General features: G+C 34.9%; 2 long non-coding RNA genes across 3 annotated transcripts; both read left to right on the top strand.

Annotated features, from left to right (window-relative positions):
- The first annotated feature begins 31343 nt into the window (after nucleotides 1-31343).
- On the top strand, nucleotides 31344-120077 carry LOC142871875 (uncharacterized). Of its 2 annotated transcripts, none has more exons than XR_012920047.1 (4): nucleotides 31344-31414; nucleotides 36230-36310; nucleotides 94245-94309; nucleotides 119902-120077. It is a non-coding gene; the product is annotated as an uncharacterized LOC142871875 (long non-coding RNA). The 2 variants fall into 2 exon arrangements; XR_012920046.1 differs by lacking the exons at nucleotides 31344-31414; nucleotides 36230-36310 and adding exons at nucleotides 85282-85308; nucleotides 85802-85903.
- Nucleotides 75101-78638, top strand: LOC105863895 (uncharacterized). The gene is made up of 4 exons (XR_012920045.1): nucleotides 75101-75193; nucleotides 75662-75822; nucleotides 76311-76369; nucleotides 78489-78638. It is a non-coding gene; the product is annotated as an uncharacterized LOC105863895 (long non-coding RNA).
- Nucleotides 120078-144179: the final 24102 nt, after the last annotated feature.

Below are 144179 nucleotides of genomic sequence, written 5' to 3' on the forward strand. Positions count from 1 at the left end.
CTCACAAATTAATTTTTATAATTATATATCTTTCCATAATTATTTCTTTTAATATATATATTTTTTCTCCTGCATGAAAATTTATTAGGGAAATACTACATCAGTATTTTCTAGATAATTGGCATTTTATTTCCACATGTGTTTTAGTGAGTAAGGTTAAACATCAATTCAGATATAATTATATGTGGGAAATAGTGCAAATGGAAAACAAATTTTGCAAAAATAACATGTTTATTTTTCAATTTACATAAATAAGACTGAAGCAAAGAGGAAGCAAGCATTTTTTTTGAAAAATCATGCATATCAATCTTTAAGGTAAAATTCTTTCATAGTTCTCCCAAGTTCAGTTAATTTTAATGAAAAGTCATATGATATGCTATATTTAGCAATCATTCATAAAAGAATTACATAATTCACAGCCTTTAAAATAGATAAGTTTATATATGTACATATGTGTGCATATATATAAATATAAATATGTGTGTGCTTGTGTGTATATGGTTGTGTGTGTGTGTATGTGTGTGATGCCAGGCACACATAAAGGTGATAACAACTCAGTTTTAAATGAAAGTATGTTACCTGATTCAGTTACACATTTTCTTCTTCCCAACATTATATATAACTATACTATATAAAGATAAAAAAGTTCTTAAAGATCATATGGCCCAACCCCCTCCATTTATAGAAGGATAATCCCAGGGCCCATGAGTGCAGAGATGTGATTTGTGAATGCTCAGATAGGAGCCCTGGGCTACCGGGCAGGGGAGGAGCCTGTGGAGAGCTATTTTTTAGGGTGTTGCATTAAAGCTCTGAGGTCTTACACACAATGGTGCAACCTGGGCAGAGAGGCAGTACAAGGTCCCATATGCACAGGGACCACACTGGAGCAGCCAAAGCATGGTACAGGAACTCATTATTGGGGCCATCACGGTAGGTCGAATGCAGTAGGGATGGCACGAGCCAGTCTGGGCTAATGGGTGACAGGGGAGAAAGGAATTAAAGCACAGCTTTGGCCTGATTCATCATTTTCCAGGAGGAGAGGGAAAAGGGAGAAACTGTGACAGGGAGGCTCAGAGTAGGTGCTATGGTCTGGGTGATAGCAAAGGAGATTCCCACGGGTGAGATAAGGGCTCAAAAACTGTCACTGTTGCCCTCTATCTTATAGACCTAAAGCTTCCCATGACTCATGATAGGACTTTATTTCATGAACACAAGACTCCCTCTCTGGCTTAGGTTTGCATGGATTAGTGGCCACCTACTTAGGATCAGCATACTGATGCAGTGGAATGTCTTATTTAACAAACAAATATCTTATTTATGAGACATAATCTTGGAAGGGCAGAAAGGATGAACAGCCCCTATAGCTTTATTATTTCAGGGACTCAGCATTTATTTAGTTAATACTTTAGGCAGAGAAATAACACTAAACTATGATAAATGACATAAAAGAGATAGTAACAGGTGTACTGGGTTAAATAGTGTCCATGAAAAATTCATGTCCACGCAGAGCCTGTTAATATGACTTTATCTGGAAGTGGAGTCTTTGCAAATGTGATCAAGTTGAGATGAGTCATACTGGATTGTGGTGGGCCCTAAATCTGATCTCACTGGTATTCTTCCAAGAGGAGGGAATTTTAGGCACAAACACACAGGGGAGAATACCATGTGGTGATGGAGGCAGAGGTTGGAGTGGTGCATCTACAAGCCCAGGAACACAGAGGATTGCTGACAGCCACCACAGCTAGGAAGGAAAGGAAGCATTCTCCCCAGAGCCTTCAGAGAAAGCACGGTCCTGATTATGCCTTGATTTTCAACTTCTAGCCTCAAAATTGTGAGACAGTAAGTTTCTGTGGTTTTATGTCACTCATTTTGTAGTACTTTGTTATAGCAGGCTAGGAACTTAATATAATAGGGTACTAGAAACATAGAGGAAGGACATCTAACTTAGACTGGGGAAAGTTTTTTAGAAAGATTATTTCTGAGCTGTATTGTATGATAAATGGGAGTTTCTATCATAGATGAAAAAGAAAGTGAGTATAGTTGGCTCTCCATATCCATAGGTTCAGCATCTATGGATTCAACCAATCACAAAACACAAATATTAAAAAAAAATCTGTGCTGAACATTTACAGATTTTTTTCTTGTCATTAGTCCCTAAACAATACCGTGTAACAACTATGTATATAACATTGCACTGTATTAGGTATTATAAGTAATCCAGAGATGACTCAAAATATGTGGGAGGATGTGTGTATCTTATATGCAAATACTACACCATTTTCTATCAGGGATTTATGCATCTACGAATTTTGGTATCTGAGGGGGTCCTGGAACCATTCCCCCTTGGATAAAGGACAACTCTATATGATAGGGAGAAGAAAGTCACATATAAAAGTTTGGAGGTAGAAATTATGTCCTGAAGCTCTGTATGACTCCAGCACAGGGTGGGAGGGAATGTTGGGTGTCAAGACTGTGGAAGACACCAGGATATAGATTATAATGGGCCTTGGACATGACCTGAGAAATATGAGATTCATCTGTAAACGATTAGAAATATTTAAGACAAAGGTTTGATGTTACCAAATTTGTGTTTTTGTGATATCATTGGTTGCAGATGGGAAGAAATATTTTAGAAAACTAGATTTGTTCCAGGGAGGCTATTTAAGAGACTATTGAATGATCCAGGCAACAAACACTGAGAGCTGGAACAAAGGCAGTAGCCCTGGTAAATGAAAGGATGATATGGATTCCAGAGATACCAAGGAGTCAGAATATGTTGAAAGTGTGGATTGATTTTAGGTACTATGTTTCCCAAAAAATAAGACAGCGTCTTATATTTATTTTTCTCAAGAAGACACCCTAGTGCTTATTTTCAGAGGATGTGTTATATTTTTTTAAGTACAGTACAACAATCTACATTTATTCAAATATAGTTAAGTCATCTTCTTCTGGAACATCATCATAACTCTCCAAATCCCGAATTCCATCCTGAATTTCCTTCGACTCTATTTCCTTTAGAACCATTGGCCCCAATCTCTCCTGTTGAGCAATAGAGCTCTCATGGGGCAGATGAGAAGGGCTGCTCGTCTTCTTGACAACCACTCTGGGATGAAATGGATGGGTTGTGCAGATACGCTACGGAGCCACGCCTATCACTAGGTCTTATTTTCGGGGTAGGGCTTCTATTGCACAAATGCTTAGAAATCCTGTTAGGGCTTATTTGATGGGTATTTCTTATTTTGGGGGAAACACGGTAGACATGCATGATAAGGAGTGCTTTATAGAGCCTGAATTTCTAAGTTAGGGATGCCTGAATTTGGGAAGCACTGGATGACTGTTTGGAACACAAAAAGAGGATAAGATCAGGTGAAACGTGGAGTGGCTGAGATGCAGAGGGGTTGCTAGGTGTAAATGCCTGTTAGTCAAGCAGATTTATGGAAAAGGTACAAACCTGAGGATCATCAAACTGCAAGTAGTAGTAGAAGTCATGGGTATAGGTGAGTCATTCTCAAAACAGGTAGAGGCCTGAAAAGCAGTACAAAGATCATGGAACCCGATGGGACATTAACATTTGAAAAGGCAAGCAGAAGAAAAGGAGCATTAAAGGGACTGCTCAGAGAAAAAGGAAAATGTAATGCCCTGAAAATCAAAAGGTAAGAATATTTTCATCTGGAATTGTCACCAATGCAGTGGAGAGCCTAGCAGAATAAGGACTGATGTGTGTCTTTGGTTTGGTAATGCAGAGACTGGCAATATTAGAGTGACTCCAGTGAATTACTGGGGTTAACAGCTTGAGAGCTAAGGATCGATGCGTGAACGACCATTGAGAAAGTAATTACAGTAAATGTGCACACAGTAAAGCAACCGGAGGGAAACATGGGATCCATGAAGATTTGCTTTACACTTATTTTTTTTAACTAAACTTTTTTATTTGAGAAAATTGTAGATTTATATACGGTCATAAAAAATAAAAGAGAGATCCCATGTACGCCTTACCCACTTTCCTCCAATGTCCTGCAAAACTGCAGTACAGTAGTTTTCCTTTATCCGCGGTTTTGTTTATTGTGGTTTTAGTTACCTGTGGTCACCCATAGTCCAAAATATTCAATGAAAACTTCTAGAATTAAAATGATCATAAGTTTTAAATTGGGTACCATTCTGAGTAGCCTGATAAAATCTCGCATCATCCTGCTCCTATCCTACCCGGGAAGTGAACAGCCCTTTGTCCAGGAGCTATGCTGCCTGCACCCTCCATTCCTTGGTCACGTAGCAGTCATCTGGGTTGTCACATCAACTGTCCTGCTGTCGCTATCACAGTGCTTGTGTTCAAGTAAACTTTAATTTACTTAACAATGGCCCTAAAGCACAAAAGAACTAATGTGCTGGATGTGTTAAAGTTCTGCCTTCAAGTGAAAAAAATGAAAGTTCTTGACTGACCAAGGAAAGAAAAGAGATTATATGCTGAGGTAGCCAAGATCTCCAGTAAGAATGAATCTTCTGTCTGTGAGGCTGTGAAAATAGAAAAAGGAATTCTTGCTAGTTTCACTATTACACCTCAAACTGCAAAAGTTACAGGCACTGTGCATGATAAGTGCTTGATTGAGATTTTTAAAAAAGGCATTCAATGTATGGGCAAAAGAGGGGCCACCAGGATTTTGATATAGTCAGGATATAGAACAGTTCCATCACAACAAGGATCTTTCATGTTGGCCTTTTATAGTCACACCCAACTTCCACACCCCCATCCCTGATAATCACTGATCTATTATCCACATTTATAATTTTGTTATTTCAAGAATGTAATATAAATAGAACCATACAGTATGAGACATTTTGGGATTGGCTTTTTTATCCCACTCAACATAATTCTCTGGAGATTCATTCAAATTGTTAGATATATAAATAGTTCATTTGTTTTCATTGTCGATTAGTATTCCATGACTGAGGATACCAAAGTTTGTATTGATATAAGCATTCATCCATTGCTGAACTCATTTATTAGTTTCATGAGAGGTTTTATTTGTTTGCTTGTTAGATTCTTTGAGATTTTCTCCTGTAGACAATCATATCAACTGCAGATCGTTTTTTTGTAACTTTTTCAATTTGGATGTCTTTCATTAATTTTTCTTTCCCGCAGCACTGGCTCTAACTCCCAGTAGTATGTTGAATAAGACTTAGCCGTGAAAGTATACCTTTTTTCCAATCTTAGAGAGAAAACATTTAGTCTTTTACCAAATATATGTAAGCTGTAGGTATTTTGTATATTTTTTAAATCAAGTTGGGGAAGTTTCTCTCTATTTCTTGTTTGCTTAGATTTTTTTTAAAATCATAAATAAATTCTGATTCTGTTAAGTGGTTTTTCTGTTAATTGATATGATCATATGCTTTTTCTTCCTTAGCCTGTTGATAGGCTAAGTTACATTGATTCATGTTTGAACATTGAACCAGCCTGCATCAGTTTTTGGCTATTACGTATTAATTAAACTGCTATACACATTCATGTAAGTTTTTTGTGTGAAACTAAATTTTTATTTCTCTAGGATAAATGCCCAAGAATGAAATTGTTGGGTCATATAGCAATTGCTTATTTACCTTTGTAAGAAACCACTGACTTTTTCAGAATGGTTGTACAATTTTATAGTCCTACCAGTAATGTATGAGTGACCCAGTTTCTCTGCATCCTTGTCGTCCTTATGTATCGGATTGCTATGATAGGATTTGCTGGTGTTGTTTTGAGAATTTTTAAGTCTAAGTTCATGAGGGATATAGGTCTGTAGTTTTCCTTTTCTGTGCTGTTTTTGTCTGGTTTTGGTATCTAGGTAATACTTTGGTCATATAAAATTAGTTGGGGAGAGTTCTTTTTTGTTTATTTGATGCAATAAATTTTGTGAAATTAATGTTAATTCTTTAAAAGCCTGGTAGGATTCAGCAGGGAAACCATCCAGAGCTGGAGATTTCTTTTGGAGATCTCTTTCATTACAAATTCATTTTTTAATGCTTATAAGACTGTCAGGTTGTCTGTTTCATCCTGGCTGAGTTTTTATAGGCTATATATTTTTAAGAAATTTGTGTATTTCTCCTGTTGTTGAATTTATGAATGTAAAGTTGTTCATAGTATTTCCTTATTATTCTTTCAGTGGTTGAAGAATCTGTAGGGATATCTCCTGTTTGCTTCCTTATATGAGTGCTTCATGACTTTGTTTTTATGTCTTTGTCCATCTAGCTGGAGGTTTGTCAATTTTACAGATTTTTTTTAAAAACATCTTTTTGTTCATTAATATTCCTTACTACCCTTGTTTTCAATTTTGTGATTTCTGCTCTTATTTCCTTCCTTCTGCTTGCCTTAGGTTTATTTTGCTCTATTTTTCTAGTTTCTTGAGATAGGAAGTGAGATTTTTGTTTTGAGAGCTTTCCTGTTTTCTAAATGAGTGTTTAGTGCCATAAATTTTCCTAATATCATTTCTTTAGCTGTGTACCACACATTTTGATATATCATATTTCCATTTTTAATCAATTCTATATATTTTTTTAATTTTTGAGATTTTCTCTTTGATCCATAGCTTATTTAGGAGTTTTCTGTTTTTTGTGTTGTTGTTCTGTTATTGATTTATACTTTTATTCCATGATGGATGGACAGAGAATATATTCTATATGATATATGATTTGTATTCTTTTTTTATTTGTTGAAGTTTCTTTAATGGCCCAGATTATCTTCTATCTTGAAGCACGTTCTATGGAAGCTTGAAAAAAAATTGTTTTCTGCTTAGGTTGGGTGGAATGTTCTATGTATGTCAGTTAGGTCCTATTAGGTGATTTTGTTGTTCAGCTCTTTTATATCTTTGGTGATATTCTGTGTACTAGTTCTTTCAGTTGTTGAGAAAGTGATGTTGAAGTCTCCAACTATAATTTTGGCTTTGTCTATTTTTCCTTTTAATTTTTGCTTAATATAATTTGAGACTCTGTATGTGATGGATATAAATCCTTTGTCTTTCTGTCAAGTTGATCCTTTCATCATTATATAATGTCTCCCTTTATCCGTAGTAATTTTCTTTTTTCTGAGATCTACTTTATTTGATATTTATATAGGCACTTCCACCTTTCTTAAGATTAATGTTTACATGATATATCTTCTTCTACCATTTTACTTTTAACCTATCTGTATTGTTATATGTGAAGTGAGTTTTTTTTGCAGACAATATATTATTGAATCATTTTTTAAAAATCAACTCTATTAATCTGTTTTTTACTTGATGTATTTACAGCATTTACATTGAAAGTAATTATTTATATGTTATAGCTTAAGTCTTCCATTTTATTATTTGTTTCTTCTTATTCCTTCTGCTTCTCATTCCTTTTTTCCCTTAATTTCCTATGAGTTATTTTAACATTTTTAAGAATTTCATCTTGATTTAGTTTTAGTGTTTTTGACTATATTGCCTTGTATAGTTTTCTTAGGGCTCGTTCCAGGTATTACAATATATCTGTAACTTTTCACAATCTATTGTAATCAATGTCTTACCTTTTTGAGCAGAATATAGAGAACTTGATTTCGTTTAAGTACTTTTACTCTCCTTTCTTTAAAATTTAATTGCATAAAGTATTTCCTCTACATTTTAAGCACCACATCAGTGTTCTAATTTTTGTTCCAAAAATCAAATACGATTTAAGAAATTCACTAGAAGTAGGATACTCCATTATATTTACTCCTAGTTTTACCCATTCTGGAGCTCATTTTTTCCTGTCTGGAGTTCCACTCTTTCTTTTATTTCTATTTTTCATTTAGAAAACTCCCATTATACATTCTTCAGGGGTAGATTTGCTAACAACAAATTATCTTTGTTTTCCTTTATCTGAAAATGTATTATTCATTCCTGAAGGATATTCACCAGCAATAGAAATCATGGTTTAAGGGTTTTTTTAAAAGCATTGAAAAATACTGTGCCACTTCCTTTTGGTCTCCATGATTTCATAGAAGAAACCTGCTGTCACTCAAATTAGTGTTTTCCTAAACTTGAGGAAATCTTTGATTATGTCCTGAACATTTTGGATATTATGTCATGAGACTGTAGATTCTATTTAATCTTCTTTTTTTTATCAGTTCTTCTGTTGAGTTTTGCATGAGGGCCAGGTGAGCATGTATATTCAGCTTTCCGGTGTGCTCTGCTGACATCACCTCTAGGCATTAATCCACACTGTCTCCTTGCAGATGGATGGGTTGGAAATTCAGCTCCCTTCTTGTCCTTGCTGATGCTTTTCCAGTATAAGTGGGGCATCAACTTGCTCTGCCATGTTGCCTCTGGGTAGAGGTCACTGCTGGTGGTCCCTGCTGCCACAGGGAAAGTTGTACTAGTTCTTTATTGCTGGTTCAACAAATTACTACAAACTCAGTGGCTGAAACCAACACAAATTTACTATCTTAGAGGTCTATAGGTCAAAATTTTAAGTCTCACTGGTCTAAAGTCAAGGTCTTAGCAAGGCTGCATTCCTTTCTATAGGGTCCAAGGTAAGATCTATTTTTTTGTCTTTTCTAGCTTCTAGAACATCTAGAGATGTTCCACATTACTTGGCTTGTGGTTTCCTATGTCCATCTTCAAAGCCAACAATGGGATTTTGAGTCACTCTCATGATGCTATCTCTATTGCCCTCCACAGGTGAAAAAGATTCTCTACCGTTTTAGGACCCATGTGATTAGATAAGGCCCACCTGTAAGTATAGGATGATCACCCCACCTCAAGTTCCTTAACCTTAATCACATTTGAAAAGTACTCTTTGCCATAGAAAATAATATATTCACAGGTGCTGATAATTATATGTGGACATATTTGGGACCATTATCCTACCTATCACAGGAGGGCATAAGGGGAGTGAAGTGCCAACAGATGGGATGAAGGCTTCTCTCCTCACTAGTCCCTAACATAAGGGATTTGGGGGCTGATACCTAGTGATGATTAGCCCTGCCTCCTGCTGACTTGCTAGGTCCCTTTGCCGCTGCAGTAGCTGGAGGTGCAGCCCTTCTCCACACCTTGGCATTGAAGTCAAAGCACCACCTGACTCCCTGGGCAGGGAATGGAAAATTAGTTGCCTGATTGCTCTTATTGACAATGCATGGAAGGGGAATATAAAAACAATACTTGGTTCTTCCAAGCAAGCACAGAAGATGAACATGCTGCTCAATTCTGTGGACACCCCCTGGCAAGGAAATTGGAGCATGCCACCTTCTTCCCCATAGCTAGAAGGTGGGGTAGAACATGAACTCTCAGCTCAGTCCTGCTGAAACCCTGACAATGGTGTGCATCTGTATAGTTTTTCCATTGGTGTTTAGCCAGAGTAGAACAGGTGTATTGCCAGAAAGGATTTCTATTGTTAGGCCCCCTATTCTCAGTCCTATGGCTAGGAGGGACAGGCTTTTCTTGGAACTTTTTTTGTATGATCCTGTACACAGCTCAGGGATATATGGAAGGCAATAAAAAATCCAGAGGATTCATTGACACCTCATTCCTCAAGTACCCAGGTCTCCCGACAGCCACCATCTTATTTCCAACTTTCATAGTTTTCTTGTGTGTTTTCATTGAGGTTTTTTTTTGGTTTTTTTTTGCCTAAGTTTTTTTAGTTAAGGGAGGTAGAGCTACAAGAAATGGGGTTATTCTGTGTTGACAGAACTGGAAGTCTCTGCCACTATTTTTTTTAATAAAGAAGTTTAAGCATCTTTATTTTTAATTTACTTTATTTATTTATTATTTTTTTATTTCAGCATATTACAGGGGTACAAATGTTTAGGCTACATATATTGCCTTTGCCCCACCCAAGTCAGAACTTCAAGCATGTCCATCTTCCAGAAGGTGCGCATGGCACCCATTAGGTATGTATATACCCATCTCTGCCTCCCCTTCCCGCCTGCCCAACACCTGATGAATGCTATTCCTATATGTGCACTTAAGTGTTGATCAGTTAATACCAATTTGATGGTGAGTACATGTGGTGCTTGTTTTTCCATTCTTGCGATACTTCACTTAATAGAATGGATTCTGGCTCTATCAAGAATAATACAAGAGGTGCTAGATCGCCATTGTTTTTTGTGGCTGAGTAGTACTCCATGGTATACATATACCACATTTTATTAATCCATTCATATATTGATGGGCTTTTGGGTTATTTCTACATCTTTGAAATTGTGAATTGTGCTGCTATAAACATTCGAGGGCAGATTTCTTTTTTATATAATGTCTTTTGTTCTTTTGGGTAGATGCCCAGTAATGAGATTGCTGGATCAAATAGTAATTCTACTTGTATTTCTTTGAGGTATCTCCATATTGCTTTCCACAGAGGTTGTACTAGTTTGCAGTCCCACCAGCAGTGTATGAGTGTTCCTATTTCTCTGCATCCACGCCAACATTTAAGCATCTTTAGACCTGATGAAAATTGAGTTTAAAAGAATAGAAGAAAAAATAATTGATAGAATGAAGTACATGAGTAAGAATAAGGGATTAGAATTCAAGGCACAGGAAGAAATATTACACTTGGACAACTAAAGAACTAAAACAAGAGAGGAGGATGGGCAGGGTAGGGTTAACTCAGCAGTCATGGGCTGCCCAAGCCCTGCACATTTTACATAAAAGCCTACCTTTAAGGCTGGGCCCTTGGCCAGCACCTGGGAGATAACCTCTAAGATCTTCAAATATTCAGCCTAATAAGAGGATTTTTGGATGCCTCAGGCCTTGGGCCATACTGTGTCAGTTTGGCTAGATGGCATTGCATGCCTATGTGACTGACCTCCAGTAAAAACCCTAGAGACCAAGGCTCAGGTAAGCATCCCTGGTTGGCAAAACTTTACATGTGTTGTCATGCATCATTGCTTGTAGAATTAAAGGCACTCCTGTGTGACCCCACCAGGAGTGGATACCTGGAAATTTGTGCCTGGCTTTCCCTGGACTTTGCCCCATGCACCATCTCCCAGTACTGACTTTAACTCTGTGTCATTTCCCTATAATAACTGTAGCCATAAGTATAACAGTTTTTATGAGTCCTCCCAGTCCATCTAGTAATTTATCCAGCCTGAGATGAATTGGTCTTGGGGACCCTCAACACAGAGAAAAAATGTGTACAGGTATATATTTCCTTATTGGTATTGGGTAAGAAATTCAATCTTATTCCCTGAAGGTCTTGATTTTTCTCATGAAAGTAGAGGAAAGATCATCTGAGAGTGAAAGGGATAGTAGAAAGGGTAGAAGAGAAGCACAGGCTTGAAAAACCTAGAGGAGCAGAAAAGAGGTAGCTGAGAAAGGATTTGTAGAAAGATTTGCTCACAATTTGGTGGACCTAGCTAAGAGGAGATTCCCGTGCACATGGCTGTGTCGTATATCTCCATCTACCCAGGGGTAGGAGTAAAGAAGTGACATGTTTGGACTCATCCAATGCTAAGGTGATGTGGAGAGGCAGGTGTGACAAAAGAAAAGAGACTTTATGATATTCTGTTTCTCTACATCATTATCTGCTCAATCCCCACAACTGCTATTAGTTTAACCTATTGCCATTGCAAAGTAGTATATTCTCTTTCTAGACTTGGAAACCTAGGCAACAAAAATCATTTGAGGCAGATTTGGAAACCTCTTAAAGGAAATTTTTAATGACAGTGGTCTGTGCACTATCTTTAAATTATTTTCTTGCATTCTTTTATCCCTTATTTAGAATAAAGTTATGGGAAATAGGAATCATTCCCTATTTATTCACTCAAAAATAGATTTAGGTTGACCTCTGAAATAAACAAAAGTAGTTTGAAGCAATTCTTATGTTTAAGAAAAAGTATATTTACTTTAAGAATCTGAAAATAAGAATTTGTGTCCATTACAGAATAAGAGTTTATGTAGTATATTTGCATATATATGTAAACACAGCATATGTCCAACCATATAGTAGAATAATTTAGTGGCCAATAAATATTTGCTGAATTAGTCAGAATATGTTTTTGAAGGCAGAAAGCCAGATGACACAATGTTTTATTATGTTACTCTTTGTTGAATGAATGCTTTAAATATTTTTACATTTGAATCTCTATTATAACCTTTCATAGAGGTCTTTCTTAAGGATCTTTAATTTTTCTATTTTATGTTTACTATGGGATGGCTTGTCTAGAAGTAACAAAACAACTGCAATGAATGATTGAAAAGCACATCTTGGCACATTGGATCCTTAGTTGGTAATGCAGACCAGGGCTCACATTTCAGGCATTTTTCTTTCAGTGAAATACAATCTGGATACTCACGGTTCTTTTGGTTTATTATTGCAGGTTTGTATGAGCTATTTTAAAGCCAAGAATTCTACTGTGTCTCTGATACAGCTTTCTATATTTTCTTACTTTTATTATGTTTTCTCCATAGAATGGGAGCTGGATTTTGTCTCAAATAAAATAAATTTAAAACTCTCTGAGGATGGAATCAAGTTAATATCTTTAAAAACAAAACTACATAACTTACCAAAAACTAAAATATAATTGATCTTGCCTTCTCAGGTATATTATCTCAATTTCTTTACATGAATAATTTTTAAATAATGGTTTTTGTGCACTTTGTTCCCCCATCCCATCTCATATGTTATCTCAGTAAACATACCTCTCTTTGTTTCTTTGTCTCTGTTTTCATTTCAAGAAATTGCAGCCCCTTTACTAAACTATAGTCATTGTGTTGATAAGCCTAAGTAAATCATGGTTAATATAACAAATCTGTACTACTGTAGTTATTAATAAAACATAAAAATTTATTAATGTTAGGAATGAATACAGTTCCTCTAGTCATCACATTATCAATACTTACATTGCATTTAGAATTGTAATTTTCCGTTTATATCTTCACCCAGGTAATCACATGAAGGCATTTTTAATAATCTAATTTTTAGAGCAGGCTGATTGATTATAGCAAATGTAATTTTCTATCCTTCTTGAAGATCCATTTTCATATTACACAAAGCATTTGAATACTGAGCTCATGCAGGATGGCAATAGCATGAGGATAATGTTTTTCTATAGGAGGGAAGAATGCAAGCATTTCTATTTTATGATATTCAGTAGAGGTCATATATGAATCTTTATATTATGCATGTTCCCTGACAATGCCATAATGTCATTACAAACTACTTTCTTTCTGCTTTTGTTTTTCATGGGCAAAGAAAATTGTATACTTATATTAGTTCCCTAGGACTGCTATTATGAAGTATCACAAACTTAGTGTTTTAAACAACAGAAATTTATTGTCTAGTAACTCTGGAGGCTTAAAATCCAAGACCAAGCTGTTAGCAGGGTTGGTTCCTTCTGAGGGCTGTGATGGAAGCTGTTCCAGGCCTTTCTACTGGCTTAGAGATGACCATTGTCTCCTTCAGTTTCATATCATCTTCCCTCTGTACACGTCTGTGTCCAAATTTTCCCTTGTTATAAAGACACTAGTTATACTGGGTGAAAGTCCATCCTAATAACCTCATTTTAACTTGATTACCTCTACAAAGACCCTATTTCCAAAAAAGGATGCATTCTGAGGTATTAGGGTTAGGAGTTCAATATATAGGATTTTTTTTGGGGGGGGGAAGAGAACATAATTCAACCCATAACAGTTTTTACTCTATGTTGTCCTTTTCCTTGTAACATATCATATTGTTTATTTCAAAATGGCTAAAAGAGAGGATTTTTTAATGTCCTTGTCACACAGAAGAGGTAATATATGTATCAAAACATATATGTGTATATGTATTGATATATTTATCAAAACATCACATTGTACCCCACAAATTGGTGTGATTATTATGTGTAATTAAAAACCAAATAAAGCAATTCAGCTCTACTGCAATAGGATTGTCCAAACAATTTAGGCTTTGCATACACAATTCAACATAATTCAAACATTTACTGAGCATTTACTCAGGACTAGAGGCATACTAGTTTCTAGAATCAGATAATTCAAAGATAAATAGGAAAACCTGCCCATAGACTTCAAGTGTGGTTGCAGAGACAAACTACTAAAATATAAAATGATAGGTGCTATATTGAAGTTTTGTAGAATATGTGATTCATTTAGTGGTGCTGAAAGGTGTCAGAGAGCCTCATTACATGTGGTAACACCCAGAGTGGAACAAGGAGTGTATGGTGGTGAGAAGGCAAGTTTTGGGGAGAGCTAAGTAAGGCTGTCCTTCAAATCTCCTACCCACCTTGCATTTTATGTGTTTATTCTTAGAGATTTTGGTTAGCTGGATTGTGGGGAATGGTCTAGAAGAATATTGCTTGCTAGAAAACATCTGTTGAGTTCCTCATGTGCGAGAAGGGTTGTGCTAGATGCTGTGGAGAAACAGATAAGAATCCAGTGCTATTTTGGCTCTGAAGTAGCATGTTATTTGCCCATGTACTCTAGCCTTTCTCTGAGCTCTGTCACACCTCTAAGGAGCATGTGAGGCTGGTGTCTACACTAACTACTTTGCCACTAGAATAGTAGAAATGGGCCTTTATTCTTCTCTAAAAAAATTGCCAAATTTCCCCTTCTTTCATGCAGTTACTAATCGTTCAAGCTTTGCCATTAAAAGGATAGCATTTATTTATTGAGTCAGCTAGCACTGAAGCAATTTACTGATATTATTATATTTTGGTATCTATTGCCAATTTTGCTGGAGGCATAATTTGCTCTCATATGCTAAATTTTGTGAGATCGTGAGCTTTTTTTGTTTTTGTTTTTAAATCACTAGAGTTTCTCTGACAAAATCTGTTATATTTCAGGAACAATCATTTGGAACATGGGAAGGGGTTAGTAGCTGGGCCGTATGATGAAATGGCCTTTCTTTGTCAAACATAGTTGGTTTCATTTATGACTCAATGTGAAAAGACAGGTTCCTAAGGAAAGTTTCCACATTTTCATACTGTTCATACATATTTTAACTTGATTTTACTTAGTGCTCAAATGAATAACCCATGACAGGATTTGATTTTAAACCATTAATTGTCACAGATTTTAAGCCCTCTGTAAGAGTCGACAGATGCAGCATTATTAGAAATCATAAGGAATCTTAGTAAGATGCATTCCCATTGTCACCGAACTAGTTAAAGGCAGTGAGCCAAGACTAAATTGTTGTGACATTTTCCCAGCCCCACTATTACCTGTCAAATTGGAAAAAAATCAAGGCATCAGGACAAGCTTACGTATTGATGTGCTCACTCTTGTTATTAATTGAAGTAAATGGATAAGCTTGTCCATCAGCAGTAGCAAACACATCTGCTCATTGTTAAAAAAAAATCTTTTTAACCTTCTGCTTCTTACAGGTCTCTGGGATTTGAAAAATGCTTCGTTCTCTATTCAAGAACCATGATGACTATTGTGTTTGTTCTACACTTTTTTAATTTGCTGACAAAGTGAAATATGGAATACTGTATTCGCTTATTTCATGTTTGGCTCACAATGGATTGAGTTATATAAAGTAGGACATGGACAAATTATAAAAACCAGAACAAGCAGGGTCCCTAATAGTCTTATATAACTGCAAACACTCTATATCTGCTTTAATCCATCATCTTTGCTTCTCAAATAAAATGGTATGTTTTTTTCTCTCTCTGATTTTTAAGTTCAAAGACAACGTTTTCCATACTGTAAAACTGAAAACTTTTGATGAGAAAGTACCTCAAAAAATGCAAAAGGGGAAAATCTCTTTGGTTATTTCATTCGTGTGAGTCTATTAACTCCAAAAGTACATTGCAAGCTGTGATAAAGGAAAGCTATTCTAAATCTTCTTTTGCCTGAACAAGGTGTTTGTGACAGTGTTTTATTGGCATGAAAATAAAGAATTCATTCCCAATGCCATGAAATATGCTAGAATTTTCTTCTAAGTTGGTAATAGAAAGACTAAGAGCAATGTAGGGGGAAAAGTGGCAAAATGATTTAATTATGTTCATCTGAGCCTAATTAAGAACATGATGTTTGTTAGAGGTGGAATAAGGGATACATCAAACATCATGGTTTGTTGTTTTCTTTATTGAAATCATATTAATGAAGACAACTCTTTTCCCCCTGCCTCCTGCCTATATTTAGAATTTCTACTGAAGGGTAGAAATAATAATTCTGAAGTGTCTCAATGTTTGCAAAATATTTGCTACTAAACATCATGAAGCCATAGAAAGTAAAAATGCAATAAAATATACAAACACAATGAGTGAGATGTGCAACGTTTGGGGGATGGTCACACTTGAAGCTCTGACTTGAGAGGGGAGGGGGGCATGGGCAATATACGTATTAACACTTGTAACCCCATAATACGCTAAAATAAAAAAAATTCACTAATACAACATGTCTTGTTTTATATAAGAAAATAAGATAGCTGAAAGAAAAGTAGTCATCCACTAGAGAGATGGGAAAAATTATACTTATAGAATTGAAAGCAGCAATGGTTTGGAGGTTTCTCCATATGTTTTTTTTTGTATTATTTTATGCATATTATTGAAGAGTTCTTCCAAGTTTGACTAAACTCAAAGTCCTATAGATGTTTGAACAGACATGCATGCTGATGAAGAGGGCAGAGATAACAAATTAAACCTTGTTTTACTTCATCCCATGTTCCCTTTCATGTAATCTATATTGGCATTTTTTCCTCTTCTAGGAGAGTCTCTCAAGCTTCCCAAGGCTCTGCCTGGAACTCCAGATTGTGGCCTTTGTAAATAACGTACATAAAGAAGGGCTGTTAAACTCTTGTTGAGTTATTTTTGTTTTGCACTTTGCACCTTCAGTGCATATGAGAACTACTCCCACACCATTTCCTGACAAACCAAATCTTGCTGTGAAGGCTGAAAACGTTAGTCAGTTGCACCCTATTTTTAGGACTTGTAATGAAGAGAAAATGTAGTGTTATAACACCCATCCAAATGCTGGCACCCCAGTAGACAACTGCAGAGTTTTAAGAGCTAATGTAGACAATTTATACAAAAAGGACCAAATTATGACCAATTCTGCAAATAAACAGACAACAGATCACTGGGAGTTGTGACGGGATGTAACCGTGGTTTGGAAACGCCAAACATGGTGCTATTGAAGATCACAGATGGCCTAGAATAGCAACAGCAGTTACTCAGGAACTGGACTTGGAAGGATGCTAATTTTAGTATTAAAAGAGGAGAGTGGAAATAAGTCCAAAAATCTTCTCTGCTACTGTTTTGGAAATCGCATTTGAAAATGTCTTTTACTTTCCAAATAATAATAGCTAACTTTTATTGAGTGGTTACTGTGTGCCAGGCACTGTTGCACATGCTTTGTGCAACTAAATATAAACTCACTTAGTCTCATGGCAACTCTGTGAAGGGGGTACAGTTATGATTCCTATTTTAATGAAGTAAACTCAAGTACAGAGCGATTAATATGGCCAACGGCTCACAGACAGTAAAGAGCAAACATCCAGACCCAGGTAGTCCGACTCCACCATTTGCCTTTCTTCTGACCTACCTACTGACCAAGAGATTGCCTTCAGAAGATACCTTTCACTTCTTGGTGCCTTCATGCCCCTTTCTGTCACTTCTTTGCACACATACAGATGAGAAGCTGGGTGTGGAAGAGAAGGGGGAAACTGGAACATATCCCAGGTACAGAATGTCAAAGACTGTTAAATTTAGGCCTGTGGTGCTTGGTGATGCAGGGTGTGCTACTGCTGGGCTGCAAGAGTGGTTTTTATCATGGCAAATGCATGCTGGTCAACATCTAACCAGCAGCATTGTAAACTCAGCCAATGGAAACGCTTGGGGTTCTAGATTTAATCAGATTCTGACATTTCTTCTCTTTTTCCAAGTGGATTTACTGGGAGTCTATAAAAGCTCAAGCTTCAGAGTCCCTAAATAACATGGACCCTTCTAAGCCCATGGGAAAGTCTAATAATGGGTTCACATGATCACACATTTTACTTGCAATTGGTTAAGATTCCTGTCTCTGCCATTTATGTAACACTTCCCCAGTGTCCAGGAGTGGTCCAGGCATTTGGAGAACCCAGTTAAAGAAAAACTGAGTTGGGAATATATTTAGTTTGGATAAAGTGGGATTATACTTAGGTGTTTTGGTGCTATTTCTACATTGCTTTGCTGGCTGTCCAAGTAGAAAGAGCTTTTAGTGATATTCTGATCACTCCCTGCATTGACTCACTTGGCTTCATGATCAAATTGTAGGACTCGAGGTTATATCTCCAGGTGGATGTGTGCTCTGGCGCCCAGCACTGGCAGTGTGTGGAAAAAACAATTGTACAGAAGCAAAAGCTAGACTATTCACTTTCTGGATGTTGTGATGTTTGTTGCACTTGTAAGCTTTTTTCAATTTATAGTTTGTCATGATTTATTTTCTAGATATATACTCACATTCACATCTAAGATTTTATTCAAAACTTTATATTCATTTCCTTAAAGAGTCCTCTCCAACAAATTGTGTAAATTCAGGCCTAATAAAACCCAGATATGCCCCTGCTCACAAAACTGATGTATAAATCCAGAAAAACAAACCATCAACTGACAATGCCAAACATAAATGCCAGGTGAAGACCTATATGGACCTGCCTAGCATATTTTTTTCCTTCTAGGCAAGGTATATTCTTTAGGTTCTTTGAAATAAGGAATAAAAGAGTTGAGAGATATTTATTTGATTTAAATGTTTAAGAGCAGCAGATTCTGCTAGTTTAATGCAGTGGTTCTGCAAGTGTGGTTCTAGCACCAGCAGTGTCAATCAGCATCACCTAGGAAATTGTTAAAAATATAAATTCTCACACCAGATCTGCAGCATCAAGAACTGTAATGGTAGAGTTCAACCCCCCATGTGATTTGAATCCATTCTAAGTTTTAAAAACGTTGGTCTAATGCATGTGTTTTCACAACGGTGAAAATGAAAATGTGACTGACAGGCTACTCTCCCCAGAAAAGATTTATGTGCACACTGTCAATATTTGTTTCTGTGATTCCAGATTTTCTATGTTTTCATCAAAGATCTTTTTCTTTCCTTCTTGGTATCAAATCTTACATGATCGGATTGATTTTGAATATTTCTCTTGCAATCTTTTAGGCCAGGGCCCATCTAATTGTCAGAAGACAAATCCATTTTCCTCATTTCCAGTTTCTTGAGAAGCTCCACGCTACTGTCTTTACATAGAGCAGATCTCTGACATTTGTGAGGAATATAATCAGAGACATTCATAAGTCCCCAAATAACACTCTAACACAAAGGGCTTATGAAACAATGAATTGTACCATGACTAAAACTTCTCAACTGAGTTGCTCCTTAGTGACCTGGGATTTGCAGAACAAGAGCATAAGCCTAAGTTAATAGGGAAACTTGCAACTCAATTACAAATCAGAAGAGTTGGGCTAACACTCTTAATTCTCCTTCAATGTATATGACAATGAAAGCATTTTATTCTCATATAGGCAGATTTCAGCCATTTTAATATTATTTTTTTTGTTTTGTTTTTTTGTTTTTTTTTTAGATTTCAGCCATTTTAAATGCTTTTTCTTACCTAAAACCTTCTGTTTTAGCTGTTTAAACTTCAGGATAAGAAAATAAATGTGCATCTTGAAAACCTCAAAACAAAATTTAGTTCAGTTTTCATACAGGTGCCTGTTGCTTTATGTAAATTTCAAAGGGTTACCTAACATTTGATGAAATTACACTTTTTGCCAAAGGTCATATACTCTTTTATATGTACTTATAGCATAAGTTAACCATTTCTTCAATTTTCAGAACAGGCTCATAAGTTACTTCATGATCAATTTTCACACTACTTGGAACACCACCTTTTCCTAATACCAGGAGCCCATGAAAGTTAAGGCCATTGAACGACACATTTATAATGTCACTCAAGGCTAGAAAGGCAGAAATCATTCTGTTAGTATTCTAAAGTTACAGGAGAAATGTAAGCCGACGGGTTTCCTATTTCATCATGATTCAATTTTAGTGGTTGTATATGTCTAGGAATTTATCTATTTCTTCTTGGTCATCCAATTTGTTGATGTGTAATTGCTCTCCGAGTAGACTCTTAAGATCCTTTTTCTTTCTTTGGCAACAGCTGTAACGTCTCCTCTCCTCTATGTTTTGGATCTAATCACCCAGCCCTAGCCCACATGCAGCAGCAGAACTGGGTCTGACTGAGAAGACCCGCAAACCTACCCTAAAGAGATCAAAAGGGGTGCATGGACTGACAGGGAGGGGGGAATCAGAAGGCACGAGGGGAAGTTTGTAAAGGGGTGGGAGGACTTTCATCACATAAGAGTGATGGCTACAGGGTCACTGACTGTGACCCTGTTGGGGAATGGGGAGAAGTTGAGGAAGCTAAGAAAACCACAGGACTCCATCACCGTGTGAGTTCTGTGGAATTGGAATATAACTCTTGAGTGTTGAGTAAAGACTGCATTTTCTTTCTTTCACAAGAAGTGGGAGCTGAGTTGCCTCTGCACAGAGTGGATTTTCCAATCCATCTGCAGCCTGATCACTATGTTCCATGTGTATGTAGTTAAGGAGCTCAAGGATTGCACTGGTATATTAAAATGATAATTTCTAAATTTTTACATCTCAAAGACTTACTATACATGCGTTATTCTATGAGACATATAATTAGCCATTTCTATCTTTCATGTGGAAAGAGATTATGTGGAGAATTTGGGCCAACGTGGTTTGCGTGCACTTTCAGGCTGCGGTACTCTCTTCATCCGTTATGGTCAGATTAAGAATTTTTGTTGGAAAAACTATTCTTATAAAAAAGATACAAATAAATTAATGTGAAAATATTGTGTTAGGATTAGTTTTGTATTCTATTAATAGCAATAAAAAATACTGGAAATATTTCTGTAGAGAATTTTTCTTTCAGTAATACAGTGTAATTGGCGACTTTGTTATCAGCTCTTAACACAATTAGAAAAATGTAACATGAAATTCATGGTACACAATTAACTATCCAGTGTGCTACCTGGCTAGTGGTTAGAAGACATCTTTGGAAGAAAACAGTATGTGTTTTATAATTTTGAACACCACACTTCTGTTTGAATATTTTTGTGGTAAAATACTACTATATTAAAATCCAGACCTCTGTTCTTCCTAGCAACTAAAATATGCATTTAAACCTTCCACGATAAATTCTTGTTCCTCTTTCATCCCTACAGAGTCCTTCTACACATTAAGCTCCTTTCAAAGTCAACAGAAATGTCATATGAGGTATGAAAAGAAATCAGAATCCAGTGAATTAATCCTGGGGAAAAGTTCAGTTTCTACAAATTTTATTTCATCATTTGCACCACATTCAACTTGATCCTTTGAAAGGAGCAATAAAGGCCAAATATACCACTCAGGTTGTTTCAAAATATTGTAAAATACACACACACACAGTTAGGTCAGGTTATAAAAACACTGCAACTTTAATTGATCAATCTTGTTGGTGTATATTTATCCAAGCATAAAAAATGATTGTTAGAACATGTCACATGAAAAACTCCTTTTGATAAAATTTTCTGAAATACTTTGACAGTATTTATTTCATTTTGGACAACAGGTGGGAAGAAAAATATTCATAACATCAATGCAATTGTTTAATTCAGGTATGCGTATGAAACACTTGCAGCAAATGGGTGAAGAGGAGGAATCAAATGGCCCTAACATTTGTGAAATGCCTAGACCATGCCAGACACCCTACTACAGGCTTCTTCATGCCACTGCCAATCCCGCAAGGTGTGTGTGGTCACTCTCATTTTATAGATAAGAAAATTAAATCTTAGAGAGTATAAGAGAATTACCCTATGTCATACAACTCTGAGACCAAAGTTTCTGTGATTAAAAAAAAATTAGTGTACTTGCTTCTCACCAACACGCAAGTGTTTGTCTTGAAAGTAGCTTGGGTTTATAAAAAGCCCCACCTCATATGAGCCACTTCCAACTGCCTGTGAAAATCCATAGGCTCTGAGGCTCTGAGAGTCCATGAAAGCAACTGTATACACAATATTAAGACATGGAGCTACAGAGAACATGTAGCTTCAGAGGAAAAAGAAAGAAAGGCCCAGTGAGAATTAGTCACAATTAAGAGAGTGCCCCTGAAAACACTGTATTTGATTCTCTTGTCTCAAAGTATTTTCCACTCATAGTGCCTCAAATATTTTATTCACTTTTGTGTTCTGAAATTTTGCATATCACAGATCTAAGTATATATAAATATAAACACCTGATTAGTCATTCATATATCAGTAAGGATATTTTTAGATTGTTTCCTTTGTATTTCTGTGCAATAAACTAAACTGGAAGAACCAGAGTTTTGATTGTGGAGGAAAAGAAGCAATTTTTGAGCATGGGACATGCTGTAGAGATCACAGCTACCCTGGGGTTACTGCTGCAGGAGGACATCAGAGAGCAGGGGACTATTAGATGTTGGGGAGAAACAGCAAAGACGTGGGAAGGGAAACCAGAGACAGTCCTCCAATGAATGTTTTATGAGTGACTTGTGCCTTAGGAAGCAGAACTGGCTTGGAGGTGAGAGGCCCAGGGAGTAAGCTGGTGGACCACTTACTCTTCCTCCATATTCACTAAGGACCTCAAATTTAGACTTTTGAAGTTATATCTTAAGGCTTTCTTGACTTCTCAGAGCCCTGGATGAATACACTTTGCTATGTTTTCCTCTCATGGACAATGCTTCTCTTTACCTAGGAGCAGAATTTAGGATTGTATGACCCCACTACATTATAGATTAAAAATGTCTTTTTGCAAGCTTGAGGACTAAACCACCAATTATAACATTATTTCTTTATAAAAATATGTTTCATATTTTAAACAATTGACTAAGAAACTAAATTTTATACCAAACATATTCATTATATATATGTGCATATTATTATGTATGCAGACATGCTAAATACTTTATGTGAAGTAGTTTTATATATATGTGTGTGTGCGTGTATATATATAAGACATGGAGCTACAGGGAACATGTAGTTTCAGAGGAAAAAGAAAGGCCCAGAGAGAATTATATACATATATGGAGAGACAGAGGGGGAGAGAGAGAGAGAAAGAGAGGTTGTCAGGAAAGTATCCAGCCATTGTTAATATAATGAGAATGGTTACATAGCTGTATACTTTCTGGACTTAACAATCTATGTCCGTGAAACATTTAATTAGCTAAAAAACAGTCTAGGACTTGTAACTGAGGTCATCCTGAGGTAAAGGGATAAATAAACTAACTAGAGAAACAATCATAATTTTTTATTACATTCTCTACCTACTTTACAAAACATTATAAGAATGATTATCAGGTAGGAAGATTGATGCATTTAAAGTTTTTTATTAGTTTTCTTTTACCCTCCTTAAATGTGAGAAAATTTTGTTCAGAAGCAGAATGTTTAAATGACTAGGAGAGAACACAGAAAGAGTGGAGGTATTTTCCTGGATCCTATAATGAAGTTCTTAAAAGAAATTTCATTTGGGTGTATTGCAGAGAGTAGTGAATCTAAACCTAGGAAACATGTGTCATTACTCTAGCTTAGTCACTAATCAGTCTAGAAAATTCTTTCTCAAGTTGCTTCACTAACTCAGTGGTTACCAGATGTTTGATGTCAATAGCCATTCAGTGTTTTAAAAATGAATATTGTGACAAACAAGTGATTGTGTTATATGTTTTCAATAAGGATAGTAAAAGTAATTATAATCTTCTTCATTATTATTCTTGTAATATGAACAATTTAACATGAAATAATAATGTGAAAATTTTAAATAACTAAATTTAGTCTCACAAAAGCTCATATCACTAAAAATTTCTTATTTTGCTGCAAACTAATGAAAATGTATGAAGGACTGTCGTCATTCTTCACAGTGACATATAGACAGCACTGTCTTAATCTACCTGCTCCTCAGTCTCCTCATTGGAAAATAAGAGAATTAGACTAAATAACCTCAAAGATGATTCTGATTTTAAAATTTGATTTTATTACTATTTTATGAAAGAACTAAAACACAGATCTTACCATGTTCTTTCTCACTTTAAGCACTGAATACTATACAAAGTTCACCATAGTAATAGTATCATAGAGGTTTTGGGTTTTAAGGTCTTTGGACATAATATGAAATTGTCCATTTATTGTATGTGATTAACCGTACCTATTGGAATCCCTAAATTAAATATTTGTCTATGAAGTTCAAAATTGGGAAAAATATCTCCTGCTCTCTTTTCATTTCAAGGAAGAATTTGTGCTTAGGAAAATAAAAAAGGCAGCTCAAATTACATCATTGGCTTGCATTGGATAAGGATCCTTCCATTGGATAAGGATCCTTTAAGTGTACCGCTATGGTTTATTGAGCATTTACTATGAACCAGGTACAATGTAAACACTACTGTATTTAATCCTTACAATAAATCTATAAGGAAGACGATATTACATTTAATTTATACATGAAGACTAAAGATGTTAAAAACAAGTCCAAAGACTCAAAGTTCATGGTAGGGCTGGTTTTCAAACTTTTCTCTGTTGTCAAACTATTCCTGCTTCATATCTCTGTTTCAAAAACTCATACCATTAAGTTTCTTTTTGTCATGCCTTTATTTATGCTAGTTTGTCTCCCAGAATGGTTTATCTTCCACTACTTTTCCTACCAAAGCTTTACCTATTCCATCTTAAATGCCAAATCTTTATCCCTCTAGAGGAATTGATCTTTTCTCTTCTGAACCCTCAGAGCGCTCTATTTATAGCATTCCTTTGGCATTTTTCACAATGAGTCTTATAAACTCTAGTGTTCTTCATTATCTTTCTACCTCTCCCTAATCAATGATAAGTACTTTGAACAGTTTGTGGTGTTATCCTTACCGGAATAAAATGTATGTGGTTAGTTACAATGTGATCCTCTTGTATCTCTAGGAAACATGAAAATATAAATGGAAAATAATTGGAACAACAACAACAAAATCTTCAAGGATCAAAAGCAGTGAAATTTTTGCATAACCAAAGCTATGTTGTGACCTTGCCAGATTTTTCACTATTTCGTCATTTTATTATTCTAATCCCCTAGTCCAATTTGGCACATTCTCAGTGTCCATGTAGGAGGGCAACTAGCCCCCATATACCATGTAACCCTTCCCAATCTTTCCTGTTCCTGAAGGCTGTTGCAAGAGTCTGTCATGCCCAGCATCCAGTCAAGGGAAATCCTCAAAGATCAAGAATTAGCAATATTGTTGAATCATAGATAATCTATTTTCCTCCTGAAATTCACCAACCTCAATATATAATGATCCTGTGAGAAAATATTTCAAGAGATCAGGAAGGATTTTTCACAGGATTTTTCAGAATGTATGAAAGCCAGACCTAGCTGGTCTAAGGAAAGTAACAATACATTACATTTTTGTTGTTGTTGTTTGCTTTTTAACCCAAAGAAGTGAAACATAGAAGTAAAATCTAGACCTCCAAACCAGAAATAGGAACATGTGAAAGCCGATATGTGAATTGATGTGACACTTTAGTATATCTCTAAGCAATTCATAAGGTTCATGACAACAGCTGGCCCCTCTTAAAGTTCTTTTTTCACTGGTTCTTTTAAAAAAAAAATGATTCCAAATTTGTATGAAACAGTGTGTGGAAGAGATATGTTTGATTTGACTTGAAGTACTTTAATGGGTAACATGCTCAGATGGCTACATACATAGTGACTGGAAGTGAAAGATGAATTCTATTATGGTTATAAAAATCAAGAACATCTTCAATTAATTCTAGTCTGTCTAGCTCTTTCATGTTAGTGGCTAAATATATAGAATTATTTTTTTAAAGGGTAAGTATCTGAAAAAGCATAACCTGCCATTTATTATTTATTTAAAGCATTTCATGGATTTTATCCAACAATATCACCAGTATGACCTATAGTAGTTCTAAGTCCAAATAAAATTTTTTATGTACAGGTTAACCCGACCCATTTAGAATACCAACTGGACATCTGTGAACAGGAAAATTAGACAGCAACTGTCCCTTGTTTTTCCTTAATTGTGAAAAGCTTTGTTAAGAGTATTTTTTTTTAATGCCTCATTCATGAAAACTAATAGTGTTGAGGGGAGGAGGCCATAGTCCCAGAGCTAGGGAGGACTTGCCTTTGGGTACCAGCAGAAGTGTGCCCAGGTATAGGCTAAGGTAGATCTGAATTAAAATGGGGTTGGGGTGCCCTTGTAATCATGGAAGCAGAGAGTCAGGAAACTAGAAATAAGAAAAGAGATTGGGATTTGACCTTCAAAATTGAAGTTTCCAATCTTGCCTGTGACCAAAAAAATCTAAGATGTTCCAAAAGAGGAGAGCATAAGATTCTAAGGTCTGTTTCAAACTCAACTTCCAAAAAGCCTTGACTAACTTAGTCTTAATTGAGATCATTACAATTCTCATTGTGCTTTGTAGGAGATCAGTTGGTTGTAGGTAGATGATTTTATTTCTGTGTTCTCTATTCTGTTCCACTGGTCTATGTCTCTACTTTTATACCAGTACAATGCTGTTTTGGTTACTATATAGCCTTGTAGTATAATTTGAAGTCAAGTAATATCTCCAAGATTTCTTCTTTTTAATTAAGATTGCTTTGGATATTTGGGGTCTTTTTTGGTTTCAAGTGAAGTGTAGAATTATTTTCTCTAGATCTGTGAGAAAATAAAATATATGATGTTGATATTTTGATGGAGATTTGTTGAATCTGTAAATCACTTTGAGCAGTATGGATATTTTAACAACGTTGATTCTACCAATCCGTGAGTATGAGATGTTTTTCCATTTGTTTACACTGGGGAAAGGAAACCATATTCAATAAATGGTTCTAGGAAAACTGATAGCCACATGCAGAAGAATGAAACAGAACCCTCATCTCTCACCATATATAAGAATTAATTCGAGGTGAATAAAAGACTTGAATGTAAGGCACAAAACTGTAAGAATTCTACAAGAAAATATAGAAAAAACTCTTCTACACATCTGCCTAGGTGAGGAATTTATGACTAAGACCCCAAAGACAAATATAGCAAAAAAAAAGTAAATAAATAGGACTTAATTGAATTAAACAGCTTCTGCAAAGCAAAGGAAATAATAGAGTAAATAGACAACCTACAGAATGGGAAAAAATACTCACAAACTATACATCCAGTAAAGGGAAAATATCCAGAATCTACAAAGAACTCAAACAAACCAGAAAGTAAAAAAAAACAAAATAACCCCATTAAAAAGTGGGCAAAAGACTTGAACAGAAGTGTTTCAAAAGAAGATAGACAAATGGCCAACAAATATATGAAAAATTCTCAGCATCACTAATCATCAAGGAAACAAATTAAAACTACAAGACATTACCTTACCCTGTCAGAATGGCCATTATTAAAAAGTCAAAAAACAATAGATGCTGGTGTGGATGCAGAGAGACAAGAACAATTAAACACTATTGGTGGGACTGCAAATTAGTACCACCTCTGTGGAAAACAGTATGGAGATTCCTCAAAGAAATAAATGTAGACTTACCATTGGATCCAGCAATTCCACTACTAGGGATCTACTCAAAGGCAATGAAGTCATTGTATCAAAAGTCACTTGCACCAGAATGTTTATCACAGCACAATTGATAATTGCAAAGATGTAGAATCAACCTAAGTGCCCAAAAGTTCATGAGTGGTTAAAGCAAATGTGGTATATGTATATCTCATAGCATAGTACTCAGCCATAAAAAGGAATAAAATAATGTCTTTGCAGCAATTTGGATGGTACTGGAAACCATTATCCTAAGCAAAGTATCTCAGGAATGGAAAAACAAACACCACATGCACTAACTAATAATTGGGAGCTAAATCATGGGCACACATGGACATGAAGAGATGCAAAGGACATTGGAAACCAAGAAGGGGGGAGGTTGGGAGGGGGTGAAGGGTAAAAACTTTCCTATCAGGTACAATGAACACTATTCTGGTGATGGACACACTAATGGCCCCAACTTAAACATTATACAAGGTATCCATGTAACAAAAACATTTGTATCCCCTTAATATTTTGAAATAATTAAACACACACACACATACACAAATTCTCATTGTGAATATTCATCACCAAGGAACCAGCAGGTAAAAGTTTCAGGTCTTTTAAGATTAGAAAAAAAGAAATCAACAATTATAAAGAAGAGATAAGTATTAAAAGGGAGCATTCACTACTCAGAAATATAAACTAAATATACATTATTTTCATACATTTGTAATTTAATTTACTTGAAGGATGAACTTCTAAGTTGCCAAGAAAGCATAAAAATGCTAAAAATATTTTAATAAATATGATATGCATTGAAACATACTCATGTTTCTCACATGCTTCCCATAAAACTTTATCCCTGGGATAAATACCAACCTGAAATAACATTCACTTGGCTCAGATTTTTATGGGTATTAGGAACTTATTGAGTAGCCTTCATTTATTTTGAGAGCTGAAAGCTTGGTATTGCTTTTAGGTCAGTTGAAATGTGATTTGATGGAGAAGGAAGTTCCTAACTTAACCACTGTCTATTTTGAATTTAATGGCTTCTTTTATTAATAACTTCCTTGTATAGGCAGGCTCAATTGTTAAAAAAAAAATCACGAGTTCCTAATTGGACAGTTAATCCTATTTTTTGCATGGGTAGTCAATTTAGTACAGTAGGAACCAGAGCAAGTGCTCACTGGATGGATTAGTTGAAGTGTTTGCCTGTAGTTTTCCCTGTTCCCATCATGTCGAGCTGAGAGGTCCCGACATGTACATTGTCAGACCAGCCTCACGGTTCAGAAGAATGGACAGTGATTGTTGGCAAACTTGGGAAGCTTTCTCTAACGCATTTTAATGATGGTACATACAATACAATCATTAGAGACATGTTTATCCACTCCTTTTAGGTGCTTTTAAGAAAGTAAGCACTTTCTATAGATTCTATAAATTGTCATTTATATTTATGTGTGAATTGAATTTTCAGATGGCATAATGAGAAAATAGTTCCTGCAGGTGGGGCTGCTAAAAGGGAGGCAAGTTACATAAAGGAGAATTGGAAAGCACTAGAGACAAGACTGCTGACTTCAGAACATAACATGAGTCTGCCTCTGGGAGGCAAAACTCTCCAGACAGAGATCTGGAAGTTTCTTGTGCTGGAGCAATAATACATGAAAGAAACACTGCGCTGTGCTCTCAAGGAGTGCATGCTCATTCCTCAACAACTGGAATCCCATGCATCTTTTAATGCTTATTCACCTTCTTTAAAAAGCCACCTACTATATAGCAACACTTTAAAAACAGCCCTCAGGCTACAGCAAGGAACAATGTGGGCCAGCCCCACAAGGACTCCTGTCTTGGGTTTTGGGAGACAGCTTTCATCCTGAGTTGAGTTTGAGGCTGCAGGTCTGTATGGTAGTGGATTAAAATGAGCATCAGGTAACTTAATATCACCCTTGGGATAATAAGGAACACAGGAATTACTAGCGGCTTGATGCTCCTCATGGGGTGATTCAGACTGGACAGATAGAAATGTTCACAGAGCTGATTTAACACTCTGGACAGACTTGCAGAATGACTTAACTTTGTGTCATCTAGTGAGGTGTGACCAAGACTGAGTGACCAAGCAGCATGTGGAAAACAGAAAAAGAAGGACCCTAAGATTCATGGGGCTAGGATTGGCAAGAATAAATAGGATCACAGTGCCATTTTCTTTCTGTGTTTGCTGTACAGGAGAGGTCAAAGGTTCACAGGGGGTATAAGGGTGTCCTCACAGCCTTCTTTTAGACATTGTTCAATTTTCTGCTTTTAATTCCTTTGATTCAAAGTGGAGATTGGTGATATATAAAGTGTGGGCCCTGGAAGGGTTGGCTGTGAGGAGCAGGGACTGTTTGTCCCTAATCCACAAGAAAGTGAGGAACTTGCTCAGGACACATGACTGCTAAGTCACCGAGCACACTGCTTAGTCGCACTGAGACCTCCTCTGTGGACAAAGGAAGCAGCCTGTTGGCACATCTTCGAGCTAAAGCTTTTCATCACATCACTTCTGAGCAAAACTGATAAGATACTTTTAAATTAATCAAAGAATCACTCTGAAAAGTGCTTAGCATGCAATACAAACACTAACTTTAAAAATCTATCACATTCTCCTCTATGGACACATACTAATAGCTAACATTGTTTGGATGCTCATTAAATCCCAGGGTCGGCTATTCAGATGGCCCACTGGAACCACTGGTTCTGCATCTGCAGGTTCAAGCAACTGTGGGTTGAAAATATTTGGGGGAAAAAACATAATAAAAGATAACAATACAACAATAAACAATAATGCAGATAAAAACAATGTAGTAGAACAACTATTTACATAGCATTTATATTGTATTAGGCATCATAGATAATCCAGAAATAACTTAAAGTTTACAGAGGTGTGCATAGGTTATATGCAAATGAAACATTTTATGTGAGAGACTTACATAAAATTTTGGTACCTTCTGCAGTCCTGGAAGCAATCCCCTGCAGATACCAAAGGATGGCTATATCTACAACTTAACAAGGGAGGAACCCCAGGAAGTTGGAAGGTCTCCAACTTGCCCACATGTACAGCTAGTAATGGCTCAAAGCCTGGCCTGAGAATTAACACCACACTATAGTGGACATTCCTGGAGCAAATTATATATGATAAATCACATTTTATGTTTAATTTGCAAATGCCCAAATCTCAAAGATATATCAGACTCTTTTTTCCTCCCTTACTTTTAATTCTTCAGCTATTTCTAGCCTCCTACCATCTTTGATGTCCTCACTGTTACTACCCCAGGGCAGACTCTATTACTCCTCATCTGGTTTATTGCGGAGGCTCTGGAGTTGTCCTCCCACACCCCACAGTGCCTGGCACTTGAAACACTTTCTAAATATTGGCTGCTATTATTATTATTATATTATGGCACTATAGCTGTTTACATGCAAATCATATCTCATATGCTGGAGTCTAGACCATGTCACACATAAATGAGGATCTCAATGTATACTTGGTGAATTTATAGACAACAAATTTTATAAAACAGTTCTCAAAATAAGTTGCAAAGTAGAGATACAAATTAGCTAGTTAATCTTTATAAGCCAATATATCTTTGCTTTCTTCCACCAAAAAGTGCATTAGCTTTGTAAAAATTAAAGAATGACTATGGAAAGGAAACACTGAAAACTAAAGTTATTTCCTCCAATTCAAAATCAATGTCTTAACCTCCTTTTCCTATTGCTTCCCTTATAGAGATATTATGATGTCCCTTAGATGTCTTACTGCTGAAGGGCAAAAGAATGAGTTGGTGAATATCTGGCCAGGGGCAACTTTCTATGCCCAGAACAACTCGGCTTCAATCCGCAGTGCCTGGAGGAAGATGCTGAAGGTTGGCAGGAAAAACTAAAGGCACAGCTGAGACCTGCCCAGACAAACAACTGGAAATAAATAAAGTAAAGCATATTCCAGAGGTGGGTATGCAGAGTACCTGTACTATACTCAGTGGAAAACAAATTCTAGCAGTTAATTTTATGAATATGCCACAAATTTTTAGATCTACCCTTTTAGTGGGCTTTAAAATGTACTAACGCAGACATTCTGAATAAAATATGGGCAAAAATGTCTTTACCTGAACTTGGTACTTTTATGCCTTTTTAGAGGTGGCAGCACAGATTCTGGAATAATGCGTACACAAATTGGCCTTTATGAAGTGTCCTGAAGGCTTTCTAGAATACTATTGAAGTCATTTTCTCTCTTGGTCAAGTCATAAATTAAAAATTAAGTCAGCATTTGTAGAAAATAAATTGAATTAGTTTAACAAGCAATATTATAAGATATTATTTTCTACCAATTTTTGGAATAATTCAAGAAGTAAGGAACAAGGGAGAGGGAGAGAAAAAGGCTTTTAAGAAAGAATGAAAAAGAAAGAGACAGCAACTGACAACAAAACCATTATAAACTAATATTTTGGTTTAGTTCAAAGAGAGTTAAAGAAAATCATTTTTCATATCATAGATGGCTAAAGAAACTTCACCTAAGCCATACCTGTCAAAAGAATATCTGCATGCACTAAGTAGTTTCTAGCAAGATGGTCTAATGGTGAATAAGAAGACAGTGAGAAGGGTCTGATACTTGAAAGGTCTTTGACAGTCTGTGGCTGATTGCTGATAGTGTTAGAATAGACTTATTATCAGCTTCTATGCACCTTATCAGAATGAACATGCCTCTTTGAAAATTAAAGTCTATGAAAAAGGACATCTTGTATTTCGTTTCTGACAGTTTTCCCTAAAATGCACATTTTACAAAAAAAGAGGAGAAACTCCTTATCATTTAAAGTACTTTTTCTATTGATTGATTAAGTTCTCTTCTCCCCTTTATGCAAGAGGGAAGAAAAAAAACCATGAAATATCTAGGTAGAGTCGAAAGCACATTGTTGGTATTATTCAATACTAGCATAGGAAAATCAGACCAGAGTATTTTAGATTTGGAACAAGGAGTATCATAAACCAAAAGAAAAACACAAACAGCAGGGATTTTTTAAGCTTTCTTTGTTTGTTCCTTTGTTAATATCTTGCTCTGCTAGGTTTACAAATCCTAAATAAATAGAAATTAGTGCTCCTTCCTTTGCAGTCCATTTGCTTTAGATGTTTGCCTTGAGGGACATTTGTGTATTCTGCTAATGGCTGCAGCAGAGTGCTGTCTCATTTTCATTCTGGCAAAAAAAAGGCCGTCACCATGGTTACAGTTTCATTTGCTAGAGAGAAACTGATGGCTGTTAGTGATCCCATCATAAGCAACTTCTGTCAGATTTCTTATCAAGTAGACATATTTTGACAAAGTGAAAGATAACACCGTAATAAGAGAACTGAGTTGCTACTCTATGTAATGAACCATTTAGCATTAAATGAAATGTGAAACCATGTTTTAAAAACTGAAGGTGGGAAGAAAAAGTAATATTTATAATTTACACACACACACAAAAGGAATATTCCACAGTAAAGTAATGATAGCTTGTTTTCTTTTTGTTGTCACAGTAACTCTACCAGGATAACGCTGATTTATATTGAGGGCTTCAGCAAACCATCATGCAGACACTCAGAGCTTGCAAGGGAAGATATTATGCCTCTGCTTTGACCATTTGCCTCAGTGGCAACCAAGGCTATGCCAGGAGCCAAATGCTAGGGTAGTAGGTCAAAATATAAAGTATTCTGATAAAAGACCCAGCCAAACACTGTGCCCATAATAGACTATAAATTTTTCTTGTTTTACAGAAAGGGTATTCCAATCCCAAAGTAGATAATTAGAATCAGTTGAAGCACCTTGTCCATGTATGATGTCCCCCAAAGATGGCCAAGATGACACGTGCTGATAGGAACACAGAGAAACATCTAGCCCCACAGCCTCCATGGAGGTGGCGGGGAAAGGGAGTTAGGGTTAGAAAAGTATGAATTTAAAGCCATTAAGCAAAGCCCCTGACAGTGTGATCTATTGGATTGTGGACTGGGCATCTAATGGACACAATTCATGCTATTAATATTTTCTAAAATTTAAAAGTAGAGACTGTTTTATGAAAATCTCATAAGGAAAAGTACTAAATGTCTTCTTTTTCCAACTTTTACAGTTTGCCTCTGTCTTTGCTTATAATGTAATCTAAGCAATGATAAACAGAGTAACGATTGTATGTCCAAAAAAAAAAAAAAAAAAGGTTGGCCCTTTTACATGCAAGATAAAAGGATAGAATTTCCCACAATTACCATTCCTGTTAGCACAGAGGTATGGAACTGCTCATTAAAAATGCCTGTTTGTGGGCAGGTGGCACCTGTACCCCAACTATCAGGAGGCTGAGGCAAGAGGATCCCTTAAGGCCAAGAGTTCCAGGCTGCAGTGCACTATGATCATGCCTGTGAGTAGCCACAGTAACAGCCTGGGCAATATAGGGAGACCCATCTCTGGAAGAAAAAATGTCCGTTTGGTAGATTCTCACAGACTTTAGGTGTGGGAAATATAAAAGTAAATATTTCTATTTACTTTTCTGTTTATTGTTTATGCAAGATTTTTCACTACAAATGAATGAAAATATATAGGGTAAAATACAGTTTCAAAGTGTATTCTCTTTTCAGTTTTAAAGGACAATTGTTTTATTTTATACTGCTTCATTTTGTTTCATTTTATATTTTATCTTATCAATGAGTGATTAAGGAGTACAAACCTTGCCAAGAAGTAATTTGGATGGGATCTGTTTCTTCCTAAACATGTGTTTTTTCCATGTTGGAAAGTCTCTACCTGTGATATATCCACAGATGTGTGCATAGGAAATGCAGAGACGATCATGAAAAACACTGGTAGTTAGTATGACAGAGAACTACCACATTAACAGCCAGTAATAGAAATGTACTGTAGCTAAAGCCATATACTGACAACAACGTACTTTAGAAGTCAATGCTCTTTTTGATAATTTTGAAATTATCAGTCATTACACCATTCTCTAAAATATAGTATTGCAAGAAGTTTACCAAGTCACACAGTATCTGCACTTTTAAATATCCATTTCTAAACCCTTATAACACTGCCGAGTGACACAGTGTTTTTAATGAACATAAATATAATTATTTGTGTTGTCAAGGGAACCTTAAAACGCATGCACTCATTTTTCTTGTAAGGTTCAGAGGAATGTTTTTCTTAACTTAGCCTAATTTAAAAGAGATGTCTTATTCACTCAGTAGCCAATCGAGGATAAGAGATCTTGGTTTCAAAGTTTATGTTATATCAGGTAGCCTATTACACAAAATGATATATTATTACATTTTAATTCAAAGAATACAATACCTTAGATTTATAGAGCACAAAAGAGATCAAATCACTTTATGAATGTTACGTAGCAACAGCTCATCTATGGTTGTCTAACAAAAACGTGAACAAATCAAGGATGTACAGCTTGCAATAGAGTTCTCCCTCAATTACAAAATAGCATTGTTTTTTGCTATTGTTGAAAATGTTGAACATAAATCCCAGTTTTCCTGGTCACATACAATAAATTGGAAATTGTTTACAAAAGAAAGAACATTTTCAATGGAAAAAGCAGTAAGCAAATAAAATAGTACGATGGTACATGATCCCTAGCCGGGGCTTTGCCCCAAGGACATCTGCTCCTGGCATGGTTTTCAGCTAGGAGAGGAATTCCTGGAATCAAAACGCTCAATTTAATACTTCTTTTAGATAAAGATAGATCTCACATTGCCTCTCTGCCAACTCCCAACACAAAACTGGCTGATCTGAGAACTATCCAACTTGGAAAACAGGAACAATCATACTAGGTATTGACTTTTAAAACATTCATAAACTCCACTCTAAAAATGTCCCTAATTCTGACTATTTTGAATTATCAAATAATCTCTTCAATATATATTTGTATTAATAAAGAGGACAAAGAATAAGGAAAATCAACATTTAAAGAGAAAATTTAACCCTTTGGAAAAGTCTAACAGTTTCCTTCAGAATTGTCATTGTCTTAGAAGTTTCCAAACAACAGAAATAAATTGTTTTTCAATTTTTTATAGACTTTATTTTTTAGAGAAGTTTTAGGTTCACATCAAAATCAACTAGAAGGTAGAGAGATTTTCCCCATAACTCCCGCCACCACAGATACATAGATCTCCCCCATTATCAACCTCCCCTGCCAGAGTGTTACCCTTGTTACAATTGATGAACCTACATTAACACATCATTATCACCTGAAGTCCATAGTTACAGTAGGGTTTACTCTTGGCCGTGCACGTTCTGTGAGCTTGGAAAATGTATAATGATATGTATCCAGTACTACAGAATCATTCGGAGTGTTTCCACTGCTCCAGAAATCCCGTGTTCTGCTTGTTCCTCCCTCCTCTCTCACCTAACCCCTGGCAACCCTTATCTGTTTAGTGTCTCCATAGTTTTTTTTGCCTTTTATAGAATGTCATAAAGTTGAAATTGTATAGTATATAGCCTTTTCAGATTGGCTTCTTTCACTTATTAGTGTGCATTTAAGGTTTCTCCATGTCTTTTCATGGCTTCATAGGTCATTTCTTTTTAGCCCTGAATAATACTCCACTGTCTGGATGTACTACAGTTTATTTACCTAGTTACCTCCTGAAGGGCATCTTGGTGGATTCCAAGTTTTGTCAATTATGAATAAAGCTGCTATAAACATTCATGTGCAAATTTTGGTGGGGTGCATAAGGAATTGTAAAACTGTCTTCCAAAGTAGCTGTACAATTTTGCATTCCCACCAGAAATGAATGAGAGTCCCTGTTGCTGCACATCCTTACCAGCATTTAGTGTTGCCATTCAGTGGATTTGGGCCCTTCTAACAGGTGTGTAGTGGTGTCTCTTTGTTGTTTTAATTTGTGTTTCCCTGATGATATATATAATGTGAAGCATCTTCCAATATGTTAATTTACTATCTGTACATCTTCTTTGGTGAGTGTCTGTTAAATGTAAGTTCCTCAATTTTCAGGGGGTACAAAAGCCCTTTCTTGTAAAAGTCTGTTTTAATAACATTTACAACAGTGTTTCCTCTATTAATTGTCATGGTAAATGTATAATATTTCAACATATTAATATCATTTCACAAGGAAATCCATTTTCATATTTTAAACAACTGATTTACAATGCAATTAGGGATAATTTTAAATTATATGATTCTGACTATAAGGAGTTTATAATTGCTATATTATATAAAGCTTCTGCTACTTCATGTTGAGGTTGTTCAATAAAATTAGTGGGTTTTTTTCAGGGCACAGTAATAATTTAGTATATTCATATAATTTATAAAGGTCAAATCAGTGTACTTGGGATATACATCACCTTAAATATTTGTCCCTTCTTAATGCTAGACACATTAGAACTATTCTTTTCTAGTTATTTTGGAATGTACAATAGATTATTAAATGATAGTAAACTTACTAAAGTTAATTTTTCAAGATTAGTATTTTCAAGGTACTAAAGACTATATGAAATGATTTTTAAAACAAAAAGAAAGTACCTATAATTTTCCCCAAATTTTTTTATGTCTTTACTTTAATCAAATCATTCCTAGTCTTTTTTCCACATGTAAATACATAATAACATAGGCATATACAATTTTGAATAATTTAAACACTTACTGAGTGCATAATGATCTGCTGAAAGTAGATGCCATATTTACTTTAGCATTCCATATTTTTGGACAGTTATATTATTTTCCTGTTTTTGCTGTTTCTTTGCAATGGACATCCTTCTGCATACAGGTTTTTATTTTTGTTTGTTAATTTCCATCTGAGAAACTCCAGAAGTGAGATTATAAGAAGAAAGTGAATGAATTTTCTTTTGACCTTTATTTTCATTTTATTTGGAATTTTTAAATTTCTTTAAAATATGTTTTTAATTTTTGAATTAATTTTTTATATTTTCTTTCAAATTTTCTTTTGGTATTAAATTTGGTATTAAAATTTGGTATTAAATTTTGATTTTCTACTTAATTAAATTGTAATTAGGTTGTATTTTGTTTAAGCAGTTAATAAAAAAGTTTTCTTTCCTAGCTGATTGGTTTTAGCCAATACTTAACAAGAATTTTACATTTGCAATGAATATGTACAATATGTAAATATTTTCTACTTTACAGATTTCAAAGGAGCTAATTTTTGTATTCTTTCTTAGTCTACTTACAGTAATGGCTATGTGTACTTTAAAATTCTTTTAAAATATTTTATAATTATGTCAACATTCCCTTTATGGGAATCACAAATCAATATATATCAAATTATTAACAATAATAGAATTGTCCCCATTTGTTTAAGGGACTGATGCTTGGAAACCTCAACTACCTTCTTAAGGATAAAAGAGAAAAGTTTATTTAAAAAAAATGTTCACAATTTTCAAGCTAAGTTGTCAGAGCATCATCAGGCAGAATCTCAGCAACAGAAAATGAGGACTTGGGATCTAAAATGAGCCTAAGCCCTTCAGAAAAAAAAAAAGAATAAAAACTAAGTCTTGGAAGAACATACTTGAAAGCATTATGAATTTAAAAAAATCTGTCATCCCAGTGTTTAGTAAGGTCCAAGAAAGTTTATTAACAATGGCATGTGTTTTATCAAGTATCTTATCAAAATGAAGTCTATCCTAGCACATAATATCCACCCACATAATGCGCTGTTTTAAAAATATGCACTCAAGATGAAAGATTTATCCCATTAAATATTTTTTTTGTTGCCATAATATTTAATCTGTTTATTATCATTATAGAGGTTGGTTTGTTTAAGAAAAACCTTTATTCATATTTCCAATCTTGGGCAGTAGAAGATCAATGGAGAAAAGGAAATTTGGGTTTTGTCAAATTGCTTTTCATTTTCAAAATCTGAAAAGAAATAATTACAACCTATATACCCAAATATAGCCATCTTAATTATTACTTTATAAGGTCCAAAATCTCTTTTGAATAAGCTAGCCCTTAAACCACAATTCTGCAGCCAACATTAAGAAGAATAATCATCCTACTTGAATTTTGCTTCTCTAAACCAAAGTTTTGAATTTTGGCCTCTCACCAAGGGGAATGAAATTGATGTTTAAACCAAAAATTAGCCAGAAGCATCTGTGGTTTGCTCACTCTGACTTCTGCCTGAAATTGAGAAATTACTTGATAGACCCCAGTTATTCTACTTAATCCCTACATCATGATGAAAAATAGCTCCAGTTTTATTTAATATTGAGCAACTGCAGAAACATATTTGAAAAATTATCCTAATCAGCAATGGTAAAATTGAGATAATCTGAAAGGACATACATCCACAATATTTACTAAAAGCTTGCTCAGAAACAAACAAAAAAAGAGATAAAGACTATCCAAAGCATAAACCAAAACACTAACTGAACTAAAAAGCTAAAGTATGAGACAAGAAAAATTTTGGAAAGATGTAAACAAATAGTCTAAAAGTAACAGAACTTGGTAAAGCCAAGAGAACTAATGGTATGATAATAAAGCAGAGCTTTCTTCTTGCAAGGTTCAACTTCCTATAAAGTAAAATATCTGCAGGTTTCTTTGGTTTTGTTCCTTTTAATAATAGTTGCATAGAATTGCACAGATAAGTCAAAATTCTCTTTGGATTTCAGCTTCATATTTAAAACAACTGGATGGAAGAGATCTTTTATGTGTCTTTCTATGGATTATGTTCTACATTATGTTCAATGTGTCCTCATAGTAAAAAAAGGGATTTTTATACAGTTTTCAATTCTTGAAAAGAAATTTCACTGAAGCCACCAAAATGAGGCTGTAACTTCTAATTCCTAATACTATCTTATAAGATTATGGGGCAAAATCCAATTTTATAGTCTTACTTTTTGCCAAAATTACATTTAAAGCACAATGACTTTAAATCAGGCCGCCTCTTCATCCTAGCTAAAAGGTGATCAGTTTTCTGTCTAAAGTTACAGTTGCTACAGTCATAATGGAAAATTGTAGAAGACCGAAATAGAAACTGAGTGGTATTAACAGATGTGATCTCATCAGGGTTCCATTTGTTAAAGAAAACATTGAATATTAATTAAAAGTTAATTAGAACTAATTGCCAATTAGAAAGAAAAAGTAATTTGAAGCTACCCAAAGCCTTTCTATTATTACAACCTATGAGAATCCTACACGCCTAAGGTCTGCCAAACATGCTACCTTTCCTTCCTCTGGTATCACTATTATGCCCCATCATGTCACAGTTAACTCAGAGCATTAAACTACAGATTATGGTACCCAAATAAGTAACTGCATCACTCATGGAATACAATCATGAAGCAGGAGTTGGCATTTTACTGAAAGGGAACTCCATGTGCTACACAAAACAAGAGCAGGAAAGCAAATATAATAGTTTTTAAGTAAAATGGAAGAGGGGATATTGGCAATAGAAGTGGCTCTGTGTTGAGTGCCTCACCCACATGTATTCCTCCTTCTTCTAGCCACATACCCTGACTTTCACTTGAGAATCCATGCTTCCTATGAGGCTCATGCTGAGGCTCATGTTTGAGGTGTGGCTAGCTTAGGTGTAAGCTAGAATATCACATAGTCCTCTCATCCCAATGATTGAGTCTTCTTAAGTATGACAAGCAGAATGGATCTTTCATCTTTTTTTCTAGAGTTTCCATTAAGAGATCACTCTTACCTACTGAGGTAGAAACTGAAAAGAAATGAGGCTGAAGCTGGTGGTCATATTCCCACCAGGAAGTGCTGAGGCTGAAAAGAGAGATGGAGAGAGTCCCTCAGGCATGCTGGAGGCCCAAAGCCAGCTCTGCTTGGAATCTGCCAATTTTTTTTCCTGAAGCTAGTTTGGGTTGTGCTTCTCGTCACTTAAAACTGGAAATCCTACTGAGACATCAATCTTTTTTAGATATTTATAGAATAGATGCAGAAGAGAATGTAATGTACTAATATTATACTCATATTTCTCTTAATATACTAATATTTCCCTTAGTATTAATAGACTATAGTATACTGTAATATACTAATATTTCCCTTAGAGTTTAGCAATATATAATCTTCCAAGAAAACTATTACTTCCACACCCATTCCTTGGTTTTACTTTGAAGATCTCAAGTTGACATTCTCAAGAAGACTGTGAAGCTCTGTGAATTTAAATTTCTTTGCAGTTAGACTGCATTCTTCACAAGAATGCATTTCCTAGGCATTAGGTTCCCAATCCACAATAGATTTTCATTCACTTAAGATCTGGGTAGGATTTAAATCATTGACCTAATAGAAATAGTATTTTTTTAAGAAGGCAATTTCATATATCAAAGAAATGACATTTTGTTTTGTTTTTCAAGAAAATGCTTTGGATTGCACTTCTTTGTCCTCCCTGTTGTACGCCACTTTTGAGACTCTGACTTTAATTTTCTATACAGAAGGTAGCTACTGGGAATAAGAAATCCACCTACATTTTAATATCCCTCTAAGTTAAAATTCAGTATTAGATGGCTAACATGGATTTGCTTCTTTTAATTTTTAGCTTTTATTTTAAAGTTCTTCTCTGATTCATTTTGAGCATTCATATAACATCTTATAACACTGTAACATGGTGAACCATGATATGCAACAAAGATTGGTTCTCTCATTTAGCCAATACCTTTACCAAATGAAACCATATTTTTGTATCTCATTGACCAACATAGTTTGAGTGACTTCACAATTTTAGCTTCATTAAACAGCAAAAAAATGGAAATTGATTAGAAATAATGCTAAACATACAAATACTGACTTGGCTTGCTTATTTATATGACTTGTGATTTAGGAAACTTTACATAAAAAAGTATAGAATAATTCTAAAATTAATATTTTTCAAATTACAGACTAGTTTTGTGTTTTACTTAAAATTCCAATAACTAAACAGGGTATAAAAATGAAAGAAAAAAATGAGATTTTGCCTTTTCAAACATTCTTAGCTTAAATGATGGACTGAATTCATATGTTTAAAAAGCTTGTCATTTATTAGAAGTATTATTAGTCTGAGCCTTTAGGCAGTTCTAAGAAGGTTACACAATGAAATGAAATTCACATTACTGAATCTGGAGTTTCTTTCTGACCTAAAAGCTCCATCAGTGAAGTTTTAAATGTGGCACAGAAAGGTTGCTCAGATTTTCAATACCTTAATAGTATTTTTGCCTTGGAGGCTGTAAGAAATATTTAATATTTAACTTGTGATTCACAAAAAGCAGTATGCTTTTTCCCCCAAGTTTCTGTATCTTTAACTTTTTGACAAGATTCAATACAAAATGTAAATAATTTGATTTCCAGATATAAAACTCTTTCCAATGAGCTGTTCTGTAATTATGACTATTTTAATAGACTGTTTCAAAGGGATAAATCAAGCATTAAAAATATTGGCCAATTATACTTCTAACGGTAACATACCTGGACTTTAAAGAAGACATCCTTTTTAGAGTTTTTCTCTAGGTATCAGAGGCTTCTGGTTAATAAAAGATACCTGAAATTTATCATCATATAAAAATGGTTAAAATAAGCACATATACATACATATACGTTAAGCAATAGATCTAAATTATTTAGGTCTTACAAATTCCACCCTCCAGGACATTGCTTCATTTGCATATTCTAAAGAAACAATCGAAAAAAATGCTCCAGTCCTGATATACAGCTCAAATTTAGGGTATACTTCTATTTTCAGCATCGAATTTATTCATTCAAATATGTCTATTTAACACAATACTGCAAACCATATTTAACTTGTATTTTTAAATTACCTCTGTGCAGGGAAGTTTTTGAAATTTGCTCCTAAAAATGCCCAAATTCTTATTTTTGCCGTTTATACAATTTGTGACTTTGTGTGACTTTTAGTCAGCTTCGGGTCGCCCGCGCCAAGGCACGGGAGCGGAGGCACAGATGACGTAGCCACGGCAGGCAGCACCAGCGTCGCTCACACCCGCGTCCGGAACGCGTTTCCCGCCGCCCTTTCACCCCTCTCCCCCTCAGAACCTTTACCTTCCTAATTATGCTTCACTCAGTCTCCTCTTTAAATTGATTTAAATTCCCTGAGCTCTCCGCCGACAGTGGGAAGAATGGAGGAGAAATTTTCCTGAAGGGGAGGCGCAATTAGATTAAACAATGACGGTCACTCGGGCTCCCGCACCACTTGAGTTCACGCGTGACTTCGTTTGTTTTCCCCGCGTGGGAGCCCGCCATGACGAGGTGGAAGAGGAGAGTCGGCGTGAGTGACACAAGGCGTCTGCCAAGCTCAGCATCTTCCGAGGAAACTGGCGGCGGCTTCCTGGAAGCGGGCATCCCCCGCAAGGACTGGGGGCTCTTTGCTCACGCACGTGAACAAAGCCCCAAGCGCCCATAACCGGGCCGGCCACCGTACATGCACAGTCTGGATTTGACGAAGACACGAGGCTCCACTTCCTGCGGAGGAGTCGGCCGCGCCGTCCTTTGTCCCTCGTGGCCCCAGCGCTGCCTGGCCACGCAGGGGGGACCAGGACGTTGTCCAGGGACAGCTGCTGAGCGGACCGAGGAGGGCAAGGCACCGGGGACACCTCACTCCGAGGCAGGCCAGTGGCTGTAGAAGGACTGACGGAGAAATTTGGCCCAAAGATGGGACAAGCCCATCCGTTTCTCAGAACAATTGCAATTTGAAACCGAAAAATTGATCAGCTGTTGGGGCTATATTCAAGCTGAAAGGAAAGCCACAGAAAGGTCCAAAGTTAATGTAGAGCCATGAATGTTTTCCCTTCTTTATTTATATGTGTTTATATGTATATATAATTATATATAACCTCATATATATATCTTTAAGTCTAGTATTAATCATATCTCTGGTGGGGTAAGAGGAGGCCAGGACAGGGAATGTGACTACAATTGTGGCTGCTATTTTTGTGACATCACTCGCCCACCCACAGACATATTTTTGAGGAAGGTAGACTTTAAGGTAATTGTTTTGGGAAACTGATTATGGTATTTGAAAATATTACCAATACTGGGATTCTCAAACAAATGTTATCTTCCAAGATAGTTACCTTACAGTTTTGGTTTTTCTAGGCTGAATATAGTTATTCATATTATATTTTTATTAATTTCTAGTTCTAAGCAACCTCAAGAGTTTCAATGATACCTTATTTAATATCCTTCAAAATATAATTTCCCACTGCCTACTTTCTATCTATAGGGTACATGTTAGTAGTCACTGGCTGCATAATTTTTTTCCACCTATAGCAAGTATGAGTAACATGTTCAGTCTATTCTTTAAATGTGTTTTTCTGATATTTTTATTAAAAGATTTCATTTTAGCTAAAATTATTATTAATGACAGGTCTTTTTCCATTTCAGTGTTTTATATTCATTTTATTTGTGTGATACTTTGTTTTCATGTAGAAGCAATGAATAAGTTTTAAAGCAATTTTATGATTAAATCCATTAAAGATGGAGCAAATAGCCACCATCACAATCAAATTACTATCATCGTTATAAACACATTGGTGCTCAAGCTCTGAAAATACATACTTGCATTTCATCTCTACCCTGCCCCCAGTGTTGATAAAATCCAGGCTTTACAATAGCAAAGACATCTTCTGCTTTTGGCAGAAATGGATTAATCATATTACAGCTAGCTAGTACCTGTTTCTAATGGAAAAGTAATGACATGTTAACAAAAAAGAGAAATATAGGTAGAGAGAGGGAGGAATTATGGTTAGCTATGTTTGTAATAGAAGTGTATAATTTTCTATGTGCAGTAAATTTTTTTCATAAACCTAAAACCTAGAGAATATAACATTTAGCTTCTTCTGTGTTTCCAGATGTAAAGTACATACAGCTAAAGATAGAATAAAGATAATTATACTATTCATAAATTCTTGAAAAAGCATAAAATAAGTTATTTTGCTGCTTTCATTTGTGGCATCATTGCATCAAAAATTAAACAAAAGAAAAATAGAACTGAGCTATAAAAATTTTGTTATTACCAAAACAAAAGATTTTTGACTCAATTTTCTCTTCCTACTCAAGTAAAATTTCCATCCTTTTGAGGAAATAGAACTCTTAGGTAATTATGAAAATGTGTACTATAGTTTTCATGTTACTGTTGAAATTTTACAATTTTTTTTATGAATTTCCACTCAGGAGGATAAATTTGGCATTTTATAGCACTACTTTATATATTGATTCTTTTATTCTTTCATGAGAGGACACACATATTATTCAGATACATAGGTAGATATGACCAGAAAAATCATGTATTTTTGAAAATGCTACACAAAACATATTAGTTTGAAGAATAGCTAATGGACTTACAACAAATTGCTTTATTTGGAAAGGCATTCTTTTTATGCCTTATTTATTTTATTCATATTTGCAAAGAGAATTCTTTGTGCCTTAATTATACACAGGGAGGAAAAAAAAATCCTAAAGTATATTCATCAGAAGACACTGACTCATAAAATACAAGTGGAACACGCCAAAATGAAATAACATCTGATTCAAATAATTTACTGAAGATATTAGGACTATTGAAAATATTCTTACGTCTTTGATTTTAAGTACTATATTAAAGTCACTATGGTTTATAATTTTACCACATCAGAGAAGTCACTCTACAATTAATGCTACTTACTTATTATAATGAGTAATTGTTTACCATCTCAGGCTATTAGTTTAGCTTAGGGTCTTGAGCCTAAAAGCACTATTTTTCGCAAAACACTTAAGGCAATCATAAGTCCATAGAAGCCTTCTGTATAACCTATTTTACTGACAAACAATTACATTTTAGATTGAAGAGGTGAAATGATTAAGAATATTTGACTTAGTTGCCATGACAGCATGCATTTTTCATCAGGCACAGTGTAATTACTACAATTTCAATGATGTAAAATCAAGAAAGATGATAACAAACAGCAGAACCGTGGAGATATTGCCATTGCAACCAGGTTGCCATAGCAACAGTGATAATAATCCCGGTGATAGATGTTTTCTCTTGCTCTTTCCATTTTGTACGGTTATAACATTCAGAGCTAGTTTTTACCACAGCTTTTTATAGTTTATTAGACTGTCAAAATAGTTTATGAGATGTTGTTGCAAAGGAAATGACTGAGTTCCGCAGCCTAATAAAAATGCCAAATACTCTGTTTACATACTGCTCCAGCACTTAACAAACATTAAAAAATTGTATGAAAAATGATTTGATATTGTATCTGTATTAATCAATTTGCAAGGCATAAGCTTTGTCACTGAAGGTCAAATGAATAGTTTCCAAACACTACTTTTGGAGAGCCTTTTAAAGTTTATTTTTTGATGTAACACTGGTAACCTCCTTCACCTGGATATGAGCCTAAACTACCCACAGGAAATACTTTGCACAACTAAAAGATAAATAGTTATAGAAAATTAAAACCACATTTGCTTCTCAAATAGTTTTGGGGGAAATATTTAAAGTGTATGGTCAGAAATATTCTAAGTTAACTTTTTAAGACAACATATTTTGAATGTATAACCAAAGACAAGGGATGTTAGTGGAATGGGCTCAGAAAACACTGTGAGTGTGAATAGTTTGATGAGAAAGAATATGGTAATATGCAACATCACCTAACTACGTAAAGTACATATACACATGTAAAGGATATCATTCATCAATATACGGTATAGATGTCAATCATTATATACAGTCTTTACGTGAGCCGTTCTTCCACTTTTAATAGAAACACATTACAGAGAATGTACTTCAGTACAGACCTACCATAGGTTTTATCTGTAAGAAAAGGTATCCAAAGATGCATGCATTCATGTGGATCTGGAGGCTTTATAATTTGCTACAGTCATGTAGAGTATTCATGAATAGACTGCAGAAAATTGAGTCAGACATTAAAGCTTTGGGATCTGCTTATATGCAGCAAACAGAAAGCACTGAATAGTGTGAGATTGGGAGTTCACAAGCAGTTCTACCAAAAAGTACAAAGGATAAAGAAAGAATTTTCAATGATAAGTCCTACCTCTTTATTCATCCATTTATCCCCCACCAATGTTCTCCACCTTAGTGGAGTACACTGGATATAGTTGGATTAGTGTTTTAAAAAATTACATTAATGAAATTTAGGGTCATGGCCTAGACACAATAGACTTGTTATCTTAGCTTTGAAAGACAAAGCAAAAGGTTTTAGAATCCCCAAAGCATTTCTTCTTCTTCTCATTTATTGATGGACTGCTGTTTAACAGTTATATGCTTTTATTATTTGTTTTAAATGAGGATGATCAGCTGAAGTCTATAGATTTAGAGATAGGAGTTCTGGGTCACTTACACTTCTGTCAGCTTCACTTTTCTAATGTGAATGGGCGATAGGAAAGCTCGATCACATAACATTGAGGTACATTTGTGCCTGTTACACAGTAAATATCACCTGGCTCTGATCAGGCTGTCCTGCCTGCCACAGAAGGATGCCTGGAAATCCAATCTTCTGGTCTGGCCTCCAGGATGGGCATGTGAAGAGATGAAGAATGCAGGATTTTCACCATGCCTTCCATCAGGAGCAGCTCCGGAACATGAAGGAGGGACTGCAGATGGGACATCCTGCAACATATTACTTATTATGGACTAACTCTGCTGGGAAACCATTTACCCAATTACGACTTTTAGCAACGTAAATAGAAAGTTAAAATAATTAACAAGGCTTAAAAATGCACATTATTGTTTTTATTAAATATAATCCCAATGCTATTCCTGAAAAACTAATCAACAAGCATATTTTATGGTTAGTAGCATTATATTCCTATCCCAAACACTGTGCAGTTATTAAACAAAGATCTCATTGAAACAGGTTCCTCTCTGCAGCAAATAATTACCAGTGAGTTTATCACCAGGAGTGGTCACTTTTTCAGTAAATATGTCATCTGCTTAGAGAAAGATAACAACCTTCAAATTCAGCCTAAGAAACCTATTCTTAGTGTCATGTTACCTTCTGTTTCTATTCTTTTAATAGTTCCTCTAATCCATACCTTTCTGATGGTGACAAATGCCATAGTTTTTCACTATGTGGCCAAATAATATCAGACCTCTAGCTATTTATTTCATCTATTAATTGCAAACACTCATAGTACAGTGCTTCTAAAAAGAAGTTAAGGGACTTAAAATATATACAGAGATACAGAGAGTCATTAAAACAATAATGAAGAAAATATCAAAGGCCTGAAAAGAGAAAGTTGTAAGATGACCTAAGATTGAGGGCATGTTTAAATCCTCAATAGAAAATTCTCACCATTGCTCAAAGTCAAGTAAGCCTTTATTCCTTCCTTAAGAGAATGTTCTTTATCTATAATCTTAAGAGAATGTTCTGTCCCAGGAAGTAATATGTGTTCCTTAACTTGAATTGCTTTGATGTATGGTTATGCCATCATATGTAACTCACAAAACTGCCCTGCTGGGATGTTTGTTATTTAGTATCTAAAGAGCAATAACTCTAATCCTACAGCATTTGAGTAAGTTGTAAAAAAAAAAAAATCTATCTTAGAGCAGCGAGTATCTGGCTTTAATAGCTCAAAATATTGGGCACAAAATGGCAGAATATTTTGTTTTTTTATTTCTAAAATTATTCTGTACTAATAGTTTTAGGTTTATACTTGACTTCATTCTTGATTGATTATATAAAAATGTCCATAAAATATATCTAAATAATTTTAGAGCTGATTGTATTCCACCTCCTTTTTTTTCTTAATAATCAACTGTAAAACTTCCATTTCCATTACCGTGGATATTTTATTCTACAGAGGCCTAAGACCTTTATGCATATGCAAAAAGTATGCACAGTCTATTACATGGACCCAAGGCAGCTCTATAATTCAAGACAAATTCCCTGGCTCCAAAATGTATATACAATTCCCAAACATTAATCTAGAGAATTCAAGTGTGTGTGTGTGTGTGTGTGTGTGTGTGTGTGTGTGTGTGTGTGTGTGAATTTCTGAATATCTATGTTTTCTGAAAAATTCCCTCAATTTTCAATTTTTTATTGCATTGGGCCTAGTCCAAACTGTACCACTAAGTTAGTGTGAACCACTGAAACTCTAAGAACTTTAATATCCTCATTTAAGATAAGACAGAGAAAATAATCGATATCTTGTTTACCTTGTAGAATATTCATAAAGTTTGAAAGAGGTGAGAGATGAAAAAGTATTACAGAAGCTAAAAATAAAATTTATGTAAATATGAAGCTAAGTAGTCATAATATTAATAATGATAATTATTATTTATTAGGTGACACCTGACTGTTTAATTTTACAATTAACACTACAGGCTGTGTAGTTCATAATGCTTGGTCTTAGTGGAACTATGAAATCCTATGAAACTCAATAATAAAAACATGCGGCAGAATTGCAACTGAAATTATCTTCAGCTTTAGAAGAATTATTATAGTGTTATTGTAAGAAACAAATTGTGCATAAGAGTGTGAGGACTAACAGCATTTTCCTGGTAGGTAGAAGCAAAAATGCTAAGAATGGATAATGGGGTAAATTGAGATGCATCCAGTTAATAGACCCTGTTACTCCATAGAATAGTTCACCTGATTGCAGAAGGGGTGGCTCACATTAAAGGAAACTTGGAAATCAGATAGTGGCCTGTTTTCTCCTTTCCTACTTGAAACATTTAAGTATCTTCTGAGGAAACATCATCATCATTATTTCACAAGGATAGCCTTGCTTCAGAGCATGTTTGAATGTCCAACTTTGATTCTCATTTTAAATTTGTATATTGTGGTTTTCCTCTTGTCTCCAGCTGTGTCCTTCCTTAGTCTTTCAGAGAATCTATACTTGGTATATCATACGCCCACCTGGAAAGAGCCAGGTCTGGTCCTGTACTTTGGCAAGTATATAATTAATACTCTGAAAAATCAGGTTTCTAAAAACCTGTTTGCTGAAGAGAATTATCAATTAAATTAATCTAAAAGATGAAATGGAATGATCGGAGTTTCATTAGCTTCATTTTACAGTAATTCTCAACCACACAGGTTCTTCTGGCTTTCAAGCAGTGTCAGAACTTGCAATGTTCAGCTCCAAAGCAAAATATGGCCCTTTTGGAACTGTAAAAATAAAGATGTCCAGCCCTGCTATAATGTAAAGTTTATAACGTTTATGGTCTTTATGGTCATTATGCCCTTATTGCAAGTAAAATTGAGATGACTACCACTTCGCTTGCTCCGACGTTATTCTCCATTTTCTTTTGCATGCTCTCCATGTAGGAAGAACCTGAACAAATGTTTTAACCTTCCTCATGTAAAATCATTTGAAAAATGTTTTGCATATACTAGGTTTTTCTGTAAAAGTTTAGAATTCTTACAGTGAGGTTTTTCTGTAAATGGAATGTGTTGTGTATCATAAATAGCTCTGATAGCATCCTGAATGTAAGCCTTTGAATAGTGAAGCCTCGGCTCTAAAGCTGTTTGTGTATATATATGTGCATGTGTGTGTGTGCGTGTGTAATATTGATATATGAATTTTTTAATTTTAAGGAATTATCTTAAAAAGTGTTTCAACTAATTCAGAGAGAAAATGGAAGTGGCTAAATGGAAATCTTCCTTTCTTCCTTTCAGATCCTCTCGTTTAGCATGTGCTTAAAACCAAAAACATGAATTTTTCTAATATTAAAGACATTTTTACAACATTCAGTAATTTGTAACTCTAAAAAATATGAAAAATTAAAACTAAAGATTTAACAATGACTGCTGAAGTTACAAATCACTTCTGTACATCTGGGATTTTACAGTGGATATTTCTGTCTTGTACATTTTATCTTGTTATATTTCCACCAACTGTTATTCCTTTTGCTCTCATTTAGCTTTATCCTGGATCACAGTTTGGAGGAGATGTAGTCTTATAAGACAGAAAGTGTTTCAAGATGCCAGAGTATATCTTCTGTTTTCTAGATGAATATTTTAAGGAATTTTGGGAACACCAGATCAGATTACTTCTTCTGAGTTATACAAACAAGTTTGATTTCCAGGCAGCTCCATAAAACTTTACATACTTTACTTCATAGCTCCTGTTTTCCTTGACACCTCATCTTTGGTTGTTATTGGTTCTATATTATTTTTCTGGCCAGAAAATGCAAAGGAAATTGCAATGATTCATGCCATGTGAAAACTTAGCTATAATACTGACTATTCATTTCTTAGCATTTTCTGAACTGTAAACCAAGGGGACTTGATTAGATCATTCTATTAATTTAATGTCAATCTCATGTTCAAAGACAAAAAAGTCCTTTGCAATTAAAACAAAGAGAAAAAAAATCAAAGACATAAAATTCAACTTCAAATGCTTTCTTTGGCTCACTAAGTGTATTTGCCATTTTATTGGGTCCATTTCCAAGAAGTAGAATGAGACAATCTGAAATTTTGCTAGGAGGGAGTGCTAAAAATGAGAAATCACATTGTCCTGAAAAATGTTCATAGCCTTCTGGAGTGCACTGCCGATATTCTGAGCCTCTCTCCTCCGAGGTCTGATAGGTTTCTAATCTTGACTACATAGAAGTTCCTTTGTGTCATGGGAGAATTAATGCACTTCTCCCAAGAAATCTTAACTTACTAGAACATGATAACAGCTCCTGGTGAAAAACACTGAGGAATCTTAGATAACCATCTGTTCTTCTAGCTGTTCCTTTATAAAAAGATAAATGTTAGACAGGGTCAAACTTGGACACTTCATACACTCACCGTGACTCCTTCCATAAAGAACATAATAAGCACCTATCACTTTTACATCACACCATTTAGTGTCAACTATTATACTCCTTAAAATATGTTGTATCGAGGCATAACTAGTAGTGATGTTTTAGATTGTTATTGGTTATCTTGCTGATAAATCATGGATTATAGTGAACCATACTTGATTCTTTCTCCTACTTCAATTTAGCATATAATCATCAGTCAATAAATTGTGTCGAACTATTTCTTTAATACTTCATGTATTGTTTTCTTCCTTCCATCCCAGTGCCACTGCCTGTGCCTGTTCCATGTCACCCTCCTTCCCCCAGTCTTCCTGTAACCATTATCACTAGCTCTTCTCCTCCACCCCATCCTCAACCCCACAACCATAGATAAGTTTCTAAATGGCATCTAATCTTAACCCATTGCTTAGCATCTTTGAGACACCCAAGGTTTCTGATTCTGAATTGGAACGTCCATACTTGGACTCCCAAGTTAGGACATAATGAGAAAGGAGGGGAAGCCAGGCATCTAAACCAGCACACAGGGTAGGACTGAGCCACCCCAGTAACAGCTAAGTTCAAATCTCATAATGGACTCATTAAGATTTAGGAATAACACTGACAGGATTTTATCCTGAGACTAAGATTTAAAAAACAAGCCCTGTCGTGGGACCTCAGCATGATGTCTCCAGACCAGCAGGGTGAACCCCTTGGGAACTTGTTAGCAATTTACGTTTCAGCCCCATCCCAGATCCACGGAATCAGAGATTACTGGTGAGACCTTGATAGTCTGTGGGATAATCCATGCTTTCACCAGCCCTGCAGATCATTCTGATGCTCGCTAAAGTTTGACAATCATCATCCTAGAGAAAGAGATGAGGCCAAGCCTGCAAACTAGAGTGAAGGGGCCCAGCTGTGGAGGAAGACATTCTTTCACGTCTGCAAAGGAGGAATTTTATTCTGGGAGCACTTAAAGCAGTGGTTCCCATCCACGCTGCACATTATGATCACCTGGGAAATGTAAAACTACTGATGCCTAAGCATTACCGCAGGCTAATTACATCAGAACCTGTACAGGTTGGGGCCCTGGCAGTGAGGGACATTAAATGTAGCCCAAGTGATTCTTACGTACAATCGGGATAAAAACTACTGATTCAGGAGGATCGGACCTGCCTTAGGATCCACCACTGTGTAGCTGAATAAACATCCTTGTACCCATATTTTCTAGGATTGTGACTGAAATTGCTGCTCAAAATATGAGCCAGTTCGCCTACCCCCACTTCTAGAGCCCACCTGCCCCTGTAGGTAAGGCCACTGTACTGCTCAACATCAAGGGCATCTTCTGTCTAGACAGCACTCCTGAGAAGGGCTGGTGACACGCTTGTACACACTCCTGTACCTCCTCCTGTCCCCTGTTCCAGACTGCTACAGATAGGTGCTCATAGATCATGCCCAGTGAAATAAGCAACCTTATAGTCACGCTTTATGTTTTAACTCAGGCTGGAAAATATAACGTAAGACCTTGTCCTGTCTTGTGACATGAATCTCCTCTTCCTAAAGTTGAATTACACCACTTCAAGTCTTAAGTCATAAATCATTCCAAACTAATCTTTCACAGTTTGAGATTGCTTTTAGTATTAAAACAACAACTACAAAAATGATTATCTGTTGTTCTTTTACCTACCTCTTCTGACTCATGAAAAATATTAATTCATCACAAAAGGAAGCAACTATCAACTTGATAATTAATTGATCTTTAATTTTATACAACCATCATTGATACAGCACATCACGTCCTATGCTTAGCCACACAATAATCTAATTTACACAAGAAAAATTGAAGATTTTACAACATGAGCTCATGGTCTTGGGTGCTGCTAATCAAAGTGTAGTGCCCAGCAGATTGGCACTTCTTAGGAGTATGTAAGAAAAGCAGAGTCTCCTGCCCAATCCAGATTTACAGGTGCAGAGTTTATTCAGAATCTATAATTTAACGAGATCCCAGGTGATCCTATCGCATATTAAGGTCTGAGAAGGATTGGTCTTGGAAATGCTGAAGAAATTGCTTCCCATTCAGATTAGAAAACCATTTTACATGATAAATCCCCCAAATATTTGGCACACTAATTAAAATTACAAATAAATTAGATTTTTCTCCCTCATTTAATGGAAAATGAGATCAAAATTAACATACATGAAGGAAAGCATGATCTCAAGAAGTTAAAGCTTATACAATGGTTCTCTGTCACAGACAATATGCCCTCTTGTTACTTAGGAATATAACATGTTGCAGGATGCAAGGAACAGCCATGGTGCCAAGGCAGGTCAAGACAGGGATCTCTGATGCTTCCAGTGCTGGGCCAGTGGGCAGAGTGTTGGAGCGCTGCAGTACTGGGACTTCTTGGATTCAGCCACTCAACAAACATTATGGGCACCATACCTACCATATGGGGTTAGATGCTAGGAATACTTCAGTTTGTTCACTGTCTAGATTTTGGAAACAGGCATGGCAACAATTACACTGCACCTTGATAATTGCTCCAATATAGTCATGCACTGGTATTATAGGGGGTTAAAAAAGGAAGCCCTAACTTGACCTGAGAAGAAAAAGCATAGTCAGGAATAATTTCTTAGAAAGGGTGATATTTAGGCATCAATTCAAGTCCTTGGAGGAGAATGTAGCTGATTTCCAGAATGACATAATCATTTGTTTATAGGTTATTTGAAGTATTACAGAAAAGTGAGCCTTGTGGGTGAAATCAATAGTTAGGATTGTTAATTGAGTGGTATTTAAGGGAAAGCCTTTGAAGAACAAGTGGTTTAAGAAATGGTTGAAGGAGAGACAGGAGGAGTTGAGATTCAGGCCACAGATGGAGAAATAAAATTCTGAAAAGAACAAGAATGTTTCTTTGTCTTTCACTGGAGGAGAAGAGAGGTGGTCAGGTTGTAGGTGAGGCTGACATTCAATTAAGGGGCTTTGCAACTGAAAGCTCCTTCCTTGGTGAAGAATACAAATTCTTCTTCCAGAAAAGAGTGAGATGGGCTGGAGAAAGTAATAGAAGAGAGCTTTGCAAAACAGAATTGCTATTTTTGGTAATGTGAAATGGAATTTACAGGCGATACTTAAAAAGGGGGTGGTGAGAACCATGTGTGGTTGGAAATCATGACGTTGTAGTAGCAACAGTCTTCCAGGTTGTGTAATTTTTGTATAACAATGTCCAGAAGTGTGGATACAGAAACATAGATATAGATGCTTGGGTTAATTGAAAGTTACAGGAGCGCGGTGTGCATGCAGTAGAAAGACAAAGATGGAAAGATCTTGAAGATGATGTCAAGAGTAACCGCTGTGGTACACTATGTACTTCTCAAAATGTAATGTGTACATGCATCATCTGGAGATCTAAAAATGCAAATTCTGATTCAAGTCCTTATTTCTAAAAAGCTCCCAGATAATGTTTGTTCTATAGTTCCACAGACCACACTTCCAGTAACAAAGTTTTAAGCTATGAAAGGGAAGAATTAAAACCAAATGTGATGATGGCCTGAAAAACAAAAGAAGGAATAAATATATCAAATGTCAAGAAAGCAATTATACCACTTTGCACTCATTAGTATAGCTATTATAAAAGATATTTTTTTAAAACCCACAGAAAACAAATGTTGATGAAAATGTGGAGGAATTGGAACCTTTGTACAATATGGGAGGAATGTAAAATGGTGCAGCTTCTGTAGAAAATAGTATGACAGTTCCTCAGACAATTAAAGATAGAATTGCCATATGATCCAGCAATTCCACTTCTGTATATACCCTACAGCTGCTATCCCAAGCCCCTGATACTGGTCCATGGTCTGTTAAAGACCAGGCTGCAGAGCTCCACCATCCCCCACCACAGGCCTGCCCATGGAAAAACTGTCTTCCTTAGGGAGGGGGGCACACAGCAGGAGACGAGTGGCTGGCAAATCTTCATCTCTATTTACAGTCGCTCCCCATCGCTTGCATCACCACCTGAGCTCCGCCTCCTCCCAAGCCCCCACCCCATCCAAGGAAAAACTATCTTCAGTGAAATGGTCCCTGGTGCCCAGAAGGTTGGGGACCACTGCACTAAAGAATTGAAAACAGGGCCTTGAACAGATATTTGTCCATTCATGTTTTAGCATTATTATTTACAATTACCAAAAGGAGAAAACAACCCCGATGTCCACCAACAGATGAATTGATAAACAAAATGTGATATATATGTACAATGGAATATTATTCAGCTTTTAAAAGGAATGAAATTCTGACACATGCTATAACATGGATGAACCTTGAAGATATTATCCTAAATGAAATAACCAAATGCAAAAGGACAAAGAGTATATGACAGTTATAATATGAGATGCCTAGAATAGTCAAATTCATAGAGACAGAAAGAAAAATGGTGTTTACCAGGGACTGGTGAGGGAGTGGAAAGGTGAGGGGGATTGTGAGGAGTTATTGTTTAATAGGTACAGTGTTTCGGTTCTGGGTGATGAAAAGGTTCTTTAAAAAACACGAATGCCTCCTTTCCACTTCCTTATGGTCTGGTTTAACTGGTTTGTGATGCAACCTGGGCAGCAGGTTGCTTGATGTCCCCCGGGTGATTCTACTATGTAATCAAATTTAGGAACCACCAGATTAGAGGAATTTTAAGAGAAGAGCAAAAGGGTTTTAAAAATTCAGAGTTATAACCCTCAGAAAATATCCATATATTCACTTTTTGAGGAAACTTTGCAGCAGCCTTAGGGTGCTTGCTCTCATCTCTGGAGACTGGTTTTCAGAACTGTCTTAACAGAAAAAAAAATGGGTTAGTTGGTCCAATTATACTCTGTTCCAGATCTCAACTGGCATCACACAAGATCTTCATATCATTGGGGCTCTGTCTGGTCAAGACAAGCTCAGAGCTTGGACTAAGTCGGCACAAAGGTACGGAGGGGATCCCTGAAAAGTCAACCGACAAAAGGCAGATTAATATGATAGAAAAGGCATACAAATGTATTTGATCTTAGTTTTATGGAAGCCTTCAGAATAAAGACCCAAAGATACAGGGAAAACTATCCATTTTTATGTTTAGGTTCAACGAAGTATGAAAAAGCTGTGCAGAAATATTAATGGGCAAAGGGTGTGATCTAATGCTGATAGACTCAGTGGGGAAACCCAGCAAGGCCTGTCTATTCAGATTCTTCTTGGCCTCTCTGTAGCATCCCTCCCTGCTGGGTATGGGGTAGGACTCTTCTGGAATTAAGGTCTTAATTTCTTCATGGCCAGCTGTTACACAGAAAGGCAAGGGCTGGGGAGAAGGTTAAAAAATAGTTTTGGGCATTATGGCTGGTTTTGGGGAAAAGGGGTTCTGTTTTCTATGACCCACCTTGGGGAAGTGGGATTCAAGTGTCTATGTCTTGCTTGGTGGGGCATGAGGGGTGAGAAACAGGAGGGCAGGAGAAGGTCAGAGAGATGCTGCTTCTGGGGCCTTCACTTTGGGGTACCATTTTCTGACCCCCAGCAGGGACACAGAGCTGGGTTTGCAAGGAGCCTTGCTTCCCTCATGGTTGCATTCAGCTTCTTCTGTTAATTTATTCACTTTTAAAGAAAAATAAGAATCGGAATCAAAAGTAAATCAATGGGGATGATAAACACTGTTACCATTTTCTTACCATCAGGTTTTTGTGTGTTGAAGTAAGTTGAAATTTCTGGGGAGACTAGCCCATAGCAACACAAAGTAATCACTGAATAAATGTACCTACCTGTAACATGTGGTTCAGAAATTACTTTGTCTGGAAAGGAAAACTTTCAATAACTAGAATCTTTCTGCAAATTGTATTTCAAAAGTCCCTCAGAAGAGATAATAATTGTGAAGAAGCAAACTAAGATTGTAGAATATACCAAGTATCACTTTGTTTCAAGATGTTTGATATTACCTTTTTCTAAAGAGTCCAAGAGGTCCTAAACGTCAACTCTGATAGTTTAATTTAGAATGACCTTAAGGCATTCCCCTTTTGAGGATATATATATGTATATATGTGTGTGTGTATATATATATATATATATGTGTGTGTATATATATATATATTCTGCATTTATACATAATGCCAGTGACTTCAGTGTGATCCCTGTAAAGCATAAGATTGTAGTACTGTCAGTCTAAAGAGACTAGCCACTTTTTGGCTTCAGTGCTGAGAATTATCCCAAGTTGCTTAAATTCTATTTTGAAATGTGGAAATAAGGGAAGAGAAAGTCCTTTCTATTTTTTAATATACTTGTAATGTTAAGAAACACTATGTGTAATTTAGATTCACCTATGGTGAGAGATACAGGGGTCAAAACCAAACCACATTGGTGTATGAACATGACCCAAACTATTTCCTTCTGACATAAATACTCTCAACAGAAACTAACATAATTAGATTCAAAAGCATCTCTCAAGCCCTGCAAGAAGGTATTTATGTGCTTATTGATCTTAAGACAACAGAATAAATATAGGCAAGAATAAGTATTTCAAAGGCATTTTGCTACATGTATAATATCGCATATGAAATATATTATTAATAATGCTACCTGATAGGATAAAGTAAAGCTTATTTCATGGAGAAGTCTTTTCCCTATTTAGAATGCATCCTCTTTTATGTGGCCTTCATTTACACAACCATCCAAAGAAACTTTCCAGTGTGTGTTTAGCTAAATTCCCCCAGTTATAAGTTATTCCATAAAAGTAACTTTGGCACTTTCAAAGGCTCATTAAATCTTTCTGGGCCCTGGGGTATCACTAAGGAAACTGCTACAATAATTTGCTAAATGGTATCCTCGGGACTTTAAAAAGTTCTGGTTCTTTACAAAAGGACTAACTTACTCTCAAAAAATGTACTTCCTACCAGGATATGGCTAAGACCCTTTGTTTATTGTTCCAAGAAGGATTTAAGGGGTTAAATCAATTATTTGCTTTAGACACACTCTGTGATCTAAAAAACTACTATATCTTTTTATTATCAGAGTTTAAAAACAAAAAAGCACCAACCTGGCTGCAATCTTCCCACTAGTACGTCTGCCCAGGGGGAGAATCATTTATTTAAATGGTGTGAGGAGCTTGGTCTGCCTTTGATTCCAAATTGGCTGTCCTGGAAATGCATCAGCTGTTTCTTTAAGGCCCAAAGAAGTTTTATAAACATTGCTCTAAGTTTAAGTGAAACTAGAACTATCTTAAAACTCTTAAATGGCATAATCTAAATAAACTAAACTAACATCTCTAAAGGAATTTCCATTACGGTAATGGAAGAAGAGATGAAACACCGCATTAAAAGTTGTGTGATCTCGCTTTAGTGTTCTCCCAGTGTTTGTATTTGTTAATTTCCTCCTCTACCATCTTGCACTGTCTTTCAACCAAATGAAGTATAGAATCAAGCTCCTGCAGGCTTATGTGCCTAAAGTTTCTCCCCCCAAAAAACAGTCCCATGGAAGTGGCAGTAAAAGAAGAGCCAGGAGAGAGCTAGACCCCAAAATTAAACCCTGCCTTCATGAGTAGGTCAAAATTAAAATCACAAGGAGAAAAATCAACAAAGGTCCCCAGAACATACCCCAACTTCCTGCCCTCTTCTTGGTGTTCTTTACAAAGGGGAGATTGGAATCTATACCTGTGTGTAGTCAGTGAAACTCACACCACAAAAATAGGGGTTCGGGGAAGTACAGGCATGAAAGAAAAGATGTCATAAAATCTGGGCGTAGACAATACCCTCCTCATCCTCACAATGTGCACACAGCCCAGGGCTCAGCTGTAACAGGCAAATCAATTTTGTTTCTAAAAATAACTTGCCAGATACCACAAAATTACCTCCAGAAAAATCACCTGTACCTGACTCATAGGATACTCATGACTTCAGTGTAAGTATGACATTTTTACAAAACCACTAATGGTAGTATCATCCCAATTTACAAGTTAGCAAAGGGATACTCACAAAGATGAAAGATCTTGCTGAGTCACAGAGCTGTAAACGGTGGAACCATGATCAGGGATTCCTGTTTCAGCTAATTCCAGAATCCACGTTAATTCCACTATCATAAGGCATCTAGGGAAGAGTCAATTTGCTTTAGAATGTTAAATATTACCCATCCTCTACAGTATCTTATTGTATGTTTGTAAGTACCAAGGCTTCCCAGGCCCTAGAAGCAGCAACATTATCAAATAAGTGCAGAAAATGCTGAATGAAATGTGTCAGTTCTGCAGGACCACTCAGAGCCCTTAGCATACGAATGTGCCCTGTGACTCCCCAAAATGCCGTCATGGGAGGCTTTGGTTTTCCGCTGAAGGACATTTTATAGGGCTCATGTTCCAATAAATATATTTGTGTTATGTGTCTGTAAAATCTTGCTGGCCTGGAAAAATCAGTTCTTTACTGTGAATTTGTATATCTCAGTTCTCATCCATTTTATGGTGATTTAAAGTTTAATTTTCAGAGGTCAGTCTAAATTCCCTTATGTCCAGGCACCATGAGAAGACTCATTCTTCTCCTCTGTAACCTGCAAGTATTGAAAATATTTATGAAGACCTGAAATGTGAGAGCAGAAAACTTAACACTTCCTTACCTCCCCCCCCCCCCTTAGAGACCTGGAGGTAGAGAAGTTATTTTCAGCACTTCCTCTAGAGTTTGGGGGACCTACAGTCAACCCAAAGGAAGACCTTCTCTTGTTTCTTTCATACCTCTGTCCTCTGATTTCTCCCTCTGCTGCTCAATTTCGTTTTCTCTACTCAGTCTTTATAGATTGCTATTTCCTTTTCTTCCTCCCCCACTCTTTAAGCATGTGTCTGAGCTCGATACAGAAGAAGGGGCACATGTGTGCTTCTGAAGAGTTTTGTTGGGAGCTTTAGGTTAAATGTAGAATAACACTGGGAACATTGATCTAGGAAAATGTAATCTGTTGATGAACTCTGTGTGTACAAACAGTGATGTCTACCAGCACATGGGGAGTGCATTCCAGCGGCCCTGGGTGACCTGTGGCCTCTGGGTGATCTTGGACCAGTTATGACTCATCTATGCCTTAGTTTCCTCATGGTTAAAACAAGGATAGTGGAAATACTTACCTCATAGAGTTCCTTTACATATTAAATGAGATACGTAAGAGGTACTTAGAACAGTGTCTAGTACACAGTAATTACTCAATAAAGGTGAGCTGTCACTGTTTGTACAATGCTACTGAGTTCCACAGGAACAGCAGCCTAGAGCAAGAGTCAATGAATCCATCCTCCCGGAAGCTCTGCCAACTGAATGCACCGTCCACCTTCAGATGTAAATGATCCAGTGTCCTTCACATCTGAAGATGGACTGGAAGAGCAGTTTGCCCAAGTACTCAGCAGAAGGGTGCTGTGTAGTTAAAAAGAAGGCTGGGGGTTAAAAAATTGTGGCCCATGGAACTGACTCCTATCTCATGGATTAGGGGGAAGATCTCACTGCATCTCGTTATTACTTTAAGTAATTAAGAAAATCACTCTTGGTTAAGTGTTGCTTATATCCACGAATTTTCCCTTTAGAATAAATTTCTAGAAATGAGATTACTGGGGCTATCGGGAAGATTAAATCCAAATTCATATTTTAAGACTTTGATTCATATTAAAATTTTTCCACCAAAAGTGCCAGTTCTTGCTCTCATCAATAGCACATGTGAGTACCTATTTCTTATCAACTTGACCATATCAGTTTTCTTAGGTTGTCAAACATTTTCTATTTGGTAAATAAAATGTAACTCTTGACTTTGTTTTTGATTACCACTTAGGGTGAACATCTTTAGACAATCTACTGAATATTTGCACTTATTCATGAATTACTTGTTCATAGCATTTGTTAGTTTTTAAATAATCAACCCTGTTTCTTTTTTCTTTTCAGAACACTATACTTCTTTGCTTGGAAAAGGCTCCATCTTACATGTTTTCCCCAATTTTATGGTTTCTAATGCTATATTTTTTCAAGTACATTTTCATATTTTATTTTCATGTCTTATTTTTCAGTTATCTTAAAGATTGAGCATCAAAAATTGTGATCTTCCGAATTTAATGAAAACATATTTAGACTTCATTCTATAACAGCCTAATGATTTGAAATACATTATTTAACATATTAAGGAAGTATAATATTCTAAGATCATTTACCACATTAAACTATTAAATGTTTAAACATATTAGATTTCTTAATATAATGTCCCCATATACTCATTATAAACCCTTCCTAGTCATGACTTGTTATTACTTGTTTTCTTAAACATGGTGATGGGTTTAATTTTCTACTTTAGTTTTTGTGCATAATTTATAAATAGAATTCTCCTGCACTTATAATTTTAACATTGTCCTGAAACTTCTAATAAGTGAAAAATAGGAATTATAAATATTTGTACTTATATGGTTATATATATATATATATGTACTAGAAAACATTAGAAAATTGATAAAGCAATTTCAGTTTAGTATCTTTTAAAGATAATCCTATGACAAGATTTTTTTTAAGTAACAAGATAGAAATGTTCCATTAAAGTTTTTATCAATCTTCATTGATTTTTAAGGAGAATTAAAATAATACATTTTAATATTAAAGCATCCATTTCATAAAGACTTTCATTAGAATAGTGTTTTGTGTATTTTTCTCATAATTATCCACTAATTTATATTTTTTGTATATCTGTGTTTTCCATTTCTTATATCACACATTCCCCTATCTGTTTAGTTTGTTTTCAAAGAATACACTACAGGATTTATTCATCATCAGTTATTCTATTTGTCATAAATCATTAAGTTTTTAGCACTACTAATTGCTTTTGTGTTCAATATTTTGATTTATTTTATTATCCCCTTTAATATATGAAGTTGACTGAATATTTTCTTTCTTAGTTAAATACTAAGAGGCTTAGCATTAAGCTTTTTAAGGGTAATTTTCTACTAGTACATAAGTTTCTCTTAGGATTTTGATATGTATTCTTCTCACTACTGTTACTTTCTAATACTGTTTATATCCAGTGGTTAGGAAATTTTTAATCCTTTTGTTATTAATTTTATATACAATTTCTTTCCTCACAGACTATGACCTGTAGTTTTTCTGCTTTAGGGAATTTCTTTTTGTTGGAATCTATTTCATTTTCCTATTACTTTTAACTACCAACATTTCCTAAAAGCAAGAATATTTTAGTATACACAAATATGTATGTGTGTGTACATATTTATCAACATATATACCCCTTATATGTAAAATAGCATTAATTATATTAGTCAGATTTTCTAAAATGATTTAATATTTTTTCCTTCCGTCAAAGTCTAAGAAACACTCATTGTGTTTTTGTCAGTTTTTCCTTATATTTTTAGGAGTGTTTAGCTTTATATATTTTGATATTATGTTATTCATCTCAGGCAACAACTACAGATTTTTGTCTTCTTTAATCAGTAAAATTGCTCTCTTTATCCTGGTAAATGCTTTTGGCCTAAAATTCCACTTTGTTTGATGTTAATATAACCCAAATGACCCCAGACTTCATTAGCCTGTGGGTACTAAGGATGCTCCATTAATATTAATATCCTAATTTGCTAGCTCATTAACCCCTACCTGTATAACAGTAGGACCTTGACCTCTACTTAGGCAGTCCCTAGGCAGTGTCTGACTCGTACTCTGGAATCAGTGATCTGCTCGTCATCTCTACTGGCTGCTCTTTGAAGACAGTCTCTGGGCCACTGTTAACTGTTGCTGCTGCTGCTCTATAACTGCTTCCAGGCCGCAGGGATGCCCAGTCCTCATAGGGCGTAACAGTGAGACTATCTTCTGTGACACAGAGAGCACATCTTTTACAGGGGTTCCCCCATCAAGTTGCTGCATTGGGGAGTAAATGAGACCCCTACTTGTGTTAACATTTAGTCATGCTTTTTCCCAAGACACAAATTTGTTGAGAGAATATCGAGTAACAATTGCTCGACGGACTACAAATGCTCCTCCAACCTCTAGGCCTGTCGTCGATTCTGGTTCACCGTGCTAAATGATCTCTTTCCACAGATGGCTGCTCTCTCCAGGACCCTCCGTCTTGGAATGGGTATTCTTTTGGAATACCTGCTCTTACATTTTGAAAGATAAGATTGTAAAATAGAGCTTTTCTTTTTAGAGTGCCCTGTACTGTGCTAGGCATATTATGAATTATCTTATATAAATGTCATGGCAACTCAATAACAGAGGAGCTCTTAGTAGTCCCATTTTACAGATGAGAAAACTGAAGACAGAGAGGTTGAATGACTTACCCACCTTCAAAGAGATAGCTACTCCCATAGCCACGGGTCTTTCATACTACTATTTCTTCAATTTGGGGTTCTTTATTTGATTCATTATTCTAGTGCCTGAAATAAGTCATCAAGTATATTTTTCATGAAAAATACTTTAGGCAGTTCACTTTAGACTCTTAAATAGAGGCATTATATTTAATACAATGTTTTTACTATGACTTATGAATGACAATACTTGGGTCATGATTTCTCTTGTAAACTGGAGTATGGCATAATGTATAAAACTATAGCATATAGGTTTTAATGTATATGCAGCTATACCATATAATAAGTATAGGATTATGTATAAAAATGTATAAAAAGAATCATCAGGGTTATTTCTTTAAAGTGTAGATTCAGGAGGGTGTATAATTCTGATGCAGATGGTTTGTGGATCACATCTTGAAAGCCACCATATGATGGTTAACATTACTGTTTGGCATCAAAAGACTTTTAAGTCCCTGCTCTCCTAATCATTAGTTTTGAGATAATAAATATATTTCTTAACCTCTCTAAGTTTCAGAATATGATTAATAGATGTGATTATAGAATATGATTAATGATGTGTATGTCTTATAGTTGTTTTGAGTATTAAATGAAATAATGTCTATTAATACTTATCTTTTCTTTTTTTATTTTTTTGAGACAGAGTCATGCTCTGTTGCCCAGGCTAGAGTGCTGTAGTGTTAGCCTAGCTCACAGCAACCTCAAACTCCTGGGCTCAAGCGATCCTCCTGCCTCACCCTCCCAAATAATTGGAACTACAGGAATGTGCCACCATGCCTGGCTAATTTTTTCTATTTTTAGTAGAGACGGGGTCTCACTGTTGCTCAGGCTATTCTCAAACTCCTGACCTCAAGCGATCCTCCCATCTTGGCCTACCAGAGTGCTAGGATTACAGGAGTGAGCCACTGTGCCCGGCCATAATGCCTATAAATACATGACAGAGCTGATATAATTTGGATGTTTGGCCCCTCCAAATCTCATATTGAAATTTGATCCCCAATGTTGGAGGTGGGGCCTAATGGGAGGAGTTTGGGTCATGGGGGTGGATACCTCATGACCTCTTCATGCATTCCTTATGGTAATTGAGTGAGTTCTTGCTCTATTAGTTCCCCCACAATCCAATTGTTAAAAGGAGCCTGGCACCTCTTCCCTCCTCCCCACTCTCTCTTCCCCTCTCTTATCAGGTGACACACCTGTTCTCTCCTTGGATTTTTCCATGATTGGAAGCTCGCCCACACCAGAAACAGTTAGTTGCTAGTGCCATGCTTCCTGTACAGCCTGCAGAATCATGAGCCAAACAACCTCTTTTCTTTGTAAATTATCCAGTCTCAGGTATTCCTTTATAGCAACACTAAACAGACTGAGACAATAGTTTTGGGAAAAAAATCAAGTGATTGGTAAATGTTTGCTATCTTCATAACAAATGTTATAAGTTGCCATGTCATTATCTACCTTTACATGTTATAAAAAATATATCCCCCATTTTTTTAAATTTTTCTAACTTTTTTTTTCTACTTGAATACTAAGAAATATATCTTCATCTTTGAAATTCAAAAAAGTATCCTTTGAGGTATCTTTGAGTTATCCTTTTGTTCTTTTCATTAATTTGTCTGGTCATAATATCCCCATTGATCTCTCTCTTTAGTTAAGGAAAGTTTTTCTTCCTTTGTTTTTAAATATATTTTCTGTTCTGAAAATTTTTGAACTCTTTATATTCTTGGAAAGCTTTAAAAGTATACATATTACACTGTCAATTTGAAGGCAGTGTCAAATCTTTTTTTTTATTTCAATATATTATGGGGGTACAAATGTTAAGGTTACATATATTGCCCTTTTCTCCCCTTCCCCCTCAAGTCAGAGCTTAAAGCGTAACCATACCCCAGACAGTGTGCCTAGCACTCATTATGTATGTATATACCCATTCCCTCCTCCCCCCTCAACCTGCCCGACATCCGATAAATGTTATTCCTATATGTCCACTTAGGTGTTGATCCGTTAATACCAATTTGCTGGTGAGTACATGTGGTACTTGTTTTTCTACTCTGGAGATACTTCATTTAGTAGAAGGAGTTCCAGCTCTATCCAGGAAAATACAAGAGATGGTATATCACCATTCTTTCTTAAACCTGAATAGTATTCCATGGTATACATATACCACATTTTATTAATCCACTCAGGTATTGATGGGCACTTGGGTTGTTTCCACAACTTTGCAATTGTGAATTTTGCTGCTATAAACATTCGAGTGCAGGTGTCTTTTTTATATAGAGTGTCTTTTGTTCTTCTAGGTAGATGCCCAGTAGTGGAATTGCTGGATCAAATGGTAGATCTACTTGTACCGCTTTAAGGTATCTTCATATTGCTTTCCACAGAGGTTGAAGTAGTTTGCAGTTCCACCAGCAGTGTAGGAGTGTTCCTATCTCTCCACATTCATGTCAACATTTATTGTTTTGGGGCTTTTTGATAAAGACCATTCTTACTTGAGACAAGTGATATCTCATTGCAGTTTTGATTTACATTTCCCTGATGATTAGAGATGTTGAGAATTTTTTCATATGTGTGTTGGCTGTTATTCTGTCTTCTTTTAAAAAGTTTCTGTTCATGTATTTGCCCACTTTTTGATAGGGTTGTTTGATTTTTTTCTTGCTGATTTTCCTGATTTCTAAATAGATTCTAGTTATCAACCCCTTATCGGATGTGTAGCATGTGAAAATTTTCTCCTACTCTGTGGGTTGTCTGTTTGCTCACTTGACAGTTTCTTTGGCTGTGCAGAAGCTTTTTAGTTTGATCAGGTCCCATTTATTTATTTTTGTTGTTGCTGTTGCAATCGCCTTTGGGGTCTTTCATAAATTCTTTCCCCAGGCCATTGTCTAGAAGAGTATTTCCAAAGTTTTCCTCTAGAATTCTAATAGTTTCATACCTTAGGTTTAAGTCTGTTACCTGGCGTGAGTTGATTTTTTGTGAGAGGTGAAAGGTGTGGATCCTGCTTCAGTCTTCTACATGTGGCTATCCAGTTTTCCCAGCACCATTTATTGAATAAGAATTCTTTACCCCAGTGTATGTTTTTGTCTGCTTTGTAGATGGCTATATGAGGATGGTTTTATATCTGAATTCTCTGTTCTGTTCCACTGGTCAATGTCCCTATTTTTGTGCCAATAACAAGCTGATTTAATTACTACAGCCTTGTAGTATAGTTTGAAATCTGACAAATTGATACCTCCATGTTGTTTTTATTGCCCAGAATTGCTTTTGCTATATGGGGTCTTCTCTGGTTCCATATGAAGCATAAAATTATTTTTTTCATATCTGTGAAAAATGATGATGGTATTTTAATAGGGATTGCATTGAATCTATGGGTAGTACAGACATTTTAACAATGTTGATTTTGCCTACCCACGAACATGGTATGGATTTCCATCTGTTTACATCCTCTTCTATTTCCTTCCTGGGTGTTTCATAGTTCTCCCTGTAGAGTTCTTTTACCTCCTTTGTTAGGTATATTCCTAGGTACTTTATTTTCTTTGTTGCTATTGTGAAGGGAATTGAGTCTTTAATTTGGTTCTCAATTTGACTGTTATTGGCATTTAGGAATGCCTCTGATTTGTTTTTATTATTTCTTGTGTCATTTAAGTTATCTTATAGGGTTAATCATTTTTCCAGTTCTTTCATTTGAACTTACAGATTTTCTAAATCTTCTATCTTTTGTCTCACTTTTATTCTTTGATAGAATTGACATTTTCTTGAATTTAAGATTTCAAAATAGCAGAAATCTAAAATTTATGTATCCTATAATAAATATCTTCCTCTGGAAGGAGTAAAGATATAGATCAGACTTGAAGTTATGGAAGTATGATGGAAGTATGAATTTTTCACTTAGGGGTTTAAGAAGATGGTGAAATCTGGAGGAGTAGAGTCAGTGGCATGGTGGGATGGAAAATTTTGAACTTAATGAATTTTCATTATATGTGGGAAACCCAAATAGAGTTCTCTAACAGAGCATTTGATATTCAGGTCTGGATTTCAAAGAAGTTCTCTCTAGAAATAAGTATTTCAGCTATTGCTGCAGACTTGGTAATGAGAGCAAAGGAAACCAACCCGAGAGAAGCTATAGAGTGATATGAGACAGGGCTGAGAGTGGAACACTGGAGAATAACCTTGTCTTGATGAGTGGAAGATTGGCGAATGTCAACTGGACTGTGAGGATTAGAGGGAGGGAGGAATTTAGGAAAGAAGATTGAAAGAGAGCCAATCACTGACAGTGCTGCAGAGACCAAAGAGTATGAGAACTTGGAGAAACCACTGGATTCACAAAATAAAATATGGAAGAGAAGGTGTTGATGCAACATTAAAATGAATTTTGTGATACAGGAAAGGGAGAAAAATATCAACATTAAGTTTAAGCCATTCTTTCAATATGTTTTTCTATGTAGAGAAGAGAGACAAAAAGATCAAATAGTTAAGGAATCAGTTGGCATCAAAGGTAAGGGGTCAATTAAAATGAAAGCTGGAAATACAAGTAGCATGAGAGTAATTAGTGGGGGGAAATTCAAAGGATATGAGAAAAAAAGAGAATACAGTGTATGTGGAGATAGGTGTTATTCTTGGAAAAAGAAGACTTTCAAGACTGGACAGAAGGGAGAAGTACATGTGTGGACTCAACAGATTTGTTAGAGAATAGTGGCAGAACATTAGAAATATCTGTGTGGCAGTATGTCAGAGAATTTAAAGAAAATTATTAGAAAGGCTGTATTAATTCAATTGAGGGTGCTGGCAATAAGGAATATCAAAGTGATTTGAGTGTCCACATCATATTGACTAATAAATTTTTAAAATCAACTAATCTACACAGTTGTGTACATTTTTTCTAAAATCATCTAGTATCTTGGGTACACTGGCAAGCATTTGCAGGAAAGATGTGCAAGAGAAGAGGAAAAGGAACTGGATCAACATAGAAGAGTCTGAATTCTTGAATAATAAGGGTCAAGGCCAGAGAGATGTATTAGGTGTCTACCATATCTACGGTGCTCTTCAGGAAAAATGCAGCCTTGAGTTACCATGCTTTGTGTTCATGCCAACTCTATCATCCAGGCACCCACTGGGTCAGGAATAGACACTCAAAGGCAACCCACAATGGGTGGGGCTATGAGATGTACCTACTGTGAAAACTCTTCCAAAGAGTAGTGTCTTAGTTTGTTGCAACATAACCAACTTGCTTTCTCTTAGAGATATAGATGATGTAGCAGGGATATGCATTAAAAAACAACACATGAACTACAGTATATAATTATAAGATGAAACTTAACCAAAAGAAAAGAAAAAAAAAGAGGCGTTATTTGGTGGATGGGAAGTGTAAAGAAAATAAGAAATATGAGACAATGAGTTAAATATAAATATAAAAATTTCACTTGCAGTAGCTAAACTCTAAGTACAAAAAATTGGCAGTTGTGAACTACTTCTAGCAGAGAACTAAATGGAATTATAAGTTTACATTTTTCTTCTTAATAGTTTATAAGATTCTTGAGAACAAGGACCACATATTACATATTATACACACAAAGGTAGCAAAAATTTTATATACCAATTTCTTTAATAGAAAGAGCAAAATGTGACAAAATAATTTTTTGTATATTAGAGTCAACTAATACCAGGATTTTAATTTCTAAAAGAAACATAGATTTAGAGACATTTTACTACTTTCCATATTGGTATTAGCTTTCCAGCTTTCTAGCTGACAGTAAGTAGCTAGACTATTGATTTGGTTTTCTATCAAAATGCATTTTCAAAAAATCCTATTTGCAAAATAAAAAACAGAATAATCAATAGGGGTTATCTCTTATGTCTTATCTTGCTGAAATGTAGTGATATTGAGGTTGGACAGATAGTAGAGGAAATCAACTTTCACAGCAAAGATTTTTTTAAAAATTAATAGTAATAGTAATAATAACTAGAGTTGACCCTTGAAGATGAGAGTGCTGACTATCCCCCAAAGCAGTTGAAAATCTGAGTAGAACTTCTGAACCCCCAATTCCCAAAAACTTAACTACTAATGGCCTATGTTGGACAAGAAGCCTTATCAATAACATACCAGTGGATTAACACATATTTTATATGTTCTTTGTATTTTAGTGAGAGATAAGCTTGAGAAAAGAAATGTTATTAAGAAAACCAAAAGGAAGAGAAATATATATGTACTATTCATTCAATGTAAGTGAATCATCATAAAGGTCCTCATCCTCATTGTCTTCACATTGAGTAGGCTGAGGAGGAAGGAGAGGAGGTACTGGGGTTGGTCTTGCTGTCTCAGGGTTGGCAGAAGAGGAAGAAGTGGAGGAGGTTGAGGAGAGGCAGGAGAGGTGGGAATACTTGGTGTAACTTTATGGAAATACATTGTAATTTCTTACACTGTTGTTTTTCCATTTCTTTGAAAATGTTTCTACACTGTACTAATCCTTCTTCCACCATTTGATTTATTTTCAATGCCTGTATCATAGAAGGGTCCATGTCATAAAAGTAGTCAAAAACAATCTTGAAAAAGCTGAACTCTTCTGCCAGATTGTTTAATGTCACTTTGTTTTCTGGCACTGCTTCTTTTGTCTTCTGTCTGATCGTCTGGCACTGGTTCAGACGTACTCAACTCCATCAAGTCATCTTCTGTTAATTCCTCTGGTATAGTGTCTATTAGCTCTTGAATTTATCCAAGATCCATATCTTGAAACCCTTCACTCCCTAGGTTTTTGCCATGCTCACAATCTCTTTCATTACATTGTTGATTAGCTTTGTCATAAATCCTGCAAAGTCATGTACAACATGTGAACATAGTTTCCTCTAGTAGGAATTTATAGATTTGGACTTGATGGCTTTCATGGGTTTTTCTATAGCAATGATGACATTGTCAATGGTGTAATCCTTCCAGACTTTCATGATGTTCTCTCTATCAGAGTTTTTTTTCTATGGCATTGACAATTCTCACACAATGTATTCTCTCAATATAGAGTACTGTGTATAATGAGACTTAAAAGTCCTTATGACCTCCTGATCTAGAGGCTGAACAAAAGATGCATTTGTGGGCAAGAAGACTACTTGACACTTTTAGTGTTGAATTCATGGAGTTCTAGGTGGGCAGGAACATTATCCAACATGGAAAGAACTTTAAAAGGCAACTCCTTACTGTCAAGGTACTCCATGACTTCAGGGGCAAAGCATGGATAGAACTAACCCAGCAAAAGGATTCTAGTTGCCAAGGCCTTCTTATACAAACAAAAGACTGGCAGTTGGTATTTATCTTTTCCCTTTGAAGTTCAGGGAATAGCAGCTTTATACATAAAGGCAGTTCTGATCATAAACCTGACTGCATTTGCACAAAACAGTAGAGTAAGGCTATCCCTTTCTGCCTTAAATCCTAGTGTTGGCTTCTTCCTTACAATAAATGTATCTTGTGGCTCCCCCACCCCACCCCAGAATAAGGTACTTTTGTCTGTATGAAAACCTGTTCAGACAGATATCCTCTCTCCTTAATGGTTTTCTCAATGGTGTCTAGGAACTTGCCTGTTGTCTTTTGATTGGCAAAATCTGCTTCTCCTGTTTTCTTGACATTTTTTTAAGCCAAATCTCTTTTGACTATTATCAAACCAATCTTTGCTGGCTTTAAATTCTCAAACTATAGATCCTTCTTCTTCCTTTTGCTTTAAGTTGCCCTATAATGACTTTGCATTTTCTTGAATAGTGTTAGAGACTATAGGGATGCTTTCTAACAGCAATCTTATACCACTGTAAAAGCTGCATGTTCAATATGAGATAAAAAGGTATTTTGCAAAAATTTGCAAGATATAGCTGTAGACCTATACCTGTTGGTATAGTTGTAGCAACAGCTTCACACATTTTCTTTTTTTATACAATGGTCCTTACACTGAATTTATCTTGAAATGGTGGGCAACTGCAGCTGCAGACCTCAATCTATGGTACATATCAAATGATTCGACTTTTTCTTATAATATCACTTTGCTACTTGGGAGCACTTAAAGCATGACTAGTGGCACTTCATGTGGTTCCATGGTGTTATTCAAGGTTTATGGTATTGCACTAAACATGATGAAAAATATGCAAGAACTATAAGAGATCACTTTTTACTACAATACATAATTTACTGGAAAGGCACACTGCTCACATGGAGATGATTAGTTTTATATAGATTTTTAAGTGAATACTCACAAAAGTTGAGCTCACTGCAATAGCAACAGGAGGTGGCCACAAAATAATTACAGTGGTGTAGTATGTACTACAGTTAATTTTATGTAGTTATGAGTTAAGGCTGCATCTGTACATTTGTTTACATTTTTCCTGACTGTGAATGGCACCATGTATGGTCTGTGTTTATGTGCATAAGTTTTGATAAATTTTAACTTTTTAATAATAGATTTGTGTATATTTTATAGTAGTAAACAATAAAATAGACTCGTGTCTACATATATTTTATGAATTCATGATATATCTTTTTCTTAAAGTTTTAAATATTTCTACAGTACACAGTTCAACTAGGAGATTTTTTAAGTTTTCAAATCTCAAAAAAAAAATCCCAAAATATTTATTGAAAAATACTTACATGTAAGTGGACCCATGCAGTTAAAACCCATGTTAAATCAATGGTACTATAGTGATGGCAATGACTGATCAAGCCCCTGAAATTTTGTCCAGCACTCTGTTCAAATTTCATTATATATAATGCAGATATAATAGTACTTACCATATAAGGTTGTTGTAATTATCATAGAATATATGTAGTGAGTACTATTAATATTATAGCCATATTAGAGTTTAGGAAACTGAAGCTCAGAGATATTGTATGTCTTGTCTGAATTCCTGCAGTTTCTAAGTGTTACAATTAAATTTAGATTTAAATGTAAAAATTCATCTTCTTCCCTCTCCTCTTTTACACCATCTGTTACACATGACTTTGAGTTCAACCAATAAGGGGTATGTATTCTTAAAAGTGCCAATACAATATCTGGAATCTATTTCTAGGTGCGCAATTATAGCATTCTAAGCAAAACCTTTTTAAAGATAATTCTTATTTTTAAATTATTGATTCTATATATACTAAAACTCTAAGATCAAAGAAATTGACCATTCCTTTAATATTTGTGAGTAATGTAATAATATGTATATTCAATACAAGGCAAATGAAATTATATAAAAGGAGAGAGTGATTAAGTTACATATAAAACTTTTTAAATTTTCATAAAAATTATGTTTTTGTGAGTCAATTTTCAGTGAATTATATTTATCATATTTTAAAACAGTTTAGAAGTTTGAAATGTGTATTTATTTGTATGCAAGACAAAATGTCAGACTACAACACCATTTCATTTGTTGATACTGCTAACGTACACTATATATTTTGTAAAACTCAATTTAATTATGTGGTGAACATCATGACAAAATTATATTTTGCAAAAACACTTTAAGACAATTATAGCTCAATTTTGCTTCTCTAGAATGACAAATAGCAGAATTGCCCCCCTTGCCAGTAACATTCTAAAGTCAGAAAGAACCAGGAGATTAAATTATAAATTTAAATATTTCTTGCTATATTAAAATTTTAATGTCATTATAAAAGAATAACATTCAGCCCTCCGGTAATTATTAAATTAAGTCCTAAATGTTTTATAGCATGTATGAACTTAGACTAGAATCTGCGGTATGAAAAAAACCTGGAAAGAATGTCTATTCTAACACTTCCTCAGTACCACCACCATTATCTGATAAAGGGTGGTTAACCAAACTCAACTTGAAATATCCAAGTTGATAAAATTCACTACCTATTATGACATCCCATTCCAAGAATGTTTAGTTCCAATTCTTAGAAAGTACTTCTTGAACTGAATTCTTTAAAAGTTATATTTGTCTGTCCTAGTTCTACCCTCTGTGGTTAAACTAGCAAGCTATAATCATTTCTCCATATGGAAGTACTTTTGCTATTTGAAGAGTTTTCAGATCTCTTTGGATAATCTTTTCCCACCCAACTCCTTCAACTATTTCTATTGATCTTGAGAATCTCACCAACTTTCTCACTCTCCCATTGAAAAGGTCCTCTAACTAAATGTCCCTGAATGATGAAAAGGAAGGTAGTGCTATTGCTCACTATTTGTAGACATTTATTCAGAAGATCTTTAGGTTGAATAGATTTTTACATCTATAATTTTGAGTATTTCAGAGCAAATTCAAAGGCACATGACGTGTACTAATGAATAATTTTCCCAATTGAAAATTTTGAATTGCACAGTTTGTGAAGCTGCTGTGCAGATGCAAATGACTTAAGGGGTGAGAACAGTGACTGAGTAAACCTAAATAGTCAACGTCCCAATAATTCTGTGGAGTTTTTGATTCTATAATCCTCAACGTGCATATAGAAGGTACTTTTTGTAGTAGAGTATATGTATGTGCATGTGTGTGTGTATGTGTGTCTATGTGTCAGTGAAAAGTGACCACAAAAATAAATAACTGCCTTGCTGTGGTGCAAATAAAGTAACACTAAAAAGTTCAAGAATGCCATGATGTCATGATAATAGTGATAAGAAAAGATTTTGATAGTTCATTCTTTATCCTGATATATGGCATAATTGAGTCCACCATATATGTGCTACATAAAGTTTTAAAAGGCAATTCATAAAATTGCCACTCATTGTCCAACCACTAGAAATGTTCTCATCTAGTGACAAATAAAAATTCATGAATAGACAATTAACTGCTGGGCTGATGATATGTTCAACAAATGCAGGACTCCATGCTGAAATGTGATTTGGTAAATTGTCAAGATTTTAAACATTTCTGCCTATAGAAACTTATGGATTCAAGATGATCTTAAGATAATGTTCTTCATGAATATCAAAGATCTACAGAATTTTTAATAAAATAGACTGGAATAATATCAGAGACCCTGCAGTCACACACACACAAAATTAACTGAAAGAAAAGGATATAGGGTAAGATTATAGAAAAACAAAAGCCTCACTATTGGATGCTGTAGTGTGCTGGATAATAATCACCTAAAATATCAGATCAGAATATATAAACTCTTACAACTCAATAATAGAAAGAGAAATAACCCAATTTAAAAATGGCCAACAGATCAAAGTAGACATTTCTCTAAGGAAGATGTACAAATGACCAATAAGCACATTAAAAGATTCTTGACATAATTACTCATCAGTACAAATGAAAACCACAGTAAGATAGCATTTCACATCCATTGGGATGGCTAGAATCAAAAAGTCAGGTACCAAAAGTGTTGGCAAAGATGTGGAGAAATCGAAACTCTCACACACTGACCCTGCTGATGGGAATGTAAACTGGTGCAATTGCTTTGGACAGGAGTCTAGCTGTTGTTCAAATAATTAAATGTAGAGTTACCATGTGACCTAGCAATTCCACTTCCTCCACTTCCAGGCTATATACCAAAAAAAAAAAAAAAAGGAAGCATATGCCCACACAAAACCTTGTACATGAATGTTAATAGCAGCATATTCACAATAGCTAAAAGGTAGTAGCAATCTAAACATTCAACTGGTAGATGGTTAAACAAAATGTGGCATATTCATATAATGGAATATTATGCAGTCATAATGGAATATTACATAGTCATAAAAAATGGAGTACTGATATGTGCTGCAACTTGGATGAATCTTGAAAACATTTTATTAACTGAAAGATGCTAGTCACAGAAGTCCGCATATTGTATTATCCCACTCATATGAATAAGGTAATTTTTGAGACAAAAAGTAGATAAGGGTTTGCTTAGGGCTGGTATGGGGACACCCGGGCTGGGGGACTATTAGCTAAATCATATGGGGTTTCTTTTTGAGGTGATGAAGACATTCTAAAATTGACTGTGGTGATGGTTGCCCCTAACTGTGATTATACTAAAAATCATTGAATTGTGCACTTTGGGAGAATTCTATTGTATGGGAAGTCTATCACATAAAAAAAAAAAAAAAAAAAAAAAAAGCTGGGGAGAAAAAAGATTGAGATCCATCTCCATATGAAAGGGAAAAATTCCCAAGGTACATTGCTAAGTTTTAAAAGTGTTCTGCAAATGAAGGAAGTCAGCTGTGCTGGTCAGTGGTGGGATGTTCAAAATCCTACTAACAAATGCAATGGTGTAAGAGGTAGAAGGGCTGAAGGGTTATGTCTGGTTGGAGGGATTTCTCATTCATCTTCATATCCTTAGTCAAATTAACAAATATTGACCACATATGAGGTCCCACAAATCCTATAAACTGGGACAGGAGTTCGGGTGGGGGCCACACAGAAGAATCTTCCCTTTCTATGGAAGCATTACGCCATTACCTTCCGGCACCAAGTGTGGCTGAAGAGAATTTGGTTGTCCGTGTGAGTATTCTTTTGTATAAAAACTTTTATTTTATTTTATTTTTTTCCCTTATCAGAAGCCTTTAGAATCTACTCTTTATCCTTGGAGATCTAAGATTTCTCAAAAATACTTCTAAGAATGGATTTTGTTTTTCATTCTGTTTAGTTCTCTGGCAGTCTTTTAATCTAAAGCCCTTTATCTTGTTTCTTTTATACACCCCTCAATTCCCTTTTCACTCAACTTTGGCTCACAGCACTCAATTTCCTTTCATATTTTCAATCTGCATTTTTGTGTTTAAAATACGAGAGAGAAAGAGAGCTTCATTCCTATCTCTGAATGCTACTAACATTTTTAATTCATGGCAGTCATATTTTTAATTTCTAAAAGCCTTTTCTTATTATTTAGTCTTTCCTTTGTTCATAAAAGTCTTTTCTTATTTTATGGCTCTAAAATCTTTGCCTCTTTGGGTACATGGTGACTATTTTACTATTGGCTTATTTTACTTTAGGATATGACAGCAAGCAGAGGCACCTCAAGTCAGAATAAGAAGGCTCACCGTCTGCCAGGGTAAACTCACTATAATTCTAGCTATCTCTAGGCAGATTGGTTCATAAAGTTTAGAAGATGGTTCTCCAGCTTTCCTTTCCTGGTACAAACTTCAAGCTCACAGTTATGCTACATTTGTGGGGCTGTGGGTGGCACTGACCCACTGTGGATGTTACTGGATGACTATTCCATTCTGTGCCCCTTTCGAGTACCTGTGACTCTGCACGGAGACTTCTCCTGGAGCCCCCAGGAAAATTGCCCCAGATATCGCTTTTTAAAGAGAGTCTCTGTTTATTCTGTGGTTATTTCTGCTTTGTTTTTGTTTCCCTGTCACCACACACACACACACACACACACACACACACACACACACACATACATCTGTTCCTTGTCTTTCAGAATTATATTACTAGCTTTAGTCCACCGTTGGTCCTCAATCCTATCTTCTTGCTATTGTGGGTTTATTTGCTTTTGTACATTTCAGTAGTACTTTTTAAGAGACAGGAGGCATATGAATGTTCCCAAGCCACCATCTTGTACTGACAGGTATCAGAACCAGGAATAATGTAAAATGGTGTTTTTATAAATGAAATCCATGAATACTAAAGCCTTACCCAGAAGAGAAACAAGGTAGGTAAGTAGACAATACTTCCTGGAAGAAGCATATTTTTAACAAAGTTGGCAAGCAAGCCAGGAACAGGGCTTGGTCAAAAGCCCAGCCACAAAATCAGATGAAGCCATGGGAAATTGTAAGGTGTTACAGGATACCAGACCTTATAGGAAAGAAAGGTCTATAGGGGAGAAGAATTTGAAAAAAGACCCTGGTGACATGGGGCTTTGAGTGCTAAAATTTTGATAACATAGATAACAATGAGGCTCTGTATAATTTTGAAAAGGAGGCTGACAGGAGGAATGCAATGTTTGGAGAACATTATCGCACCAGTTGTATAAGCAGTACACTTGATCAAAGACAGACTGGAGCAAGGGAGATTGCATGTGAGTTTGTTGATGTAGTCCAGGAAAAAGAGTCTAGGAAACTCGTAGAGGATCATAGCTGTGAGGACAGAGAAGCAAGAGATGAGAGCCACACACTGTCCATTTCCTGTTGCTGCTTGACGTAGCTCTATTTATTGTATTTTACTTCCGAAAAGAAACAACAAAACAACAGCAACAACAAAAACAGAATCTGAAGCAAAATATTAGTATCTGTAAACTCAGAGTCAGGGATAAAATAAGTGGCTGTTATTTTATTTTTCTACTTTTCTATAATTTAAAAAGTATCACATTATAAAACAATATCAAGTGAAAGAAATAAAGAATAAAAGGCAGGCATAGGAATTTTAATTGCTAGGTGTTGTACCTTCAAATGCACAGCATGGTTTCATTCCCACTTTTACAATTTGTTGATAAAACTGACAATTGACTTAACCATCTCTGAGTCACAGATACCTCACTTTTTAAATGTGGTTGGTAGTCCTAGTGCCAACCTCAGAGAATTGTTGAGAAAAGAAAATGAGATGATTCATGGAAAACCAAGGTTACCTATTACCATTACATTAGCCTTGCTAATTATTTTAAGATATGGAATCTTACAGATAAACAAGGCATATCTCAATCTACATGAACTATCACTTAAAACTCAACAGTGGTTAGCCAGGATAATTTGCATTAGTAAAGAATAGAGCTAAGAAAACTGCATTAGATAAAACAATTCTAATTTTAAAAATTACTCACCTAATCTTGATTATTATGTGAATTTAACAAAAACATAGTCATTTGACCATGACTAAGCCTCCTTATCAATTCAACAAATATAATTTAATTATTGAATGCATTATAATTTTATATTTTATGTACTTCTAAATGATCTAAAATTATTTTTTCTAAATCTTCCAATATATATAGTTACTAGCATATGTGGTCTACATGGCTAATTCTGTCTGTAACATATTGCTATGAGAATTTTTTATATTACACATTAGTTTTGAGGATAAAATTTCCTTCTGCAGCTGAAAGGCTCTGAAGTGAAACCAAGAATACCAAAGTTACTCAGAGGTAGGAAGTGATTACCATAAAAATGTAGTGCCATTTATTGTGATTAATTTTCACAATGTTATTTCAATTTGTATTTTATCTCTAGGAAATCCCATATCACCAGAACACAACATCTTGCTTCTGTTCATTCTTTACTCATGTGGACGACTATTTAGAACAACTGCCAAAGGAGGCCTGATTTTCAAGTCCTTGTTTTATGGCTAAGGAAAGCCATGTGGTTATCATCATTTTCTATGGTAAGCTAGAGGGAAGAAATAAATTAAGAAATTACAGTAAATTTTCTCTTATTTTATACTGTTAGTATTCTCTTGAAGAGTTACCAAACCAAATCTTATATGAGATATCAATTAAGCATTATAACCAATAAAATTCAGGGTTTTTTTCTTGGTTGATTTGAAATACTCAAGATTTTTTAGACATTATAGTCATAATTATAATTAATTATGATATCACCATTCAAAAATCTAGAGTTTTAAAATCTAGGTTCTAGATTTTAAAAATGCCATATAACTGACAATATTTGCCATACTTTTCTATTAAAACTTTACTAAACTATTAAAACTTTAGAATTGGGTCCAGATGTTGAAACTACATGGAAGTAGTTGAAATGAGAAGAAAAAACAAAAAAGGAATTAGGAGGTGGCCTAGGCTGCATCACTGCATTTATGTGGCTCCACCACCATCAAATGATGGATTTGTTGCCATACTCAAATATAGGGTTTGTGACTCCCATAAATCAACCCTACATCCATCAAGAATTATATCATATTGAATATTGATGATATAATGTATTTCCAGCATGAAAAACTAAATCTCAGCCATTGCTATGATATGGACAAATATGGATTTTTGTGTATAGCGAAGAGATGAAATTTTGGTACTACAACGTTCTTCTTAGAATCTTTAACCTCTCTGAAACCTGTGGCATGCTTAGTTACAAAATAGGAATGATCATACCTACTTTCAAAAGTTTGAATCAAAGAAAAAGATTTTTAAAAATGCACTATTTGTGTTTGTTATTTTAGAATACTTTATACTAAATCGATAAGTGCCAAGTCTATTTATCCATAGATTCACAAAATTAAGTCTTTTAACAGCGAAAGAACTTTTGCAAGGAAATTGTAGGAAATGCTCTAATATAACTAGGTTTTATTTTCTTGAATCTAGCAACCTGTGAATATCAGGTTTACCTGCCAATAAAATCATTTCTTCTAGGAAAGTTTTTGAAATGGGAATTGGGTGTTTGTGTGCAAGTATGAATTGAGCATTTGTTAGTGAAAGCAGTTTGCACCATATAGATTGCCTAGGGCCAGGACATGATCTTGATGGATAATTAAGCCTGCTTGGTTCTTTGTGTCACACAGCACAGAAACAAAACAGTGCTTCCTTTGAGGTGCTAGATCTCAGCTGGTGGTGTAATCTGTTGTGAAGTGTTATGCAATTTATTTTGATTTGGTGACTTTTTGCTGTCTTATTTCAATGTTATGCTCCATCATGAAAATGGGCGATAAACATATCATGAATTTGTGTAAGAATCACTAGGCTAATCCTTGTGCTCTTGTGATGAATTGCAATTTAGAAAATGCTGAATTTGCTAATCAAATGGTGGAATATCTCAGTAATATTTAGGTTTCATAGCTATACTATACTATAAGAATAACAAAAAAACATTATTCTTAAGCATTCCTGGATGAAAAATAACTTTGTCATTGCAAGTATGCTGCTCTCTAGTCCAAATCCTTGGGTTTTTTTTCCATTAAAGTTGCTTTTGTGGCTCAAATATTTAATAACTTGAGATTTCTCAACTGCAGCTCTTGAGTTATACCAGAGCAAATTCTATCAAGCAGTAGTATATGGCATGTGAATCAACTCCACTGACTATATCCTCCCAGGAACACATTTTCACACGAACACCACATTTCAAATCTGTATGCCCCTACAACAGCTTAAATGCTTGTTTCTTTCTAAATAAAGGGAAAACTTTAAGAAAAACTTTATGAAAAACAGCTTAATGTAAAAGCTGCACAGAGCTTATGATGAAGAGCTGCTTCTCAACATTTCTCATTCAAAAGGCAGTGGTATCATATCAGAGTGAATGCCAACAAGGCTATAAAATGGTTTCCACCTGTCATTAATTTTACCCTGGCCAGTTTGCAAACAAGTGCTGGTCCTATGGAACTTGCAAGAACCTTTCATATCCTGATGCATACTTTAAATACAAACCGCAATTCATCTTTCTGTTCAACATTTCTGATGAAATATTGAGACTTTTTCCTACCCATAATCTCCTTCTGGTCATTTTCTAATCATGTAACTAACTCTTCCACAAATAAGCAGGTAAAAATAATATTAATACAAATAGTACAATCTTTGGTTCAAACTTTGGGCAGTAGGTATAATTTTATAATTAAATATGCTACAGATTTCAGAGAGGTTAGATGACTGTAAGAGAAAGAATGTTGTTAACACCACAATTTCATCTCCTTGTTGTACACAAAAATCTATGTTTTCTCCATATCATAGCAATGATTGAGATTTAAGTTCTCATACTGGAAATATTTTTAGAATAAACTATAAATGTCCAATATGATATCAACTTTCTGAAGATTAAACTTGATGAATATGGGGTTGATTTATGAGTCACAGATCCTATCTTTGTAGAGTATGGCAAGTCATTTGATGGCGTTGGAGCCCTGTAAGTGCAGTGATGCAGCCTTGGCTGCCTCCTAATCACCTCTCTTTTTTAAGTTTTGTTTTTAAGTTTAGTTTCTTCTTTGTTTCAACTGCCTCCATGTAGCTCTTAACATCTTGGATCCATGCAGCAGTTAAGTTTAATCACTGGTTTTTGGTGGTAAATGAAACAGACAGGGTTTATACATTTACATGTGCCCTCAGAAATTACAAAGTGGTATTTAAAGAATCATCTTCCCCTTGGTACAAAATCATTAAAAATATACTTTTTTCTGTTACTGTTTAAAACAGGAAACTCACATACACTCACATTATTTCTCTTTCCAAAATTCAAGTGCAATAATAACACGAATATGCTAAATCCCTCAGTTTATCTTTGGATATATGCTTGGAATTAGTTTTCTAATATCTTTAGACACACTAGATCATGTGGAAAGGAAAGGAAAAAGAGATTAACTCTTACTGAGCACATGTACCACAGACACTATGCTACTTATCATTCACTATTTTATTTAATCTTTAAAACTATCCTTTGGAAAAAATGTTAATATTCCCATTTTTATAGATGAAGAACTTTGAGTGTAGGTTGGCTAAGTTACTAGATTAACACAGTGGTGAAATATGGTTTTGAACAGGACTGTATTCAAACTCCATGCTTTTCCACTTTGAAACAATGTTATTGAATCATAGTGGTTAAGGGACTAAGGCTAGTGTTTTCTTTTTTCCATTATACTAGCTTTGAAGATACTTTAAAAAAAATAATTATTTTAATACCTAGAAAATGTGTTAGGAAGGATCCCTCTGATTTTTCACAAAATTTAAACTCATAATTCCAGAGTTGCTACTTGTCAGGCAACAAAAGTTTTTTTCTACTTAACATTAAATTCATTAATAATACCACAAAATTACTTCTGCCTAAAACCTCATAAAATAGGAACTAATCAAAGCAAACACACTTAACAGCTAATGATGATTTTAATTTAGCTGTAAATGCCTCAAAGGCTAGTAATTAGAGAGCAGTTATATGCTTTTTGTTTTGCAAAATAAATTATTGTTGTATATTTTCCCACAATTTTCTCTATTTAATTTTGCTAAAATAGTGTTTCCTCTGCAAAGTTTTTAAATAGATCTAATGGCTAGATAACTTAACCATATTACAATCAATTTTATTTAAAATAACATCTCCTAAAGATGTTTTAACAATAAAACTGGCCACAAATGTGCAATAAAACAAGAAAAAGAGCCAAGAAAATAAACTCTTTGCAGCCCTTGATTGCATGGTACTACTCACTTTAGATTTAATGAAGGGTTATTTGTTTAGCCATCAAGATGTGAGTCATAATATCCTAATGGTATTATGGATATGAACAATGAAGGTTAACCTAAAATTATATATTTTCTCCAAACAGATATGATCATCAGTATTTTCTCTTTAGCATTTAGAGCCATAGCTTCAAGATTGCAAAACTAAATTAGAGATCAAGGATATCAAGTTATCCTCTCATATTTGTAGGTGGTTGTTATATAGATTTCAATATAAGCAGTATAAGCGGAGAGTTTGTCTTCCTAAACTAGAACACTGGATGTAGAATTGCAAATAATGCCAACATTTATCCATGAAAATATTAAATAAAACTATTTTTCAGGAGGGTGACCACCAAAGAGTTAGAGAAAGTTGCCATAATTCATAATCCCAGAAAAAGAAAAATAGAACCATTTTTAAGTGGGATTGAGAGTATGTTGATAGCTGAAAGAAGAAATGGCTAAATTTTGGGCATTTAACTATAGTAGTTGCTATTTCTTTTCTTTTCTTTTCTTTTTCTTTCTTTCTTTTTTAAGACAGAGTCTCACTCTGTTGCCTGGGCTAGAGTGCTGTGGTGTCAGCCTAGTTTGCAGCAACATCAAACTCCTGGACTCAAGCAATCTTCCTGCCTCAGCCTCCCAAATTGCTGGGACTACAGACATGTGCCACTATGCATGGCTAATTTTTTTTATACATGTATATACTTTTAGTTGTCCAGCTAATTTCTTTCTATTTTTAGTAGAGATGGGGTCTCACTCTTGCTCAGGCTGGTCTCAAACTCCTGACCTCAAGCAATCCTCCCATCTTGGCCTCCCAGAGTGCTAGGATTACAGGCATGAGGCACCACACCCGCCAGTAGTTGCTATTTCTTCTATACTTCCCAATAAAATTAGTTGCATTTTTTGTTATTTTCTTTTTCGTATGTGTGTTTGTTTAGAATATAAATGATAGGTATACATTTAGAAGACTCAAATAATATTATATAAAGAAACAAAGGCCTGAAATCTTCTGCCCTGGAATAAAGATAAGACATAAACGTTTTGATGACTATCCATTTGTGCTTTGTACTAGACATATGTGCACAAACACATAGATTTGTACATAAGTGAGAAGGCCATCTCCATTTATTAGATGGGAGTGGTGGCCCCTGGAGGTGTGTGTGTCATGTTCAGATTCTGTAACACACAGATTGTTCCTGTTATCTTGTTTTGTTCTGGAAATTATTTGCTTCTTTCCTTACATCAGTAGCAGAGTTTCCATCTCCTCCAGTGATGTTCTTCCATTTCATTAAGAGACATACTTATTTCATATATATATATATATATATAGAGAGAGAGAGAGAGAGAGAGAGAGATACATATATATATACATATGTATATAATTTTGAGTCCAGTTGTTTTAAAAAAATAGATCATATCATATAAATTTTTATTCTCCTTGCTTTTCTCATTTCTCTTTTTTTGTGGCAAAGCTGCTTACTATTCAATGTTGTGATGTATCCCAATTCATTGACCCTTGTTGAGAGTTCCAATTCTTGCTCACTGTAATCAATGCCGAAATAAATATCCTTTTAATGTCTCCCCAACTCAGTGCTTAACTTTATGGAGTAGATGTACAGAAGAGAAATTTCTCAGCTGAAGTCTAGATAATTTAAATTTTAATATGAAATCTATAACTTTTTACATTTCTTGCTGTATTCTATATGAGTAACCTTTTCCTGACATCAGCAGGAAAAGTTATAGATCTCATGGTACTTTCTAATTTTTTAATCTCATTGAGCACTGGTGAATTCTGGCCATCAGTTCAGATGCTGATTCACCCTTTGTATCTGCCCTTTTGGGTTCTTTGCCCATTGTTCTATTTAGTGTTATTTTCATGTCAGTTAGTAATGATGCTATTTATATTATTAAAATTAGCCCTTTACATCCATGGCAAATTAATAGTTTACCATGTCTATTTTTTATCTTAACATTTTGTCATGTAAAATTCTAAAATTTTTCTGTAGTCTTTAGATACAGATAGTTGTTTTCTTTTAGAACTTCTGGAGTAGGAAGACTTACCGAAAAAAGGTTTCTGGTACCCTTTGATTGTACATATAAGGCTTTAAATTTTCTGGAAGGAAATTTCTTTTTATTATAGCACTTTGTGCATTTAAGTTTATGTATTTGTAATTATTTCTGCATGATATATAATGGAATTTATTTACTGTTTCTTCAAGAAACAGGTTGTGGCAATTTATCCTTTTTTTCCACATTTTTTATGTGGAAAAGGATCTTTTTTATGTCAAGGATCTAATGCTGAGTTCTTTGTCTGATATAGTAATCTGCTCCTATACTAAAACAGCAGCCCTCCCTCACTTATGGGAGACAAGTTCCAAGACCCCCAGTGGACGCCTGAAACCACAAGCTGCTGAACCTCGAGTGCCATCAATTGGAACACATTTCTGTTCCCATCTTCCACCCACAAGTTTAATGCCTTTTCCATCTTAACTAAACACTTATCATTCACTGTGGCTGTAACTTTTGCAGTTTGAGGTCTGATAGCAAAACTAGCTCAAATTTCTTTTTCCTTCTTCATAATTTCACAGATAGAAGATTCTTTCTTATGTAGATTTTAGCAGCCTCAGCATATGATTTTTTTGTTATTGAGAACTTTTATCTTTTCACTTGAAGGACATACTTAACAGCTACTCTTTGGCATATCTGAATCCCCAGCATGGACACTCTCGTACTTTGATAGTAGATCTGATAACCAAGACAGCTACTAAGTGACTCACAGGCAGTGACTTACAATGCCCACAACATGGATATGCTGGACAAACGAAGGATTCATGGCCTGCAGGATGGAGCAGGACAGTGCAAGATTTTGTAACCAGCTCTATGAACTATGAACACATTTCAATCACCCCTGTGTATGTTTTTTTTTTTTTTTTTTTTAATAATCCTCTCCCTTAACTACTTGAACTTTTGAGTTGTTTCCCAGAAATGGAGGATTTTCTGCAGGACAAAGGAAATGAGATTCTAAAGGCCTCTTGGCAGACTTTCTGACACCAAGACTCATCATCCCACAACCTGCTCCCAATGCTCCTAGCTACTTGTTAGTCACACCACAACCTGCCCCAAGACACGGGGCCCCTCCCATTAAAAACCCATGATCTCCATCAGTCAAATGGATGAATTTGAGGCAGCTTCTCCCATTGTTCCAACAAAATCTGTTGCATTAAAAATTCCTTTCATCCTTGGGAATCCTTTTTGTCATAATAATTGGATCTTTGGGCAACAAGCAACTGAACCTAGGCTAAACCCCCCTTGTGGTTTTGATAATTTCATCACACTACTCATAACAGGCACAATTTAAAACTTATTGTTTATTTCAGGAATTTCCATTTAATATTTTAAGTTCAGGGTTGACTGCAAGCAACTAAAATCACAAGAAGTGAAACTGTGGATAAGAGAGAATTACTGTGCCACTCTGATTTGATGAATGTAGTTAAGTTCTGATACCTGGTAAGCAAATCTCTTCTCAATTATTTACCATCATAACTTCATTATCTTTTCTGAGATATTTGCTATCCACTATGGACTTTAATCATTTTATATACTTTCAAATGAATCTATCAAAATGCTCATTGGACCTGCATTGAGTTTATATATAATTGTGGAAATATGACACAATATTTTAATGTAAATATTTTAAGAATTTAATTTTAATTATTTAAATATATAATTATTTATTAATTATATTTTGATTTAATATCAATTAAGATATTCTTAGTATTTTAATATTTTAGAGGGGTTTTGTCCCTATTAGTGATATAATCAATGTAATTACAATACCCTTTTCATTTTCACTTTTAGGACTTTATTACTAGAGCATAAAAAAGCTATTAATTTTGGATATTTATCTTGTATTTTTTAGCATCGTGAAATTCTCTTAGGAATTCTACTTTTTCTCAAGATTTTTGGACTTTCCCAGTGTATAATAATATCAGGAAAAAGAAATAAAACTATCCTTTTCTTTAAATATTTATGTCTTTTTTTGGTATATTAAATTTTCTGAAGCCTTAAAGACAATGATAATTAGTAATATCATAGGAGGAATTCCTAATATTTCCTACATTTAATTAAAATAATTTCAGTGTGTCACCATTTTAGATATTTGTCTTGAATTTTTGATAGCCTTTATCATATTTAAGTAGTTATTTTTTACCATTTCAAAGTATTACAGGGTACTAGTAATTTTGGTTACATGGATTGCTTTTATAATGCTTGAGTCCTGGTTATAAGAGTGCCCATCACCCAGATATTGTTCATTGTACACATTAAGTAGGTTTTTGCCTGCCTGTACCTTCCTGTCTCCTACCCGCTGGTTGATTTTCGTTGGGTTTTACTTCTCTCTATACACATGTGTGCTCATCGGTTAGTTCCAAAGTAGTAGTGAGCATATGTTGAGTTTGCTTTTCCATTCTTTAGATACTTCATTTAGGGTGATGGTCTCCAGTTCCATCCAAATTGTTGCAAAAGACATTAAGTCATCCTTCTGTATGCCTAAGTAGTACTCCATGGTACTACTTGGTAGTACCTATGCACTACCTATACCACATTTTGTTAATCCACTCATGAACTGATGGGCATTTGGGTTGATTCTACATCTTTGCAACTGTGAATTGTGCTGACATAAACATTCAAGGGCAGGTATCTTTTTGATAAAATGATTTCTTTTACATTGGGTAAATACCTAGAATTGGGATTGCTGGATCAAATGGGAGATCAACTTCTGATTCTTTGAGGAATCTCCATACTGTTTTACATAGATGTTGTACTAATTTGCAGTCTCACCAGCAGTGTATAAGTGTTCCTTTCTCTCTGCCTCCACACCAGCATCTTTTGTTTTTGGACTTTTTAATAAAGGCCATTTTGACTGTGATTAGGTGATATATCATTGTGGTTTTAATTTGCACTTCTCTGATGATTAGTGATGTTGAGCATTTTTTCAAATGTTTATTGGCCATTTGTGTATCTTCTTTCAAAAAGTATCTATTAATATCTTTTGCCCATTTTTCAATGGGGTTGTTTGATTTTTTTTCTTGCTGATTTGCTTGAGTTATTTGTAGATTCTGGTCATCACTCCTTTATCAGATGTATAGCATGCGAATTTTTTCTCCCATGCTGTAGGTGGCCTATTTGCTCTGTTAATTATTTCTTTTGCTATGCAGAAGCTTTTTAATTTAATCAAATCCCATTTATTTATTTTTATTGTTGCTGTGATTGCCTTTTTGGTCTTGTTCATAAATTCTTTGCCTATGCCAATATCTAGGAGAGGTTTTCTAACATTTTCTTCTGGAATTCTTATAGTTTCATACCTAATATTTAACTCCTTTATCCATCATGAAATAATTTTTGTAAGTGGTGAAAGATATGTATCCTATTTCAATCTTCTGCATGTGGCTATCCAATTTTCCCAGCACCATTTCTTGACTAGGGATTCTTTTCCCCAGTGTATATTGTTGTTTACTTTGTCAAAGATCAGCTGGCTATATGTGGATGGTTTTATATTTGGATTTTCTGTTCTGTTCCATTGGTCTATGTTGATACTTTTGTGCCAATACCATGATGATTTACTATAGCCTTGTAGTATAGTTTGAAGTTTGGTAATGTGCTGCCTCCTGATTTGTTCCTTTTGCTTAAGATTGCTTTGCCTATTCAAGTTCTTTTATGGTTCCACATGAAACATAGATTATTTTTTCTAGATCCATGAAATATGACATTGGTATTTTAATGGGGATTATATTAAATCTGTGAATCACTTTGGATAGGATGGACATTTTAACAATGTTGATTTTACCAATCCATGAGCATGGTATGCTTTTCCATTTGTTTATATCAACTGTAATTTCCTTCCTCCATGATTCATAATTCCCTTTTTAGAGATTTTTCACCTCATTGGTTAAATATATTCCAAGTTATTTTATTTTCTTCATAGCTATTATGAAAGGTATTGATTATTTGATTTGATTCTCAGCTTGACTGTTGTTGGTATGTAGGAATGCTACTGATTTGGATACATTGATTTTGTAGCCTGAGACTTTGCTGAATTTATTTATCAATTCCAGGAGTCCCTTGATGGTATCTTTGGCATGTTCTAGATATAAGATCATATCATCAGCAAAGAAGGATAGGTTGACCTCTTCTTTCCCCATTTGGATACCCTTAATTTTCATCTCTTGCCTGATTGCTCTGGCTAGGACTTCCAGCACTGTGTTGAATAGAAGTGGTGACAATGGGCATCCTTGTTTCATTCCAGTTCTGAGTGGGAATGCTTTCAACTTTTCTCCATTCAGCATGATGTTAGCTGTGGGTTTGTCTTATACGGCTTTTATAATTTTGAAGTATGTTCCATCCATGACTATTTTCTTAAGAATTTTTATCGGAAAAGGGTGCTGAATTTTATCAAATGGTTTTCTACATCTATTGAGATGATAATTGATCTTTGTTTTCACTACTGTTTATGTGGTGAATCACCTTTATGGATTTATGTATGAACCATCCTTGCATCCCTGGGATGATGCCTACTTGGTCATGGTGAATTATTTTTTGATGTTCTGCTGAATTCGGTTTGCTAGAATTTTATTGAGGATTTTTGCCTCTATATTCATAAGGGATATTGGTCTGTGTTTTTTTCTGTTGTGTCCTTTCCTGGCTTTGGTGTCAAGGTGGTACTGACTTTGTAGAATGAGTTGGGGAGGATTTTTTCCTTCTCAATATTATGAAATTATTTCTTCAGTATAAGTACCAATTCTCCTTTGTAGGTCTGATAAATTTCAGCTATGAAACCATCTGGTCTGGGTCTTTTCTTTAGTTGGAAGACTTTTTGTTCCTGCTTCAATTTCATTGCCTATAATTGGTCTGTTCAAGAGTTCTATTTCTTCCTGATTGAGCCTTGAGAGATTGTGTATTTCCAGGAATTTGTTCATTTTCTCAATGTCTTTGAGCTTATGTGCAGAGATTTTTATAGTATTCACAGATGATATTTTGTATTTCTGTGGTATCAGGTGTAATATCTCCTTTTTCATTTCTGATTAAGCTTATTTGGGTCCTTTCTTTTCTATTTCTGGTTGATTTAGCTAAAGGTCTATCAAATTTGTTTATCTTTTCAAAGAACCAACTCTTTGTTTCATTAATCTTGTGTTATGCTAATCCTAGCATCCAGTGCTCTTAGAGCTAATTATATTGAGTTTGCCCTGTTTTTGTTAAGCAGTATTTTTAAAGTGGAATCAAATTAAATTTCAATATAGATCTTTTAAAAGAAATATATAACAATGCTAGAATAGCATTATCTTCCTTCAAAGATGTTGCACATTTCTTAATTTGTTGTTATAAAGCAGCAACAAATTGAGATAATATAAGTATGCCTGTCATGATTTACAATGTCTACATTGGTTCTGAACTTATGTATAATGACCCATTTGAAAATAAAACATTTTTTTCACCCTTACAATAATGGAATTGAAATTTTAGTAATCATTGCTGGGGAAAATAAAATAAAAATCTCTTTTGAATTAAGTAATATTTAAAATTTGTGTAGTTTATAATTACATGTCACATCATTAGTCAAAAGCATTTGGAAATGAGTCCTCAGACACTGATTAGTATACATATATGCACTTTTAGAACTCTTATGGTAATTTTGTGACATCTTCTCCTTCACCAAGAGTCTATAAATCATACCTTGGTAACTACCATTTTCCACAAGGCATATTTTGAGAATTTAACTCCATAAATGAGTTTTATTATCCAAATCAAGTTGTGTGTGTCTTGAAGTACAACCCTATTACACTATGCACAACTCTAAGAGAACCATTCGAGAAAGCTAGCTGTTACTTGTCAGCTTGGAGCAAATTTGGCAAATTGTCAGTAACCCACCCAAAGCTCTCTTGTTGCCATATTTCCAATCTGAAATTGTGAGTAAAGTTGCTTTAATTCAGCCTGCCATGAAACTCACTACTGTAAATCAAAGAGCTGCACAGCCTGAGATCACATGTAAGGAAAAATTATGTACTTTGTAAAGGCGTGCTGGATAAAAATATCATCTGTTTGACATATCTACCATTAGAATTCATAGGTGCTAAAAGCAGGAAACAAACAAAAATAAAATGTCATTCTTTCTAATAATGTCAGGAGTGCATCTGTAAAAGTCTCTTGTCATGTCAGAGAAGCAGTGTCTATACCTTTAGAATATTCCTGCCATACAAACTGACATCAAGAATATCTCCACATGTGTATTTTACTCTCTAAATTTTACATGAAATATTTTACTTTCAAGATTTTAAAACTAAATTTTATCACTTTATTACATATTCATTATTTTTCATTTTAACTTATAATTATTGGGATTTAGATCTGGGATAAAAAATTTTTAGTAACATAGAAATTAAGTTTTCTTAAAATTTCTAAGAATACAATTCTATTTGGGATAGCTATTTGATAATTAAATTTATTTTAATTTATATACTATCAGTATGTATAGAATACTAGGTATGCTATTAGTATAGTATAGAAATAGTAAAATTCACTATTTTGGTGTATAGTTCTGTGATTTTTTTTTAACACATATATGGATCCATGTAACCACCACCACAAACAGGATTAGAACAGTTGTACCACATGAAAATCCACTGTCTTTTCACTTTGTAGTCAAATCTTCTTACACCTCTAATCCTGGAAAACGCTCTTCCATTTTCTGTTCCAGTAGTTTTGCCATTTCCAGAATCTTGTATGAATTGAATTATGCAGTAACCAAACTTTCAAGACTGAATTCTTTCCATTAGCATACCACAATTAAAATTCATCTATGTTTTTTCACATATCAACAGTTCATTCCCTTTCATTGCTGAGTCATATTGCCTTGCATTGACTTCAGTAGAGAAATGGACGGCTTTAATCCTTGTTAGTTCCCTACATCAATGTCATTCAAAAGAGGGCAAGTACTGACTTCATTTTGTTTATACATTTGCCAGCAAAGTGTATTTCATTGTTTCTGTTTCTTGGTCATTATGAATAATGATGCTATAAATATTCACTTACAAGATTTATTATGAATATAAATTCTTATTTCTCTATGGCAAATACCTAGGGGTGTGATTGCTATGTGCTATGGTAACTGTATGTTTAAGTATAGAAGAGACTGCCATACTATTTTATGAAAAGTGGCTCTACCATTTTGCATACCCATTAGCAAGGAATGAGTTTCTATTGCTCTGTATCCTTGCCATCATTTGGCATTGTCAGATTTTATTTTTCTTACTCATTGTAATCTGTGTGTAATGCTTTCTTTGTGGTTTTTATTTGCATTTCCCTGATGGCTAATAATGTTGAGCATCTTTTTATATGTTTAATTTCCCTTCTGAATAGCTTCTTTGATGAAGTGTATGTTCATATTTTTGCCCATTTTTTAAAGTGGGTTCTTTGTTTTCTTATTGTTAATTTTTTTATGTGTTCTGGATATAAGCCTTTTGTCAAATATGTGATTTGCAAATATTTTCTTCTAGTTTGTGGGTGGGTTGGTTTTTAATTCTCTTAGTGTCTTTAGCAAAGCAAAAGTATTTAAATTTTAATGAAGTCCAATTTATCTTTTTTTATATGGACTTATGTATCATTTCTATGAATCTTTGCCTATCTCATGTTTCCAAAGATTTTCTCCTGTGTTATTCTATGAGATACACACACACATACACACACACACATATGTGTAATACATCTACAAATTCAACTGATGTTTAAATTAAATGTGAAAGATATATGTGTATGTGTGTATATATATATATATATATATATATATATGTATATATATATATGTCAGTGTTCAATATTTGCATGTGAATATCTAATTGTTCCTTACCATTTGTTGAAAAGCTTTTTACTTCTTCATTTAATTGCCTTTGGAATTCTGTCAAAAAAGTCAATTGACTATATTTGTTTAGTCTATTTTTAGAGTCTCTATTATGTTCTATTTGTTTATGTGACTATCCTTTTGCCAATACCACTGCCTTGATTACTGGAGCTTTACACTAAGTCTTAAATTTTAAGAGTGGGACTCCTCTAGCTTTTTTCTTTTTCAAAATTGTCTTAACTATCCTAGTTCCTCTGAGTTTCCCTATAAATCATGGAGTCAGCTTGTTTATAACTATATAATTCCTAGGAGAAGTTTGATTCAGATTGTGTTAATTTCAGGATAAGTTTGATCTTAACTATGTTGACTATACCAATTAATGAACATAGTATGTCTCTCCATTTATTCTGTCTTTGGTTTCTTTCATCAGTGTTTTGTGGTTTCACCATACAAATCCAACACATATTTTGTCCGATTATACTTAAGTATTTCTTTTGTGTTTTGGTGGGGGTGGGTGGGTGTATTGTAAAAGATACTTTCTAAATGTTAGATTTCCAATGGCTTGTGGCCAGTTTATAGAAAGTTTCAAAGTACTGGGATTAGAGGCATGAGCCACCATGACCAGTCTTGAATTGATTTTATATATTGACCTTGTATTTTGCAACTTTTCTAAATCTCCTTCTTAGTTCAGAGAGGGTTTGGGGTTTTTTTCAAGGTTTATTGGGATGTGCTGCATAGGCAATCATGCTGTCTACAAATAGGGACAGATTTATTTCTTCTTTTCCAATCTATATGACAGTTATTTCTTTTTCTTGTCTTTTTGTACTGGCTAAAACTTATAGTAAGATGTGAAATAAGAGTGGTGTAAGTATATATTCATAACTTTTTCCTGATTTTTAGGAGGAATGAATTCAGTCTTTCATCATGAAGTCTAATATTAGCTGCAGATTTTCTATAGATATCCTTTTTCAGAGTGAGAATGCCTCTTTCTATTTCTGGTTTGTTACGAGTTTGTATCATGAAAGGGTGTTGTACTCTGTCTAAAGCATTTTACATATTTGATGTATTTATGTACTTTTTCCATTAGGTTCTTATTTATTCTGTTAATATGGTGAACTGCACTGATTACTCTACAGATATTGAGCCTCCCTTAGCAATTTGGTGGAAAATGTAGAAAATTTATTAAATACACTGTGTACTTTGCAAATATCAACTCTGTAAAATCTGATGGTAGAAAATAAAATGCAATTTAGCAAGTATATTTCTATGTAGTTAAGATAATAAGGTTATTTATGCATGTCTTCTCATGAAAAATTTGGTAGATATTTGGCATAGACTATTTTTGGTGGTTGTAATCTGCTGGGCCATAGGCCAAATATTGTACAAAATGTTTGATCTACAAAATATTTTTTAAAGCCGACTTAAAGTCTGGCATTTAAACTTCAAATTTTAATTTTATTTCTGGATTTCTAGTTTCACTTGGAAGCTCTGACAACGCTGGACCTCATTGCTGAGTGACACTATCAGTTGCATAGCAACTATCCCTATTTCACAAGGACCATGTGTGTTCTACTTTACTATAGTACACAACATTCCTTGAGTTATTTTACTCATTAATACTATCTGTTTTATAGCTATAGGCTATGGAGTTTGCAATGACTGCTCTAGAGAACTGGGTAGATTGAATGTTACTTAATATCCTTTTAATCCAAAATAAATAGAATCTGTAACAGTCAGACATTATTTTGTCTAATAGAATATCTACTTTAAAAATGAATATATGCCATTGAAATGAGCAATTCTAAAGATTCTGAGGTAAATATAAAAAGACATAGACATTGCTGGCTTTTGAACAACATTGGTTTGAACTGCACGAGCCCACTTATAAATGAATTTTTTTCTGCTTCTGTCACCCTTGAGACAGCAAGACCAACCTCTCCTCTTTCTTTTCCTCCTCAGCCTACTCAATGTGAAGATGACAAGGATGAAACCCTTTATGATGATTCACTTCTACTTAACGAATAGTGAGTATATTTTCTGTTCCTTATGATTTTCTTGTAACATTTTCTTTCCTCTAGCGTATTTTTTTGTAAGAATATAGTATATAATACACACAACATACAAAATATGTGTTAATCAACTGCTCATGTTATCAGTAAGGCTTCTGGTCAACAGTAAGACAGTAGGCTATTAGTAGTTAAATTTGAGGGGAGTCAAAATTTATATGTAGATTTTGAAGGGTACAGGGTATTGCTTCCCCCAATTGCTGCATTGTTCAAAAGTCATGGTAGTTGATTTATTAAGGCCATGTGTATCAAGAGCCTTAAAAGACTTATATCTTTGAACAATTAATTCTATTTTGGGGGAATTTATCTTAGGGAGATAATTATTGACATGCACAAAAATTTAGCCATAAGATTCTCATTAGCGTTAAAAAAAAAAATTGGAAACAAGATGAGTAATCAGGCTAACAGAATGTCAATGACATAAAATCTTCCTACAAATTCCAACCATTCCCAAATTCCCAGGAAATGGCCTTTATTGAATTACCAAAGGCTTGATATAAAACAAAAGAAAACAACAACAATAAAACAAAAACAAAGTCTCCTAAGTAAAGCATACTCCCTGGGTATAACCAAACAAGTATGGACACATGGAATGCCAAAGAACTGTTCCCTATCAGATCACTCTCTGCACTTGATTCAGGAGAACTTAAAGGTCTGTGCTAAACAGAAATATCAGTACCTGCCCTCTTTTGAATGACATTGATGTAGGGAACTAACAAAGATTAAAGCTATTCCATTTCTCTATTGAAATCTATTCAGAAACAATAAATGCAGAAGAAAACATGATTTAATGCATATTTTCAAAAGAAAAAGCATAATGTGTATAATTGGTGAAAGGCCTTGTAAGGAATTGAGGCCAGTAGATTTATGTCATTATGTGCAATGCTTCTATAGTGGAAAATTCTTTTGTTTCTCAACAATAGTTGAAGTACCTTAACATCAGAACCAAGGAATCCATTGATGTTTAGGATATTGAATCTGAATGAATGCCTGCTACATATAAAAAATTGAGCTCAGGTTATGTTCATCACTCTCTGTTCTGTGTCTGGAATTTAGAAAGGCAGTTTGAATAATCCACAAGTCCTGTCTTTCAGAAAACTTCCGGCATGGCTCCCTTTTTATTTAAGGAAAATTAATCTAAGCAGAAAGCAATAACAGCATGAAGACTATAGGAAAATTCTATATGAAAAAGCAAGAAAAAAGCTTTATGCAGAAGAGCATAATTTTATAAATGATTTACATAGCATTTATTTTCTGTAATTTTTGATTATTAAGAAAAGTGTTTAGGCTTAGGGAAGTTGTACCCTTCAAGTTTTTCACATTGCAGATTATTTCTAAATGTTTGACATTTCAATGATGGTTTACTATTTGACCTATGAATTAAAGAAAAAATTCTAGTTGTTAGATTTTTACAGCCATTTTTTAGTTTACATTAAGTGGTTTCATTTTTCTTGTTTGTATAATACTATATGGGGTCAGATAGGAGGTCTCTAAAACATCTATTTTTTTCTTATGTAATTAACATTTTATTTGCGGACTACTATCTGATTATTTTTCTAGGTCATCTATGGTTATTTTAAAATAATATGCTTTCTTTGTCTAAGAGAAACCAAATAAGATATCTTGCTAAATGTATTATTTAACATATTAACTGCCATGTGAGCTGTATTTAACTCATGTTGGTTTTGAGCCCGGGGCCTTGTAAAGCATATGTAACCCACATCTCTTTACTATGAGAGCCACAAGAACTAATTTTCAAGTTGGATATAACAAACACACACAAAACAACAAAACAAATTGTTCATTAAATTAGAAAGGATTGTTTTGTTTTTGAAGGTTTCAGTCTACTTTTGTAATAAAACACCATGGCCCCAAGGAAAAGTTTGGTTTTTTTTCCAGTGTGGCAGTTAATGTGTTAAATGCTCTCTCTACATTTTTAATGTTTCTCCTTATACCAGTAGCAGTTTGTCAAGCTACAAACAAATGAAAAATTCTTACCCTTCCTTATATCATTTTAATAGTCTATCTCCTATAAATGCCATATAATTAGATTTTTGTCTGTTCTAAAATTTATTTTTTATATAAATTTATGGGATACAAGTGTAATTCTATTACATACATGGCTTACATACTCGTGAAGTCAGGGCTTATAGGGTATACATCACCTGAATAATGTACTCTGTACCCATTCTCATCACCAAACCCCTCCCATCCTCACCCTTCTAAGTCTCCATTGTTTATCATTCCACAACCTATATCTATGTGTACAAATTGTTTAGCTCCCTTTTATAAGTGAGAACATGTGGTAATTGTCTTTATGTTTCTGGCTTGTTTCAGTTGAGATAATGGTCTCCATTTCCATCGAAATTGCTGCAAAAGACATGATTTCATTCTTTTTATAGCTGAATAGTATTTCAGTGTACATACACACCACATTTTCTTTATCCAATTATTCATGGATGGGCACTTAAAATGATTTCATATCTTTGCTATTGTGAATAATGCTGCAATAAACATATGAGTGCAGGTATCTTTTTGATATATAGATTTATTTATTGAAAACAAGAAATTTGAATATCACAATGTGGTAACTCTGGAAATTAGAAATCGTCAAAAATGTTGGGATGTTATTCAGTCTTCTCTGCTGGGTACGTCTCATGCCTGTACCTGCATCCAGAGCCAAGAAGTGGGAAGGGAAGACAGCAAGAAAAAGAATTAGGGAGTTGGAGATTTGTCCCAAACTCTTGGGTCCATAGTTTCCCTGGAGAGTATCATTCCCTCTTTCTGCTTTCTGTGGGTCCCTAAGGCAGCTTCTGTTGCTGTCATTATTGCCACCACCACAGGATTGCACGAGGGCTGGAATATGAGTGAATGGAAAAAAAGAAGAAGAAAAACAGGAGGCGTCCCATAATTTCTCTGAGGATTAGAAATTCACTTTTTTTTTTAGATTCAGAAGTAGAGGGATCCTCTAGAGCTTTTACTATCCATCCCAATGCCCACATCTTGGTTTCGAGTTACTTTGAGTCCTGGCTGAAAGATTTGGGAGGAAGTTGTTGAACTCACTGCCAGGGCAATGGTCCTTCAATTTCTGTTCCTACTCCCCAATATCCATGCTACTGTTTATATTTCTGAGTCTTTGCAAAGCTGGTTCATGAATTCATTTTACGTATTATAGCGGCATTCAGTTGAAGAAGTCTGGTGCATTGTGATTTCTCAGTCTTATCCAAAACTGGAATAGATCAATCTGTTGTCTTTTAAATTGATTAAAAATAATTACTGGCCTTCCTTCACAAATGTATTCTTTTTAATTGACAAGTAAAAATTATTTATATTTATGGTGTACAACATGATGTTTTGATATGTTTGTATATATATAACACATAGTAGAATGGCTAAATCAAGATATTTAAAATATACATTACATCACATAATTATCATTGCTTTTGTGGTGAGATCACTTAATATCTACTCTTTTAGAAATTTTCAAGCATAAAATACATAGCTATTAACTATAGTCACCATGACATACAGTAGATATCTTGGATTTATTCCTTCTGTCTAAAATTTTGTGTCTTTCGACCATCTCTCTAAGGTCCCCACCCCTAGCCTTTTCTAACCACCATTTAAATCTGTTTCTATGATTTTGACATTTTTAGATTGCAAAGGTATTTGCCTGCCTTACTTCACTTAACCTAATGTCCTCCAGGTTCATCCATGTCGTTGGCAAATGACAAGACTTCTTTCTTTTTTTATATATGTACATATATAACATATTTTCTTTATATTTTCATCTGTTGATGGACACTTTGGTTGATTACATATCTTAGGAATATGAATAATGCTCCAAAGAACATAGCAGTGCAGATATCATTTCAGCATATTGATTTCAATTCCTTTTGATATAAACCCGGTATAGTCAGCCCTCTTTTGTCCATCAGCTATGCATGCATGAATTCCAATTGTGGATGGAAAATCTTTTTTAAAAAACAAAAGTAAAAAATACAAATTTTAGGCAGGGCGCGGTGGCTCACGCCTGTAATCCTAGCACTCTGGGAGGCCGAGACAGGCGGATTACTCGAGGTCAGGAGTTCGAAACCAGCCTGAGCAAGAGTGAGACCCCGTCTCTACTATAAATAGAAACAAATTAATTGGCCAACTAATATATATAGAAAAAATTAGCTGGGCATGGTGGTGCATGCCTGTAGTCCCAGCTACTCGGGAGGCTGAGGCAGTAGGATTGCTTGAGCCCAGGAGTTTGAGGCTGCTGCGAGCTAGGTTGATGCTACGGTACTCACTCTAGCCTGGGCAACAAAGCAAGACTTTGTCTCAAAAAAAAAAAAAATACAAATTTTAAAAATACAGTGTAACAACTATTTACCTAGCATTTACATAGAATTAGGTATTACCTAGTAATACACAGATGATTTAAAGTATATGGGAAAATATGCATAGGATACATACAAATACCATGCTATTTTATATAAAAGACTTGAGCACTTAACTTCAATGAGAATGGCTTTTATCAAAAAGTTACCAAACAACAAATGTTGGCATGGATGTGGATGTGGAGAGATAGGAACACTTATACACTGCTGGTGGGACTGCAAACTAGTATTAATACAACCTCTATGGAAAGTGCTATGGAGATACCTCAAAGAACTAAAAAGAGAACTAACATTTGATCCAGCAATCCCACTACTGGGTAGTTAGCCAAAGGAAAAAAAAAAGACATTCTATAAAAAAGACATCTACACTAGAATGTTTATAGCAGCACAATTCACAATTACAAAGATATGGAAACAACCCAAGTGCCCATCAATAAATTAGTAGATTAATAAAATGTTCTATATGTATACCATGGAGTATTACTCAGCCATAAAAAATGGGAAACTAACACCTACTATATTATCCTGGATGGAGCTGGAGCCCATTCTTCTAAGTGAAGTATCACAAGAATGGGAAAACAAACACCACATGTACTTACCATTAAATTGGTACTAATCTATCAACATTTGTGTGCACATATGGAAGTAACATTCATCAAGTGTCAGGCACGTGGGAGGGACTAGGAGGGGATGGATAAATTCACACCTAATTGGTACAGTGTACACTGCCTGGGGGATGGGTATGCTTGTAGCTTTGGGGAAGTACAAAGCCAATTTATGTGACGAAGGTGTTTGTAGCCCTGTAATATTCTAAAATAATAATAAAAAAAGAGAGACTTGAACATTCATGGATGTTGGTATCTGTGGGAGGTCCTAGATCTAATCCCCCATGAATACTAAGGGAAAACTGTAATGGCATTGCTGGATCATATGGTAGTTCTATTTTTAAATTTTTAAGGAAACTTTATATAGCTTCACATAACAGCAGTACTAATTTACATTCAACCAACATTGTATAACAGTTTCCTTTTCTCCACATCCTCACCAATACTTGCTGTCTTCATCTTTTTGATATCACCGCACATCTGTTGGATGTGAGGTTATATTTCACTGTGGCTTTAACTTGCACTTCCCTGATGATTAGTGATATTGAATATTTTTTAATACATATGTTGACCATTTATTTTTTTTGTTTTGAGAAATGTCTATTAAGGTCCTTAGCCAATTTTTAAATTGGATTATTTATTTTTTACTACTGAGTTATTTGAGTTCCTTATATATTTTAGATATTAATCACTTATCATATGTATGGTTTGCAAATATTTTCTTTCTATAGGTTTTCTCTTCACTCTTAATTGTTTCGTTTGCTGTGCAGAAGCTTTTTATTTTGATGTAATTTTATTTGTTTATATTTGCTCCTGTTGCCTATGATTTGGGTTCATGTCCAAAAAATCATTTCCCATACAAATGTCATGGAGCTTTGCCATACTTTCTTTTAGTAGTTTTATAGTTTCAAGTCTTACATTTGTCTTTAATTGATTTGAGTTAATTTTTATATATGGTGTGATAGATGGTCTAATTTTATTCTTCATCTGGATATATAGTTTTCTCGGAACCATTTATTGAATGACTATCCTTAGCATCATTATCAAAAGTCAATTGGCCATTATGAATTTATTTTTGAACTGTCTATTCTCTTCTATTGATTTATATGTTTATTTTCATGCCAGTGACATGCTGTTTCTATTTCTATAGCTTTGTAGTACATTTCGAAGTTGGGTAGTATGATGCCTCCAGCTGTGTTTTCTTTGCTCAAGATTGCTTTGACTATTCAGGATCTTTTGTGGTTATATGAAATTTTAGGATTTTTTCTATTTCTGTGGAAAATGCCATTGGAATTTTCATAGGGATTGAATTGAATTTGTAGATTGCTATGGCTAGTATGGCTATTTTAACAATATGTTCCAATCCATGAACATGGGGTATCTTTACATTTATTTGTGTCTCCAATTTTTTCATCAATGTTTCATAGTTTTCAGTGTACAGATATTTCACCTCTTTGCTTAAATTTTTCCTTAGTTTATTTTTTTTAGATAGCTATTGTAAATGGGATCATTCTTGATTTCTTTTTCAAATAATTTGTTGTTAGTGTATAGAAACATTACTGATTATTGTATTTTTATGTGATTTTATTGTTGATTTTATTGCAACTTTATTGAATTATTCTAACAGTTTTTGGGGGAGAAATCTTTAGAGTTTTTTTGTATATAAGAACAGATTGTTTGTAAACATAGACAATTTTACTTCTTCCTTTCTGATTTGGATGCTTTTTATTTATTTTTCTTGTCTAATTGCTCTGGCTAGGACTTTCAGCTCTCTGTTGAATAGAAGTGGTGAGAGTGGACATCCTTTTCTGGTTCCTGGTCTTAGAAGATAAGTTCTCAAATTCTCATTGTTTAGTATGATATTAGCTATGGATTTGTCATATATGGCCTTTATTGTGTTGAGGTACTTTTTTCTATATCTAATATGTTGAGAGATTTTATCATGAAAGGATGTTGAATGTTTTCAAATGCTTTTTCATCACCTGTTGAGATGATCATCTGGTTTTTGTCCTATTCTGTCACTATGGTATATCACAACTATTGATTGGTTTATGTTATACCATCCTTGTATCCCTGGGACAAATTTTACTTGATGATAGGGGATGATCTTTTTAATGTGGTGTGGAGGATTTTTGCATCTATGATCATGAGCGATATTGATTTCTAAGTTTCATTCCTTAAGGGTCCTTATCTGACTTTTGTATCAGGGTAATGTTGGCCAAATAAAATGATTTGAAAATCTTCCATTCTATTCAATTTCTTTGGAAGAGTTTGAGAAGGATGGTATTAATTCATCTTTAAATGTTTGTTAGAATTCAGTAGTGAAGTCATCAGGTCCTGGACTTCTCTTTGATGGAAGACTTTTTATTACTCATTAACTCTCCTTACTCATTACTGGTCTGTTTAGATTTTCTAATTCTTCATGATTGAATCTTGGTAGGTTATATATGTCTAGAAATATCCTTTTATTCTAGATTACCTAATTTGTGGGCATATAATTGTTCACAATAGTCTCCTTATGACACTTTGTATTTTGTATTTCTGTGGCATCAGTTGTCATATCTTTTTTCATTTCTGATTTTGAGTCTTCTCTTTTATTCATAGTTTAGCTAATTTTTTAATTTTATTTTTTCAATAGCCAACTCTTTCTTGATTTTTCTAATCTCTATTTTATTTATTTATGCTCTGATCCATATTAGTTCCATCCTTCTACTAACTTTGGATTTAGTTTGCTGTTTTTTAGTTCTTTGTGGTGTAATATTAGGTTGTTTATTTCTTTCTTCTTTTTTGATATAGGTGTTTTTGTTATAAACTTCTTTCTTAAAACTGTTTTTATTGCATTCTGTAAGTTTTGGTATATTGTGTGTATACACTTTTGTTCATTTAAAAATATTTTTAAACTTATCCTTTATTTTTTCTTTGATTCATTGTTTAAGAATATGTTGTTTAATTTCCATGTATTTGTGAATTTTCTAAAATTCCTCCTGTTACTGATTTTGAGTTTCATACCATTATGGCTGGAAAAGGTATTTTATATTATTTCAGTCTTCTTAAGTTTGTTAAGTCTTGTTTTGTGGCCTAACAAATAATCTATGCTGGAGAATATTCCTTGTGAGCTTAAGAAAATGCATATTCTGCTATTGGATAAACTGTTCTGTGTATGTCTAGTAGGTCCATTAGGTCTAAAGAATAATTCAAGTTCAACATTTCCTTATTGATTTTTCTGTATAGATGATTTGTCCACTATTGAAGATGGAGTATTGAAGTCTCCTACTATTATTGTAGTCTATCTCTCTCTTCAGATCTATTAATATTTGTTTTATATATTTAATATTTGTTTAATATATTCTGATATTGGGTAGATATATAGTTGTTATATCTTTCTGATGAGTTAACTCCTTTGTCATTATATAGTGACTATATTGTCTTGTTTAACGGTTTTAGACTTCATGTCTATTTTATCTCATAAGTATAGGTACCGCTACTATCATTTTGTTTCCACATGCATGAGATTTCTTTTGCAGTTTTTTTTTCTTTCAATCTGTGTGTGTGTCCTTAAAGGTGATGTGAGTCTCATGTAGGCAGCATATAGTTGGTTCTTGTTTCTTTATGCATTCAGCCACCTTATATCTTTTGATTGAAGATTGTATCCATTTATATTCAAGGTAATTATTGACAGGTAAGGATTTACTACTGCCATTTGTTAATTATTTTCTGGTTTTTTTTTTTTTTTGTAGATCTTTTGTTTCTCTCAGCTATCTTCTTTTCTAACTAGATGATGCTAATGGTGTACTTTGATTCCTTATTTTTTATCTTTTCTGTATTCACTATAAACTTTTTCTTTATAGTTATGGTAGGGCTTACATAAAATACCTTATAGTTATAACATCAAGAATACATTTTTAAATTTATCTTAAGCAGTTTGAATATGATGCTTCCTTACTTTTTTGTTTTGTTTGGTGTTGTTTTATTTCTTATCCATGCTTGAGGTTCTCTGAAAGTTTTAAACCTATGATTTTTCATCTCTCATTAATTTTGAAAAATTCTTAGCTATTTCCTCTTCAAATGTATCTTTGATCAATTCTGTTTTCTTTCTAAAATTTCAATTACATGTATGTCAAACTACTATGTATTTTCCCACAGCTCTAGGCCTGTCCTAATTTCTCAACACTTTCTGTGTTTCAGCAGAGGATAATTTTTATTAAACTTATATTATGTCAGAGGAAATAAGTTTCTAGGAACTCACTGAAGCCATGGAGGAAGGATCACTCATTTAGCTTTAATCTTAGATGGGTACTACAGTTACAGATCAATGCATCAAAGCAACCTGAAAGAAGTAAAGAAATTCTCTATCTCTCTACTCAACCTCCAATAGTTTGTTAATAACTTCCAGTAACTGAATCCAACTGATGTCAGCTGGCATGGAAGTCCAAGTGATGTATACTAGGAGTCATCTTGCAGGAATACAGAGATGTGTAAGGGAGGGTAGGAAATGGATGGAGGAGAAATTAGAATTGCCATTTTATCAATCTGAACATGCAAAATAATATATCAGCATATTTTGATTTGTAATATTCTTATTATGTAAAAGGTTGTCATGTTTATGAGACACATTTATTGGCTTTCTTTAGACTATTCTTTTTCAGATATTTGTAGCCAAAACAATGTTCTGTTTTTATAAGATATGTATATAAAATTTTCTATAAATATTTTTCCATATTACCTCTCATATATATATATAGATAGATATATAGATAGATAGATAGATAGATATAGATAGATAGATAGATAGATAGATAGATAGATAGATAGATGATAGATAATTTCTTAAGGTTATATGAAAAATTACCACAAACATGGGAACTTAAAACAACAGAAATTTATTCTCTCATGGCTGTCAGCAATCCTCATCTTCACCACTTACCTGTTGCCCCAAGGTTTCACTACTGATTACACCATGGCATGCTTCTGTAAATTTATGCATAGGAAATCTTCTTTTCAATTTTCCTCATACTCACTTTTAATCAAATGTTATATGGGAAGTTAAAGTTTAACGTGTCTATATTCGGTTTTGTCACCATGATCTTCCCATTGGTTTTAATCTTTATTCTACATTTAAATAGATTCAATCCTCCCTGCTAAGCCTTTCCTGTAGTTTTTCAGTCACTTTCCGTTTGGGTGATGGTTATTTTCTAGTAGAGTAAGTAAAAGGGGATCATGAAAACTATATTTTCAAAGTTTCTGGATATTTACAACTGTATGCAAGCTTTCTGCTTGCATTACAATTTCATTTGGTTATAAAATACACTGTTTACTCTTTCCCTGAGGATTGTGTGGATGTTGCTCCAAAATATTTCTGTGTCTATATGTATTTTTCCTTATAAGTGACTTATTCCTTTTACCTAAATGCCCAAAGAATTTATATCTGATACCCAGAAATATCTTTTACAAAAACAGTCTTGTTTCTTCTAATTTAAGGATTCTGTTCTTTAGTTTTATATTTAAAGATCAGTCTGTGCTTTTTTCTATAGTCTAATTATGTGTATATTACATCTACAGTCTAATTATGTGTATATGTGTATATTGTTATCTGTTTCTATTATTGTTTCCATAACTTAGTTAAAATTTTTATTCATTTCTATTTTCTTTTTCTACATTTTTCCATTTCTATTTCTATGACCCTAAATTTGTGTTTAACAGTAATTTTTAATGTGTTATTTCTATTATCTACCTTATGTTGGAGCTCAGAAAATGATACCCTGAAGTGTAGGCCTCAGAAGCAGCCCCAGAAGCAAATTCTCTCTGGCCTCATCCTCCTCTTCTGTCTCTCATGCCTGATTCTTTCTCGAGTTAACACATAGAAATTAGAATCCCTCTTCCCCAAGTCAGGTAACAGAAACCAGAAACCCTTTTTCCCAAAGCCATCTATAAAATCTAAAAATATTACTCTAACCTAAACTGGTCATAAAGGAATTCTCTGACCTACTGGTTTGATGGTAGGTCACAAGACCACCATTCCCCAAAGTGTCCTGTCCCATATCTGAGAGAAAGAATGCCTCATAGAAAGGCCAAAGAGAATCTGAAACAGAGAGGTCTTGCTGGGTTCCCCTGTCAGTCTACTTCCATTAGGTCATATTCTTTTATCCAATCGCATTTCTACATCGCTGCCCATTTTTCATCAAATCTAAGTATTAAAATAAACAATTTTCTTGAGGTCTTTGGGTCTTCATTCTGAAGGTTCTTATAGTCATGTAAAACTATAATTAAATAAATTTGTCATGTTTTTCTCTTTTAAACTGTCTTTTGTATATGAGGATTGGTCATGATCCTTATGATGAGTAAGGAAATGTATCACCCCATTTTACCCTTACTCATATTTTTTTATTTTAAAATTTTTCCCATTACATATTTTCTGACCTCTTCCAGGTGACATTCATCTCCTCCTATTGTCCCATTATTTCTCCTTTGAGCTCTTGTAAATTTTATTTATGCTTTTGTTTCATAGAGGCAGCTGATTCATTAAAAATTTTTTGTTTTGTTTTTCTTTGTTTAAGTTCATTGAAAAATGTTAGTTCACAATTTTCTTCTTCTTTGTGACAATATTTTTCTGGTATTTCTCTTCTGCTATCTAGCTTCCCTATTTATTTGAATATGTTCTGTGCTGTTATATTTTTGATTTCTTATCTTTGAAAGAGAAGTTATTTCTGGACCACTTATTTATAGGAGTCTCTGGGGAAAGGTCTATGGCCGTGTTCCAGGCTGGCAGCAATTTTCCATAAGATGAAGGATGTGGTATGTGAATTCTTTAAACTTTTCCTTCTCTTCATCCAACAGAGATACGAAGTGTAGAATTGTCCCTAAGACAAAGTCTCCTTTTCCCCTATGTCACAAAAATCAGCCGCTTCCGAAAATGTGATTAATTTTATTGGAGTCCCAATATATGCCAGCCACCCTTCCTTATCAAACTAAAATGGTCCAGAAAGCCTTTTCCTAGTGCTGGAAGTTTTTCACATCTTTTCTTTTGTTGCAAACAAAATATCTTGTTCTGTATTGGAGGGTGCCCTACTAACCTTGGAAAAGTCTATGTTGTCCACTCTTTCTTAACTTCGAAGCAAGAGATGTTATCTTTGTCTAACTCACTTGTATACCTTGTCTCTTACTACTGCAGGCAACCCTTTTACTAATTTTATACTTTAGGGTTTCAGCTAGATCCTGTTTCCTCCTATGATGGAGTTTGTATATTTGTATTCTGATCTTCAAACCTTGTATAAGGCCTGTGATTTCACCATATGTACAGGGCCTCATGCTGGGGAAGTTCCTTATCTTGTACAAGTAAAAAATTAGATCTAGGCTCCTGGGCCAAAAGTTCAACATCAGCAAATGAGGAATATCTGTACTATTATGATTATACACACACACACACACACACACACACACACACATATGTATACATGCTTATTATCAGAACAAAATCTTATGTAAGTTGAAGTGTTTACCAAAACTCAAACTAAAAGAATTTGTCTAGGCCAAGTTCCTCTTTAAGATATTTGCCAGATTTTGAATCACCTTGAAGTAGCAGACCAAAAGATCTAAGCAGGAAGGTATTCCTGAGGTAGAGGTGGGCTGACAGATTTATAAAGAGAAAGAAAAAATACCACTTAGAAAAGTTAATTCAAGATGGATAAAGGACTTCAATGTAAAGCATGAAATCATAAGAATTCTGGAAGAAAATGTTGGAAAAACTCTGCTGCATATTGGCCTACTCAGAGAATTTATGAAAAAGAACACAATGGCAATCACAGCAACAACAAAAATAAATAAATGAAACTTGATTAAATTTAAAAGTTTCTGCACAGCCAAGGAAATTAATCGAGCAAACAGACAACCTACAGAATAGGAGGAAATATTCATAAACTATACATCCAATAAAGGACTAATAATCAGAATCTACAAAGAACTCAGGCAAATCACCAAGAAAAAAAATCAACTCCATTAAAAAGTGGGCAAAAGACATGAACAGAAGCTTCTCAAAAGAAGATAGACAAATGGCCAATAAACATTTGAAAAAATGGTCAATGTCACTAATCACCAACTAAATGCAAATTAAACCACAAATGAGATATAACTTTACCCCAGTCAAAATTGCCTTTATTAAAATGTTCCAAAACAATAAATGCTGGCATGGATGCAGAAAGAAAGGAATGCTTCTACATTGATTGTGGGACTGAAAATTAGTACGACCTCTATGGAAAACTGTGTGGAGATTCCTCAAAGAATAAAAAAATAGACCTACCATTTGATCCAGCAATCCCACTACTGGATATTTACCCAAAGGAAAAGAAGTAATTTTATCAAAAAGACACCTGCACCCAAATGTTTATTACAGAACAATTCACAATTGCAATGATGTGGAATCAACCCAAATGCCCATCAACTCATGGGTTGGATTAACAAAATGTGGTATATGTATACCATGGAGTACCTCTCAGCCATAAAGAAGGATGACTTAATGCCTTTTGCAACAATTTAGATGGAACTAGAGACCATTATCCTAAGTGAAATATCTAAAGAATGGAAAAACAAACACCACACGTACTCAGTATTCAGTTGGAACTAACTGATGAGCACACGTGTGCATAGAGGAAAGTAAAACTCAATGGAAATCAGGCAGAAGGGAGGGGGCAGAAGGGATGGCTGAAAACCTACCTAACAGGTACAGGAATGCCATCTGGGTGATGGGCATACTTACAGCCATGACTAAGCATTATAAAAGTGATCCATGTAACCAAAAATATTTGCACCCCTGTAATACTTTGAAATAAAAATAACAAAAACTTAAAAGTACAATGTAGTCACCTAATTTGGGCATGGTTTAAATGAAGTAGAATAATAGAAAAATAATAGATAAAAATAAAATGAATAAAGAGGAGGGGTTAGATTATAGTCCCCCACAATTTAGCTAAGATGTTCTGGAGTTTTGGCAATACCATATCCCCAATTTGGGGGCCCTGTGTTGGCAGGCCAGGTATGTCTTCCCCAGTGACTCTCAGGGTAAGGTTAGCAGGTGGAAGGGAACGTCAACTCTTGTCCACACTAAATCAGGGACTACATTTACCAGTACAAGTGGCACCTGTACATGAGAAGCAACTGGAGCCAGAAAAGTGGCCAGAGCCTGAATTGCAGATGAGATGAAGTGGCTTGGCTGTCCTTAGAAGATTATTATAAGAATTGTAGCTTTCTGAACCAGTTCCAAACATGACAGCTGAATCCAATGAGAAAGCCATGCAGGTGATTTCCAAATGGTCATTACTGGATCACAACATTTCAGTTTGATGACTGTTCGTTTTTAATTTGAATTATTTATTTCTGAAAAATGCCCAATTGTCTCTTCCAAAATTCATCACCCTAATGTAGATAAGTTTAGATTAATTGAAAGTTAAGTAGCACCAGCACCATAAATTGGCAGTTCTGCCACTGATTACCAAGCACTCCCTGTCCAGATTGTCCATAACAAATGATACCATAGGGCAGTGTGGGGCCAAAAGAGATTGTGCTTCAAACTGCTAAAGCAAGGGCTTGCAAGATGGCAGGAATAATATTCCACTGTGATCCAGACATCAGTGTGTGTCATCTTCCTTATTCTGTCAATGCTTTAGAAATGCTAGAATTGTGACGGCATACAAGGATAGATCTTTTCAGTGTTTGGTTTAAATGAATATGAGCACATCTACTTTTTATCTTGATTCACTGTTCTAATGCATGAAGAAAGGTGAGAAGTTATCAAGTTGATTTTTGTGACATCATTAAAAACTTACGGCACCTGTAGACATTTATTTATTTCTCACACTATGGTTTTAAAAAACTTTTGTAAATGTTGTTTTAGTAAAATAAAATTTGTTATTTTAATATAGAGAAATGAGATAATTATTGGGAATTAATTTATCTTATTGAGGACGAGGAGGGTGATATGGGATACTGAAAAAATTATTAGAAAATCATAAAGTTGGGTGTACTTGTTTAATTATAAATGCCAAAAGAATATAAGTTGAATTCAAAATGTTTCAATAGGGATAAGATGGTCAGATATTTTAATAAACCACTAAAGCATATGTAATAAATATGAATTCATTTGAACCTCACCACTTTTGACAGAATTAAAAGGAAAAATTACAGACTTTTACAATTATATTTACAGGTTTTTGCACTCCTGTCTCAGAAACTTATTGCTTATATCAAAGAGAATATAGTATTATAACTAATGAGATGGCGAAGCAGAATTCAATTTTATTTTTCTGTAGTATAACATATACTTGGAAAATGATATCATTTATAACAGTATTAAAACTACAAATTACATAAAAATAAATCTAACAAAAATGTGAACTCTATTGAGAAAGTTTAAAATTTCACTAAAAAATACTTTAGAAAACTTAGAGAAAGATGCCATATTCATAGATACAAGAATAAAAATATTATGAAGTCACCAATTCTCCCCTAATATGTTTGTATATTCAATACTATCTTTTTTGCTTTTATTGTAGCACTTGATACAACAATTTTTAAATAAAAGTGAAAAAATAGTAACCAAAACACTCTCAGAAAATCAATGACTTAAGTCTCAATGTATCCTGACATATTATGAAACTGAAGCAGGTATAAAAAAATAGGACATCACAACATAATAGAGATCCAAGAAGTAGATCCACACATTGTGGAGCTTTGATATATGACAGAGGAGTCTGATAGATCAATGGAGAATATGGTTATTCCAAAAAATAGTACAGGCAATCAAGTACCATTTAGAACAACTAAAATCAGTCCCATACTTCATGACATATAAAAACACCAATTCCAGGAGGATTAAAACTTAATTGTGGAAAGAAAATTATAAAGATTTTAGATGATATTATAGAATAATATATTCAAGATCTCAAAGTAGAAAATGATTTCCTAAATAACACACAAACAGCCATAGCAATAAAAGAAAACTGATAAATTTGCATATGATAAAATTGTTTCTTAAAGACATCAAACAAGCAGTGCAAAAACAGGTTGCAGACATGTGAAACATTTGAAATAAAGTATTAGAATCTATACATAAAACCCTTTCAAATTAAAAAAAAGACAATATACTATAAAAAGGAAAGAGACCTTCACAAAAGTGGATATCCAAATGGCTAGTAAAGATATGAGAAGTGGCTCAATATTATTGCTCATCAGGAAAATGCAAATTAAAATCACAATGAGATAATGCATACTTAACAAGCTAAAGAGGAAATATCTGGCAATACCCAGTATTGGTGAGGATGTGAAGAAATCAGAGCTTTCATACACTGCTGATGGCAATATACACTAGTATAACATTTTTTAAAATAGTGAGTGTTCCCTAATAAATTGAAAAACATGAATACCCAGAATGTCTACTCCTAGATATACAAGGTCTGTCTGCAAAGTATCTAGCCATGTGCCTGTTCTTGTTATGCTAACAATGGCTGGGTACTTTCTGGACAGCCGTTCTGTGTTCAAGGGAGGACTTGCAATGTGCTTCAGAACCCAGATGCATGAAAGTACATAGCAACATTGTTCACATCACTGGGGTGTATTGGTCAAAGATCTCCAGAGAAACAGAACCAGTAGGAGACATACGTATACACACACACACACACACACACACATATACACACGTATATATTAATATATCTGATTGGAATAGGTCCACTAATGTTATTGAGTATAATCTCCTTTATGTAAAGTCAACTAACTTTAGATGTTAAGCACATCTGCAAAATACCTTCAGAGAAACCTCTACATTGGTATTTAATTAAATAATTGGGCACTATAACCTGGCCAAGTTCACACATGAAACTATCATGATACAGTGAAATAAGTAATAAATTGTGATATATTCACATATCATGCATGAATTTCACTAACATAATTTTGAGTAAAGAAGCAGCAAAGGAGACTTTATGGGTCTATTAATATAAAATTCAAAAGCAGACAAATCTAAATTCTATTGTTTATAGGTATCTAATTATATAATAAAACTATAAAAAGTAAGGGATTATAGCAAAATTTAAGATAACCTCTGGATATGAAGGGGGTTATTTTCAGTGTAGAAGGAGTTATTTTGAAGGAGGGACATAAGGTGGGTTTCTGGAGTGTGAAAATAGTAGTTTTCCCTTGACCTTGGTGTCTACTCTGTGTATGTGTTAAACCTTCCATACATGTTCTACTGTGTTTTATTGTGTATACTGTATTTTATGAAAAGTGAAGAAAAGCAAAATATCATTGACAATACCAATTAAAAGTATATTTCACTGAGGAATAATTGTAAAGATGTATAGGAACTTCATAAAGCAAAATATAAACATTACTGAGGACATTAAAGAGAATTCAAATGAGTGCAGAACTAGGCCACATAAATGAGTACAATCCTCAATGTGAAGAGGTTTACTCATCCCACACATAATCTTTAAATTCAAAGTAATTCTAAACCAAATCACAGCAGAGTTTACTAGGACAGTTGACCAAAAAAAAAAAAATTAATTTATTTGGAAAAAATATTTCAAGAATAGCTAAAATCTTTCCAAAAAAAGAACAAATATATATTGGTACAGAAATGTTACTTCAGTAAGGAGCCACTTTCATTACCTTTAAAATGAAGTCTGAGATACTTAATGTCCTGTACAGAGTGTAAGAATACTTCTACTTTCTTTCTTTAAAAGACCTCTAACGTAGGAAAATATAAAATTTCAGTCAGCATCCCACTGCAACTGTTAGTGACTTTCATTTTGGAAAGTTATCTCTGCGGCTTAACCTGAATCTCTTGTTTCTTCTTTTGTCACCTTTATTGTTGTCGTACGACTTCACATTCTTGAAGACAATTATTAAGTTCTCATCATTTTTTTCTCCCGATGGAAAAAACAAAATAGTAGCTCCATAAACTTTGCCTTATTTTCATTCCTCTGCTGTTTTTCAATTTTTTTGTTTGTTTGTTTTGGTTATGTTTCTCAAACTTGACTGGGGCAGACAGGCTGTAAGACTGCAAAGGGCAGAGTATATATGGTAGTTATAGGGGAAACTTTTGTTTTGAGAAGCGTGCTCATTTTTACTGGTCCTGCAGTTTAAACAGCATTGGAGAAGAGCGTCATAATAACCTTGTTTTACAAATTTGCTAAGCTCAAGCCAATCACATATTTATATAACACAATGTTTGAATAGCATTATATGATTTCCAATATATTTCGCACACATGATTTTGCTGCATTCTCTCAACACTCTTTTGAATTATTTCAGGTGTTAATCATTCTCATCAAAGAGGAAACTCAGCACATAGATGTGATTTGCCCAAGGTCACCAGGGCAGAGCAGAACAAGCAGTAGAAGTCAAGTCTTCTGAGCTGGTGTTCTCTCTTTTTCACTTATTCAAGTATTCATTTGATGTCTTAGTTCCAGCAACACAAAATAATTTGGACAACCTCCTGGCACTTATGTACACATTAAATTCTTAGGTTACTGGGTTATTTCTCTTATGAAAGAATATATTCCCTGCTATCACCACTTACGATAGACAGAATAGTGGTACCCCAAGGATATTCACACTCTAAATTCCCCATGCCTGTGTTTGTGATATGTTACATGGCAAGAGGGAATTCAAGTGGCAAATGGAATTATAGTCACTAATCAGCTGGTTTTAACATTACCCTGGATTATCCAGTGCACCCAAGGTCACCACAAGGGTCCTTTAAACATGGAGGAAGGAGGCAGAAGGATCAGTGTCTGAGTAATAAGAAGCGAGACAGACTCAGGCAGCCATTGCTGGCTCTGAAGACAGAAGAGGGAATGAGCCAAGGAAAGCAGGAGTCTTCCAGAGAATGGAAAAGGCCAAAATATGGATCTTCCCTGAAAAGATTTTCCCCCAACATCGAATTCACAGGGTCTTTTCCAGTTCCAGTTCTCCACCTCTCTGACACCAACTGTGTATCCAACACTGTAATTCTGACACCAATTCCTGGAGTTAATGTAGAGCCACAGAATAAGGACTCAGTCCCAAAAGACTATTTTCACTTCAGAGGCTTCCCAGGTGTGAAGATGGGGCTGGAGCCTAAAGTCCCGGCCCTCCTGATCAAGGCTTGATCTTTCTGCTGACCAGCTCCCATCCTGAAACCATGGAGGGGACCTCATTCAACATTCATTAGCATACCAAGACACTCTTCACTGTAAAGATTCCAAGGATTTTAGGAGCTCTGTGCCAGAAACTTTAGGGACAAAGACCAAATAATTTTTGTTGCACGACACACCCCCTAGGACCTCTAGAGAGGAATGCAGCTCTTAGTTTTAGCCCCAGTGAGACTCATTTTGGAATTATGACCTCTAGACCTGTAAGACAATAAATGTGTGTTGTTTTAAGTTATTAAATTTGTAGGAATTTGTTAGACCAGCAATAGGAGACTAATACACCATTTTACAAACATTAACAACACATTATCAAACTCATAGAGTGAGGCAGAATTTCAGATATTAAAAACAGGAACAGCTTTCATTTCTGTTTTTTGGTTATTCATAAAGAAAAGATTTTATTTTTCACAGTAATTTTGCTCTTGTATAGCTGTTTATATCAATGCAACACAAAGTGACAGGATACCGACATTTGAAGGAAAATACACTATTTTCAGATCAGATATCAGCTGTCAAGTTGGATAGAATGTATTGCTTCTGATATTTCACAGCCCAGTTCACAAAAATTTTGCATGCTTACAATTCACTTCTGGTGTGAAATAGTTGTTGAAATATGTTGCATATGGAGTTCACAATATGAACGTTTGTGGACATAGCCTGTATAGATTATATTGGGTCTGAATGTGAATGGATACATGTTAATATGAAATAAAGGTGAAAAACTGAAAAAATACTCATTGAAGCAGTTAAAATTGGTGATTTATATCAATAAACACACAATACTGAATAAGTATTTTGTATTTATTTGCAATTCAGAAGTCAATATTGTCTCTTTAACTAGGGCTGAATTTATATAGCAGTCAAAAATCAGTAAAATAAATGGTAATTAAGCCCTATTTTCTGTTGATTTAGAAAACTATGACTTATGCCTACATTATGGGAATCTACAAACTAGAAATATAGAAAGGATCTTCTGAATAATCTATGTGTAAAGACTGATTACCTTCTATGCTAAAATTTATGCTTAGAGTACTTCTATTAATATTAATATATCACATTCAATCTGAAAACATATGAAAATACAAAGTATTGGAAATTATTGTTTTGATGATAAGGACATAGATGAGTTAGTATTTCCTCTTCACTTTCAAGTAAATGGAGACTGGGAAACTTAAGTCCATAGGACCAATTGATAATATGAGATTATTTTAAAAATCACATTTAATAAAAATTAGAGTTCTATTTCTGATCTACAGAACCATGATTTTAAAAGTGAATGAAATAGGGTTAAATTATAATATCACTTTCCAAAAGTAAAGATGACATTTTTTCTTGGCAGGTATAATTTATTATACTCATTACTATTATTTATAGTGATTCAAAATAATCCATAAATTATTAAACTTCATAATTACCCCAGTGTTCACTTGTCTGAGGTCTTTATTTCTCCCTCATATAAGAAACTTAGTTTTGTAGGATACAAAATTCTTGGCAGGCCATTATTGTGAAGATGAAGCCCCAGTCCCTTCTGGCTTGTAAGGTCTTAGTTGAGAAGTCTGCAGTTAGCCGGATGAGTTTTCCTTTGTAAATTACCTGATGTTTTTGCCTTATGGCTCGCAGAAGTTCCTCCTTCGTGTTAAATTGGGTTAGTATGATGACTGTGTCATAAGGATTGCTTCTTTGGGATGAATCTCCTAGGTGTTTGTTGAGCTTCTTGTGCCTATAAATTTAAATTTCTAGCGTGACCAGGAAAGTTTTCCTCAATTATTCCCTCAAATAGATTTTCTAGCCCTTGTGTGTTTTTGTCTTCACCCTCAGGGATGTCTATAATTTTTATGTTTAGCCTGTTTACATGATCCCATATTTCTTGTAGGCTTTGTTCCTTCCTTTTAACTTTCTGTTCTTTATCTTTGACTGATTTAATTTGAATGTGTTGTCTTCAAGCTCTGAGATTGTTTTTTCTGCCTGATCTAGTCTATTCGTAAGACTTTCCACTGTGTTTTGTATTTTCTTGAATGAATGTTTTATTTCCAGAGGTTCTACTTGATTTCTCTTTAATACTTTGATTTGTTTAGTGAATTTTTCATTCATTTCCTGAGTTTTTCTTTTTTTTTTTTTGGTGGTTTCCTTGTTTTGGTTTTCCATTTTCTCCTGTATTTCATTGAACATACTTAAAATCCATATTTGGAGTTCTTTATCTGTCATTTCAATATTCTGATTTTGGTTGGTTTCCATTGTTAGAGAGCTGGTATTGTCTCTTGAGGGTGACCTTTTGCCCTTATTCTTCATACTTCTGGAGTTCTTTCCCTGTTTTCTTCTCATCTGGAGCAGCTGTTGCTTCTTATTTTTTTATTTTCTTTTGTTTAGATAGGGCTTTTTCTCCTTGCATCACTGAGAAAATAGACAACCTACAGAATAGGAGAAAATATTCACATGCTATACATCTGATAGAGGGCTAAAAACCAGAATCCACCAAGAATTCAAACAAATCAGCAAGAAAAAAATCAAAAAACCCACTAAAAAGTGGACAAAAGACATGAACAGAAGCTTTTCAAAACATCACTAGTCATCAGAGAAATGCAAATCAAAACCACAATGAGCTTTCATTTAACCCCAGTGAGAATAGGTTTTATCAAAAAGTTCCAAAACAGTAGATGCTGGCATACGTGTGGAGAGAAGGAACACTTATACCAGGCATCCTCAAACTACAGCCCGTGGGCCACATGCCACCCACCTAGGACATTTATCCGGCCAGCTGGGTGTTTTTGCCACAGCTGCCTGTCCTGCTTAGCAGCTGACTCATCCTGGGTCCACAGTGCATACTCTCCAATGGTCTGAGGGACAGTGAACTGGCCCCCTGTTTAAAAAGTTTGAGGACCCCTGATTATACACTTTGGTAGGACTACAAACTAGGGCAACATCTATGGAAAATAGTACAGAGATTCCTAAAAGAACTAATAGTAGACCTACCATTTGATCTAGCAATCCCACTACTGGGTATTTACCCAAAGGAAAAAAAGACATTCTATATAAAAGACACTTGCACTTGAATGTGTATTGCAGCACAATTCACAATTACAAAGAAGTGGATATCAACTCAAGTGCCCATCAATTCATGAGTGGATTAATAAAATGTGGTGTGTGTGTGTGTATGTGTGTATATGTATATGTATGTGTATATATATATATACACACACACACATATATACACATACCATGGAGTATTACTCAACTATAAAAAAGATGGATTAATACCTTTTACAACAATCTGGATGGAACTAGAGACCATCCTTCTAAATGAAGTATCACAAGAATGGAGAAACAAACACCATATGTATTTACTATTAAATTGGAACTAACTGATCAGCACTCATGTGCACAGATGGAAGTAAAAATCAATGGAAATCATGCAGGTGGGAAGGGAGAGGAGCAGATGGGTGAAATAATGCCTAGTGGGTACAATGTACACTACCTAGGTGATGGGCACACTTATAACTACTCAGCAGTACAAAAGCAATTCACATAACCAAAACAGTTATACCCCTGTAGTATTCTGCACAAAAAAAAAAAAAGAGAGAGAAAAAGAAAAAGCTCTGCATAATTAAAACTGTAAAAACTAACATTTTGAAACACTGTAGGGTTTATATTTTTTATGTATAATGTCTCACTTGATCATCTTAGTTATTTCAGATTAAGAGAAATAGGTTGCTTTTTAAAAAAATGTTTAATAAATAAGTGTTTAAGCTCTATTTTACTATATTTTCATTTTCAGATTCGGGAGCTTAGTTCAATGTCAGGTACATTGAGAATGCCCAATATGTTTTCTGAACCTACCTATACTTTACAATTTCTCGATGCATTTTCATAATACATAAAAATAATATCACCTATTATCTCACAGATTCAAAATATGTTGACACCTAACTCCAAACTAAGCAATATTAGTCACAAACAATTTCACATCTCTTTTGATGAAGACTTAGCAGAGCCTCTATGTCTGGTTGGCATTTTGTGCTGTACACATGTGCCCACGTTGGGCTTGGCTTGGCAAGCAATGCCACCCAGGAAGAAGAGCTGCCTTTTTGTAATTCGTCCTCCCAGAAGGGGTGCCTTTTTGCATTTCATTAAAGGCATAAAGCCATCATGTGTGCCCTGGTTTAGGGTAACAGAAATCTCTTGTTAGTTTTTTTTAACCCTATTAATCTTAAATCACATTTATTAGATTTACCTGTTGACTGTTCTGAAAACATGGTAACTACATAATTTTATATCTATGTTAACTGTAATTATTTTCTTTCAGGCATGAAGATATTTGTAATATTTTCAAAAGTTTTACATTGTTCTTGGCTCAAAATATTTCTTTGTGAACAATTTGGCACATGGATCACATTTTTCCACAAAATCTGTTATAAGAAAAGGAGTACAGAGGGACCAAGTGGACAGACACCCCATCAAAGCATATCCCCCCACCCCGCGATTGTCATAAAGAGATAAATAAATCTATATTATGACACTTGGGATGGGAAGTTTTTAGAGGCTCTTATAACCATATCAACTTCATGGATGGAAAGCTAGAGTTCATTAATCCAAAAATGTCTAAAAAGTAACACTTTCTTCCCATTCAATAATGTTCCTCCACCTACTATTCTAATGTCATCTTTTAGGTTTAAGCCATCAATACTAATGAAATATCTCCCCAACTCTTCTATGATTGATTGATTGATTGAATAAATATTAATTTAGCTCTTAGTAAGGGCCACACAGCTGTCTAATTGTTTTATAAATACCAATTCATTTAATCCCATTAAAATGTGGTATACATAATACAATTATTGTTCCCATTTTATTGATGAAGAAACCTAGGCACAGAAAGTAAATTCTCACAGTACCACAGCTAGTAGATATCAGAATTGGGATTCAAGCCGGTTAGTCTGGCTCCAGGGCCCTGACTACTAACCACTACTTGTACTGCCTAAAGTCTTCCGCCTCATCTTGTTCTTTCCCTTTACAATTAACTTCATGTATTACACCAGGTCAAATTCTATAAAAACTATTTTGACTATGTATTAATTAAGTACACTTTTATAACATGCCCTCTTTTCTCCCTGTCCTTGTGCCAGTCCCTGGGGCTCAGAGACCCTTCCTGTGTTTCAGGAATTAAACAGCTACGTGGAGGAGAGGAGCATCTGGATAAATGGTCACATGCATGTTAGGCATTTGGTATCCCTGGATCCTATTACTCTAACTTCTTTCCAATTTTTGGCTTATGGCATATATATATTAAAGAGTAGCAGACAAAATGAAAAATTAGAGATGATTTTATTAATCTGGGAAAGCACCTCCTACACTAAATATTGTGTAGGGATTTTAGTAAACTATTGCAAAAAGCAACCAAGGCCCAAGGAACCCTCAATATAGATTTTTCCACTACAGAATAAAGTATGCCCTGCAGATACATAATTGGTCCTAGGTGGCCACATCTCCCAAAGCTACAGGCCTGCTTCACAGACCTGAGACAGGACCATAAGGAGGAAGAGCAGACACACATCATCTCCCAGTGTGTTCACCACTGAAAATGGGGCTCGGTCAGTACCAGACAATGCCATAGCAGCTGGTCCCAGGCTGCAGACAATGGGCATGTCCCAGGCACTCTCTGTGTGTGGAGAGCAACAAAGGTTTCCTCCTTTCTGGGCATGGAAGGAGAGAGAATATGGGTTTTCCCTAGCAATGGAGGCACACAATCCTGAAGGAGCACTGAGTGTAAAACCATGTGACTCTGAGAGGGGAATTCAGAGATTTTCCAAAAGAGCACACTTTTAAGCTAATTCTGGATGTAAATGAAATAGTATAAATATTTACCACTAAGAGTAAAGAAGGAAAACATATATCTGGCATGAGGAAGAATAGGACAGTCACTGGTAGGGATCAGGACACACTAGCCCCAAATATGGTACCTTCACATTTGAGAAAATAGCGGGAGCAGGAAGGCCACCCTCCCCTCCCCCATTCTCCCCTGTGGCAGGTTATAAACCCAGGAAGGGCTTGCTGACCTTCCCTTGAAGCAGGTTAAGACCATCATTGGAGAGGTGTCCTCCCAATAACTGGAAGAAAGAAGCATCCTTATCTCTGAAGTCACAGGGACACTGAAGAATCTAAACAAACAGGCCTTGCTAAGTTCCCCCAGCTCATTACCATTAGATCATACCCCCTTCCTTCAGTCATACTTTCCCACAACTATCCACTTCTTCATCAAACCTGGCATAAAAAATACACAGGTTTACCCATTTCTCTAGGTATTCATTTCCATATGAAAGCTCTATGTCACATAAAACTTACATTAAGTAAATTTGTGTATTTTATTAATCTGTCTTTTATTATAGGGGTGTCAGCCACGAACCTAAGATGAAAAACCAAGATATTCACAACTTCTTTTCCCATACAGTACACAAATGGAAAAGAATATGGAGGGCCCAAGAAAATGCAATGACTGGAAATGCCTTGGAGATCAACAGGACTTGAGACCAGCATGTGGTGGGGGCAGAGAATAAATGAGCTTGAAAAGTGGGTGAGGAGTCTGGACTTAATTCTACAAGTAGCTTTCAAATATGTACCATGAATTCCTAGAGTTCTGTGGAGTATTTTAAGGTCCCTCAAACATTTTATTCAGATGCCACTTAAATTTCATTTTAAATGGTTTTTAAAACCCGTGACCAAATATTACACAAACAAAAATATACCAAATTTTAACCTCCTGGGATCATTGATATAGTAGCTGCAACCAAGTTATCTCATTGTGGAGTGTAGATTTGACTCCCCCTGTGCAATTATTGAAACTTCCAATGGACAAAAAAGCTGTTGACTAGAGAGTTGGCAGTGCTGTATTGACCACTGTTAAAATAGTCTATCCTAAGCATGTCTGCTCAAATAATTTCAGGAAATGCTAGGATACATTAAAGCTATTTTAAAACATAGAATAAGATATATCTTTATTTTGTACAAATTTTATATTTATAAATGCTACATTTTTATGTTCCATGAGGTAAAATAATCACCCTTAAAGCTAGATATACATTTCTACCTAAAATGAGGAAATGTAAAATAATTGAACAGTTATAAGTTGGGTGAGTTTCAGGAAGAAATGACCAATCAAACTTTGCTATCGCCTTATCGTTCAGCTGATATTGACCAAAGTGACAACACAAAATAAAATAAATTTATTCTACTCTTACATAAAATCATTCACAGGCAAAAATACTATGATTCTATTTATTGGTCCTTCCAGTTTATCTTTAATTACAATAAAATAGACTCAACTTTATCATGTTTTATGAAGTGAATTTTGCAAAAGAGTTCTTGCCAAGTGATTCTCGCTAACTGATAACATCATTTTGTAATATATATTTACTGTGAATGGAAATAAATCCTTTAACTTCTGACTGCAAGAACTGAATAACAATGTTATTTAAAACATGATTTAAGTTTAAATTTTATGATATTCAAATAACTTAGTGTATTATACATGTTGTAAAACTTTTATTATCAGGAAGGCATTTATTAAACTTTCTGCTACTTAAATTGCAAAAATCTTATGAGTCAGCTATTAGATAATGCAGCCTGCTAATTCAGTCAAGACAGGAACATCCATTGTTCCTGCTTTATGTGATATTATCACACAGACTAATTATTAATATTTTGTGGGATGCTAGACACATATACAACCGGAGAAGGAACCGTAACATGAGACTTTTCTTGGGATTCCTCAGATCTAGCCTGTTGAAGATAAATGATATTTTCATAGTTTAGAAATCATCATAATTTCCAAAGAACAAAATGACACATCATGGTATTTCAGTATAAAGAAAATGTTTTACATGTGTAATTTTAATCCAATAATTTAAAACAGCTCTTAACCTCCACAATTTACAAATGACCACACTAGCTAGAACTCATGAATTACCCAGAGACCACCTTGGCACCCTCATGGTCATCTCCAAACAAACCCACTATCCAAATTACAGGGAATGAAGGGAAACATTGACTCCTAAGTGTGTCCAAGTGGTTCTACTTTTAATAGCAATAACAATTAAGATGTTATCTTTCAAAACAGTTTTGGTTAATACCATGTTACCTGGCCATTTTGTTAAGGCATGGTCATTAAATTGAAGGCCTTCAAGTTATTTTGATTATTGCAGTAGTTTACAGGATTTCTATCATTCTGAATATTATCAGTTGTATTGTGTTAAAACTGCCAATATTTATATTTCAAAAAAATAAAAGCTAAGTACAATTTTCTACAAACAAAATACTCTCCAAGTAGATAAGCAGTTTACTGTTTATCTATAAGGCTAAATACTGAAACAGCCAAGCAATAAAACTGTTCTAAAAGGATTGCTTAAAATAGTATTCTTTTTTTTAAAAAATCAAAGTTATAATAATTGAAAGATAATTTTCTGAAATATAGGCTAAAATAAACTTCTGTGTAAGTATGAATGGTGAGTGGTAGGAGCTGGATTTCTTACTGTTGGAGAGGGAGTTTATGGAAAAGCAAGGGAGAAACACTAGAATAAACCATGTGGTGCTGCATTAGATCAGAGACACCAGTATAAACTCATGGTTAGCTTAATACAGACACAGATAGATGAGTACAGAAATAATCAGAGTTATTTGTGTAGACATGATCAGTAGACATCTCACTGCTCTGCTCACCACAAGGATCTAGAAGCAATCACCCTCCTACAGTAGGAGGCATACCCTGTGCCCAAATCTTACTATCTAATACCACACTCCACTTAACAGAACCAGGGCTCTCTGTAAAACAGCTGGTTCTAGTACCAGGGCTGCAGCACACAGATAAGCCTGAAGCATCTTGACATGCCAGAAAGTAAGGAAGGCTCAAAAATCCCAAAAGGAGGCAGCCAGTCCAGGGAACCCGGGGGCTAACATGAAAGTGCTCTTAATGGCCAAACTTGAATTTTCACATAAAAAAGGCTCACCAAGTGCCAGTTAAAATTATATCAGAAAGATGCAGACAGACACAATCCAGTAGAGCTCTGAACTCCAAAGAAAAAGAGAAAATCTTATAAGTTTCTTGAGAGAGAAAGAGAGACCTAACAAATTAAAATAATCAGACTGCCACCAGATTTCTCATCTGCAACACTGGAAATTGGAAGATAGAGTTTGAGGAAAGGAATAGTGTCCTTGGTGTTTTCTGCCTAGCCAAACATTTATAAACATGCAACAAAGAGATGCAATCACATTCCAATTTTAAAGATCCATAAGCACACCACCCAATATAGTTTTCTTTTTTTTTTTTTGAGAGGGAAGTAGAGGGAGAGATCAAAGTATTCTACCAAATGAAAAATCTTAAAATGTAAAAATATAATATATATATATGAAACAAGAGTGGGTAAAGAGCCCTGTGACACTTAAATCAGAATAAATTTTGATAATGTGTTTGCAAACTATAAAATTTTGTCTGTTAAAAGTAAATTAGAAATTGTCTAAGGGATTCAGTTGCTTATTTCCACCAAAATGCAGAAGACCTGTAAATAGATGAAAATAAACAAAATTTACCACTATTCGTTTTAAGCTTCCAGATCTGTTAAATTACTTAAACCATGAGATAATAAACTGCTATATAAAAAATACCTATCACATATGACTTCTTTCTTTTTGTCAATGTTGTCTGTATACTGTACAAACAAAAGTCCAAAATAACTTTCATATTGAGACTGATAAAAGACATCACAAACATTCCTAGCTGTCAATTTTAAATTATTATATAATACATTAAAATTATTATATTCATTAAAAGAACCTCATTCTTATGTTCTTGCCTCATAATAAGTATGTTAAAAGTTGAATTTATGAAGTATGTTTATACTATGAAAATAGTGCTTTTTTTTACTCAGTTTATGTATAGTTTTTTTTTTAATATTATTAAGGAATGCTTGAATACTGTGGCTATAGACAAATGACTTTGAGTAGGAAAATTACATTAACAGAACTGTGGTTTAGAAAAAATAATTCTGGTGGCAGTGTACTGAATGTCTGGAAGAGGAGAAATACAAGCAATAATACAAGTCACATAATATCCTATTAACTATTTTGATGAGTGGAACTATACAAGGTCAGAATATGCCAACCCAAAATATGACTGTAAGAGATCAGATTATGCTACCACCCAAAAATTCCTCTTTGGTGTAAGGATTATTTGGAGCTGATTATTTTGAGAAAGTGCACATACAAGAGAAGCTTTGAAATAAGAGTAGAAGTTACCTTTTGGTAAGACAAATTTAAAACTATAAAGGAAATCCTTATTTGTAAGGATGTCTCCCTGTCGGTACCAGGAAGAGAAGGGTGATTCTAAATCACGGAGACTCTTGTCAGTGGAGAAGGCACTGCCTTACATGCTTTTTCTGGTCACCTCCCCATTTCTGGGCTTTGCTACACCCTTCTTTCTTCATTGCACCAGACAGTGGTATTTAAGCCTGAATTCAAAGCTCCCTCTCATTTCTCTAGATTATCTCCTATGTAAACATAAGGTGTACATGTTATTAAATTTCTGTTTGTTTTTCTCTTATTAATCTGTCTTTTGTTACTGGAATCCATCCTGACTAAGAACTATGGAAAGTAGAGAGAAAATTATTTTTTCATCCCCTACTGAGCTATAATTTGTTGAGCACTGTGTGCCTGGGATTGTAGCAGGTACTTTACAAACAATATCCATTTTCTTTCATTCTCATTCCCAGCCAGAAGGTATTATTACACTGCCTTCATTTCATTGGCTCAGAATGGTGACGTGATTTGTCCAAATGGAGCCAAAACCTGAGTCCTAGACTAGCTGATTCCAACGTCCAGGCTCTTTACATGCTACGGCATGGAACTCTTCCCTAGCTATTTCACAATACTGTGTCTGACCTAAAAAAAGAAATTAAGGAGAAAAGTATGTTATTTAGTACATTTGACGGAATCATAACAATACAAGGAAGCAGCAAGTAATTAACATATATTTGTGGATAGAAGAATAAACAAAGATAATCACATCCTCCCAAATTCTCACAGTGTTTTGGTTTTTTAGAACAATACCATGTGAAAATATTAGCTGATTAATGTATATGCTTTCTTAATATATTTTTTCTTTTTGCTGATTCTGTTTGAAATCTGAGTCAAATTATGAGTTGCAAAATCTACAATTCAGAAGATTTCAGCAGAATTGTCCCTCTCCATATGTTCATATAGTACGTAGCACCTTCTTCTTCATAAACTGAAGCTTCAAAAACAAGTTTAGTACTGAAATTTTATCTTAGTTTTTTTTTTTTTGAAGATAGTAAAAGTGAAAAAGACCCGCACATTTGAATGCAGAAGCCTTTAAGCATCTTTCTCTCCCTTACCACCCCTCCCCCACTCTTCCTGTAAAGCAGCAGAATAAACGTCCCATGTTTGAACTAAATCTCCCACTGTGCGTAACTGATATCACAAGCCCAGGCACACATACCTCATAACCAGACTCTCAGCACCTTATCAGGACGTTCTCATCTGAAAGTGAAAGTGTTGGAACCCAGGGTTCTTTAATGTGGTCATACCAATTAGGTGTAGAGAGGAAAATGTGGGGCGGGAGGTGGGGGTGGTTGTTCAGGTTTGTTTAGGCTTCACTTTAGTCTAGTAAGGTCTAATTCCTTATGTGTTTTACCTGATGGCGAGCAAAGCAAGTGAACATTGTATTTCGTTGTAATGCTGACATTTCCTTAGCACAATTTAAAATTAAACCTCTTATTAGTCCAGGGAAGGCTGAAGCAGGAAACAACAGCAACTCAGGGAGAATAATTATTTCTGTTCCATTGTGCAGGCTGTTTGAGCTCTTGATTAGTTGCACTATATAGCACTTAACAGCTAACCAATCTTACCATGATTAACAATACATGAGAAGTTGTTTCTGTTTTGTTTTGTTTTGTTTTATCCTAGCAGCGTGCCACACACCCCTGAAATGTTGGTTTTATGTGTTTCTTGGTGACTTAAATCTTGCTTTAAAAATTACCTCTCATTTTCTGGGGTGTGTTTGAAAACAACCGTGCTATCAACAGCATGGAGTAGTGAGCAGCAGGCAAGACAAGAGGGATAGATAACTATAAAATGGATGCAAAAAGCTGTGGGTTGTAGGGCATTAAGCGTTCCCAGTGTGTTTCTAATGAGCTTATGATGGCCTCGCCAAATTACTGTTTCTACTCCAGCCCAGTAAATTACAGTATGCCCAAATTAAATCAGTGGGGCTCAATGGAAGCCAGTCTTCATCAGACTCCACATTTGTAAGAATTAAAAAGTCATACTCATCATATTTAATCACATCCATTGTCTCAAGTATTAGGCTTACACCCCCCCCCAAATATTTGGGTGCTACAGATGGATATAGTTGCTCTATACTCAAGGAGCAATTTTACTTTGTTTCCTATTTTACTTAAGTACAATTCTTATTCCACTCTGGTCATTTCAAGCCACTTTCAGTGTGAACACTGGAGTTGAATTCCAATTCCAAAATTATTATTAAGTAGTAAGATTATCATGATCACATCTGTATACATACATCAGTTACCAAATACATGTGGCTTTTACTTTGATTTTAAAGTGTCCTAAAAGCTGAGATTTGGTAAATTACATATTATGAGATAGCCATAACTTCTGTGAATTGAGCTAAAAATGTTTTTTAAAAGCCTTGAGAAGCAAGTACAAAATGTGTCATCTGATGTGTGGATGAAAGGAAATGTTGTGTAGATAAAATAAGCCACGCCACACAGATCATCTTTTAAGACTAAAAAAATAAAATGCTACTAATGTTTGAACTGGAAGAAATATAATTTACAGAAAATGGGATAATCACTACTTTTTATTACTTCACATAGCTTATGTCAGACAATTAATACTTGTAGCACTTTTTGTCTAAGAGTTAAAGAAACATTATAAACATTAAACATTAACCCATGTTGATTCAAAGTCTTTTTTTTTTTAGCAATTCTCATTGCTACATAAGCACTTGCTTTAGCTACAAGAACGCAAAAAAAAAAAAACAAGTAGAGTATTTAAGTGGAATTGACTCCTAGTTTCCATTTTCTAAGATCAGACTGCATAATCCCTGTCCATTAATGTATTAATTGGTTATCATGTTACTGGTGGACGGTTGAATTAGGCTATTTAATTTATAGCAGGAAATAAAATTGCTCTCCCCTTTCCCACAGAATCTAGTCATCTGTCTTCCTGCCCAGCCTCTCCCCACCTGGCTCCAGCTACTCTCTGCTTTTCACAGAGAGCAGCTTAACAACAGGACTTTATACAGTTTTAAATAAATAATCCAGGTTTTCATTCCTAAAATGGAACGCAGCACAGAGCTGGTTTAGAAGTTGGCATCTTGTGTCCTGTGTATGTGAAACATCAGCGTTGATTAGCAGGGACAGGAGATGGGAAAACCATGAAGGGCTTTTGAAACCTTGATAGGAAGTGACTCTCTCTGAATGCAGATTTATTGATACTGACAACATTGTTTTTTTCTCAATTTTTAAAAAAGTGAAAGTACCTTGTCCATGGAAAAATACAGAAACGAAATGAATAATGAAAAAACAACAGCTCAGTAGTACTAAATGTCCTAGCTCCTGAAAGAACCTGTGTATGCACTATGGGGGGAGAGAAGGGGGGAGAAGGAGAGGGAGGGAGGGAAGGAGGAAGGGAGAGGGGAAGAAGTAAAGGAAGGGAGAGAGGGAGGGAGCGCTGGTTAGAAACAAAATGCTTTCAGCAGAATTTTTAAAAAATAAATATCCTATATGTAATTTTTAAGCACTGGCAAAAGTTCTTGGTTCATTTATTTCTTTAAAAGCAAAGCTTACGATATTTAGCTACATTAGCCTGAAACCTAGTATCTTTTGGGAAACATCATCTCACAATGACTTTAAATATCCACACTGACCAAGGAAAGATGATGTACAGCGTGAATCCCCTCAAAAAAAGAAAGAAAGTAAAAAGAAGAAAAAAGAAATAATAGCCCTGAAACATAGCAATCCTTCCCAAATGTCAAATTCTGATTTTTTTTTTTGTCAAGAAAAGAAGAGAGAGGTTTTACCAAGCCTTCCCAAATTTATTCGTGGTTAAGTCAAAAACTGAGTCACTGAATGGCTGAATTACAAGAAAATCCCAGTCCTGTAATTCAATCTTCCCCAATATGGTCAAACACTCCATTTACTGACACCACAAGGGAGGGGACGTAGCTAGAAATCACACACGATGTTAGCAGTGACGAGGCCTCTGATGTTTAATCCAGTGTCCAGAGGCTGTCGGGCCCCCTTTCAGAGCTGTGCTCCCAAGAGGACACTCACCTTTGGGTGCAAGACAGCAACCTGCCCCAGCCGGTCTGCAACTGCTCCTCTGGCTCTTCTTCCACGGCTCCAGGCTCCTTGAATAGGCTTTCTGTGCCAAAGGCAAGATTTCCCCCTCTTTTATGACTATTCTGTCACAGTAAACAGACCCAGAACAAGCAGACCTTCAACTACATGCTTTCACTGGGATAAAACTCCCGAGTTAACCCTCTCCTTACCCATGCAATGCCCAAACATAGGCACTTGAAGGAATTTGGCTCTAAGATCCACCATATTTAATATAAGTCATAAAACCAAAGTCAGGGGAGGGTGAGGGCCCCTCAGGCACAGCAGAAAGGATGGATGACACTGCTGGTGGGAGACATTGATCCAAGTATGGCTTTGGCCATTTGCGTAGTACCACCCTGAAGGACAAAGATGCAGAGGTAAAAAATATGGATGTGAGAAACATGATAGAAGCAGGCCATTTCCTACTCCTCTCCTTCATCATATGTAAAGTTTCCTTTGGGATTTCTCATGAGTATAGACTGAGTTCCCTGCACAGTGGTAGGTACATAATAACTATGGATGGTCTATGGCCAGTCATGGGATATGAAGTTACAATGGGAGGGATTACACCATTTTTAAAATCTTCAAGTGATCAAAAATATTATTATTCATCATGATGTTGGCAAAAATTGGAATGGCTAGAGAATATGAATATAGAAATATGAAGTTGTTTTCTAAAAAATAAAAACTCAATACAATAAAAAAGGGCTTAGCAGTAGCTACCAAAGTAACACATCAAGAAAACGTGATATAAGACTTTTGAAGCTATAATATATATTAAGTAAACTTTTGTTTGACATAATATTGTTATAGCCTCTATTTTAAAGTTTTGTTGAGCTATTTGGTCTGAAGAAGTACATAGGTGAGAATAGACACAGGATCTTAATTCATTCAATATTCGAAATGCCTAGTAAACTCTTATCCAGGTACACAAGAATAAACAAGCTGGGTGACATATGAACAAGGGAGGACTGTGAAGAACTTCCCTGATCATTTGCTTCATCTTGAGTGGATCCTGAGCTCACTTTTAAGGGCAAAATTATTCTTATTAAACCTAAGCATTCTAGGAGTCTAAGAGCCAGCTATGCTCTCATTCTTGTGACCTGCAATATTTGATTCTCTCCAAATCTCTTAGTACAAATAGAAAGCAGGGGACAGCAATTTAGATGACACAGAGATGTAGGCACTGCTTGAGAAAGTTGGTTAATATAATAATGACAATGACCTAAGATTACATTTTTTTAAAAAATGGGATGCCAAAAGATCCTATGATGCATGTCCACTACCTCATCCTTCAGCCTCCCACAACTATGTAAAATATTTTGTGATCAAACTAGGCTTCAAGGGATCTGAAGAACATTACTTTGCTCCCTGAGTTCAGTTCTCTCCTCTGTGCAACCTGGGACAATACAGGCATACCTCAGCAATTTTGCATATTCGGTTCCAGATCACCACAATAAAGCACATAATGCAATAAAGTGATCACACAAGCTCTTGGCTTCTCAGTGCCTATAAAATTTATGTTTATACTGTACTGTAGTCTATTAAGTGCACAATGGCATTATGTCTAAAAAACAATGTGCATACTTTAATGGAAACATATTTTTTTGCTAAAAAATGCAAATCATCATCTAAGTCTTCAGCAAGTTGTAATCTTTATGCTGCTGGAGGGTCTTGCTTCAATGTTTAGGGCTGCTGACTGATCAGGGTGGTGGTCACTAAAGGTTGGGGTGCCTGTGGCAATTGCTTAAAATAAGACAACAATGAAATTTGCCACATCAACTGACTCTTCCTTTCACAAAAGATTTCTTTGTAGCATGTGATGCTGTTGGATAACACTTTACTTACAGTAGAACTTCTTTCAATATTGAAGTCAATCCTCTCAAACCCTGCTGCCTTATCAACTCTTCAGGTAATATTCTAAATCTTTTGCTGTCATTTCAACAATGTTCATAGCATCTTCACCAGGTGTAGATTCCATCCCAAGAAACTTACTTTGCTCATCTATAATAAGCAATTCCCCATCCATTAAAGTTTTGCCATAAGATTGCATAAATTCCATCACATCTTCACTCTCCACTTCTAATTCTGATTCTCTTACTGTTTCCTCCACATCTGCAGTTACTTCCTCAGCTGAAGACTTGAAGTCTTCAAAGTCATTCATGAGGGCTAGAATCGACTTCTTCTAAACTCCTGTTAATGTGCATATTTTGACCTCTCATAAATCACGAATGTTCTTAATGGCATCTAGAATGCTGAATCCTTTCCAGAGGTTTTAAGTTACTTTTCCCAGATCCATCAGAGGAATCACTCTCTATGGCAGCTATAGGCTTCTGAAATGTATTTCTTAAATCATGAGGCTTCAAGTCAAAATTACTCCTTGATCCACAGACTGCAGAATGGGTGTTGTGTTAGCAGGCATAGAAACAACATTGATCTTGTGCATCTCCATTAGAGCTCCTAGGTGACCAGGTGCATTGTCAATGAGCAGTAAGAGTTTGAAAGGAATATTTTTTTCTGAGCAGTAGGTCTCAATAATGAATGGATTTAAATATTCAGTAAACCATGCTGTAAACAGATGTGCTGTCATCCAGGCTATGCTGTTCCATTTATAGAGCACAGGCAGAGCAAATTTAGCATCTCTCTTAAAGCCCTAGGATTTTCAGAATGATAAATGAGTATTGGCTTCAGCTCAAAGTCACCCACTGGATTAGCCCTTAACAGGAGAGTCAGCCCGTCTTTTGAAGTTTGCAAGCCAGGCATTAACTTCTCCTCTCTAGCTATGAAAGTCTTAGATATCATCTTCATCCACTAGAAGGCTATTTCGTCTATGTCGAAAACCTGTTGTTTAGTGTAATCACCTTTGTTAATTATTTTAGCTAGGTTTTCTGAAAAACTTCCTGCAACTTCTCCATCAGTACCTGCTATTTTACCTTGCACTTTTTTGTTGTAGAGATGGCTTCTTTCCTTAAACCTCATGAACATATATCTACTAAGATATATCTGCTAGCTTCCAACTTTTCTTCTGCAGCTTACTCAGCTCTCTCAGCCTTCATAGAATTGAAGAGAGTTAGGGCCTTGCTCTGAATGAGGCTTTTTTGTTCAAGGGAATGTTGTGGCTGGTTTGATATCCAATCTAGACCAATCAAACTTTCTCTGCATCATCAATAAGGCTGTTTCATTTTCTTATCATTCATGTGTTCAGTAGAGTAGTATTTTCAATTTCCTTCAGAATTTCTCCTTCACATTCACAACTTGCCTAACTACTTTGCACAGGAGACCTAGTTTTCAGGCTATCTTGGCTTTTAACATGCCTTCCTCACTAAGCTTAAACATTTCTTACTTTTGATTTGAGGTCAGAGACATGCAACTTTCTTTCACATGAACAGTTAGAAGATATTGTAGGGTTTTTAATTGGCCTAATTTCAATATCTATTATCTCAGAGAATAGGGAGGCCTGAGGAGAGGGAGAGAGATGGTGGATAACCAGTGAAGTAGTCAGAACACACATGACATTTATTGATTTAGTTTGCCATTTTATATGGGTGTGGTTCATGACACCCTAGAACAACTACAATAGTAACATCAAGATCACTAATTACAGATCACCATAACAGATACAATAATAATGAAAGAGCTTAAAATATTGTGAGAATTATCAAAATATGACACAGAGACACAAAGTGAGCATGTGTTGCTAGAAGACTGGCACTGATAGACTTGCTGGATGCAAGATTGCCACAAACTTTCAATTTGCAAAAAGCACAATATCTGCAAAGTGCAATAAATCCAAGTGTATTAAAATGAGGTATGCATATATCTGCCTCATATTGATAGTTAAATAATATAACAAGATAAAGGTATGAAAATAATTTGTCGCTACAAAGAATCTGAATAGAGTGACCAATAGGTGTAATTTGCTTGTGGTTCTCACTCCCAAATAGAATCCTTATTTAGGAAAAGAAAAAGAGGAAAAACCTTGCTTTCTACTTAGAACAAAGCTTTGGTACTTGTCAGAAAATGATTTTTTTTTAAACTTACTGGCTACCCATATAAATTGATAAAAGATAAGAAAGGCTCAGTGCCACCAGGGGCAATTTAATACTCAATTTCAAAGACAACATGAGTTTGGAACTTTGAAGAAGAGAAACTGGTGATACATAATTTAATCTGGTTCTCAAGTGATTACATTTTAATTTGGACTGTTTAAACATCACTCATGAAACTATGGGGACTTTAAACCACATCACAAATCACAGAATGAAACACTTTATTTTTCAGGCAAGTTTATTAAACCTAGGCAGGTGACTGACAAGTAACTAGAGTAATCATGAAAACATTTTTTCCTGATTAAGATGGATGGCAGTCCTCTGAAACAATGAAGTTAGAGTCAGGTTATACTTTCTAGAAAGATGCCATTTCTGAAATGTTCTTCCCTCTGCAGATAAGACTCTGGTTTCTGATTCTGATAGAGCACTTAAATGTAGAAGATAGCTTCTTCTGTATTTTAGTGGTTGAAAACAAAATTTTAGACATATAAGAAATGTCCAAGATAACTGCTTAGGAAGACAACTCCCGAAAAGGAAAAACAAACAAACAAACATATAATGATCAATTTTGAACCTACTTAGAAATATCTCATAAAGGTTCTAGTTAATGAATTCAGAATGCATGATCACAATGTGATACTTATTATGTAAAAAGACCTAAACACGTAATAGTTGATTAAGTATGAAAACGTCCAATTTCCTTAAGTACTAAGTTCAACAGTTGATATCAATGACATTTCACTTCGACACTTCTTGTTTCATTTTATTGTGAAGATACATTCTCAGTCTTTCAAACACATGGTTTAGTTTGTAATTATCTTTCAAAAGTTTTTTCAGAGCAATTTTTGTGAAACCATGGATAAGTCCAAAATTTGTCTTATTTTCAAATGTGAGTTCCATCATGAAACTAACGGAGGGCAGACAGCTCAAAATATCAACAAAGTGTTTGGGAAGGATGTAGCTAATTAATGGACAATACATCAGTGGTTTGAAAAGTTCCATTTTGGCGATTTTAATCTTGAAAATGAGCCACGTGTGCAACCTGAGACCAAGGTGAGCTAAAAGCTATAGTGGAAGCAAATCCATCTCAATCTACACATGAATTAGCAGCAAGGTTTGACATTACTGTTCCCACAACACTGGACCATTTGAAACAAATCAGCAAGGCAAAGAAGCTGAATAGGTGGGTTCTGCATGAATTAAATGAGCACCAGAAGAGAAATCCTTTCAAAGCTTGCCTTCCTTTCTTTGCTGTCACTAAATAAAGGCAAACAATTTCTGCACCGTATTGTTACATGTAATGAAAATGGGTTCTTTTTATAATTGTAAGCATTCAGCACAATGGTTGGATAAAGATGAAGTTCCAAAACACAGCCCAAAACCAAATATTCATCAAAAAAGGCTAATAGTGTCTGTTTGGTGGTCTGGTGCTGGTATTAGCCACTACAGCTTCAAGAAACCTGGTCAATAGATTACATCGGATGTCTACTGCAATCAATTGGATGAAATGATGAGGCTCCTTGCAATTAAGCAGCTGAGATTGGTCAACAGATATAGGCCAAGCCTCTTGCAAGACAGCACTTGACCACGTGTTGCACAAACAATTCTGCTTAACCTACAGAGGCTAGACTTGGAAAAACCCTGGCATCCATTGTATTCACCAGACCTTCCTTGCACCAACTGATTACCCCTTCTTCCAAGCTTTGAACCGCTTCTTTCAAGGAAAAATATTCAATTCTCAACACGCTGTGGGAAACACCTTTCTTGATTTCATTGCCACTCACTGTACAGGCCTCTTTGCTGCTGGCATAAACAAACTACCCTTAAGATGGCAAAACTGTGTCAATAGTTTAGGCGCATACTTTTATTAATTGTAATTCCTCCTGTTTGAGATATAATAAACTACACTTTTGATTTAAAATCGGCCATTTCATATAATAATTTGCTTCATTGATTTGTATTCCTTCTCGTGTTTCAGTGATTTTATCTGGGATCATTTTCCTTCTTCATAAATAAGAGTCTATCATTTATTTTAGCCTATCAGGTGGCAAAAAGTTTTCTCAGTTTTTGTTTGCGTGAAAATGTGATTATTTCATCTTTTTACCTCTTTTTTTTTTTTTTAAGACTATGAGGGCTGTCCTGAAAGCACCCAGCCATGTAGTATGAAAACTACATATTAACAATGGCTGGGCACTTTTAGGACAGCCCTTGTATCTTCACTGGATATAGATTTCTAGGTTGGCAATTATCTTCTTTCACCACTTTCAAGATGACATTTTATTAATATTTTCCTCTGGCTTCATCCTTTGTTTGAAGTGTTATCTGGCAGTCTTCTTTTTGCTCCTTTTAAGGGAATTACTTTTCCTCTGGATGCTTTTAAGTTTGGCTCCTTATGCTTGGTTTTCAACATTTTATAAATGTCTAGGCATGTTTTTTCTTCATCCTGCTTGAGTTTCATAGTACTTCTTGAATCTGTAATTTGATATTTTCCTTCAGTTTTGGAAAGTTTTCAGCTAGTATTTCTTCAATCGTTGCTTGTGCTCCATTGTCTCTGCTCTGTATTTGGAATTCCAATTATATGTGTGTGATAGTTTGTCTCTGTATTTCATCTGGCCTTGATATTCTTCTCCATAATTCTTATCTTTTTGTTTGCTGTGCTCATATCTGGATATTTTCCACTCATCTATCTTCCACTTCACAAATCCTGTTCCTATTCTGCTGTTTAGACCATTTATTACGTATGTGATTTCAATTAGTGAATTTTTCAGTATGAAAGTACACATTTGATCTTTCTTTTAAAATAATTCTAATTTTGTGGTAAAATTCAGATGACAAGATGCAGCATTTTACCAGAGAACTGTAGTCTATAAAACTGGTATGTTCAAGTCTGTTTTCTACTATTTCCTATAAAAGGATCATGGATCAATCTGTGTTTGTTGTTCATTTTTCCTCTTTATTTTCAGTCATTTGGTCCTGACACTGTGTGAAACTCAGATTAGACTATCTTCCTCCACAGAGAATTTGCTTTTCTTCTGGGAAGTAGTGAAAATAAATGCTGATTTCCTTAATTTGGTCAAGATTAGTAGTCTTGGTAAGGGCTGCTGTAGACCCCAAACGTAGCCTCTCAGAGAATCAACTGGAATCTGGGGCATTTACCTTCTTTGTGGGCCCTGATTTTCCACTTTTGTTCCACTTCTCCTGACTACTGAAAAACACAAAAATTTTAAAATTATTCCTTTCTGCTTGTCTTTTCAGCTTTAAACTTGATGCAATTCAGAAATCAGAAACTACCTCAAGGGAAAACAGCAGAGAATATCGGGCTGACTTTAAAGCAATTTATCTTTCCCTGGAATCTTGGCCCCTTAAAACCTTGTTGCACAAAAATTATTCTTCTCTTCATAAAGCAGCTATTTGCTTGTTTGTGTTTTTCCAGTTTATATTTATTTGTTTTTGGTGAGGTCATGGGCCTAAAACAAGTTATCTCTTACTGCCAGAAGCCAGATTATTATTTTAAGGGAGAAATGCCAATTTATTATATGGTTGTAGTGAATGATACCAGCAGCCTATGTGAAGATACTCTCCTTGGAGAGTCTCTGGAGGTTTGGTTCCCCATAATCATTAATACTATGAGTGCTGATTAATTTTTTTTCTAAATTAAAATTTTATACATGTGGATACTAAAAACAAAAAATTACCTTTGAGTTGGCCCTGGTAGGTCATGCCTAAATCCTAGCTAGTTGGAAGCCTGAGGTGAGATGATTGCTTGAGCCCAGCATTTCAAGTCTAGTCTGGGCAACATAGCAAGATCCAATCTAAAAATAAAATAAGCAGGGGCATAGTACTGATAAAAATGAGTACATCTTGAGGCAGTATTACTACCACTTCCTATTATATGCACAATAACCTCAGATAGGTAAAGTATCTAAGCATTTATAAAGTAAACCTCTAAAGTTTTACCATAATGTGCCTTTTTCTTTTATTTGTTCTACCTTTTTCCTTTCCTATTCCTAAGGCTGCCAGTGAACACCCTCAGGAATTGCTTAGCATGTCACGGTCCCCAAGACTACCCCCAAGTTGAATGATTTGCTAGGAAGAGTCACGGAACTCAGTATATCATCACACTTGGAGCTGTGCATTACTACAGCAAAAACAAAATAGAAAAGGGAAAAGGTGCACAGGGGAAACCAGGCACAAGCTTCCAATGTCCTCTGCCAGTGAGTCACACAGAATGTGCTTCATTCAGCCAGCATCTGAATTGTGACAACGTGTGAAATGTCTATCAGGGAAGCTTGTTAGAGATGCAGTGCCCAGGGTTTTTACTGGGGGCTGGTCATATATGTAATTTCTACCTAGCATGTACCAAAATTCTGGACTCCCAGAAGGAAAGCAGGTGTTCGGCACAAACCGCATTGTACTAACAGCTTAGTCACAGTGAATCACTCTTATCAGTGTGTACAGGGAACCCTCTTGTTATGATAAAAGGATAAGTTTGGCCTCATGTATCTCTCATGCTCACTGGCCATGTGACACCTTCTGCCACGGCATGACTGTCGCCAGACTCTGGTGCCATGCGTGCTCTTGGACTTCCTATCCTCTAGAACCACGAGCCAGATAAAACTTCTGTTCTTCATAAATTATCCAGTCTGTGGCATTTTGTTATAGCAGCAGAAAATGGACTAAGACACATCCTGATATCTAAGTTCCCAGATGCACCAGCCAAGGACCGACCTTGTAAGCAGACCTTTCAAAGGATGAGAAGCCTGCTATGTTATTCTGTTCTGCATGCTCACTGACAATCCCACAGGAATAATCACCACAGACACTCTCAATTCAAGAAGGCTTTTCTAATTCAGAAACATGCATTTTTTTAAAAGACAATAAAGAATTTACTGTTTGAAAAACAAATACTATGAGTGCAAATGTCATCATGCTTTTTACGAAAGTGGAAATAATACAGGAGGAAAAGGTCTAGAGATCTCAAGAGATTATCATTATATAATCCACTCTTTTTTTTTTCACCTCCTAAAATACTACACAAAAGCATCCCCAGGTGATTATCTCTTTTCATTAATTAATTTATTCAATTCAAGCTAAAGTTTTTAAGCAAATATTAATTTCTTGTTACTGTGTCCCCAGAACTATTCTAAATGCTGGGAGCTGATGGATGGGAAAAGTAGCTATGAGGAAATATAAAGACAGATTATAAATAGTCCCTTTTGCCAGTGATTTTACAATTCAGTTGGTCACAAAGGAGAAACAAGTATAAGAAATCAGAGAATAAGTAAATGCGAATGACGTCAACCCTGATTGTAAGTGTGAAAGGAATCACAATATAAGAAAGATACATGGAGTCAAAGACACTATGTAATGAATGAGGTGTTAGAGCTGTTATTATGATAAACTTATTTGGTTATTTGCAACCAAAATTTCTGCTAAGATTAGTCTCATATCTTTTATGATTTTCTTGGGGGAAAAGTGCTCATTTATTCAACATGCTTATTCTTATATCATAATCACCATTACAAGTCCCAGAATGAAAAACTTACATACATGTTCACACAAAGAATGTTCCAGTTAATGAAAAAGCTCTAGGAACAAATTCTTGTTTTATGAGGTTACCAATCTCAAACAAATAACAGATTATGGGCACTTAGTGTTATAATTATTTGTATTTTAATGTAAATAGGAAATAAAATGAGGGTTTTTATGATAGTTTTCACAAGGAAATTGGACAATTTCTTATTATGATGTTCTAGTTTTGTTGTTCGGGCCAAAGGTATTAAAGGATTCAATTATCCTAAGTCATTTTTAAGATTACATGCTTTCATTTTCATATTTATTTATGATTTTACTCTGAAGCAAACCAGCATAATAATATATCAATGAAATGCTTTATTTTAAATAACAGTAAGATAATAGGATTTAAACAGTAGATGCTTTATAAAGCCATTATTTCAAAGATAAAACATTAGTTTATTCTGAAGCATAACTAAGTAGAAAAGCATTGTAAGTATCATTTAAAAATATTTGCATTGACATGGCATTATGCTAATTGCTGTAGCAAAAAAGTATGAATATCTGTATAGATAAACACACAGATTACAGAAAAATACCACAATGCTTTGAGAACCATAATAAAATATACTGACTACTGCTTTAAAATCTAGTTCATGCAAATAACCATTTGTAACATATGATGGAAGAAAAAAAGGATTGATAATAGCAATACAATAGCTAAATATAAGGTTAACAAATATAAGCTTAATAAGTTATGGGCATCATGTATAGAAGAAAACTGTAAAATGATGAAATACTCAAAAGAAGATTTAAACAAATAGAAAATTCTGCCATATGCTTGAATGAAAAACCTAACACTATGATGAGGTCAGTTCCCCCAATATTGTTATTATTAATTGGTTGGTAAAATATAAATAATAATTCTAAAAAAATAATGAATGGGACTATATTTGTAAATTATTAAACCACAGTATAAAGCTAATGATATGAAAATGGAATGGTACACATTTATTATTAGATAAAAGAGAATAAAAAATCCAGAAATGAATCTAAATCCATAAGGCATTTTTTTCATTTGCTAAATAAAACACTTCAGTTTAAGTAAGAAAATATGAATTAATAATTAAATTAAATTGGAGCAGTAGGTTCATCATTTGGACAAAGTAAATGAATTTGAATTCTTAATCTAACACAAAATAAATTCCATATGGGCCAAAGAATTATAGAAGAAAAATCAGCCATCAGGTGTTATGAGAAAACAAAACAGCAAAACATTTAAAGTTCTTTTATCATCTCAGAATGATAAAGGCCATTTAAGTATTGCACAAAATTCCAAAAGCCTCGTAATTAATATATTAATGAATTCAACTATACTAAAATATAATGGTTCAGCTTAAAGAAAAATACAAATCCAAGACGAGTGACAAACTAAGGAAACATTCACAAAACATATCACAAAATATTGATTTCCCTAATGTGTAAATATTTCAACCAGTTACTAAGAAAATATTCAAAGACATCATGAAATTTGTGAAGTATATGAAAAGGCAGTTCACAGAAAATGAAACACATATATTTAAATATTGTATTTTACCATGCAGCTAGGCCAGGCGCAGTGGCTCATGCCTGTAATCCTAGCTCTCTGAGAGGCTGAGGCAGGAGGATTGCTTGAGGTCAGGAGTTAGAGACCAGCAGAAAAACAAATAAATAAATATTGTATTTTAAATATATTAAATATAAGAAAAGACACTTAACATTACTCATAATAAGGGAAATGCAAAATTAAAATTGCAAGAATATATAGTTTTGCCCTATGCATATTGAGAAATACCAGTTTGATAACATAGAGGGACTTTCACACAAGGGAATGTGTGTTCTTGCTAAAAGTATAAATTGGTACAACTTTTGGAAGACAATTTAGCACTAGTTAGAAAAAGTTTTTAAAATTGCCCTTATCCATATTCTGCTATTGAGAATATGTCCTACATAAGTATTTACATATGGTAAATGGCCTATCTTCATATTATTCATTGAATTACATTTTCATATTGCAAGATCTTAGAAGAAGATCTGTTTTCATCACTAAGGGAAGTGTTAAGAATATTATGTCATATTTATATAATAAATTATGCAGTTGTTAGAATTAGGCAGAACTTTGTGTATTTGTAAGAGGTAAAAGATCTTTAAAATATATTTTTAAGGGAAAAAATAAGATGAAAAATGTGTTTTTTACAAACTATCTATTATGGACTGATTTATAGTCCCCTAAATTCATATGTTGAAGTCCTAAACCCCAGGACTTTAGAATGTGACTGTATTTGGAAATAAGACCTTTAAAGAGGTAATTAAGGTAAAATGAAGTTATGCAAGTGTACCCTAATCCAATATGACTGATGTCCTTACAAAGAGAGGAACTTAGGACATAGAAAATGCACACAAACCAAGGGGTGACCACATGAGGACAGTGCAAAAGCTGTCTTCTGCAAGCCCAAGAGAGAGAGTCCTGAGAAGAAAGCAGGTAGGCCACCACCTTGATCTTGGACATCTAACCTGAATAACTAAGAGAAAATAAATTTCTGTCGTTGAAGCCACCTGTTCTGTTGTATTTTTTTATGGCAGCCCTAGCAAACTAATATACTACTACCAGTTGTGTAAAAATAATATGTATGTATGTACGCATATATTTGCTTATTTCTGTATAGGAAATCCCCTATGGGAGAGATAAACTAGTTTCAGTGCTTTCTCTGGAGAAAATAACTGTATTATCCATGAAAAGGAGAGAGAGATACTCCTGGAAAGAGAAATACCCTGGGAAGCAGAAGAAGGGTTTGGGTAGCAGGTACTAACCATTTATCAGCATGTTACCTAGAATAAAGTCACCTAGCCATACAGTGCCTCAGCTAGAGACCTAGGGGACAGTATGACCACAGAATGACTTCCCAATATCTACAAACAAACATATAATTAATATCACATTGTTAGAGAACTTTCTATCTGCTCAGTAAAAAAGTGACAACCAAGGGATTATAAAAATGTAAACATTTGTTATCTAACCAAAGGACTAGTACTGTGTCATAAAGATTAAATTTCAGAAGCTAAAAATGAGAATGTGTTTTTAGTTCTATCCTGAGCAGGATAAAAGCAAAGAAATAATCCTCTTGATTATGGGAAGATGGCATAAAGTTAGTAAACAAGAAAAAGAGAAAATAGGAGTCTCCTATTTTATTTCTGTCCTCCCTGTCAAAGAGAATGATCTTCAGACCGGAAAGAGTGGAAAATATATTGGGTATGGGAAATTGAAACTGAAAGATAAGTGAAAAGATTGTAGGAGAGCACCCAGCTACTCAAAATGAATCCAATTTTCTGGACCCAGATGAATTGTTGTAAGGTGCTGAGAGAACTTGTAGCTGAGAGCCCTTGGCTACCATCAGTAATCATTAAGGAAATGTTAGAGAAGGATAAATGTTATCCCGGTTTCAAAAGTTTCAGAAGGTACCATAGATATGTGATCTTATTACTTTTATTCTTTTATTTCTCTGACTTTATTTTTTGTTAGAGAATTAAGGCAATGCTCTAGACTTAGAGAAAATGGTTAATCCGCTGAGATGTGAGCTTATGGAAAGGAAATTAGTAATCACCAGGAACCATACTGGGTTCACAGGGAATAGATCACGGTGGGCCAACAATAGGAATGATCTGTTGCTTCTCTTTGTTCTCGCAGGTCACTTTCCCCTATTTGTCCATTATGGCCCTTGTGGTTCTGTGAGGCGGGTGTTTGCTTACATATGTGTTTCCTTAAATGAACTGTGAATTCCTTGGGATTTGGAGGGTATTGTATTTTAGATTCTGAGATTTTAACATTCTATTTGTTTTTAAAGCACTAGGAGACTGCAGAATCTGGATTAATATCAGCCACAAACAAGAGTACACAGTACAGGGATAGCATTTGACAACATTTCTAATAACAGACATATAGGCACAATGGAGAAAATCTCTGCAATTAGGATTTGTAGCTTGTTAGATTGCATTACCCTAGGAGCACTGGTTAATAAATATCAACTATAGGGGGATCTCTATTTACCCCAAACAAAGACTTATCTTCAGCTCACTCAGCCTTGTTTGAAGTTGTAGAGGTCCTAGGTACATTCAGAAAGTTTATCAATCATATAATATTGATTGAGCACTGGGGCAAGCTTGTGTAAAGAATAAAACAGTGGACAGAAAGGGGCTCAGTCCTTGCTATTAGAGCATTTTCAGCCTTACACAGCAACAGATACGTACATTTAAATAAGTCAGTGACTGCTCTAAAATTTCCTCATGGGATGAGTTTAGTGTCAGTATTCTGGTTGAAGGTGTGCCTATGAAGTTTGTCTTGAAGCTGCCTCTACACAGCAAGGAGATGATTTTTACTTAACAATATGTTTATTCGGGAGCCTTTGGAGGGAGGGATGGTCTGGAAGATCGTGGGAACCTGAGTTGATGTGAAGCTTCTTAATTGTGAGTGCTATGTCAGAGAAAGTGCAGAGAGCACTAAGGTTACCTCGCGGAGGCATCTGACCTAGTCAACATCCACGAGGCATAAGACCTAATTCAGTGGAACTGATGTCCTACCGAAGCCATGGAGATACATGGAGGAATAAGTGGAGACAAAACAAGCATTGCATATGAAAGAAACAGTAACTGCCAAGTTCTAGAGGCAGGTCATGGCCCCTTAGAAGGTCCAGAAATGTGCTCTGTCTAGAACACAGATCGAAAATGAGGGAGTATAACGTGATGAGCAGAGCATGACCATGAAGAGCCTTGTCATTGCAAAAGCACAGCTTGCACTTTGTTTCTGTAATAATAGAAGCAAATACAGGTTTTCCATACTAGAGTGTAACATAACACGTTTCTGGTTTAGCAATGCTTCTTGGGATGAAGAACAGATTGGAGGGGCTACATCTGGAGGCCAGGGGCAGAAAGCTGTCACAGTGGCAGGAGGTGCTCAGGGGTAGTGGAGGGCTGGAGGGATCTGTGAAATATTTGCATGGTTGTATTGAGAGAATTCTGTGATCTGTTGCATGGGGAGAATGAAAATGGGAAAGAGTCATGTGAAATTTCTAGGTTTCCAGCACGAACCTCTGAGTGGATAGTGATACCACTCGCTAAGCTAGAACACAGGAGAAAAGCAGATGTTGATTTTGAAGGAGAGATGAGAAATTCTGTGTGGTAGATGATTAGGAGAGAGGCTGCAATGGAGATGTGTATCTAGAAATCAACAATATATACATCAATCTTTTTTTTTTCCTCATGCTTGCCTTTAAGAACCTGATAGACGTTATGGTACAAAATAAGTCTATGGACAGCAATGTTTGTGAACTCCCTGAAGCCCTTCTTTGGATTCTAGATTAAGAAGCCCCTGTAGGGAAATGAATAGAATAACCTAGAGAGTATGTATAGATTGCAAATACAATAAAGCTTAGCGTGGGACCTTAATGACAAACAGCAATGGACAGAGAATAATGACCCCACAAGACGACTAAGGAAGGGAAATCAGAGGATTCAGGAGGAAGAAAACAGGAGGCTATGTCATGAAAACCAGGTGAAAAAATGTTTTAAGCATGTGGAACTTGTTAACAGTATAAAATATGCTAAGAATAGCCAGTATACTGAATGAATAAGGCCATATACATATTTCAAGCAGCTAGAAAAACATAACAAATCTGCTAAGAAGAAATTTAACATTATCAACTGCAAAGTCTTATACTTAGGTACAAATAGTTAACTGGAAAATGATAGGACAGGAACATTTTTATTTCCCCAAAATACATGATAGACTTTAGGGTCAATATGGATCAACAGAGCAATTTGTGTCTATCAAAATGGACACAAAATGAGAAGAAAAACTAATAGCTCCATTCCAAGGCTTGAGTAGCTTTCAATAGTTTAAGATCTGCCTTTGTAAAGCAATATTGGTGTCTTCAAAAATATAAGTTGACCAATTTCGATTAAGTATTAATACTAGTAATAATAATAATAAGTTGATTCAGTAATTCTGAGAAGAATTCCTAGAAATTACTTGTGCCTAAAAATGACTGCTTCTTAAAATGGTATGTTCCTCAAGGACGCAGGAGTTCAACAGTGGTTAGATGGTGGAACATCTGCAATATTGAAAGACTAATCAGCAGTGATTAGAGATTAGAGCTGGATGTATACTAATTTTACGATTCTGTGATATGAACATTTCTACAAAAATTAAAATATAAGCATTATTAAATCTAGAGAAAACTGTAAGTGTTCTCTCAGTCATTTTATGGTTCTCTAAATTATATAATCTAGTTTTAGTCTTTATATACTGTAGTCATTTTACAATCCCAACAAACTTTAAACACAAACTTATATTATGGATCATACAAAAATTCAAAACAATAATGGATAGATAGGTAAACAGATAGACAGGTAGACGGGTAGATGACAGATATAGGTATGTAGATATATAGGCATCTATAGAGATATAGATTTTACGTTTAACTACTTAGATGCTTTAAAATAAAATGAAAGAGAGGTTGCTAAAGCAACTGTTAATGATAAAACAAAGTAAATAATGAATATGCAAAGTTGTTACCAGAATATACAGCACCAGAAATGTGTTTATCAAAGTAATATCTAAAAATAACAACCTTTCTATTTCCAGAATTATATCATCCA

The sequence above is a fragment of the Microcebus murinus genome, chromosome 7 (assembly GCF_040939455.1).
Source record: "Microcebus murinus isolate Inina chromosome 7, M.murinus_Inina_mat1.0, whole genome shotgun sequence".
In the NCBI taxonomy this organism is placed as follows: Eukaryota; Metazoa; Chordata; class Mammalia; order Primates; family Cheirogaleidae; genus Microcebus; species Microcebus murinus.